At 43.8% G+C, this 144,179-nt stretch overlaps 1 protein-coding gene across 2 annotated transcripts; it reads right to left on the reverse strand.

Moving 5' to 3' along the window:
• Window positions 1-13,750: 13,750 nt before the first annotated feature.
• On the reverse strand, window positions 13,751-67,292 carry LOC144792874 (uncharacterized). Of its 2 annotated transcripts, XM_078668073.1 has the most exons (6): window positions 66,936-67,292; window positions 65,262-65,337; window positions 49,498-49,571; window positions 18,881-19,318; window positions 15,348-15,563; window positions 13,751-14,063 (listed from the first exon to the last, which is right to left on the reverse strand). In XM_078668073.1, the coding sequence occupies exons 4-6, from the start codon at window positions 19,316-19,318 to the stop codon at window positions 13,842-13,844; spliced, it is 876 nt and encodes a 291-aa protein (XP_078524199.1). In that variant the 5' UTR covers window positions 49,498-49,571; window positions 65,262-65,337; window positions 66,936-67,292; the 3' UTR covers window positions 13,751-13,841. The 2 variants fall into 2 exon arrangements, with proteins under 2 accessions (XP_078524199.1, XP_078524200.1); XM_078668074.1 differs by lacking the exon at window positions 66,936-67,292 and having other exon boundaries at window positions 65,262-65,573.
• Between the last annotated feature and the right edge of the window lie 76,887 nt (window positions 67,293-144,179).

Here is a 144,179-nt window from a genome sequence, read left to right on the forward strand (position 1 = left end):
GCCCCAGTCCATATCTATAAGGCCATGTAAAGCTATGCAGGGTGGTTTTATGTGTCCTTGTACATATGGCCCCGCAGTGCGCGCCACCGGACTGTCACTCGAAAACGTGACATTCCGACGGCACAGGGGCCTTGTAAATGAGCAGTGGCAGCTCCTCTGCTATGGCAGAGGACCGTCGCCTCACTTCTTTTAAGCAGTGCAAAGTAAAGAAAACATAAAATGATAATACATTTGAGTTACTATCATTTTATGTTTCAGTACTGCTCTGCGGTCAGGCGGGGCTGCTGTGCTCACGGAGTAGGGCAGGGGAGGAGTGTTTTGCACACTCCTAAGTGCACATGACTGTTTGGCCGGCGCCCTCTCGGTCCGCCCAAAACAGTCATGCACACTTTCCCTGTTCTCCATGCAGGCTGCATTACAGGCTGCGTGGAGAAGATGCCCAGGCCCCCATTCCCTGGCTGAGCGTCGGACCAGGTTGCTCAGACCCAGGCACGCAACACCCATTGGAATCAAAGGGCTTCAGCCCCCCCCGTCGTGTGTGGCAGCCCGGGCTCAGACAGCTCCCGGGCACACACACAGCCGCACCCGGGCGCTTCACAGGTCTTTAATAGACCATGTGCATGTTAAAGAGGCTTTGTTGATGTTTCACCCCTTCTAAGAGCCCCTGCAGCACCACTCTACCTACTGCTTAAAGTTTCAGCACCCCCCAAAGTTTTTTCTTAGCCCCCCCGAAATGTGGGTCTAGTTGCGCCTCTGCTCAGACCAATCACAACGCTTCATTACAGCGTTGTGATTGGTCAGGGGAGCCTGGGTGCTTGCCAATCACAACACTTCATTGCAGAGTTGTGATTGGTCAGGAGGGCCTGGCTGTGCTTCCTGTTCCCCGAGTCGGATGATAACGAGTCGGACGATAAGAGCAGGAGCAGAGACATGGGACCCAGTGGCAAGGTAAGTATTTTTTGTTCTTTGTTTTTTTATAACCTGCGCCCACCCCAACACCTGCTAGCCATGCAGGACGCCACAGTAAATGAGACTCTATCAGTCTCAGCAAAACAGACATATTTTACCTAAGCAAAGTATTTTCCATGGGGTGCATGCATTCCATTCATTTTATTTTTCTAATTCTATTTCCAATCTTGTTTTAGCTCTCAAAAGTTTTCCTTACTCGCCCGGGGTTCCTTTGACCTTGTTATTTCCCAGCAGACGCAGTGACGCACTCTCTTAGCGTTGCCTCTGGCCTCTTTTAAGGTTTCTTACAGTTAGGTTATGCCCTCGTTCTGATGTAGTTTCGCCAGTTTTATTCTGTCATCGAGCGTGATCCTGATATGGGCTGACAGGAGTCTTCTTGATGAGAGCAATAGAAGTTGATTTATCAATAATCCTCCTCCGATTCTACAACATTCCTCGGCATTCCGACCTGTTCAGCACGCCAAACGCTGGTGCCAGTAGATAAAAGGTTGTGCCTTTATATACAGGCCCACACACCCACCTGCATAACATTGGTAGTGCTTCAACTTAAGTCAAAGGGGGGAAATTCAGTGGCCCGATTTTTTTTTTCAAAATATCAAAATGTTGTTAAGTATGGATGGCGTCATCGTCCAAACTCCAAATCAATGTCTGCTCACAAGATCTTGCAGCTCTACCAGACCCCACCCCCCTTCCTCAGCTAGTCCAGACGTTAACTTTTATTTTTAACCCACGTGCTACATAGGAGCGGAGGGAAATGGATGGGAAGTAACAGTCCAACACCGCAAATAAACAGTAACCGTGCCTTTAAAATGAATTTAGAAATTCTGCATCATCCTCAGAGGAGCAATAACTTAAAAGCCGAGAACCCCGAAGACCAACATCGATGGGTGTAAAGGGGCCTAAAAGAAACAAACTGGCTAAACGAACTTTTTTTAGTAGTACAATCAGATTTAATTATGGCTCAACGAGCCCCCAATATGAATTCTCACCCTCTGCACCAATTATAAATATTCCCTTAATCGATGTTTGTTATGTGGGTGCTAGCACAGAAAAGAACATTTGATGTGTTTTACGCCTCAACTGTCCCGGTCAGCAGTACACAGTGCACGTGCCTGCGCACTCCTACAAGCCCTGCAGGCCACTTCCGCTCCACAGTAAGAAGCAGGTTCATGTAAGTAAGCGAGTAGGTCGAGAACGGCTGGGGCGACTCGTGCGCAAGCAGGTGGCACACGCAGATACCCCCTGGCTCTTGGCTCCGAGGATGCTGCTTATTAGATGACGTACATAGGGGATATTTTAGGAGTCTGACGGTGGCACGAATGTACCCTTACAGTGCGTTTCTACCTTATCAACATCATATCCACATGGTTTCGACATCCCTGCTGGGTATTATTTGTCTTACGTCTGCACTGCACTCTTGTGTTTTTTTTTTGCTGCTTGACAGTGTGCTTTTCTTTAGTGGAAAGCAGGCAACAGTAAACAGTGGCGGCTGGTGACATTTGAAAGTGGTAGGGCGACGAACACCTATTGTACCCTTCCATAGCCTGACAGTGTCTGTTCATGCTTGAGGCACTGATGACTCTCAGTGTGACCCTGCACAGAACAGACACCCGTCGAATGCACACTGAACGCTCTACCCACCTGCTTTCCCTACATAAATGAGAAAGGAAACACATAAATGGAGAGATTCACCCCAGATGGCGGAAAAAAGATACATCCTGGGAGAAACGTGTGAGCAGGGAGTCTGCGCTGACACGGTCGTAGATAGTAAATTAAAAACACTGGGAGCGTTAACAAGACACAGCCCTTTAAAAACGAACTTTCTGCATCTCTGCTGCCCAGAAGACTTTTACTGCGCTTATTATAAACACATTTTTGGTGAAAGTTGAGCTTTTTTTTTTATTTGGCACACACTCATTTACATTGAAAATGCGGCAGCTGCCAGGAAGATTCTGTTACAAAGGCTGAGTCGTGCCTCGCTGTCTAAAGATGTGCCTAATGTAGCTTTCTGCGAGTTGTCTTGTATGGTGCACAATAGCTGCTATTAATTTGTTGATATAGGTTACGGCTATACCATGCACAGCTGCCTTGTGTTTTCAAATGAGCACAATATGCCCATACACATTTTTTCCTGCACATGGAGCGCTTTTCCAATGCGTGCTGATGTGCACGAAGTGTGCATAAGCAAGGCACGGACACTTGAGCGGTTGTACAGAGAACAAATTTTATGCATCACAAGCAATTTACTGGAGAATGATTTGACGGAATGAGTTGGGATAAATACATCTGATATTGTAGCATCATCTCCCAGAAGGTTTAGTAGAAACCAGACTTCAAGTAGATTCGTATATCGAAGTATTTAATTACGAGTGAGAAATAATACATGCAGCTGGAGGCGAGGTCGAGATAAGAATGCCCTCTATCTCCAGTAACCGCTATCTCATGCACAAGCTGCGTTTGTATGAAAACATTCCACATTACAAGACAAGGTTCCATTTAAAGGTATATGCTAGCACAACACATCCCCCTTCTTAAACAAAAATCAAAATAAATAAAAACAACAAAATACAAATATTTGTAAACATACATATCATACTTAATAACGAATAAATTCCTCAAATCTTTTAGGAATAACAATTTCCCTTCCGTGTCTGGTATGTTTTTCAGATACACAGTTTTTACTTACATTGACATTCTCTTGTGGGTTAGAACCTTCTACAAGTGGCTGATCAGACAACTCAACATGTTGTGAGTCACGCATACCAAGAATGTCAGGAGTACTGTCACCAATCGGAAAGTCTGGACCATCACAAACCAATTCACTGTGTGAGTCTGGACTTTCACCAATCAACTCACTGTGTGAGCCCACAGAAATAAAAGTTCCTGATCCATCCCCTGTTTGCGTCTGAACAGGATCATCTAACACCAGACCTGACACCTCACCATCCTCCTTTTCACCTCAGCATCCTCCTTTTCAAACTGAGAACAAACATCTAACCACCAATAATTTCTTTTTAAACTACTACTGTCTAATCCTTCCATACAGATCTTCCCTGCCAAAGCAATTCGACTCATATGATGGACCGTGCCATCATCCAATTCAACAGTATTTCTCATGACTTTAGTAACTGTTCTGGGCTCAGAAAACTTAGAGTGCAATTTCCCTGTTTTCCTGGCTGACTTGACCCGGACCAATTGTCCAACTTTGATATTCACCTCTTTAGTGCCATGCTTTTCATCATAATACTTTTTATTCTTACACTGTGATTTCAAAATAAATTGTCTGATTTTATCAGAGTCCCAATCCACCTACCTACTTCTACCAATCCATCCTGGATTGATTTTGCAATGAGGAAATCTCTCCCGCATCACACAACAAGCATTTACAATGCAATGGTTTCGCCTTTGGAAACGTTTGAGTTATTGGCATTGTATATGCCTAAATTTTGTTTATCTGTTTTTGTTTTTAAAACAGATAAGTAAATGGCATTGTCATTTACATTGCCCTTATTTTTTTTGCAGTTACTCTGCACTCCCTATGCACTGTGCACTCCCTATGCAGCACTCTGTATGCACTCTGCACTTCCTATGCACTCATCATGCACTTTCTATGCACTCTGCACTCCCTATGCAGCACTTTGTACTCTATGCACTCTGCACTCTCTGTGCACTGTCTATGCACTCTGCACTGCCTATGCACTTTCTATGTTTTCTGTATTTCGCACTCTCTCTGCACTCCCTATGCACTCTGCACTTTGTATGCATTCTGCATTATCTATGCACTCTATGCACTTTTTTGCAGTCACTATGCACTCTGAACTCCCTATGCACCCTCTATGCAGTCTGCATTCCCTATGCACTCTGCACTTTCTATGCACTCTGCTTTTCCTATGCACTCTGCACTCCCTATGCACTCTGCACTCCTTATGCACTCTGTACTCCCTATGCAGCACTCTGTACTCTCTATGTACTCTGCAGTTTCCACTTCTTATGCACTCCCTATGCACTGTGCACTCCCTATGCAGCACTCTGTATGCACTCTGCACTTCCTATGCATTCTGCACTCATCATGCACTCTCTATGCACTGTGCACTTCCTATGCACTCCCTATGTCCCTATGCAGCACTTTGTACTCTCTATGCACTCTGCACTGTCTATGCACTGTTTATGCACTCCTTATGCACTCTATGTACTTTTTTTTTCTGTACTCCGCACTCCCTATGCACTCTGCACGTATTATGCACTCCCTATGCACTGTGCACTCTCTCTGCATTCCCTATGCACTCTGTACTCCCTATGCACTTTGCACTCTCTCTGCACTCCCTATGCACTCTGCACTTTGTATGCATTCTGCATCACTTATGCACTTGCTATGCACTTTATTTGGAGTCACTCTGCACTCTATGCACTCCCTATGCACTCTGCACTCCCTATGCACTCTCTATGCAGTGTGTATTCCCTATGCACTTCCTATGCACTCTGCATTTCCTATGCACTCTGTACTCCCTCTGCAGCACTCTGTACTCTGCACTTTCCACTCCCTATGCAGCACTCTGTATGCACTCTGCACTTCCTATGCACTCTGCACTCCCTATGCACTGTACACTCTCTGCATTCCCTATGGACTCTGTACTCCCTATGCACTTTGCACTCTCCCTTCCCTCCCTATGTACTTTGCACTTTGTATGCATTCTGCATTACCTATGCACTCTGCACTCTCTATGCACTTTATTTTGAGTCACTCTGCACTCCCTATGCAGTCTGCATTCTCTATGCACTCTGCACTCCCTATGCACTCTGCACTCCCTATGCACTCTGTACTCCCTATGCAGCACTCTGTACTCTGAACTTTTCACGTCCTATGCACTCCCTATGCAGTGCACTCCCTATACAGTACTCTGTATGCACTCTGCACTTCCTATGCACTCTGCACTCCCTATGCAGCACTTTGTACTCTCTATGCACTCTCTATGCACTGTGCAGGGTATATGCACTCTGCACTTTGTATGCATTCTGCATTACCTATGCACTCTCTATGCACTTTATTTTTTGCAGTCACTCTGCATTCCCTAGGCACTCTGCACTCCCTATGCACTCTGCATTTATTATGCACTCTCTCTGCATTCTCTATGCACTCTGTACTCCATATGCACTGTCTATGCACTCTGCATTACCTATGCACTCTCTAGGCACTGTCTATACATCCTGCACTCCCTATGCACTCTACACTCCCTATGCACTTTGCATTTTTAATGCACTCTGCACTCCTTATGCACTCTGTATACATTTCCTATGCACTTTGCACGCTGTATGCATTATGCACTTCCTATGCACTCCTTCTGGACTTTGCATTCCCTATGTACTCTGCACTGCCTATGCACTCCCTATGCACTCTGCACTCGTCATGCTCTATGCACTCCTTACTCAGTACTCCATTTGTTAAAGTTTGAGCTTTTGATAAATGGTGTTTTGTATTTTCTTTCAATTATGTGTAAAACGTTGATGTGTTTTACTTTACACATAAATCTGCAGTGCATTTATAATGCAATTATTTGCAGATGCACTTTGTATTACAATACAAGTTACTTCATAAAGCATGTTAGCATTTTGTTTAGAGATGTAATATATATGATAGCACAGTAATATATATTTATGTACTTTGTTTATAATAATGAAAGGACATGAAAAAAAGTTTAACATTTTTTATTAAAGTATATATATTGACTTTTTATTACTTTTTATTAACGCAAAGTTTTGTGCAGTATTTTATTAGGAAAGTATTTGGATGATGTATCCATTCTGGAAAATGACATTAACTGTTTTTGGTAGTGTTAGACGGGGACCTGGAGGGTCGGCCGAGCACAAGGGGAGAGACCTCCGGTGAGGGCCGTCCCCAGCGATCGTACAGACAAGTAACTTCCCCCCCACAGATGGACACCACACAAAGATCAGATTAACACCTTTTATAGGCAGTTCTTGAAGTAAGGTAGCACGATACAATGAGATCAGGACACAATGATCCTCTCAATTCTAGTCTCTATTAGGGAAGGGGGTAGCGGGACAGTCTTGGTACCCGTAGGTACGGCGGTGGAACGGTGATAGCTCACAATCCTCGAGCTCGGTGTTCGGACGGGTCAGACCGCGGCAGCGCCAGCAGGTCCCGAAGAGGTCGTAGGTGGCAACGGGCCGCGGCAGCGCCAGCAGGTCCCAACGAGGATGAAGGTTACAACGGGCCGCGCCAGCAGGTCCCACGAGGATGAAGGTTACAACGGGCCGCGGCAGTGCCAGCAGGTCCCACGAGGATGAAGGTTGCAGAAGGCCGCGGCAGCGCCAGCAGGCAGGACAATAGTTCACAAGGCAGGGCTGCGGCAGCGCCAGCAGTCCGCCAAGGATGAGTTCGTCGCGGTGTCTCTCGACTCCAGGATACAACTGCCTTCCTGTTCTGGGGCTGCCTCAGTTATAGGTCTGGCACTCTTTGATGTCCGAACCCTCGCTCTTGGAGGTCGGGAGGTCCGGGATGAGGGAGTCCAGACACCCAGCAGGGGGGTGGAGCCAGCGCCCGGGGAGGCTGGGGTGATCGGCACCTGGCGGGAGAGAGCCATCGACACTTCTTACTCCCATTGACCGACCAAGTGGTCCGTTCACCTCCTGGGTGGATGGTGGTGCCGGGATGTCGGGGCCTGGCCAGGCCCGGGGTTGGGGTCGGGCTGAGGCCACGCGGCCTCGTGGCGCAGTGTCTAAGATGGCGGCTGGCCCGGGCAAGGGTGCTGACGGTGGCCCAGGCCAGGGACACAGGGATTCCCAGGAGCAGACGTCCCATGGGGGACGGGTTGGGGGTTGCTTCTGCGTGTAGTACCTGGAAGGCCGGTACCAGGGCCCTGTCATGCGGGGAGGGAGCGAGCCCTTCATGGGGCCTGTCCAACATGCGTCCCCCCCAGCTGAAGGCGGGGAGAGTCACCCATCCTCTTGGGGACTTTCCTCGTCGAGGCGGAAAAAGCGGGACAGGCCATCCGCGTTGGCGTGGTCTTGACCAGGGCGATGCTCTACAGTGAAGTCCATCCCCTGCAGGGAGATGGACCATCACAATAGTTTGGGGTTCTCCCCCCGCATTTGCATGAGCCATTGCAGGGGCCGATGATCTGTTTGTACCCGGAAGTGGGTTCCGAAGAGGTAAGGCCGGAGCTTCTTGAGGGCCCATACTACTGCGAAGGCCTCTCGCTCAATGGTGCTCCAGCGCTGTTCTCGGGGCAGTAGGCGTCTGCTGATGAAGGCCACTGGTTGGTCGACTCCTTCGGGGTTCAGTTGGGAGAGGACGGCCCCAATACCATGGTCTGAGGCATCGGTCTGAACGAGGAACTCGCGGCTGTAGTCGGGGGCCTGGAGCACAGGAGCGGTGCACATGGCGGCCTTCAGCTTCTCGAAGGCCGCTTGACAGTCGGGAGTCCAGTTGACTCTTTTTGGGTGGTTCTTAGACGTGAGTTCCGTGAGGGGCCCCACAATGCTGCCATAGTCCTTCACGAACCGCCGGTAGTATCCGGTGAGCCCCAGGAAGGCTCGGACCTCGGTTTGTGTTTCGGGGGGTTGCCAGGACTGAATGGCAGCTACCTTGAGTTGGAGGGGGGCCACCAGGCCGCTCCCCACTTGGTGTCCGAGGTAGGTCACGGACCCCTGGCCGATTTGGCACTTGCTGGCCTTTATGGTGAGGCCGGCCTGTTGGAGGGCCTGCAGGACCTCTCGGAGGTGATGGAGGTGGTCTGTCCAGTGGCGGCTGTATACCGCGATGTCGTCCAGGTAGGCGGCGCTGAATTCTTCGAGGCCCGCCAATACCTGGTTCACCAGTCTTTGAAAAGTGGCTGGAGCGTTCTTCATGCCGAATGGCATCACTCTGAAATGGGAGTGCCCATCCGGGGTGGAGAAAGCGGAACGTTCTTGGGCCCGGGGGGTGAGGCCGATCTGCCAGTAGCCCGCTGTCAGGTCGAAGATGCTTAGGTAGCGGGCTGCCCCCATGCAGTCGACTAGTTCATCTGCTCGGGGGATAGGGTGAGCGTCGGTTCGGGTGACCGCGTTCAGACCCCGATAGTCGATGCAGAATCGGAGCTCAGGTGTGGTGCCCGGGGCCGCGGCCTTGGGGACCAGGACGACCGGGCTGGCCCAGGGACTGTCCGAAGGTTCGATGACCCCGAGGGCGAGCATCTTGGAGACTTCTTCTTGGATGCATGTACGCACCCGATCCGGTACTCGGTACGCCCGGTGTCGGACAGGAGGACTGTCCCCAGTGTCCACGTCGTGCAGGCACCAGGAGGTGACTCCGGGTGCGAGGGAGAACAGGTTTGCGAACGGCAGCAGGAGGGCCCGACAATCTTGACGCTGCTCTGGGGTCAGGGCCTCGGAGAGTCGGACCCCGTCCACCGAACCATCTCTTTCACGGGTCCTCAGTAGGTCAGGGAGGGGCTCGGAGTCTTCTTCTGCGCCACTGTCGGTAGCCATCAGCAGGCTGAGTTCTGAGCGCACGAAGTGGGGTTTGAGCCTGTTGGCGTGGAGAACCCGGAGGGGGTTCCGGGGGGACTCCAGGTCGATGAGATAGGTGATGGGACTCTTGCGCTCGATCACCTTGAAGGGCCCTGTCCATTTGTCCTGCAAGGCACACGGTTCGATGGGGGACATCACCCATACCTGCTGACCCGGTTCAAACTCGATGGAGGAGGCATGTTGATCGTACCACTTCTTCATATCCTCTTGACTGGCCTCAAGATTGGCTTTGGCGATCTCCCGGAATTTCCGGGTCTGATTGCGGAGGGTCAGGAGGTACTTGTAGACGTCTGGAGGGGTTTTTAGGGGGGCCATTTCCCATTCCTCCTTCACTAGGCTGAGAGGCCCGCGAACGGGGTGTCCGTACAGGAGTTCGAAGGGGCTGAAGCCGAGGGACTTCTGGGGGACTTCTCGGTAGGCGAAGAGGAGGCACGGTAGTAGCACGTCCCACTGGCGGCGTAGGAGTTCTTCTAGCCCCATGATCATCCCCTTGAGAGTGCGGTTGAACCGCTCGACCAGTCCGTTTCCCTGGGGGTGATAGGGGGTTGTGAATCGGTAAGTGACCCCGCACTGCTGCCAGAGGGATTTCATATACTTTGAAATAAAGTTCGTACCCCTGTCGCTGACGACTTCCCGGGGGAAGCCCACTCGAGAAAAGATCCCCATTAAGGCTCGACCCACTACTGGGGCTGTTATAGTACGAAGGGGGACCGCTTCAGGATAGCGGGTGGCGTGGTCCACCAGGACCAGGATGAAGCGATGCCCTTGTGCTGTTCGGGGGTCCAGGGGCCCCACAATGTCTATTCCCACCCTTTCGAACGGGGTGGTCACCACGGGGAATGGTTGTAGGGGTGCCTTGAGTTTGCGGCCGCTCTTCCCGCTGGCCTGGCAGGTCGGGCAGGACCGGCAGTGGTTGGAGACGTCATTTCTCATTTTGGGCCAAAAAAAGTGAGTCACCAGGCGGTGGTAGGTTTTGTCTTGCCCCAGGTGTCCAGCCAGGGGGACATCATGGGCCAAGTTCAACAGGAAGTCTCTGAAGTGGAGGGGCACCACCAGCACTCGACCGGCCCCCAGCTCTGCGATTCTCTGCTCGCTGTACAAGAGATCATTGTCCCAATAAACCCAGTGGGCCCCGGTGGTGTCTCCTTGGCCCTGGGCGAGCGCTTGCTGTCGCAGTCCCTCGAGGGAGGGACAGGTCTTTTGCTCCTGCCGGAATTGTTCTTGGGTGGGCCCCCCTTCTTGACGCCACTGAGCTAGGTCGGGAAGTTCGGGGGGCTGTGCGGACCCCTCTGGGGTTGGTTCCGGGTGGTCGGTATGGATGTAGTCTTCTTCGGGAGCGGTCGGGGGAGGAGGTGCTGACCATTCGGGTTCTTCCGGTCTAGGGATGGTGCGGGTGGCCATGGACCGGGTGGTCACGCACGCCCAGTCCGGGAGACCCAACATCCCCAGATGCTCTCTTCTTTCAACAGCTGCCCACGGGGAGCTCTCGAGATCGTTCCCCAGGAGGCAGTCCACGGGGGCATCGTCGCGGACAGTTACTTTTAGCATGCCGGACACTCCTCCCCATTCGAAGGGGACGCAGGCCATCCGACACAGGCTCTCCGAATTGTCTGCCGATCGGACGGGGCAAAGAACGTTTGGCAGGATTTGTTCTGGGGTCACCAGGTGACAGCGGACGGCCGTCACACTGGCCCCGGTGTCACGCAGGGCTTCGGCCTTGCGCCCATTTATGCTCACCCATTGGCTGTACTTCCGAGTGTTGGCTGGCAGGGGAGTCTGCGGGACCATGTCTCTTCCCCCTAGGCAGGCCAGGGTCATGGCGGCAGGTTCCCACTCGAACTGCTCCGACTCGTATGCTTCAGTGTCTTCGGAGACTTGTTCTTCTCCTAGGACGGCGGCCGCCACCTCGCGGGGCCCGGGCGCCGGGTTCTTCGGGCAGGTCGGGTCACTGGCGTAGTGGCCGATTCGCTGGCATCGGTGACACGTAACGTTGGCTCGGAACCCCGGGCGCATCGGGGGGTTTCCCCGGCCGGCTGGGGGCGGGGTGGTGTTGGCGGGAGTGACCGGGACAGCGTCTCTGCCTCGGCCCGGTCCTCCTCCTCCTCCTCGGGGACGATGATGACCTTGGTTGGATCTGTTCTGCTCATTCGGCCCACTCCGGGCCACTCGGGTGCTCTCCCACCGGTCCGCCTCGGTGGCGAGCTGCCGTGGTTCAGTCAATTTACTGTCGAGGAGGTGCTGCCTGAGTTCGACGAAACAGTTGTTGGAGAGGTGCTCCCACACAATGAGATTGAAGAGTTGTTCGTAGGTGGTTACGTTGTTACCCTTGATCCACCCCTCGAAGGCTCGGCTGAAGTAGTTGACGTACTCCAACCAAGTTGTACCTGGGATCCGGGTGCAGTTGCGGAACCTCTGGCGGTACATTTCGGGCGTAAGCCCATATCGGCTGAGGAGGGCGGCCTTCATGTGGTCATAGGACGTCATTTGATGGTCCGGAAGCTGCAGCAGGGCATCACGGCCCTCATTGACGAATCTTCCCCATAGCCCAGCTCCCCAGTCACTTCGAGCGATCCGGTGGGCCGTCATGGCGATGTCGTAGGCCTTGAACCACTGCTGTATGTCGTCGTTCCGGTGGTATTCTCGGACCACATCCTTGGGGATGTGGACCTTTTGTTCGGTAGTACCCGGGGAGCGCGGTGGCTCGGGCACCCCTAGGTTTGTGTTCAGTTTGCGTATTTCTATCTCTGCTAGTTTGCACTCGTGTTCGTATGCCAGTCTTTTTTCTTCGAGATCCCTCTGTCTCTGTTTTTCCTCTCGCTCTTCTCTGAGCCGTAAGTGTTCTAAGTTTATTTTCTGTTCCGCCAGCTTCAATTCTCCGTCTAATTTGAGCCGTGCCAAGTCTAGCTCGTGTAGTCTATTTTTTTCCCGCTCCTGGATCTCTTCTCGGGAGGGACCTGTTCTCCGTTCTTCCGTCAGGGTGGTGTTGACTTCCGGGGATTCGAGGTCCCGGGGTGTGGCGGTATTCGTCTCTGTCCAGGCCTCTAGGGCGTTTTTGAAGTCTTCTTTTGTGCTTAGCCCGGTGGTAGCAATGCCTAAGTCCATGCAAAATTGTTTTAGCTCTCGGTGGCTGTATTCCTCCAGCTTTTCCATCTGGAACTTCTCTGCCGATCCGCTCTCTTTGGTCGTCATTGTGGTTTAGTCGTAGGGTGAGTTACTATCTGTACGGTACGCGTTGGTTCGGATCGCGCCGCTGGCCACCAATGTTAGACGGGGACCTGGAGGGTCGGCCGAGCACAAGGGGAGAGACCTCCGGTGAGGGCCGTCCCCAGCGATCGTACAGACAAGTAACTTCCCCCCCACAGATGGACACCACACGAAGATCAGATTAACACCTTTTATAGGCAGTTCTTGAAGTAAGGTAGCACGATACAATGAGATCAGGACACGATGATCCTCTCAATTCTAGTCTCTATTAGGGAAGGGGGTAGCGGGACAGTCTTGGTACCCGTAGGTACGGCGGTGGAACGGTGATAGCTCACAATCCTCGAGCTCGGTGTTCGGACGGGTCAGACCGCGGCAGCGCCAGCAGGTCCCGAAGAGGTCGTAGGTGGCAACGGGCCGCGGCAGCGCCAGCAGGTCCCAACGAGGATGAAGGTTACAACGGGCCGCGGCAGCGCCAGCAGGTCCCACGAGGATGAAGGTTACAACGGGCTGCGGCAGTGCCAGCAGGTCCCACGAGGATGAAGGTTGCAGAAGGCCGGGGCAGCGCCAGCAGGCAGGACAATAGTTCACAAGGCAGGGCTGCGGCAGCGCCAGCAGTCCGTCAAGGATGAGTTTGTCGCGGTGTCTCTCGACTCCAGGATACAACTGCCTTCCTGTTCTGGGGCTGCCTCAGTTATAGGTCTGGCACTCTTTGATGTCCGGACCCTCGCTCTTGGAGGTCGAGAGGTCCGGGATGAGGGAGTCCAGACACCCAGCAGGGGGGTGGAGCCAGCGCCCGGGGAGGCTGGGGTGATCGGCACCTGGCGGGAGAGAGCCATCGACACTTCTTACTCCCATTGACCGACCAAGTGGTCCGTTCACCTCCTGGGTGGATGGTGGTGCCGGGATGTCGGGGCCTGGCCAGGCCCGGGGTTGGGGTCGGGCTGAGGCCACGCGGCCTCGTGGCGCAGTGTCTAAGATGGCGGCTGGCCCGGGCAAGGGTGCTGACGGTGGCCCAGGCCAGGGACACAGGGATTCCCAGGAGCAGACGTCACATGGGGGACGGGTTGGGGGTTGCTTCTGCGTGTAGTACCTGGAAGGCCGGTACCAGGGCCCTGTCATGCGGGGAGGGAGCGAGCCCTTCATGGGGCCTGTCCAACAGGTAGGTGTTCTATTAATGCTTCTTCCAAGTCATCAATGTCGGCTGGTATATTGAAGTAGTCCATTATAACTGTATTGTTTATGTCAGCGTTTTGACAGTTTTCAGCATTTTCTATTTGTATAGCAATAGTACAATGTTCTTGATTTGTTTTTTCTATTGCATATATTGTTAACGTAATTTCTTCTTGTGGTGGTTGTATTTTCTGTGGAGAAAAAAGAAATGAGTTAGTTGCAGTTTTTTTGTTTTTTATTGTTTTTGTTGCCCTAAAGATAAACATTTTTTTTTATATTTTGGTGCAAATGAAGTTAATACATGGTAAAGGTAATTGAAGATAGCATTTATGAGAGTATATAGTAGTGCATAGGGAGTGCAGAGTGCATAGGGAGTGCAGAGAGAGTGCATAAGAAGTGCAGAGTGCATAGGGAGTGCATAGTTCATAGGGAGTGCAGAGTGCATAGGGAGTGCAGAGTGCATAGGGAGTGCAGAGTGCATAGGGAGTGCAGAGTGCATAGGGAGTGCAGAGTGCATAAAGAGTGCAGAGTGCCTAAAGAGTGCAGAGTGCCTAAAGAGTGCAGAGTGCCTAAAGAGTGCAGAGTGCCTAAAGAGTGCAGAGTGCCTAAAGAGTGCAGAGTGCCTGCAGAGTGTCTAAAGAGTGCAGAGTGCATAAGAATTGCAGAGTGCATAGGGAGTGCATAGGGAGTGCAGAGTGCATAGGGAGTGCAGAGTGCATAAAGAGTGCAGAGTGCATAAAGAGTGCAGAGTGCATAAAGAGTGCAGAGTGCATAAAGAGTGCAGAGTGCATAAAGAGTGCAGAGTGCATAGGGAGTGCAGAGTGCATAAAGAGTGCAGAGTGCATAAAGAGTGCAGAGTGCATAAAGAGTGCAGAGTGCATAAAGAGTGCAGAGTGCATAAAGAGTGCAGAGTGCATAGGGAGTGCAGAGTGCATAGGGAGTGCAGAGTGCATAGGGAGTGCATAGGGAGTGCAGAGTGCATAGGGAGTGCAGAGTGCATAGGGAGTGCAGAGTGCATAGAGTGCTGCATAGGGAGTGCAGAGTGCATAGGGAGTGCAGAGTGCATAGGGAGTGCAGAGTGCGTGCAGAGTGCATAGAGAGTGCATAAGAAGTTCATAAGAAGTGCAGAGTGCATAGGAAGTGCAGAGTGCATAAAGAGTGCAGAGTGCATAAAGAGTGCAGAGTGCATAGGGAGTGCAGAGTGCATAGGGAGTGCAGAGTGCATAAAGAGTGCAGAGTGCATAGGGAGTGCAGAGTGCATAGGGAGTGCAGAGTGCATAGGGAGTGCAGAGTGCATAGGGAGTGCAGAGTGCATAGGGAGTAGAAATTGCTCATAGAGCTATAGTTGTATATAGTAATGAGTAAGTAGCAAAATTAGTAGTAGTGTGTTATTAGAGTTTCAGAAAGTTAGAAAAACTTTATTATAGATGTAGTAGCAAATGAAGGTATAATATTGTATAAATAGTTTTACTTACTTGAAATTGCGTATTCCGTGTTGTATTTAACATTTTATTGTTCTGAAATTCGTGCACTGATAAGTGAGTTATTTTGATGTAGGAGCCGATTTGTATTTGGAAATCTGCGGCATCTCTCCAAAGTGTTATTTTGATTGAGTCAGTTGTATCGTTTACTGTAATTGATTTAAGTTTTGTTTCCTGCCCAGCAACAAAAATATTTTTTGTTTCTTCTTCCTGTAAGACAAATCGAAATATTTAGTGTGGTGTGACAGAGTGTGGGAGCGACAGAGTGTGGGAGCGACAGAGTGTGGGAGCGACAGTGTGGGAGAGCGACAGAGTGGGGGAGGGACAGAGTGGGAGTGTGGGAGCGACAGAGTGGGAGTGTACGAGCAACCGAGTGTGGGAGCGACAGTGTGTGGGAGTGACAGAGTGGGAGTGTGGGAGCAACAGAGTGTGGGAGCAACAGAATGACAGAGGGTGGGAGTGTAGTAGCGACACTGTCGCTCCCACACTCTGTCGCTTTCACACTCCCAGTCTGTTTTTCCCACACTCCCACAGTCTGTCGCTCCCACACTCTCACAGTTTGTTGCTCCCACACTGTGGGAGTGACAGAGTGTGGGAGTGTAGTAGCGACACTGTTGCTCCCACAGTCTGTCGCTCCCACAGTCCCAGAGTGGGAGTGTGGGAGCGACAGAGTGTGGGAGTGACAGAGTGACAGAGTGTGGGAGTGTAGTAGCGACACTGTCGCTCCCACACTGTCGCTCCCAGTGTGGGAGTGACATAGTGTGGGAGCGTCAGAGTGTGGGAGCGACAGTGTCGCTACTATATTTTCACACTTTGTTGCTCCTGCACTCTGTCGCTCCCACAGTGTTGGAGCGACACAGAGTGTGGGAGCGACAGAGTGTGGGAGCAACAGACTGGGAGTGTGGGAGCAACAGAGTGTGGGAGCAATAGTGGCGCTACTACACTCCCACACTCTGTCACTCTATTGCTCCCACACTCTGTCGCTCCCAGACTGTGGGAGCAACAGACTGTGTGAGTGTGGAAGTGACAGAGTGTGGGAGCGACAAAGTGACAGTGTGGGAGTGTAGTAGCAACACTGTTGCTCCCACACTCTGTTGCTCCCACACTCGATCGCTCCCACACTGTTGGAGCGACAGTGTTGCTACTACACTCTGTCACTTTGTCGCTCCCATATTCTGTCGCTCCCACACTCTGTCATTTCCACACTCGCAGTCTGTTGCTCCCACACTCTGGGAGCGACAGAGTGTGGGAGCAATAGAGTGACAGAGTGTGGGAGTGTAGTAGCGACACTGTGTGTGAGTGATAGAGTGCGGGAGCGGCAGAGTGTGGGAGCGAGTGTCGCTACTACACTCCCACACTTTGTTGCTCCCAGAGTGTGGGAGCAACAGACTGTGGGAGCAACAGACTGGGAGTGTGGGAGCGACAGTGTGGGAGCAAGTGTTGCTACTACACTCCCACACTCTGTCACTCCCACACTCTGTCGCTTTCACACTCCCAGTCTGTTGTTTCCACACTCCCACAGTCTGTTGCTCCCACAGTTTGTTGCTCCCACACTCTGTCGCTCCCACAGTGTGGGAGCAACAAACTGTGAGAGTTGTTGCTACTACACTCCCACACTCTGTCACTTTGTCGCTCCCATACTCTGTCGCTCCCACACTCTGTCATTTCCACACTCGCAGTCTGTTGCTCCCACACTCTGGGAGCGACAGAGTGTGAGAGCAATAGAGTGACAGAGTGTGGGAGTGTAGTAGCGACACTGTCGCTCCCACAGTGTGTGAGTGATAGAGTGCGGGAGCGGCAGAGTGTGGGAGCGAGTGTCGCTACTACACTCCCACACTCTGTTGCTCCCAGAGTGTGGGAGCGACAGACTGTGGGAGTGTGGGAGCAACAGACTGTGGGAGTGTGGGAGCAACAGACTGGGAGTGTGGGAACAACAGTGTGGGAGCAAGTGTCGCTACTACACTCCCACACTCTGTCACTCCCACACTCTGTCGCTTTCACACTCCCAGTCTGTTGTTTCCACACTCCCACAGTCTGTCGCTCCCCCAGTCTGTTGCTCCCACACTCTGGGAGCGACAGAGTGTGGGAGCAATAGAGTGACAGAGTGTGGAAGTGTAGTAGCAACACTATCGCTTCTACAGTGTGTGAGTGAAAGAGCGAAAGTGTCGCTACTACACTCCCACACTCTGTTGCTCCCAGAGTGTGGGAGCGACAGACTGTGGGAGTGTGGGAGCAACAGACTGTGGGAGTGTGGGAGCAACAGACTGGGAGTGTGGGAGCGACAGTGTGGGAGCAAGTGTCGCTACTACACTCCCACACTCCGTCGCTCCCACACTCTCAGTTTGTTGCTTCCACACTGTGGGAGCGACGGAGTGTCGGAGCGACAGAGTGTGGGAGCGACAGGGTCGCTACTACACTCCCACCCTCTGTTATTCTGTTGCTCCCACACTCTGGGAGCGACAGAGTGCAGGAGCGGCAGAGTGTGGGAGCGAAAGTGCCGCTACTACACTTCCACACTCTGTTGCTCCCAGAGTGTGGGAGCGACAGACTGTGGGAGTGTCGGAGCAAATGACTGGGAGTGTGGGAGCGACAGTGTGGGACTTTTTTGCTACTACACTCCCACACTCTGTCGCTTTCACACTCCCAGTCTGTTGTTTCCACACTCCCACAGTCTGTCGCTCCCACACTCTTACAGTTTGTTGCTCCCACACTGTGGGAGCGACGGAGTGTGGGAGCAACAGAGTGTGGGAGCGACAGGGTCGCTACTACTCTCCCACCCTCTGTCATTCTGTTGCTCCCACACTCTGGGAGGGACAGAGTGTGGGAGCAATAGAGTGACAGAGTGTGGGAGTGTAGTATCGACAATGTCGCTCCTACAGTGTGGGAGTGATAGAGTGCGGGAGTGGCAGAGTGTGGGAGCGACAGTGTCGCTACTATACTCCCACACTCTGTTGATCCTGCACTTTGTTGCTTCCACAGTGTGGGAGTGTGGGAGCGACAGACTGGGAGTGTGGGAGCAACAGACTGGGAGTGTGGGAGCGACAGAGTGTGGGAGCAATAGTGTCGCTCCCACACTCTGTTGCTTTCACACTCCCAGTCTGTTGTTCCCACACTCCCACAGTCTGTCGCTTCCACACTCTCACAGTTTGTTGCTCCCACACTGTGGCAGTGACAAAGTGTGGGAGTGTAGTAGCGACACTGTTGCTCCCACAGTCTGTCGCTCCCACAGTCTGTCGCTCTTACAATCGCAGTTTGTTGCGCCCACACTCCCACAGTCTGTCTCTCCCACACTCCCAGTTTGTCCCTCCCACATTTTGTCTCTCCCACACTCTGGGAGCGACAGAGTGTGGGAGTGACAGTGTGTGAGTGACAGAGTGTGGGAGTGACAGAGTGTTTGAGGAAGTGTGTTTGTGAAAGATTGTTGTTTTTTTGTGTGAAAGTGTGTGTGCGCGAATGAGTTTGTGCGAAGAGTGTGTGTTAAAGATATTTTTGGAAAGGGTGTGTGTAAAGATTGTGTAAGAGCTTACTTCAGTAATTGTTCCTGATATGCTCATTAATGTGCGTAATTTTGCTCCTTTGACAGTTTTTATTGGTGAAATAGGTGGAGCAGGTGGTTGTAGAATATTTTCCGCTTCCTGCAATATTTCCGGAGGTATAGTGAAGGGTTTTAATCTTGCTATCTTAGTTTGCTTTGTGATGATGACGACATTGTTTTTAGTTAGGAAATTCCGAATTATTATTGCATTTCCTTCTTTTGTTTGTTGATAAAACTCCTCATTGTAGCATGTTGCTTTTATGGAAGCACTGTGATCAGCTAGAGCAAGGTGATATAATACTCTGTCCTCTTGTTTTGCGTTTTTATAGTTTGTTTTTGTTGAACATTTCACAACGTTCGCTCTGATGGATTTTTGGTAAGGTTTGCTTTCGGCTTCTTTCATTTGTTTAAGTTCTTCTATGGAAATCATCTGAAATGAGAGTAAATGTTAGTACACATTCTGGACATGTTTTCCCCTTTGTAATTAGCTGGAATAAAAGCACATGTTAAAGGAGATTGTTTGCATTTAAACTGCTACCCATAATGCTTTGTGATCACTATAATATGATTCTAATGTACCATAGTGCATTACATCTACATTACTATAGATATGGTCTAATGTTGAATTGTAGTCTGTTGTGTATTGTTGTACTTTTTGCTGACATTGAAATTGTTCTAGCATATATTCTAATAGCAAAGTTGTGTTTAGTGTTCTTTGTGTTAAATCTATGTTGAAGTCTCCCATGATTACATATTTATAATTTGGATAAAAGTTGAGTATGGTAGTTAAATCGTGTAATAATGTTTGTAGACATACATGTGGTGGTTTGTATAGTGTAACAAATAAGTAGTCACAGTTATTAAGATGCTGAGTGAAATATAAAAAGTCGATTTCATGTAGTGTTTCATATATTGGTAATAAGCAAATGTTTTTTCTGTAATAAATGGCAATTCCATGTTTTGTTTGCTGATTGTGAAATTTATCAAATATTACTAGATGATATTGTTCTAGTAAGAAACTATTCATATCTGCTTTTCTAGTGGTATTTATCTCAGTGAGGCATATTATGTCGCTATTCATGATATTTTTGTCAGATTTTATAGCAGTGTAATTTCTTTGCAGGGATCTTATGTTATGCACAATTATGTTACAGTCTTCGTTATAGCACTCTAACTGTGGTACTGATATGTGCAATTGCATGTCTGTGCGTAAGCGTGTCATTTCTTCATGTACTTTTGGATGAACAGCTATTTTGTCTTGCTGGAAGTTTTTTACATATATGTTGGCTAATGATTTAGCTCTGCTTAAAGCTACGTAATGCAAATGATGTACTTTGCTATTGTTAAAGTGTATGTAAAGTGGTTCTATAGTTTCTCCCTGTGTCCTATGTATAGTACGTGCAGATGATTGGCGCAATGGGAATTGTTTGCGTATTATTGTTATATATTTCTGTGTAAATTGAAAATGTCGTGTTATAGCATGAATTGGTGTCCAATGAGGCAAAATGTTACTGTGATATATGTGTCTGTTTGCTTGTCTTGTTAGTTTTCCAACTGTTTCTTTATCAAATCTTATCCAAATTACACTTGGGCTGTTATTTATTGTTTCTACAAATTCCACTATTCCTGTTGCACCATTTGTTAATCCATCATTGACATGTATATTGCAAGTTAAGTCATATCTTAATTGTAATGCAATATGCAATATTGATGGCAGGCCCATTGTTTTAGTACTGTCTGCTGGTAACTTGTTTAGTATTTTTTTTTTTACTACTTCACTTAGGTCTGATGCAACTGTATCTATTGCTGTAGCTGTGTATACTGTGTATTGCGTTATATGTTCTAATAAAACTGCACTATTTATGTTATTCACTTCATTGTTAGTTCCCATAATATATGGTATAGTTTTGCGAATGTTTTCAGGTGGTTCTATTTCTCGTGTTTGTATCTCTCTTATATCTTCATTAGTTTGTTTCCCTTCTCTTAATCGGTTTAGTAGTTCTGCAAATGCTGAATCATTTTGTTGTCTTATGATTTTAGTTAACTCAAATAACTTAAAATGTGTTTGCCATAAATTGGTACTTACTGGCCTGTATGAATGTTTCGGATTGTCAAATATGTATGTGTCAAAAACTGGCTTTAATTGGTAAAAGTCTCCTATTGCTAAAATAGATATTCCACCAAAAGGGAGATTAGGCATTTTTATTTCTTGTAGTCTATTATGTATGAAATTAAATACATTAGCTCCCACCATTGATATTTCATCTATTATTAGCAATTTTAGATGCATTAGCTCACTTTGTAGTCTACTTCTATTTTCATGAGTTAGCTGTTTATAAGTTAGTGTTTGTGAAATTGGTATTTTAAAGGTACTATGTAGTGTTTTGCCCTGAATGTTATATGCTGCTTTGCCTGTTGGAGCTGTAAGCAATACATATATGTTATCTGGGTTTTCTCCTGCTTTTGTATTGTAATAACGTACAAATGTTTGGTGAAGTGCTGTAATAAGGAAGCTTTTGCCTACTCCTGCCCCACCAGTACAAAATGTGTAGCAGGGTGTTTCTTCTGTTTTAACCCAATGCAAATGATGATATATAAAGTTAAGTTGTTCTGCTGTAAGATTTTGCATTATACTGTCATATTGCTCTTTTGGCATTATGTTATTTGTTAGTGTTTCTTCTATACTTGTACTTCTAATGCCTAAATCAAATGATAGGTCATATAATGGCCTTTCATTATCTTGCATTTCATGGGATATGGAATCTTCTGCTTCACTATCTATTGGTGGTATTAATGTATCTAATACACTGTTTTCATTGCTAGCAGTTGTTAGTTGTCTACAATGCTTATTATATTTATTATGATTAAAGTCTACTGTGTCTTTAAGTTGTAGATAGCGTTCATAATATGTTTTGTTGTTATTAATTATTTGATTTTCATTTCGCCATGGGTAAAAAAGCATTAGCAATTCTCTATAGTAATTTTCTGAGTCATTTTTTACATTAAATCTGCAATAGCGAATTACTTTTTCTTTTTTTCTTTTTATGTAGTCTGTTTCGTCTAGTAAATTTATCTCAAGTTCTTCGTCATCTGAGCTATGGAAGTTATTTTCAGTAAGGAAATTGTCATGCCCTGTTTCTTGTTTTTTTGGACATTTTTTCTTTTCATTATACATAGATGCATAGTCAGCCAATGTACATGTTTCTAATTTATTAGGGCGTTTGTTGTACCTCACTATAATATTATCATATTGTATTTTACAAGATGTATCTGGTAACAAATTGATGGTTTCAAGGTCTTTTAATAAGTATGTACGCTTTCCATTAGGACTTGTATTAATAAATACAAAAGATCTAGAACTTTTCCGTAAAGGAATTTGAAGTATAAGATAGGCTGCTTCTTGTGCACTTATTTCGCTACAGTTTAAAAATTTGTTACCAATATGATTAAGTTGTTCTTTAATACTTGGATTGTGATGTACTTCTTTAGCTGCTTGGGCAATTAGTTTGCTCATTCCTCGCTGTGATTTACTTATATATGATACAATATACACAGCACATGCATATGCATCTAAAATGTATTGTATATCTATGTTTGCTTGCCATGCTTGCAAAATAGTTGGATTGTAGTTATTTATAAAGCATTCAGCTGGTGTCCTTTTTAGGAAAATAGTATTTTTTTGGATTATAGATCGTATACATAAAGTATATTGATTTAGATCTATGTCCATTGTATCTAAAAACTGTTCAAAAGTATAAGTTTGGAATTCTTGGCTGTTTATAGTTAGATGTATTAGTTCAATTTGCTGTAAGAGCTCTGTATCTGTTTTGTCTAGTTCAATTGGTTCTAGGATAAAAGTTTCAGGCATTGGATATCTGGGATAATGATATTTGCATGTTCTTTTATGTTTGATACAGCAGTTTTTGGTATGGCCGTGTCTTTGTAGGGGTAGTAAAGACTGTATAGCTGGTTCTTGAGATTTTGCACATGTAACATACTTATTAATGAAAGTAGTGACTTCATCTATATCTGAACTTTCATATAGAGGGGCATTTTCGATCCATAGGATAGCATGTATATGTGGTGATCCACGTTGCTGGAATTCCACTCTATAAAAGTAATCAATAATTTTGCCAATTGGATTACTTTCATGCAATAAAATACAATTAAATAATTTCCTAACTTGGAAGTCGAAATGTCTTGCACATGTAATGGGATTTTGCTGGATTAATTTGCATTTAGTTTCCCATGACATATTTTCAAATTCTTCTTTTGTGCATTCTGGTTGTTTTTCAATACGCAATAATATGTTAATTAAGTGATACCATTTTGTTTCTGCTGCTGATAAGGTTAAAAAAAACGTCGGTAATCCTAATTGTCTAATCATAGCAAAGAGGTCTTTTTTGCATTGCTCCCAATATGGTGGTGAACTACGTATTGTTTTAAGGATTTTGTAACCTTCATTAAACTGTAAAATGGTATTTAATTTTTCTTTTATGTCTTTTGCAGTTATAATGTTTCCATTCGTTAAGTATTTTCTAAGCGAGATAAATATTTTGCTCTGTATTTGTTTAATGTGTAATGCTTTTACTTTAAAGAAAATATTGCTAATAGACTTGGCTACTCTTAGATCATTACTTCTTACTTCTGCTTGACAGATTGTGCTGTAATGTATTGGTACATGCCTTTCTTTATTAGTTGGCCTTCGTTTCCCGCAAAATATAGTTGGGAATGCTAAATATTCTGAATCTTTGTCTTCATATAAGCCTCTTGGGGTGTTATATTCTGCAGGTGCTAAACTTAAAATATTATTTGTTTCAGTAGTAATGGTTTCATTATTTAACATAGTATCTAAATTTCCTGCTGGAAGGTTGTCTGAAGAATCAGATGTATTATTTGTATCTGAAGTCTCATCACAAGACTGTATATCTTGTGTTGTATAATCCCAATCTTTATTAATAGTTATTCCATATTCTTGAAACAAACTGCTAGTAGTTGCTAAATGTAAAGCTGCACGTTTTACTTTGTTAGGTCTAACATTTTCAAAATGGGTATAAGATTTATAACTTAATTTCCGTTTCAATTTTATAGGAATTGTCATGTTATCATTCATTTGTCTTGGTAAAACAGTTACAGTTGTCATAACATCAGCAGGTACATTTACTACAGCACCTGATAGGGATTTTTGGAATCCACGTGGTAATGTTTTAATTTGTAAAAAAGGTATTCTTGGTGACACTAATCTTTCCTCTAAGTTATGCAAGTTTAATACTGGTGGGATATGTGGGAATGTCATCCCATTATAAACTGAACATGGAGGTATTTTGTCCTTACAAATATACGTGTAACATGTTTGGCATATCTCATCAGTTGTATACTTGCTAATGTTACATTCTATGAATTTTGCCCGCTTACTAATATTGTTTGTTTTTAGTAGACTTTGCTTATGCCATAGTTGATTGCAAATAGTGCAAGTGTACTCAGGACCATATCTTATTTCAGCATGGAATATACTAATTATATCATTTGTTGTTTGATCTGTATTATTCATGCTATTAAGTGCATTTTCTGTGCGTTGTGTGTGTTTTCTTTTCCTATTCCTGAGATTTTGTGTACTATTTGTTGTTTGAGTCTCAGAATCATTATTGGCTGTTATTGTCTTTATTATGTCAGTATTGGTAATAGCTATGTGTGAATGCAAATTAGTGTGTGTTGGTAAATCCAGTGTATTGGCTTGACTATTGCTGCTTTGTATGTTTATTATAGTACTTTCTACTTGTAAGTTACTTAAAGGAATCTCTGTTAATGCATTTAGAGATATAAGTGTCTTATGGACATATATGCTTTTCATAGACTTACACTTTCCATTTTTATGGTTTCTTTGTGTCTTCTGTAATGATATTTTGCTAATTTTTTTTATGTTCACTGTAGTGAACTCTAAAGTAACACTTGCTGAATTTGTAATCTTTTCTCTATCAGCTAACTTTAGGATGTATTCCATAATAAGATTAATAGAGTCCATTGGTATAGCAATACATGTTCCATTAGGATGTGGTATTGCATTTTCATTTTGGCTATGTGAATCAAATATAAAGTATGGATGTATAGTTTTAAATACAGCAATTGTATATTTACCTATACAGATTAATACACCATTTTGCGAATTTATTGTAGGAGCTAATGTCGTTATCAATTTACTATGTAAAGTTTGTGCTGATTTTGTTACTTCGTCTTTAAAGCAAGTCTTTAGCTTAATAGAATATACTATGTCATTGCTATCTATATAATTAGGTAAATTTTGAGGTTGCATACAATGTTGTTTATTAATAGAGTGCATGTCTGTGTACAAAGCATCTCCGAGATTCATAATACATTGGAAATCTCCAGTATCCCAAATATATGCTGGTTTACAGTAGTTCTGTAGAATAGCAAATATACTATTTTGTAAAGACTGTGTATATTGTATACTATTTGCATTATGTGTAATTGTTTCCTGTGTATGTGTGTTATTTAAATAAGCTAATTCTTGTTGTGCTTCTGTTAAAATATTTTGATGTATGTTGGTATTATGTGTGTTAGTTTGCTTGTTGTGCAATGTGCTATTGTCTATACTTTCAGAAAGTATTATGGAATTACTTTCAGTAATACTTGAATATGTGTTGGTATGTAACTTCTTTGTTGATATTGTGTGTTGTTGTACATTTATGTGTGTGCTACTAATATGTTCTCTTTCTGTGTTGCCTTTAAGTGTTTTCTTAAGTATACTTGCATATGTGTTAGTAATAGTAGTGTATTGTGGTATATTAGTATATTGTGTTGCAGTTATGTTTTGGCTGTTTGTTTTATGTATATCTCTAGGAGTTGTTGCTGGAGTTAAAAGTGTACTTGAATATGTAGAAGTACTAGGAGTATTATGTAAAGATAGTAATGGCTGTTCTGTATAACTAAATTGCTTACATTTAGATCGGTAAATGATTTGTTTTGCAGTTTCTATCCGCGTTTGAAATGCCTGTGTGAAAAAATGCGGACTTACTTTAGTAGAATACACATAAAGTTTTTTCGGTGCTACAGCATTCTGATTTTGTTCATTAATTACCATTGCTTTTTGAAGTGACTCTTTTTTTATCGTACTAAGCTGTATTGGAGTTAATTCATAGAGTACGGAATTTATATTTGGTTTCCTAAGATAGTGTGCCAGATTTGTGATGTACTCGAAAAGTTTTTCAAATGTGAACTGTATAGTAATACATGTTCCATCTGGGTGAGGCATTCCAGTGCTATCACGACTATGTGAGTCAAAAACAAAGAATGAATTATTTGTTTTAAAAATGGATATTACATACATTTCCATGCAAATTAAAACACCTGAGTTTAAATCAAGTGCATGTTTTAATATTGTTTGCAAATTTGGCAAAGAAGGGTCAAATTGGTGTAATATGTCTCCATAAGAAGGTTCTTTAAGCTTAAGTGAATAGATAGTCTTATTGTGTTCTATAAAGTTTGGTAACTCATCAGGATGCACAAGTTTTTGTTTATGAATTGAATGCATATCTGTATATAAAGCATCACCTAATTCCATAATGTAATGCAAGTCTTCTTTCGTCCATGTATTGGCATGTTTGGAATAGTTATGTAAAATTGCCAATGTACTATTTGGTAAGCACTGATACCCTCTTGAATTAGCTGAAAATTTGTTATGGCCTTGATGATAATCTGCGTGTAGTATGTGCAGCATCTTTCACTAATTGTAATAGCAATTCCTTATTGGATTACTTTTGTTATTGATTTAATTTTTGTTTTACCTATGTGTGTGTATGTATGTGTGTGTGTGTATATATATATATATTCACTGAAAAAACCATAGGTTATAGACCATATATAGTTAGGAATTAGCATTAGCATTAGCTGAGCTATCCAATTATAGACCTATCTCGCTCCTCGCCTGGATAGGGAAGATCGCCAAGAAGCTAGTAAATAAAAAGTTGTCGCACTTTTTAGAAACAAATCAGCTTCTTAAAAACTCACAGACAGGCTTTAGACCAGGTCAGGGAACTGACACCGCCCTCCTTGCAGCAGTAGAGAAGGCCAGGGAAATCATTGACATAGGAGGATCAGTGGCAGTGGTCCTCCTAGACCTGAGTGCAGCCTTTGACACGGTTAGCCACCAGGTCCTAACCCAACGTCTAAATAACATCGGAGTGAAAGACAGTGCGCTGAAATGGCTCACGTCTTTTCTCTCCAGACGCTCCTTTCAAGTCTGGGAAGGTGAAAGTCGCTCCCACTCCATCCCCCTCCGGTGCGGTGTACCACAGGGCTCATCACTGAGCCCAACGCTGTTTAACGTGTACATGGCCCCACTGGAGGAGCTGGTTTTACCATTTGGAGTCACTATCGTCAGCTATGCCGACGACACTCAGCTGGTGGTAACACTCTCCCACCCTAAGCTAGAGCCTTCCAACCTCCATGACTGCCTCTCCAATATCCATCAATGGATGAGTGATTCTGCTCTGAAATTGAATGGATCAAAAACAGAGATCCTGCTCCTAGGACGCAAAGCAATGACCCTCCCCCCAACATCTGGCCCGCGTGTATGGGTGAACCCCCTACCCCTAAGACGGAGGTTAAGAGTCTGGGAGTATGGTTGGAGACAGACCTCACTTTCAGAACACAGGCAAGAAAAACTGCCGGCATCTGCTACGGCCTACTAAGGTCATGCAGAAAGGTGCTCCCCCTACTACCATTCCAGTCCCGACTCTTGCTGATTCAAGGCCTAATTTTATCAAGGCTAGACTACAGCAACGCTATTTACCTCGGAGCACCGGAATCCACTCTCCAAACACTGCAAAAATCCCAGAATGCAGCAGCCCGATTACTTACGAACACCCCAGCCACAACCTCAGCTAAACCCGCACTAAGGAAACTTCATTGGCTCCCAATTAGGGAGAGAGTAATCTTTAAAGCCCTCTGCCTTGCCCATAAAGTCCTGCACAACGCTGGTCCCCCAATCCTCAGCAACTGGATTATACCCTACAGACCAACGAGAGCCCTTCGGTCTGAACATGGAAACCTTATTACAATTCCGAAGGTGAAGAAGGCCCGCTCAGGCGGTCGCCGCTTCTCAGTCAACACAGCAAAAAAATGGAACGCGCTTCCCCCGAATCTCAGAGCAGAACCAAACCTCCTACGATTCAGGAAGTCCCTCAAAACCTTGCTCTTCCCCTGAATCGTCAACTTCTTTTCCCTTTAAGAGGTACAGGTTCAGCGCTGGGATACCCACGGGTGACTACGCGCTCTATAAAAAACCTATAAAAACCTATAAAAAAAACAAAACCTGATTTTACTCACACAAAACCATTGAAATTCGCATATATAGTTATTTTTACTAACTATATATCGCGCACCCGCAATCCACTGCTGATCATGTCACATATTACATCATTCATGACATGGTCAGTGACATCACTGATGACATCACTGATGACATCTCAAATGACATCACTGATGATATCACTGATGACATCTCAAATGACATCACTGATGACATCACTGATGACATTACTGAGCACATCACTGATGACATTATTCATGTGATAATACGATGAACCTCTTCAGACTCTAATATAACCTTAGATAAACTCAGTGTAAACAGACACTCACAGACTGTCATTCATCCATGGAGTTACTCACACACCTACTCAGTCATGCAAAGAATCAATCACACCTCCATTTTCTCAACTATACAGTTATGCACACCTTACTTATTCAAACATATACTAACACATATTTACTCTCTTATACAATCACTGATACAAGTTCACAATGATCCATCCAGCCACTCACACATTCACTAGCTCTTATGCACAGTTATTTATATATGTCAACTCTCACGTGTACTGTGTTTTACATATGTACTTACTTTGACATGTAGCACTGAGATATCCATTCACTCACCAATACACTCATGCACACAGTCAACCGCCCATACAGCTGTTTCCACATGCACTTTTGAACACATACATCTAGTGAATCAACTGCTCACACATCTATGCACAGAGTCATACACCTCCCAGCCACCCACACACACACTCAGTCTCCCATACAAATACTTGGGCAACCAATCAATAACCCATATAGTTACTCATATAGCTACTGATCAACACATGCAGCAGTTTACAGAACAACAGACATAATGATGCACAAATTAAGACAGTTTAGTCACTAACCCATGCACTCAGTGAGACACATTTAATCACTCATTCATACAGTCAGTCATGCACCTACTAAATCCTTCATTCAAACACTTATACATCCACTCATTCTTCAATATGTAAGACATATTTTAACTTTACAGAAATACACAGTCACTGGATGTTGTCATCAGTGATGTCATCAGTGATGTCATTTGAGATGTCATCAGTGATGTCATCAGTGATGTCACTGACCATGTCATGAATGATGTAATATGTGACATGATCAGCAGTGGATTGCGGGTGCTCGATATATAGTATGTAAAAATAACTATATATGCGAATTTCAATGGTTTTTTGTGAGTAAAATAAGGTTTTGTAAATGCTAATTCCTAACTATATATGGTCTATAACCTATGGTTTTTTCAGTGAATATATATATATATATATATATATATATATTTATAGTGGTGGAAGAAAGTAAGGGGCACGAAGACCGTTTTAATTTGCATCATTTCTCAAACTCACCGCACCAAGGCATCACCTTGTGGCATTATGGGACTGGTAGTCCACTGCTATTCGCAAGCGGAAGGCACGAGGTGTGGGAGGGCCATCCACCACTTGGTAAGGAGGAGCCTAACAAGAAGATAAAAACATGGGAAAATGTTGTTTGGACTGATAAGCATTTGAAAAAGGCAAGCCGCCGAAACCGGTCATGCAAGCCTGACATTAAAATTGAAAACAAAGCCCCGCTGTGTCCTGTTAGATTGAATCCAGAACGGAGGAGATGTATGATTTGATATATTTATATATATATATATATATATATATATATATATATATATATATATATTACCTACTGGCGGTCGCCAGTAGGTAGTTATAGTTAGGACCTACTTTCCATAGGAAATCCACAACATTCTATTTGGAATAACTTTGGCACTGGTGGACGAATCTTCGACGAATTTGACGAATCTTCGTGAAATTCTAGAAGCAGAAAGAAGTACAGTTGAGAGTACTGATGAAGTTTTGGGTCAGTCATTGGACCGACGATCCCTTTTCTCAAACGAGTACAGTGCTTTAATACCATCTCTGCATACATGGGTATAGCGAGGGGGGAAGCGCATTTGGTATTTCCAATCACCAATTAATCCCATGTACAGTGAGGCAGACCGCCGCTACGCAGCCTCGGACATTTTTAAGACGAGAATTGGATCTCGTCCTGCAGTTGAAGCAGGGACTCAAATTCAGCCCCAACATGGTCTTAGAGCTAAATATCAACTACTAGAACGGCTATACGAACGTGAAACCAGTAAGTGGGAGGCTACATCACTCCAACATTGATGTAGATAGGGTGCCTTGGGGACTCAGAATTTACACAATACCAGCCAATGAGAGCCCAAAATCCAAAACTTCTGGATGAGTGGGCTGAATATACCGCAACCTCCTCTAAGGGTATGCTGGTTATCTTAGTCGAATTCGCTTGGATTGACAGACAAGAGACTTTGGATAACATCAGCGAACTTGAAACGAAGATTGCTGAAGAGGGGGATAAGGATGAGCATGATGCACTGAGAGCTGTAATGAAGAAAAGATTGGAGATTTCTGAGGGTAAAATTAAACAACGCAAACAACAAAAATTTGAGAGGGACGCACAAGATTACGAGCAAGGCAGAATTTTAATGTTTGCTCGCAAGTACGACGCCCCCAGGAGAGATCTGAGGCAAAACAGATCACAACAACAGCGGCAGACAGCAGTCCCAGAAACTTCAGAATCGGAAGTCTCAGGGGCAGAACATTCGGACAGTGAAACAAGAGGAGCGGCAGGAGTAAGCACACCAACACCTCCCCATTTTCACGAGAAATTCGACCTAATCAGGCAATCTTGGTTAAGAGGGGCGAAGGGAAGACCGCCCGAACCAGCCACAGGCGCACCAGGAGAGGTGGGGGGCACGCGCCCAAAAAGAGGTGCAGGCACCTCAGCAAACTGAAGAAGAAAACAACCCAACAAAAGTGATGCCGAGTGTGCATGAGATCAGTACCGAAAATTTAACTATTATCAATCTGACTCCTAAAATATTGACACCCTCAGAAATATCCGTCTTACAACTGGGGCTAACTTTCTGCCCCACAAGCAACTTTGAATTTGTACAGACATGCATTGATGTCTTTAAACTGGTGCGCAAAATAAAACTATACAAGTTCTTTAAATTGAAAGACATCAACTCACATGATATCCCCGACCATCAGGACCTAACCCTATAAATGTAAAAGAGTTGGAGCTTCTTGCCATCCTGTAAGATCTTAATGTGGAAGGCGTAACAGCTAGCCAAGAGGAATCGGACATGACTAACTCTGGAATAACCTCTAGTAATTTCCAGAAAAGAGAGGCAAGTCCATTCAAACTAAACTCGAAATTTGTGCCTCCAACTACCATGGACACTCTTGATGATTTTCACGAAAAGGTCATGCTTGATCTCCGCATATTGAGAGAGAATCCAGCAGAGGATAATAGACCTGTGTGGAACCTGACATATGATCAAAAGAAAGCAATAAGGATTTGGAAGTCGATAAGAGCATCATAATAAAACCCTCTGACAAGGGTGGTAATTTGGTCCTACAAACTCGTAAAAGCTATTGTTATGAAGCACTTCTTCAACTCAGCAATCGAGATAATTATGCACCCATCACCATGAAGGAGTACCTGGAAAGCATTACACAATATGAATCACTGACGCATAAATGGCATATGAAAGGTATGCTGTCAGTGGAGGAATTCAAATTTCTGCAAGTTCCCAATCCTAGGATACCTACTTTTTATCACCTGCCAAAGGTGCATAAAGACCCTGACAATCCGCCAGGACGCACGATAATTTCATCAATTGGAGGTCTTTTGGAGAATATGTCAAAGTTCATAGACTTCTACCTCTTTCCTTTTGTGGAGGAAATGTCCTCCTATACTAGAGACACGAAGGATTTCCTACGATATGTTGAAGGAAGCCCATGGGAATCAGATTACCTGATGGTGACCTTGGATATAGCCAGTCTATATACAAGTATTTCACACGAACAAGGCCTAGATGCAATTAGCCAGGTGTTGCAACAAAGACCATCAGAATACAGAGAACACAGTGAGATGCTAATTGACTTTCTTCGTTTCTGCTTGTTCAATTACATCTTTATTTTTCAGGACCAGATCTACCGACAGAAGCAGGGGACGGCCATGGGAGCCTGCTTCGCCCCCAGCTACGCGAACTTGTTCGTCGGCTGGTGGGAGAAGTGGGCGGCATGGTCGGACTCCTGCGACCATTGGGTCAACAAGACCATAATTTGGAGCCGCTACATTGATGACCTCTTTCTTGTCTGGTGAGGTAGTAGAGAGTCAGTTGAGGAATACATCAAACATCTCAACAATAACGACTTAAATCTGAAATTCTCTGGTGAAATCAGCAATACCGAGGTGAACTACCTAGATGTCAGAGTGTTCATAACAGATGGCAAGTTACAGACAGCACTCTTTAGGAAGCCCACAGCGGGCAACTCAGTGCTCCATGCACGTAGCAGTCACCCCACAAGCCTTAAGGACAGTATTCCCCATGGGGAGCTTTTGCGTAACAGATTCAGGGAGCGTGGCTATAAAGAAAGAGTCCTGAGCGAAGCATGGAATAAAGCCCAGGGCAAGAGTAGAACAGACTTGATCAAGGAGACTCCTAAAGAAGAAAAGAATGCAGGTACCAATAATCTTAGGCTTATTACGAATTTCTTCAATGCGGCAAAGAGCCTCAAGAAAATATATATTCCAATTGGAATACATTAAACTCTGACCCAATTATTGGTTGTGATATTCCTGTACCAGAGGCATACAGGGTTTAAGTGGTTTCTACCCTTGCAATAAATGCAAGGCATGTGCGGATAGCAAGAAAATCTCGTGCTATCCCGTACCAGGTAGGAGTGATCCGGTCGCCATTAAGAAATTCATGAACTGCCTGACACCTTTCGTTGTCTACTGTCTCATCTGCCCGTGTGGCCTTAGATACATAGGGAGCACAATACACCCAGCTAAAATCCGCATTCTGGAACATCAAAGGGCAATACAAAATAATGACAGTAACTACCCTGTAGCGCGTCATTTTCTAATTCACCATAATAGTAACCGCAAACTTTTGAGTTACTTTTGCCTGGACCATGTAGCTCGAGACTCGAGAGGTGGAGATAGGGAGAAACGCCTGAGGAGACTAGAGTCCCGTTACATCATTGATCTGGCAACAAAAACACCTCTGGGACTCAATATGGGGGAGGAACTGAGAGTACACCTGTAAATACTGTATATAATATTTGTTATTAATTAATTTTTCTGCTTCACAGTGGGATCTCAGGCTACAAGCGATGAGTTGAAGTTCTAGATCAAATGTGCTTTATCTGTTTAGTTGCAGTAATTTATTTCCAATTGACTTAGTATAGCTTGATTTGGAGATGAGAACAATTATGCTGATAATTTAATTTCTGAATCTTATATTCTTGCATTATTTAACTAAGTCTCATCAGCCCATTTGAGGGCTCTATTATTGATGGTTTACATTGGAGAGACCAGGTTGAATACGCAGTTGTGCTATGAATTAATCAAGTACTGATCAACTAATTAATTTCTGATAACTGTTGGTCTCCCTTTTTAGAACCAAGTGCATTTATGCAATGTATGTTTTATATCATGATTGCATTACTCAAACAGGCCTAAAGCACACTTTGAATGTAAATACAATATTTGTTTTCATCGCGCCGACAATTGTGTTGCCTGACACGGTAATGGTGTTGTAACGGGACAGATCCCACGAGATGTCATGATGCAGTTAATGTTTGTGTTTATATTGTGCAGCGTCATGGAGGCCACGTGATACTGATGAAGGCGTACCGCCGAAACGCGTCTGTTCTTTCATTTCTTGTGTGCAAAATAAATCCGACCTGGATTTCAAACCCTCGTGAGTGCTAATCATTTATTTTAATTTTTTTTGGAGCTCAGCATATTATATATATATATATATATATATTCACAGAAAAAACCATAGGTTATAGACCATATATAGTTAGGAATTAGCATTTACAAAACCTTGAAAATTCACTGAAAAAACCATAGGTTATAGACCATATATAGTTAGGAATTAGCATTTAAAAAACCTTATTTTACTCACACAAAACCATTGAAATTCCATATATAGTTAGTTGCACTAACTATATATCGCGCACCCGTAATCCACTGCTGATGATGTCACATATTACATCATTCATGACATGGTCAGTGACATCACTGATGACATCACTGATGACATCTCAAATGACATCACTGATGACAACATCCAGTGATTATGTGTTTCTGTAAAGTTTAAATATGTTTTACATATTGAAGAATGAGTGGATGTATAAGTGTCTCAATGAAGGTTTTAGTAGGTGCGTGATTGACTGTATGAGTGAGTGATTAAATGCGTCTTACTAAATGCACGGTAGGTGACTAAACTGTCTGAAAGTGTGCATCAGCATGTCTGTTGTTGTGCAAGCTGCTGCATGTGTTGATCAGTAGCTATATAAGTAGCTATATGGGTTATTGATTGGTTGCACAAGTATTTGTATGGGAGACTGAGTGTGTGTATGACTGGCTGGGAGGTGTGTGACTCTGTGCAGATCAATGTGTACTTGTATCAGTGATTCTATAAGAGAGTAAGTATGTGTTAGTATATGTTTTAAAATGTAAGGTACTCTATGTTTAACTGTGTAGATTAGAAAATGGAACTGTGATTGATTCTTTACAGGACTGACTAGGTGTGTGAGTAACTCCATGGATGAGTGGCAGAGTGTGAGTGTCTGTATAGGTGTATGAGTGCATATGATAGTGTTGTAAAGATGAGTGATTGTATGTATGAATGATTGTATGGGTGAATGAGTGAATGTGTGTAGACGTAGGAATCAGTGAGTGGGTATGTAGTAACTAGTATTGGTGTGTCAATGGTTTCAAAAATTATACTCTGTATTTAACACTGGGTGTAACAGAGGTTATATTAAAGTGTGAGGAGATGCATTGTATTGTCACATTAATGATATCATCATTGATGTGACCATTGATGTCAAATGAGATATCATCAGTGATGTCATTTGAGATGTCATCAGTGATGTCATCAGTGATGTCACTGACCATGTCATGAATGATGTAATATGTGACATCATCAGCAGTGGATTACGGGTGCGCGATATATAGTTAGTGCAACTAACTATATATGGAATTTCAATGGTTTTGTGTGAGTAAAATAAGGTTTTTTAAATGCTAATTCCTAACTATATATGGTCTATAACCTATGGTTTTTTCAGTGAATTTTCAAGGTTTTGTAAATGCTAATTCCTAACTATATATGGTCTATAACCTATGGTTTTTTCTGTGAATTTCATTGGTTTTTTAACAGCTAATATCTGTAGCTGTAAAATGTATTCTTCTTTAAATCCAAAAATATATTTTATATGTTTATGAATAATTATTTTTTTTAAATATTTTTTTTTCTTCGTTCCCGCTTCGCGAATCGGGAAGCTTCCCGTTAGCTGACCTTGATGCCGCGAAATAGACCGCGAGCCGGTAAACGTTTCTTTACCGCAACTGCCGCGTTAGAAAACAACATCGTGACGCCTCCCGTCCGCATGACGTTTCGCGTTGTCGCGTGATACGTCATATGACGTGCTACGTTAGCGAACTCGTACGCTTACCGAGTCGCAAAGCACAGGTTTCTGGAAGCAAACCGGGAGGCCCTGCAAAGCGCGTAACGTAAACACAGCAGGTCATGTGACTTGGTAATAACACTTTTCATTGGTTCATTTCACTTTCGGTTTCCTAATGATGTAAGACTAGGTCATATGATCTAAAATGAACACTTTTCATTGGTTGAGAACTATTTTTTTTCCCAAATGGTGAAAATCCCTCCTTCTTTCCTCACTCTGACTTTCATCATTGTGAGAGAAAGACCCTTTGTTACCAGTGAGCAATGGCTTCTTTACTAGCTTCAGCTGGTGCTTCCCCACCACCTCCACCACATCCAAGGAAGAGTGGACCACCTGCTAAAGTTATAATTCAGCAAGAAGAGGAAGAAGAGGAACAGGACGACCTAGATAATCTCCCTATTATGGCCAGAAGATCTGTTGTACCGGAAGTAACGGGACCAGAGGGCAGGGAGATGGTGCCAAATATACAAACGAGATTTCGTGAAGTAAAACAAGTCTGCGTACATTGCAGTGGAATCATTTGCTACGCAGAAAGTAGCATCACTCTGATCAACAGAGCTATTAACAATCATGCTCATGTTTGTCCGAAACTCCCCAAACAATAAATTCTTTTTTTTGTTTTCTTCCTCCTGTTGAGCCCTTTACAATGAATCGTTTTCGTTGCCCCCTCCGAAAAAAAAACAAAAAAAATATAAAACTGTTCAGAAAAATTCAAAAAAAGTAAAAAAAATGTTCAGAAAAATAATAAAAAAAATATAAAACAACAAAAACAATTTAAAAAAAAGTTCTTTTCAGAACTACCTCCCCGATATAAAAAAATTGGTACAATATTTGCAACTGTGCCAACCTCTATTTCTCTTAGTTCGCTTCCCAGTTCGCTCCCCGGTACGCGAACCGGAAGCGAACCCAAAAATTTTTTTTATAAAAAAGAACAGTAAGTATAAGGGAAGGAAACAGACAGTTATGTTAAAAGAAAGACAGCTATAGGGGAGTAAACTAGAGATACTATTACCCGTAATCCACTGCTGATGATGTCACATATTACATCATTCATGACATGCTCAGTGACATCATCAGCAGAGGATTGCGGGTAACAGTATCCCTAGTTTATTCCCTATAGCTGTGTTTCTTTTAACATAACTGTCTGTTTCCTTCCCTTATACTTACTGTTCTTTTAAAAAAAAATTTTTTAGATCTGTCAGAAACAGTGAAAGTAATGAAATATAAAAGACTACGTAGAATATGAGCACTGTATGCAACAACTTTGACACTGACAGAAGCCTCACCTTCTCCATGCCTCCTACACAGTTCTACATGTACATCATAAATGCAAACAGAACAGAATTAATTATACATGTTAAATGGTTTATTTTTGCTGTTCTCAGAATGTATCAAATTTCACTAAAACAGTGACTTGAAGGTATTCATCATATAACAGCGGGGAAAAAAAAACACAATCAAAATGATTGTGTTTAAAAAACCCATACATTACAAATCAGAATTCAGAACTCCTTAAAGTTAACTTACTTTCCATGACGGCCAAGGATGTCCTATGAACAGCTTACACTCTGTTGTGCTGTTATTACTTTCAACCCGCCACTTTCTGAAAGAAAACCTCCATCGTTTTCAAAAACATGTTACATACAATAAATGACTTCTCGCTCTCTACCACACGATTCCACAAGGCCAAATCGTGTCAGAGCCATGTATAACTCTTGGATTTCTTGTAAGCCAATCCCGTCTTTTCGCATTTCCGCAACTTTCAGAATTAAAATGTTGAAGATCATTTACACAATCCTGGACTAGTAATATCTTCCCCTTCTTGCTCAATCATGTTCTACATTTCCTATCACACTGATACTGCTTACTATGAAGCAGACTTACACTACCTTTATGACTAGTACAATTATTTAATTCTCTACATCACTTTTAATCACAAAGCAATGTAAAACAGTAGACAGCATTGCAGACTTACATTCCCTCTACTCCATGTTTTGATTCGCTGCTTCAATTAGCTTATAAAAAGAAATAGTTTTTCTGAACTCATTCAAAGTGCACGTATTTCTCAATAACGTCCAGTGTTATGGTAAAAAGTTATGTCTCTGTACTACACTTATCCTCAAGGCCAAATAGTGTAGGAGCCATAAGAACTTCTTGAAATTCCTCAGAGCACATCCCGAGATTCTTTCCCTAAAATTTTGGTTTTAAAAACACCAGGTAAGAGTTTTTAAGGTCATATGGCAATTTTTTTTTGAAAATTAAAACAGAATCATTGCAGAATGACCAGCCATTTCTACACTTTAAATAAGCTGTATAATGTCCTGATGTTATTGAAGGACCATCATGATATATAATTGCTACAGTTACAAAAGTCCTTCCTGATATTGACAACTGTGAAGCCACAAAATTTTTAATTAAAGTTGTCAATTTTGTTCCATCAGGCCTACATCGTTGGAACATTAAAATGACATACTGGCCATATGTTCGTATAAATAAAGTGGACATCATTTCAGATTTACATTGGCTACACTCCATGTTGTGATCAGCTGCTTTTACTAGCTTATTAAAAGAGACTGATTTACTGTCTGGCAAAGTTAAATATATAAATCTTTCTGAGTCTACACTAGTAGCAGCTGATACCCTACAGTTCTCGCAGTCATGCTGCCATTGATAAGAAAGCCCAAACAGGTGATCTACATCTACACCTTCATCATGCAATACATCAAGCATATACATTAAAAACTCCTGACAATCTTGCTGACTATTTTGAGAGAATTGTGTTTGGCCTGAACATCTGTCTAACAGATTTCGAATTTCAGACACACTTTCTATGTTTGTTCTATCAGTGCTACATTTCTCTAACACAGAATTTAACAAACTGCAAAATCTTTGATCCGAATTGACCACAATCTGTTCTTTTAAAGTTTCTAGAGAAAAGACAACATTAACCACTACATTAGCATAGCAGTTGACACCAGAACTGTTTTCAAATTGAAAACCAACAACATCTTCAACAGAATCCTTTTTGTTTCTGCTTATAATTTCAGGTTCATCAACTTTTCGTCTTTTTGCTACAACCTCCCCAGTATTGGTCACATTTCTTCGTTTCCGGCCTACCACACGTTTCTCAAACAAAGGATACTGAGGCAAATGTGGCGCATACTCTCTTCTCAACCTATTGTATTCCTTAACACAATCTAGATCCGCACAAATGTTTGTGACATCACACTCAATCAAGTACAATCCCGATAAAGTCCTAACTCGTGACAATGCCACATATGCCATACCCTCCTTGAACACAGAACTGCCAATATTCACCAATGCACAGTCTACACTTAAACCTTGCGATTTATGGATTGTCACCGCATATGCCAAGCAAACAGGAAACTGCTTACGACGAACATATAAGTCTTTTACAAGCAAAAATCTAGCAGAACAACGAGCAATTAGCTGTACTTCCTCAATGCCATCAAATTTAATTTTTAAAAATTCAATTCCATCTCTATTTCTGTATTTCACAAAATCAACAACATTACCCATTGATCCATTTACCAGACCTCTTTCAACATGTAAATTCCTTCTTAAAATTATACGGCAGTTCAAGCACACATTCAGAGTCTTTTCAAAACCCGCAGTTTTAGATATACTCTTCTCTAATGAATCCAATTTTGTTTTCAGATTCTCAGACAAAATAATTGTTGATCCCATATGCTCTACTCTGTCAATAGCTTCCAATTTCACAATCTCTTGCTTTTCTAAATGCAACATTTTGTTGTTGAATTTGGCACATTCTGCAAGAGTTGGCATCAAACATATTCCAGATTTTTTCTCAGTAACTTTCTGAAAAATATTCTCAGGCACAACATCTTCGTCTGGATATAAATTTGTCAGTAATCGTGCATGTAAAGCTTCTTTCCCATGCTCGGTCACTTTTCCAATTCTAACATCTTGTAGAATAGTCTTGTAAACTTCATCCTTTGCCTGACGCATATTTTCATGCAGTTCAGCATAATTGAAGTTTAACCATATATTGACGTTGCCAATACTCCCTAAGCACTTCCTGGTATCTTCATGCGTGAGCATTTTGAACACAGGTTGCCCTTTCACTGGTGTCAGCTGCAGAAGATCTCCAAAAACAATGATGTGTTTGCCACCAAATAACACATCATACTCTGTTTTGAGAACTTCTTGCATTCTCAAATGCACAAAGGCAAGCATAACATTGGAAACCATGCTTACTTCGTCAATGATAAGAAGTTTCATTTTCCTCAAGACTCTTGAAACTTCAAAACAAGCATCTCCAGATAGCTTGTGATATTCTAATTTGTTGTCATGCTCCACTGGCAGCATCAGTAAACGATGTAAAGTAATCCCTTTAATGTTATGTGCTGCCAGTCCAGTTGGAGCGGTGACAACACAAGACAGCGATGACTCTGTCCTTTCCTGCAAATAACATGAAATTGCTTTAATAAGGAAACTTTTTCCAGTTCCCGCTTCTCCACTCACGTACAGTCGGACAGGCTTCAACGACGTACATGAGCACTCTTTCTTATCATGACTTAATCCATGATCAATTTGCATGGTAAGTTCGTCATATATTTTCCTCTGCTCAACGTTGAGTTGTCTTTCCAACTCTTCTAAGTTAACCGCATCCTCCTGAGCATGTGCCATGGCTCTTTCCACTTCATTCATAGCAGTGGCAGCTTCATTTTCGATAAGAGGTCCTCCTAGTGGATCCTGACTCAATGAAGCAGAACTCTGACTGTCCTGAGAACTGTCTCTGGCAATCTCGGCTGCAATCGTTGCTTCCTGCTCAATTTCCACATTCAACATTTCTACATATTTGGGAAAAGCAGGACATTCTATGGTCTCCTTGGCAGCATTGAAAGAGTCTTCGTAACAGAGGAAATCTCCAAGCAGTTCCTCTTCTGCACGCCAAGGCTTAAAAAGTTGCAAAAGTGCTAAATAGAAAAACTCCTTTTTTTCAGGAGATTCGCCACTCAATTTTCGATGGTTTATCAAGTGGCATTTTCTTTGCTTGACCAGACATCCCTCACTTCCTATTACAGCATACACTCCTTTCTCAGTATCTTCTTTGATGTTCCTCTTGAATATGTAATTTTGCAGAACCTCATACAGACAAACATTCTCGAGGTGACTGCTTCGATTTGGATAATATGTATCCAACATGTTGCTCTTCAAAATGTCGGTACTGTTTGGCTCCTTTTCCGCCAAATACTCAATTTCCCGCACAGGTTTCAGAACTCGATTACGCGTTGCAGCAAGACCAACACTCGCCCAAACGATACTCCTGGACTTGGCATAGAGACTTGCTGAAGACAACCGGTCAGAACATTCGTAAGCTCCGATTTCTCGATGCGACAACATCTTCAGACTGAAACTGTACAACTTCTTGCTGAGGCTCTTTTCATGGGAAATGTCCTCCCACATATCCTTCAATTCTGTCTTCTCTTTTTTGGTGATGTAAGATGTCACATACCTAGCCACAGCCATACAGTTATCAGCCACAAACTGTATATCCATGTTAGCATTCCACATGGACAAAATCACCGGGTTGTAGTCGTTGATGTACTTAGACTCTTCGTTCCTCTTCAAATTGTATGTGTTTTTAGGTGATTTCTTCATCACATTATGTCGCAGCGAAGACATCAAACTGTTCACTCTTCCTTTAGAAATCACCGATCGTGGAAAGCCGAAACGACATTTGGTGTAGAACTTGTCTTTGTTCCGGAATTTACGACGACAGTACTTTCCACATCGATGGCTTTGGAAACGTAGAACTTTTTCTCTTAGGCTTTTTTTCTCCTTTGCGTTTGGAACAGCACACGTAGAATACTGTTCTATGAAACTCATCACTGAGTCGTCTGCATCCGTTCCAAATTTAGGTGCATCCTTGATCCACAGCAACATATGTATATGAGGAGCACCTCTTGCTTGGTACTCCTTCCTCCAGAAGAAATCCAACACCTCTCCAAGAGGTGGATTCTTCTTATTCATGATGAAAGACATCATACCTTCAAATCTATGATTGAAGTACCTACATACATTGACTGGATCCAAAGAGCACAGTTCTCCGGGTGTCTTGAATTCGATGTTTTCTACGTTAGCATTTGCCTCTCATAGAAATTCAAGTAAGTCTTCCCAGCCATACTCAGCACAGCTCAAAGTGAGGAACCATGTGGGAGTTCCTAAGTTCCTCAGCATACATTTTAAATCACCATGACGACGGTACCAGTACTCATTAGTACCACGCTGACACGCCATGAGATTAATCAGGTGAGAATCCAAAATACTGTCTTGGACATTGACTTTATCCATAAAGTCACTTGCCGAGATGTTTTGCATGTGTATACCACTTTTCAAGATGTGGTTCACTGCATATGACAGTCCAGACAGATCGCTTTCAAACAGGAGATGAAACAAATAAGGAATGCATTGTCGAAACCTAGGATCTCCTGCATACAATCGCAAAGTCCGGTATTCAGAAGCAGGAATTTGATGAGGTCGCTCATCATATCTTCCTCCCTGACCTGTTGGAAAAAGCTGTGGGAAACACCGAGCTTCCAAACTTTCCTCCCAAACACTAATGGGACTCCCTTTCGCTTGTTTCATTTGAAACAACTCAATAGCATTCCCCATGACTTCCTTGGAATGCAAAGGATGAACACTATAATGTTCATATATTTCTTCACTAGTACAGGGTTCTACTTTCTCAATTTGACCAGCACACAAATCGCTATCCTCTTCCTCACTTACTTCCTCTTCTGCAACATATACATTTTTATAGTATTTATTATATTTTTTCAAATACAATGTTGCCCTTTTGACTTTCCTAACATCTACTAAATCTTGCCATATTTTCTTATTCTTTGTCGGAACCCCATTAACTAAGATAACCAGAGGTTCCTCTTCCACTTTTTCTACTCCAATTGTGTTAATGTTTTTCTTCAAATCTAGAGGCAAATAAACAACTCTTCCCTTTAATCCTCTCTGTAAATCTGATGGAGGCAATTTCCCTGTCTTTGGCTCCATTCTTACAATAGCCTGAAAGGGATGGATACTTTGAATCAAAATAGATTCATAAGTATTTAAATCCTTCAATTCAGAAGGAATTTCAACCAATTCCAGATTATTATGAACTGCTCTAGCAGGCATCTGGTTTTGATTTAATTTGTTACAACAATAAGTACACACACGTTGATCCAATCCCAAATCAAAACAATTTTCTACCATCAAGTATGTTGTAAAATCCTTCCATTCACTATTATTTTCCCTTTCACTTTTTCCATATAAATCCACTAACTTAGTCTGATTCTTATAATAAGTGCGTCGACAACACACACAAGTGAAATTTGGCCTCTCACTTGATTTCACCTCAAACGTCGCAATTTCCCTCTGGAAATTATCTGTACTGGAAACCTGTACACTATCTTCCACATTACTCTCTTCTTCTTGGTCAATTTCAACATTCTCCTCTTTACTTCCAAAGTAACAAAACTCAATTTCTTCACATATATTTTTCACATCTATTTCAGAACCATGCAAAAGAGCAGCGCATAATTGTTTTAGCATAATTGCTGGACTCTTAGCATAATACAACATTCTAACTAATTTCCTCACTTTATTATGATGCACTGCTAGCATCCTGAAATGATGAAAAACACTCTGACATACTCTCCTGGAAAGACAAGCCAGTGAATGACCATGCAAACCTATCACTTCTCTCACTCTGCAAGGATCTAATTCTTGCAACAACTTCATTTTCTGCTTCAAACTTTTCTTACTAAATGACCGTATAAAATCACAAAGCAAATTGATGGAATCCTGTCGTACACTGCAAATACTACTACACTTCCAGGTGTACACAGGACCCTTAGGACGTCTCCCTAAAACCTCATTACCTAACACCTCTTCTATCTCTGTTCTCACAAGTTTTTCTTTTTCAACTGGACAACCATCTTTCACTTCATAAGCTCGACCACTGGTGTCAACTGCATGCACCAAATCATTATCCTGGAAATAACTCTCCTCATTAAAAAATGCCTCAGAGCTTGAACTATGCATCCATTCTCCAGAAAAAACTTCACAAAAATTACTACGATTAACTATTCTCTTCCATCTACTATTTCTTTTGAAATCATAAATTACCTTGTTTAGCTTCCTAATTCTATTGATTGTCAAAATAAATAACTTACGTTTAATTTCAAAGGCCTGATCAATAACTTTCTCAACTATTTTTTTTCTCTTATAAAAAACCACTTTCTGCTGACCTTTCTTAATATTTTTTAACAAATTCCCAATTATCCTGTTGCGGAACATTCGTTTACGAATATCCCTAAACTGTTGTTTCCTTCTACTTTCATGCATAGAGTTATCTCTTACTCTAGCAGTAACATTTCTCATTGGCCTTTCCTTACCATTTGAATTCGGTCTCCTTTTCTGGAGTGAAACATTTTCTGTAGTAATATTTTTTTTACTACACATATTTCTTATGACTGTTTTTCGACTCTTACCCGGTGCTTTCTTGGTGACTTGACAAATCTTTTTGTTAGAGGACTGCTGCAATATTCCATGCTCCTGCTGTCTTTGACGTTTTCCAGCCTTTCTTACTCTTTCTTTGCTAGGCATCCTAAAATCTTGAAATAATGTGCAGTTGAATCTGTGGTAAAATATAATAAAAAATGTTATTAACCACTATTACCCAACAGTAAATTAATAACAGTCATCAAAAACTTAACACACTACTTAAGTATATAATATACTGAAGCCTATCTTCAATTTTTCACTGAACAGGACTCATCTCTTCTTAACCTTGGATAAACCTCACCTACTCTGTGTCCCCTGCACATAATTAAATGTAAAGGGGCAGATTTATATTAACTAGCACATCCCCAGGGATGCACCAGTTAACGTGCACCGCTGCTCTGCCACCCACGGTGTGCCGCATTTACAATCAGATAGGACAAAGCTACATCAAAACCCTGCGCCTGCTTGAAGCAGGCATAGATCTTGACGCAGGTAGGCTGAAAGCTAAAGCAACAACTAAGTGTCGTGTGCAGAAGTTACAAAAAAGGAAAAATGGCGTTTAAACCAGTAATGAGACCATGCTAACGTAATACAGAGTAAAAATATCCAGGATCTACATCAGTTTGGGGTTCACGAACCTGGCAGGTACAAGGCACTGAGGCTTTCCACCGTGCATGTCTCATCCCAAAACATATGTTGTTTGTGAATGAAACAATTTCCCAGACCAAATGCTTTGGATTGGCTACTTCTAAAAAATTAAACACCCCTACTATCCCGGAGTTAGAGGAATACAATGGTTGGAGTAATTTTACTCGTTGTCTATTAAAGATTTACAGGCCCTACTCCGTAATTCTTCCTTTAACATTTCCAGTATAAATCCAAAAGGTTGACTGCTTTGGCAACGTGCCTTATCCACGGTTTAATAACGCTGCCTTTTGCTTTATATAAGTTTTCAAATTGTATGAAATATATACCAATAGGTCGTTATTAACCTTTAGGTAGTGGTTTTCTTCATCAAGTCTGGTCGCTTCCATACACATACAGATTTTCAAAGATGATCAAGAACTTTATCTGAATGGAGAGGAATGCACTGAGACGCCAGATCATTCACTAATGTGTAGGCACAGACAGTTACACGGTTCATGCAACAAACACCGACCAAATATGGCTTGCGTGTTGCAAGGCACGCCAGTTCCTGCTATCATCCCCACGTTCAAGTTCTTGGAAAATGGTAGTTATTTGATGCTCAATAATGAAGATTGTTCTGGGTTAATTAAAAGTATTCATTTTATCGTAACAGTAAATGAACGGGTTATTTGCTGCAGAAATGTTCTATTTCCTCCCACACATGAACATAGGGAGTTTTCAATCTGGCCACAAATACCAACCTTGGGAGCACATTTCAACAGCATGGCAAGAATAAGAGCTCTTTTGTCTCAGAGAGAGGTGGCCTTGAGTTCGGCCCGTGAAACTTTCGTGCTTCACATAGCGAACACCCGTACAGAGGTGCAGACCCTTTTAAATACAGATTCGACTTTGCATTTCAGCAAGATTACCCATTCATTTCCATGCAGCAGGAGGCCCATAGGAATGAAGGTGCAATTTGCGATTAGCAATTACCTCATCGCAAATTACGAATTTTTCCGACGGTGCAGGGGTATCTCAAGAACACCCTGCTGCACCCCTGAAAAAAAAATTTGGGGTCATATGGCGCACATAAATTTTGAAAACATTCCTTTACCTCCAAAACGATTTTCAACTCATAATTTGAAAACACTGCACATGGGGAAATGACTTAAAATGTCCTTAAGACACATAAAAGCATTTTTTGATTGCCTTTGCAGCATGTTTCAGTCACCTTTAACATGCCTATGTAACGGAAACATTCAAAATCTAAATTTGCCATGCACAGGTGGGAGCATATTTACAAGCAATTTGCTCCACAGACAAACTTCTTACATTGAAATGGGAAAGACTCTCAATTACCTTATAAAGAAGCAGACACCATTATGTCCTTCTCATCAATATTAAAACCATTGCTTTTTCTCAAAAACGATTTACAAGTCATAATTTGAAAACACTCCACAGCTCCTATGCACATAAAAGCCCTGTCAGTACTAATACTTCACATTTTCTCCAATTACAATTTCTCAAACAAACAAAATCTATTTGTGAAACACTTGAGACAAAGCAACATTTGAAAAACACAACTTTCTTCATAATTTTCTCCTTAAAGCACACTATTTTCTATCTAAATTAAAGAAATTTTTTCTCACCTTAGCAAGTACTTTGAGTTTCAAAACAGTCTCAGAAACACACCAATTTGTCTTCAGCAGAGCAAAAGGTATGCACTCCAGAGTCTGCAGCTATCAAAAGCACAGAAATGCTGTAATTCCTCACACAGATCTCTCATGTCACCCAATCAAAACTCTTCCCTCACTTTTTTTCAAAGCAAAACCCTTCCCCCCTCTGCCCCCTCTCTGCTTTTTCTGCATAGCAACCACCTCTTGCAAGACCTCTCACACAACAATGTTGCAATTGAACTCTGAACTCTCAGTGCACCTGCATATCCAAAGCATTCTTTCATTTAATGATTTTTTCTTCGCCACTCAAAATACATCTTTCAACGAACTCATCCATGCACACTAACTTTCTGTTTTCAGCAATCAAAATCCACCAATCACTCTTACTGCTTCATTAACACAGAAACTCCTCAGTTTTTTTCATTTTACACTCTCATTTTTTCAACTGCCATTTCATTGCCACACTTCATCTGACTGCAGGAGAACCTTCTCTCGCCATGTTTTCTGTCTGGATTGTTGGACATAGCTACATCTATTGGGCTCAAAGGTACGCTGAAAACAGGAATTTACCTAACCTCAATTTACAAGATGTGGAAATTAAGTGGTTTGGCCACAGAGGATTAAAATGTCACCAATTGATACCATTGGTGAAAACCTTTATGCATTTGCCAAAACCTGACCTGTTAATTGTGCACTGTGGAGGTAATGATTTGGGCACTTTGACTGGGGTAGGTCTGGAAATGCTTTTAAAGGACACCTTTGAGCAATTGATGGCACTTTTTCCTCAGACTGCCTTGGTATATTCAAATATATGCCAAAGACAGAAATGGAGGTGGTCGAACCAATTTTGTCCACAAATTGAGAAATCGAGGAAGCATGTAAACAAATCTGTTTCAGCTTACATGAGAGACCATGGAATGGGCTCCCTGTACAACAATAACTTGCGTTACTACATGCAAGATATCTACAGAGGAGATGGAGTTCACTTCTCAGATGAGGGCAACAGAGTTTTCACTCTGAATTTAAGAATGTGCATTGGTACCTACTTATAAGTACCTAAATGTACCATAAACCCAAAAGCTCTTCTCAGAGCTACCCTACATCTGATCACTCACAATTATTATTGTACTCTAACTTTTTTCACTAATTTTCAAGAAAGTACGCTCCCCAGAACGCTTCCCGGTTCGCGAACCGAGCGCACTCCACGCAAAAAAACTAAAAAAACGGTATATATTTTTTTGCCCTGCGAGAACCTTTCAAAGCCTCCACATCAAACCTAGGGGGTCAGGGACGATCTACTATGCCCCCTTATGGTCATTTGCCCCTTCGCTTTGGCCTCCTCTTGTCTCTCGATCCTACCGAGAGACAAGATGGCGGCCGCTACGGACTGTTTGGAATGTTTACAGACGCCGAAAAACCAATCAGCTTCGCAAACCTCCGTAACGCGAAAAGTACGCGAAGCGGAGCGCTGTTACAGATATATATCTTTTTTTGAACGTTAATTTCTCAAAATCCACTGGAGCACATATATTGAGACCTAGCAAAGGCACATCGGGCTACCAGTCCCTACAATTTTGCCAAGTTTCGTGCAAATCCATTCAGCCGTTCGATTATTATTATTATTTTTTTTTTTGCCCCGCGGGGCCCTTTTAAAACCTCCACATCAAACCTAGGGGGTCAGCGAGGATCTACTATTCCCCCTTATGGTCATTTGCCCCTTCGCTTTCGCCTCCTCTTGTCTCTCGATCCTACCGAGAGACAAGATGGCGGCCGCTACGGACTGTTTGGAATGTTGACAGACGCCGGAGAACCAATCAGCTTCGCTTCACAAAGCTCCGTTGCGCGAAAAGTCCGCGAACCAGACCGCTGCCTGGTCCGCGCTTACAGATATATATCTTTTTTTAAACGTTAATTTCTCAAAATCCACTGGAGCACATATATTGAGACCTACAAAAGGCACATCGGGCTACCAGTCCCTACAATTTTGCCAAGTTTCGTGCAAATCCATTCAGCCGTTCGGGCTAAAAGTGAGGCCAACCGCCCTATGGAAATTAACATGGGAAAAACGCGTTTTGGGACCCCCCTTTTTTCTCGGCCCCCCCTTGACGAACCCCCCCCAAATTTTCAAAGGCTGCTCAGAAACAAAATGTGCCATTTTCCTGAAAATTTCAGCCAATTCCGTCCACAAACGGCAAAGTTATTAGACATAGAATTTTCAAAAAACCCATAGAGAAAAAATCCTAACTATATATACCTACTGGCGACCGCCAGTAGGTAATATATATATATATATATATATATATATATATATATATATATATATATATATTATTTGAAGGTAGTAATTATTTACTTTTATGTGAAGGTAGTACCTATTTGTCTTTATGTGACGGTAAAGCAAATATTAAGGTACTTTATTTGCAAAAATGCTTTATAAATATCTATATATATATATCTATATATATCTATATATATCTATATCTATATCTATATCTATATATATATATATATATATATATATATATATAGATAGATATATTGAGGAGTTCTATTTGTTCTGATATATATATATATACCCTTCGGATATTGTGATTATGTTTTACTATTTAGGCTGTTAATAAAATAAAGGTACTTTGTCCTAGCGAGTGTTGGATAAAGAATTAGCAATGCTTAATAATGAAACAATTGTCAATGTTGGTATATATATATATATATATATATATATATATATATATATATATATAAAGTGTTGATATTGTTCTTTTTCTAACTATTTCTGTACTTACAGGTGGATATATACAAAAAATAGATACTTCTACCTTGGTGATGTTTTCACTGATGATGTTCTGACAAACAATGTTTCCAGTCTGATTTCCAATATATGAGTGGCAACCTAGTAAAGATTGAAAAGAAGCCTTATAAATGAGTTCACATAATGTTTTAAAAAAATTCATTTATGCTCTTACAAAAGTGTCTGTATGTTCTTAAATAACTTCCTATCTAAAAGTATTTAGCAAAGTATTTTAATTAATGCATTTGTAGTAATGAAACCTGTTTTTGAGTAAGTTTTAAAGAATAATGTAGCATATATTGTAGGTTAAGTGTGTATGATACATTGTGTGTAGAGAGTGTGTGTGTGTAAAGAGTGCATGTGTAGAGTGCAAGAAGGTGAGAGAGGGCAAGATAGAAAGTGAAGATAAATGAGAGAGGGCAAGAGGGAGAGACACGGAGATTGAGAGCAAGAGAATAAGTGATAGAGATGGAATTTAAGAGAGATGGTGGAGGAAGGGAGAAGGAAAGAATGAGAGAGAGGACAGGAGGGAGAGTGAGGGCAGGATGGAGGGGGTGGGTGTGTAGGAGTAGGAGAGAAGTCAAAAAGGAAGGGGGAGGGATGTAGATTGAGGAAAGAAGGGAAGGCCAAAGAGAGTATGGTCAGGAAGGAGGGGGAGGGCAGGAGACAGCGGCAGAAGAGAGAGGAAGAGCAAGAAAGGACGAGAGAGGGTAGATGATGAGTGCAGAAGAAAGAGGGGGCAAGAAAGAGAGGTAGGGCATAAGGAAGAGAGCAGAACAGAGTGGGAGAGAGGGCGGCAGGTAAGAGAGGGAGGGCGGAAAAGAGAAGGAGGGCTAGAGGAGGAGAGAGAGATGGAGGACAAGAAGGTGAAAGAGAGATGGAAAGGGAGGGCAGTAGAAACTAAAAAGGCAGAAGAGAGAGATAACAGAAGAGAGAAGGTCAGAGGTAATAGAGTGAGAGAAGGCAGAAGAGATAGGGAGGGCAGGAAAGAATAGAGCAGGAATGAGGGCAGAAGCGAGAGAGTGTTGAAAGAAAAAATAAGGAGTGCGGGATAGAAAGTGAGTAGAAAATGTGGATGTAGATGGAGAGTGAAAGGCAGGAGTGTGAGAGATGTAGAGGGAGGGCGAAAGGAAGTGACATTGAAACAAAGAAGAGAGAAAAAAGATCTTGAGGACAATAACATGAAAGAGAGGTGGAAAGGGAGAGAGTGGGAGAGAGGGGAAAGGGAGTGAGTAGGAAGGATGTAGGGCAAGAAAGAGAGGGTAGAAGGGAGAGAGGGGGCAGATATTAGTGTAGTAATGTAGACAGAAAGAGTAAAAAAATGCGTGAAAAATTTTACAGTGCCTCAGGAAAGCAACACCATTGGAGTTTGCAGATTAGTTCTCATCACATAAGGAACACCATTGGAGTTTGCAGATTTGTTGTCACCTGCACTCACTTTCTCATCATAAGCACTGGTCAACTTATAGCCTCTACACATGCCCTTTCAAACATGCACTATTTGCACTTGATCTCTCTGTACTTGCCCTGTCCGGAAAACACCCTCTCTGCACACGCCCTCTTTACTCATGCCTTCTCTTCCCTTTCCCTCTCTACACATGGACCTGTGCAGAGAGATCATATGGAGAGAGGCATGTGCAGAGAGGCCGTGTGTAGAGAGGCTGTGTGCAGTGATAGCGCATGTTGAGAGGGCATATGCAAAGAGGAGAGGACAGGATACAGAGGTAGTGTAGGAATGAGAAAGTGCAAGAAGTAGTGGGAGGGCAGAAAAAAATGGAAGAAGAAGAGAGGGCAAAAAGAAAAGGGAAGGCATGAAAGAGGACAGGAGTAAGAAAGAAGAAAGATCAAAAGGAAGCGAGTGCAGGATAGAGAGGGAGGGCAGGAAGGAATAGAGGCAGAAGAGAGTGTAAGGGCATGAAGGAGTGTGAGGGCATGAGGGAAGGTAGGAGGGTGTGAGAAAGGCAGAAAGGAGAGGGCGGCTGTTAAGAGGGAGTGCAGGAAGGAGGACTAGAGGAGGAGAAAGAGATGGAAGACAAGAAGGTGAAAGCAGAAGAGAGGTGGAAAGGGAGGGCAGTAGAGACTAAGAAGGCAGAAGAGAGGGATAACCGAAGAGAGAGCAAGAAGGAGGGCAGATGTAATAGAGTGAGAAAAGGCAAAAGGGATAGAGAGGCCAGGAAAGAATAGAGCAGGAAGGAAGACAGGAGCGAGAGAGTGTGGAAAGAAAACATAAGGAGTGCAGGTTAAAGAGTGAGGAAAAAAATGGGGATGGAGAGTGTAAGGCAGGGGTGTGAGAGATGTAGAGAGAGGACAAAAGGAAGAGGCATTGAAACAAAGGAGATAAAAAAGAGAGATTGAGGATAATAATGGAAAAGAGAGGTGGAAAGGGAGACAGAGTGGGAGAGGGGGAGGGAGTGAGAAGGAGGGATGTAGGGCAAGAGAGAGGATAGAAGGGAGAGAGACAATGGTATTAGTATCGTAATGTAGACAGAAAAAAGGAAATAACTGTTGTGTAAAAGTTGACAGTGCCTCACATAAGCAACACCATTGCAGTTTGCAGATTTTTCACATGCACTCACTTTCTTATTAACACTTGTCAACGTATAGCCTCTATACATGCCCTCTTAAACATGCAGTATTTGCACTTGATCTCTTTGTACTTGCTTTCTCTGCAAAACACTTTCTCTGCAAAACACCATCTCTGCACACACCCTCTTTACTCATGCATTCTCTTCACTTGCCCTTTACACATGGACCTGTGCAGAAGCAATCAGGTAAGCAGCATTTAATTTTTATTAGAAATGTGCTTTCACTTTGTAAGTTTACCTGTCGGGCGGACTGTTATGTTATTTTTGCGGGGGGGGTGACATTTCTTTGAATCGGTATTTTAAATTGCTTTTTTGACGAAAGTGCTCTTGATGTTACGTTCTGGGTGGGGCGCGCTTCTCCGGTAAGCTGTTCCACGACGCGATCAGGTAAGCAGCATTTTAGTTGTAAATGTCTTTTCACTTTGAAAGTTTACGTATTTTCCCTTTTTAGCTCTTACTGTATTTTTTCTGTTTCCTTTGTAGGTTCGGCGGTGTCATGTGAGCTGTTATCAGGTAAGGAGCATTTTCGATTACAAATGTGCTTTCACAGTTTTAGCTCTTAATGTATTTTTTCTGTTTCCTCCGTAGGAAATCCTTTGTTGACAATAAGGACTTCGGGAACGTCCCCCGGCTCTCATTGGCTAGCTCCATAAATGGAGGCTTGCCATTGAGTGCCGGATCTGTCCATCAAGGCCGGACCAGATTCGGGGGCATTCCTGAGATTTTTTCCCTGGGCGGAGTTACGTTTTTTCCCGTTCCCTCCCCTTTCACTGAAAGTGATTTCAGATGCGCTGTCCATTCCCGCCCCCTCCGTGTACCTTTCCGCCCCCCCCTCGCTGTCCTGTGCACGTTTCCCGCCGTCCGTGTCCTCTCCCGCCCCCTCCCGCCGTCCGTGTCCTCTCTCGCCCCCTCCCGCAGATGTAATAGAGTGAGAAAAGGCAAAAGGGATAGAGAGGCCAGGAAAGAATAAAGCAGGAAGGAAGACAGGAGCGAGAGAGTGTGGAAAGAAAACATAAGGAGTGCAGGATAAAGAGTGAGGAAAAAAATGGGGATGGAGAGTGTAAGGCAGGGATGTGAGAGATGTAGAGAGAGGACAAAAGGAAGAGGGATTGAAACAAAGGAGAGAAAAAAGAGAGATTGAGGATAATAATGGAAAAAAGAGGTGGAAAGGGAGACAGAGTGGGAGAGGGGGGAAAGGGAGTGAGTGAGAAGGAAGGATGTAGGACAAGAAAGAGAGAGGGTAGAAGGGAGAGAGGGGGCAGGTATTAGTGTAGTAATGTAGACAGAAAGAGGAAAAAAATGTGTGAAAAACTTGACAGTGCCTCAGGAAAGCAACACCATTGGAGTTTGCAGATTTGTTCTCATCACATAAGGAACACCATTGGAGTTTGCAGATTTGTTGTTACCTGCACTCACTTTCTCATCATAAGCACTAGTCAACTTATAGCCTCTACACATGCCCTTTCAAACATGCACTATTTGCACTTGATCTCTCTGTACTTGCCCTGTCCGGAAAACACCCTCTCTGCACACGCCCTCTTTACTCATGCCTTCTCTTCCCTTTCCCTCTCTACACATGGACCTGTGCAGAGAGATCATATGGAGAGAGGCATGTGCAGAGAGGCCGTGTGTAGAGAGGCTGTGTGCAGTGATAGCGCATGTTGAGAGGGCATATGAAAAGAGGAGAGGACAGGATACAGAGGTAGTGTAGGAATGAGAAAGTGCAAGAAGTAGTGGGAGGGCAGAAAAAAATGGAAGAAGAAGAGAGGGCAAAAAGAAAAGGGAAGGCATGAAAGAGGACAGGAGTAAGAAAGAAGAAAGATCAAAAGGAAGCGAGTGCAGGATAGAGAGGGAGGGCAGGAAGGAATAGAGGCAGAAGAGAGTGTAAGGGCATGAAGGAGTGTGAGGGCATGAGGGAAGGTAGGAGGGTGTGAGAAAGGCAGAAAGGAGAGGGCGGCTGTTAAGAGGGAGTGCAGGAAGGAGGACTAGAGGAGGAGAAAGAGATGGAAGACAAGAAGGTGAAAGCAGAAGAGAGGTGGAAAGGGAGGGCAGTAGAGACTAAGAAGGCAGAAGAGAGGGATAACCGAAGAGAGAGCAAGAAGGAGGGCAGATGTAATAGAGTGAGAAAAGGCAAAAGGGATAGAGAGGCCAGGAAAGAATAGAGCAGGAAGGAAGACAGGAGCGAGAGAGTGTGGAAAGAAAACATAAGGAGTGCAGGTTAAAGAGTGAGGAAAAAAATGGGGATGGAGAGTGTAAGGCAGGGGTGTGAGAGATGTAGAGAGAGGACAAAAGGAAGAGGCATTGAAACAAAGGAGATAAAAAAGAGAGATTGAGGATAATAATGGAAAAGAGAGGTGGAAAGGGAGACAGAGTGGGAGAGGGGGGAGGGAGTGAGAAGGAGGGATGTAGGGCAAGAGAGAGGATAGAAGGGAGAGAGACAATGGTATTAGTATCGTAATGTAGACAGAAAAAAGGAAATAACTGTTGTGTAAAAGTTGACAGTGCCTCACATAAGCAACACCATTGCAGTTTGCAGATTTTTCACATGCACTCACTTTCTTATTAACACTTGTCAACGTATAGCCTCTATACATGCCCTCTTAAACATGCAGTATTTGCACTTGATCTCTTTGTACTTGCTTTCTCTGCAAAACACTTTCTCTGCAAAACACCATCTCTGCACACACCCTCTTTACTCATGCATTCTCTTCACTTGCCCTTTACACATGGACCTGTGCAGAAGCAATCAGGTAAGCAGCATTTAATTTTTATTAGAAATGTGCTTTCTCTTTGTAAGTTTACCTGTCGGGCGGACTGTTATGTTATTTTTGCGGGGAGGTGACATTTCTTTGAATCGGTATTTCAAATTGCTTTTTTGACGAAAGTGCTCTTGATGTTACGTTCTGGGTGGGGCGCGCTTCTCCGGTAAGCTGTTCCACGACGCGATCAGGTAAGCAGCATTTTAGTTGTAAATGTCTTTTCACTTTGTAAGTTTACGTATTTTCCCTTTTTAGCTCTTACTGTATTTTTTCTGTTTCCTTTGTAGGTTCGGCGGTGTCATGTGAGCTGTTATCAGGTAAGGAGCATTTTCGATTACAAATGTGCTTTCACAGTTTTAGCTCTTAATGTATTTTTTCTGTTTCCTCCGTAGGAAATCCTTTGTTGACAATAAGGACTTCGGGAACGTCCCCCGGCTCTCATTGGCTAGCTCCATAAATGGAGGCTTGCCATTGAGTGCCGGATCTGTCCATCAAGGCCGGACCAGATTCGGGGGCATTCCTGAGATTTTTTCCCTGGGCGGAGTTACGTTTTTTCCCGTTCCCTCCCCTTTCACTGAAAGTGATTTCAGATGCGCTGTCCATTCCCGCCCCCTCCGTGTACCTTTCCGCCCCCCCCCTCGCTGTCCTGTGCACGTTTCCCGCCGTCCGTGTCCTCTCCCGCCCCCTCCCGCCGTCCGTGTCCTCTCCCGCCCCCTCCCGCAGATGTAATAGAGTGAGAAAAGGCAAAAGGGATAGAGAGGCCAGGAAAGAATAGAGCAGGAAGGAAGACAGGAGCGAGAGAGTGTGGAAAGAAAACATAAGGAGTGCAGGATAAAGAGTGAGGAAAAAAATGGGGATGGAGAGTGTAAGGCAGGGGTGTGAGAGATGTAGAGAGAGGACAAAAGGAAGAGGGATTGAAACAAAGGAGAGAAAAAAGAGAGATTGAGGATAATAATGGAAAAAAGAAGTGGAAAGGGAGACAGAGTGGGAGAGGGGGGAAAGGGAGTGAGTGAGAAGGAAGGATGTAGGACAAGAAAGAGAGAGGGTAGAAGGGAGAGAGGGGGCAGGTATTAGTGTAGTAATGTAGACAGAAAGAGGAAAAAAATGTGTGAAAAAGTTGACAGTGCCTCAGGAAAGCAACACCATTGGAGTTTGCAGATTTGTTCTCATCACATAAGGAACACCATTGGAGTTTGCAGATTTGTTGTTACCTGCACTCACTTTCTCATCATAAGCACTAGTCAACTTATAGCCTCTACACATGCCCTTTCAAACATGCACTATTTGCACTTGATCTCTCTGTACTTGGCCTGTCCGGAAAACACCCTCTCTGCACACGCCCTCTTTACTCATGCCTTCTCTTCACTTGCCCTCTCTACACATGGACCTGTGCAGAGAGATCATATGGAGAGAGGCATGTGCAGAGAGGCCGTGTGTAGAGAGGCTGTGTGCAGTGATAGCGCATGTTGAGAGGGCATATGCAAAGAGGAGAGGACAGGATACAGAGGTAGTGTAGGAATGAGAAAGTGCAAGAAGTAGTGGGAGGGCAGAAAAAAATGGAAGAAGAAGAGAGGGCAGAAAGAAAAGGGAAGGCATGAAAGAGGACAGGAGTAAGAAAGAAGAAAGATCAAAAGGAAGCGAGTGCAGGATAGAGATGAAGGGCAGTAAGGAATAGAGGCAGAAGAGAGTGTAAGGGCATAAAGGAGTGTGAGGGCATGAGGGAAGGTAGGAGGGTGTGAGAAAGGCAGAAAGGAGAGGCCGGCTGTTAAGAGGGAGTGCGGGAAGGAGGACTAGAGGAGGAGAAAGAGATGGAAGACAAGAAGGTGAAAGCAGAAGAGAGGTGGAAAGGGAGGGCAGTAGAGACTAAGAAGGCAGAAGAGAGGGATAACCGAAGAGAGAGCAAGAAGGAGGGCAGATGTAATAGAGTGAGAAAAGGCAAAAGGGATAGAGAGGCCAGGAAAGAATAGAGCAGGAAGGAAGACAGGAGCGAGAGAGTGTGGAAAGAAAACATAAGGAGTGCAGGTTAAAGAGTGAGGAAAAAAATGGGGATGGAGAGTGTAAGGCAGGGGTGTGAGAGATGTAGAGAGAGGACAAAAGGAAGAGGGATTGAAACAAAGGAGAGAAAAAAGAGAGATTGAGGATAATAATGGAAAAGAGAGGTGGAAAGGGAGACAGAGTGGGAGAGGGGGAGGGAGTGAGATGGAGGGATGTAGGGCAAGAAAGAGGATAGAAGGGAGAGAGACAAAGGTATTAGTATCGTAATGTAGACAGAAAAAAGGAAATAAAAGTTGTGTACAAGTTGACAGTGCCTCACGTAAGCAACACCATTGCAGTTTGCAGATTTTTCACCTGCACTCACTTTCTTATTATTAACACTTGGCAACGTATAGCCTCTATACATGCAGTATTTGCACTTAATCTCTTTGAACTTGCTTTCTCTGCAAAACACTTTCTCTGCACACACCCTCTTTACTCATGCATTCTCTTCACTTGCCCTTTACACATGGACCTGTGCAGAAGCAATCAGGTAAGGAGCATTTTGTTTACAAATGTGCTTTCACTTTGTAAGTTTACCTGTCGGGCATGAGGGAAGATAGGAAAGTGTGAGAATGGCAGAAAGGAAAAGTGTGAGAATGGCAGAAAGGAAAAGTGTGAGAATGGCAGAAAGGAGAGGGCGGCATGTAAGAGAGGGAGTGCGGGAAGGAGGGCTAGACGAGGAGAGAGAGTGATGGAGGACAAGAAAGTGAAAGAGATGGAAAGGGCGGGCAGTAGAGACTAAAAAGGCAGAAGAGAGAGATAACAGAAGAGAGAAGGTCAGAGGTAATAGAGTGAGAGAAGGCAGAAGAGATAGGGAGGGCAGGAAAGAATAGAGCAGGAAGGAGGGCAGAAGCGAGAGAGTGCTGAAAGAAAAGATAAGGAGTGCAGGATAGAGAGTGAGGAGAACATGGGGATGTAGATGGAGAGTGAAAGGCAGGAGTGTGAGAGATGTAGAGGGAGGGCGAAAGGAAGAGCGATTGAAACAAAGGAGAGAGACATAAGAGATTGAAGACAATAAAGTGAAAGAGAGCAGAAGAGAGGTGGAAAGGGAGAGAGTGGGAGAGAGCGGAAAGGGAGTGAGTGAGAAGGAAGGATGTAGGGCAAGAAAGAGAGAGGGTAGAAGGGAGAGAGGGGGCAGATATTAGTGTAGTAATGTAGACAGAAAGAGGAAAAAAATGCGTGAAAAAGTTGACAGTGCCTCAGGAAAGCAACACCATTGGAGTTTGCAGATTTGTTCTCATCACATAAGGAACGCCATTGGAGTGTGCAGATTTGTTGTCACCTGCACTCACTTTCTCATCATAAGCACTGGTCAACTTATAGCCTCTACACATGCCCTTTCAAACATGCACTATTTGCACTTGATCTCTCTGTACTTGCCCTGTTCGGAAAACACCCTCTCTGCACACGCCCTCTTTACTCATGCCTTCTCTTCCCTTTCCCTCTCTACACATGGACCTGTGCAGAGAGATCATATGGAGAGAGGCATGTGCAGAGAGGCCGTGTGTAGAGAGGCTGTGTGCAGTGATAGCGCATGTTGAGAGGGCATATGCAAAGAGGAGAGGACAGGATACAGAGGTAGTGTAGGAATGAGAAAGTGCAAGAAGTAGTGGGAGGGCAGAAAAAAATGGAAGAAGAAGAGAGGGCAAAAAGAAAAGGGAAGGCATGAAAGAGGACAGGAGTAAGAAAGAAGAAAGATCAAAAGGAAGCGAGTGCAGGATAGAGAGGGAGGGCAGGAAGGAATAGAGGCAGAAGAGAGTGTAAGGGCATGAAGGAGTGTGAGGGCATGAGGGAAGGTAGGAGGGTGTGAGAAAGGCAGAAAGGAGAGGGCGGCTGTTAAGAGGGAGTGCGGGAAGGAGGACTAGAGGAGGAGAAAGATGGAAGACAAGAAGGTGAAAGCATAAGAGAGGTGGAAAGGGCGGGCAGTAGAGACTAAGAAGGCAGAAGAGAGGGATAACGGAAGAGAGAGCAAGAAGGAGGGCAGATGTAATAGAGTGAGAAAAGGCAAAAGGGATAGAGAGGCCAGGAAAGAATAGAGCAGGAAGGAAGGCAGGAGCGAGAGAGTGTGGAAAGAAAACATAAGGAGAGCAGGATAAAGAGTGAGGAAAAAAATGGGGATGGAGAGTGTAAGGCAGGGGTGTGAGAGATGTAGAGAGAGGACAAAAGGAAGAGGCATTGAAACAAAGGAGATAAAAAAGAGAGATTGAGGATAATAATGGAAAAGAGAGGTGGAAAGGGAGACAGAGTGGGAGAGGGGGGAGGGAGTGAGAAGGAGGGATGTAGGGCAAGAAAGAGAGGATAGAAGGGAGAGAGACAATGGTATTAGTATCGTAATGTAGACAGAAAAAAGGAAATAACTGTTGTGTAAAAGTTGACAGTGCCTCACATAAGCAACACCATTGCAGTTTGCAGATTTTTCACCTGCACTCCCTTTCTTATTAACACTTGTCAACGTATAGCCTCTATACATGCCCTCTTAAACATGCAGTATTTGCACTTGATCTCTTTGTACTTGCTTTCTCTGCAAAACACTTTCTCTGCAAAACACCATCTCTGCACACACCCTCTTTACTCATGCATTCTCTTCACTTGCCCTTTACATATGGACCTGTGCAGAAGCAATCAGGTAAGCAGCATTTAATTTTTATTAGAAATGTGCTTTCACTTTGTAAGTTTACCTGTCGGGCGAACTGTTATGTTATTTTTGTGGGGGGGGGGGTACATTTCTTTGAATCGGTATTTTAAATTGCTTTTTTGACGAAAGTGCTCTTGATGTTACGTTCTGGGTGGGTCGCGCTTCGCCGGTAAGCTGTTCCACGACGCGATCAAGTAAGGAGCATTTTTGTTGTAAATGTGTTTTCACTTTGTAAGTTTACGTATTTTCCAGTTTTAGCTCTTAATGTATTTTTTCTGTTTCCTCCGTAGGAAATCCTTTGTTGACAATAAGGACTTCGGGAACGTCCCCCGGCTCTCATTGGCTAGCTCCATAAAGGGAGGCTTGCCATTGAGTGCCGGATCTGTCCATCAAGGCCGGACCAGATTCGGGGGCATTCCTGAGATTTTTTCCCTGGGCGGAGTTACGTTTTTTCCCGTTCCCTCCCCTTTCACTGAAAGTGATTTCAGATGCGCTGTCCATTCCCGCCCCCTCCGTGTGCCTTTCCGCCCCCCCTCGCTGTCCTGTGCACGTTTCCCGCCGTCCGTGTCCTCTCCCGCCCCCTCCCGCCGTCCGTGTCCTCTCCCACCCCCTCCCGCAGATGTAATAGAGTGAGAAAAGGCAAAAGGGATAGAGAGGCCAGGAAAGAATAGAGCAGGAAGGAAGACAGGAGCGAGAGAGTGTGGAAAGAAAACATAAGGAGTGCAGGATAAAGAGTGAGGAAAAAAATGGGGATGGAGAGTGTAAGGCAGGGGTGTGAGAGATGTAGAGAGAGGACAAAAGGAAGAGGGATTGAAACAAAGGAGAGAAAAAAGAGAGATTGAGGATAATAATGGAAAAAAGAGGTGGAAAGGGAGACAGAGTGGGAGAGGGGGGAAAGGGAGTGAGTGAGAAGGAAGGATGTAGCACAAGAAAGAGAGAGGGTAGAAGGGAGAGAGGGGGCAGGTATTAGTGTAGTAATGTAGACAGAAAGAGGAAAAAAATGTGTGAAAAAGTTGACAGTGCCTCAGGAAAGCAACACCATTGGAGTTTGCAGATTTGTTCCCATCACATAAGGAACACCATTGGAGTTTGCAGATTTGTTGTTACCTGCACTCACTTTCTCATCATAAGCACTAGTCAACTTATAGCCTCTACACATGCCCTTTCAAACATGCACTATTTGCACTTGATCTCTCTGTACTTGGCCTGTCCGGAAAACACCCTCTCTGCACACGCCCTCTTTACTCATGCCTTCTCTTCACTTGCCCTCTCTACACATGGACCTGTGCAGAGAGATCATATGGAGAGAGGCATGTGCAGAGAGGCCGTGTGTAGAGAGGCTGTGTGCAGTGATAGCGCATGTTGAGAGGGCATATGCAAAGAGGAGAGGACAGGATACAGAGGTAGTGTAGGAATGAGAAAGTGCAAGAAGTAGTGGGAGGGCAGAAAAAAATGGAAGAAGAAGAGAGGGCAGAAAGATAAGGGAAGGCATGAAAGAGGACAGGAGTAAGAAAGAAGAAAGATCAAAAGGAAGCGAGTGCAGGATAGAGAGGGAGGGCAGGAAGGAATAGAGGCAGAAGAGAGTGTAAGGGCATAAAGGAGTGTGAGGGCATGAGGGAAGGTAGGAGGGTGTGAGAAAGGCAGAAAGGAGAGGGCGGCTGTTAAGAGGGAGTGCGGGAAGGAGGACTAGAGGAGGAGAAAGAGATGGAAGACAAGAAGGTGAAAGCAGAAGAGAGGTGGAAAGGGAGGGCAGTAGAGACTAAGAAGGCAGAAGAGAGGGATAACCGAAGAGAGAGCAAGAAGGAGGGCAGATGTAATAGAGTGAGAAAAGGCAAAAGGGATAGAGAGGCCAGGAAAGAATAGAGCAGGAAGGAAGACAGGAGCGAGAGAGTGTGGAAAGAAAACATAAGGAGTGCAGGTTAAAGAGTGAGGAAAAAAATGGGGATGGAGAGTGTAAGGCAGGGGTGTGAGAGATGTAGAGAGAGGACAAAAGGAAGAGGGATTGAAACAAAGGAGAGAAAAAAGAGAGATTGAGGATAATAATGGAAAAGAGAGGTGGAAAGGGAGACAGAGTGGGAGAGGGGGAGGGAGTGAGAAGGAGGGATGTAGGGCAAGAAAGAGGATAGAAGGGAGAGAGACAAAGGTATTAGTATCGTAATGTAGACAGAAAAAAGGAAATAAAAGTTGTGTACAAGTTGACAGTGCCTCACGTAAGCAACACCATTGCAGTTTGCAGATTTTTCACCTGCACTCACTTTCTTATTATTAACACTTGGCAACGTATAGCCTCTATACATGCAGTATTTGCACTTAATCTCTTTGAACTTGCTTTCTCTGCAAAACACTTTCTCTGCACACACCCTCTTTACTCATGCATTCTCTTCACTTGCCCTTTACACATGGACCTGTGCAGAAGCAATCAGGTAAGGAGCATTTTGTTTACAAATGTGCTTTCACTTTGTAAGTTTACCTGTCGGGCATGAGGGAAGATAGGAAAGTGTGAGAATGGCAGAAAGGAAAAGTGTGAGAATGGCAGAAAGGAGAGGGCGGCATGTAAGAGAGGGAGTGCGGGAAGGAGGGCTAGACGAGGAGAGAGAGTGATGGAGGACAAGAAAGTGAAAGAGATGGAAAGGGCGGGCAGTAGAGACTAAAAAGGCAGAAGAGAGAGATAACAGAAGAGAGAAGGTCAGAGGTAATAGAGTGAGAGAAGGCAGAAGAGATAGGGAGGGCAGGAAAGAATAGAGCAGGAAGGAGGGCAGAAGCGAGAGAGTGCTGAAAGAAAAGATAAGGAGTGCAGGATAGAGAGTGAGGAGAACATGGAGATGTAGATGGAGAGTGAAAGGCAGGAGTGTGAGAGATGTAGAGGGAGGGCGAAAGGAAGAGCGATTGAAACAAAGGAGAGAGACATAAGAGATTGAAGACAATAAAGTGAAAGAGAGCAGAAGAGAGGTGGAAAGGGAGAGAGTGGGAGAGAGCGGAAAGGGAGTGAGTGAGAAGGAAGGATGTAGGGCAAGAAAGAGAGAGGGTAGAAGGGAGAGAGGGGGCAGATATTAGTGTAGTAATGTAGACAGAAAGAGGAAAAAAATGCGTGAAAAAGTTGACAGTGGCTCAGGAAAGCAACACCATTGGAGTTTGCAGATTTGTTCTCATCACATAAGGAACGCCATTGGAGTGTGCAGATTTGTTGTCACCTGCACTCACTTTCTCATCATAAGCACTGGTCAACTTATAGCCTCTACACATGCCCTTTCAAACATGCACTATTTGCACTTGATCTCTCTGTACTTGCCCTGTTCGGAAAACACCCTCTCTGCACACGCCCTCTTTACTCATGCCTTCTCTTCACTTGCCCTTCTCTACACATGGACCTGTGTAGAGAGGCCGTGTGTAGAGAGGCTGTGTGCAGTGATAGCCATTGGAGTGTGCAGATTTGTTGTCACCTGCACTCACTTTCTCATCATAAGCACTGGTCAACTTATAGCCTCTACACATGCCCTTTCAAACATGCACTATTTGCACTTGATCTCTCTGTACTTGCCCTGTTCGGAAAACACCCTCTCTGCACACGCCCTCTTTACTCATGCCTTCTCTTCACTTGCCCTTCTCTACACATGGACCTGTGTAGAGAGGCCGTGTGTAGAGAGGCTGTGTGCAGTGATAGCGCATGTTGAGAGGGCATATGCAAAGAGGAGAGGACAGGATACAGAGGTAGAGAGTGGGAAAGGGAGGGAGTGAGAAGGAAGGATGTAGGGCAAGAAAGAGAGGATAGAAGGGAGAGAGACAAAGGTATTAGTATCGTAATGTAGACAGAAAAAAGGAAATAAAAGTTGACAGTGCCTCACCTAAGCAACACCATTGCAGTTTGCAGATTTTTGACCTGCACTCACTTTCTTATTATTAACACTTGTCAACGTATAGCCTCTATACATGCCCTATTAAACATGCAGTATTTGCACTTGATCTCTTTGTACTTTCTTTCTCTGCAAAACACTTTCTCTGCACACACCCTCTTTACTCATGCATTCTCTTCACTTGCCCTTTACACATGGACCTGTGCAGAAGCAATCAGGTAAGGAGCATTTTGTTTACAAATGTGCTTTCACTTTGTAAGTTTACCTGTCGGGCATGAGGGAAAATAGGAAAGTGTGAGAATGGCAGAAAGGAGAGTGCAGCAGGTAAGAGAGGGAGGGCGGAAAGGAGAAGGAGGGCTAGAGGAGGAGGAGAGAGATGGAGGACAAGAAGGTGAAAGAGATGGAAAGGGAGGGCAGTAGAGACTAAAAAGGCAGAAGAGAGATAACAGAAGAGAGAAGGGCAGAGGTAATAGAGTGAGAGAAGGCAGAAGAGATAGGGAGGGCAGGAAAGAATAGAGCAGGAAGGAGGGCAGAAGCGAGAGAGTGTGAAAAGAAAAGATAAGGAGTGCGGGATAGAAAGTGAGTAGAAAATGTGGATGTAGATGGAGTGAAAGGCAGGAGTGTGAGAGATGTAGAGGGAGGGCGAAAGGAAGAGACATTGAAACCAAGGAGAGAGAAATAAGAGATTGAGGAAGAGGTCAAAATGAAGAGAGTGCAGGATAGCTGGATTGTGAGAGATGTAGAGGAAGGGCAAAAGGAAGAGAGATTGAAACAGTAAGGAGAGATAACAAGAGAGAGATGGAGGATAAGAAGGTAAAAGATCATAAGAGAGGTGGAAAGGGAGGGCGGAAGAAGAGATATAGATGGCAGAAGAGAGAGCAAGAGGGAGGGCAGAGGAAATAGTGCGAGAGAAGGCCTAAGGGATAAGAAGAACAAAAAAGAAGGAGCAGTAAAGCGGGCAGGAGCAAGAGAGAGTGAAAAAATAGGTAAGCAGTGCAGGATAGAGAGTGATGAGAATATGGGGGGTAGATAGAGAGTGAAGGCAAGAAAGAGAAGAAAGTAGAAAGGCTAAAGGAGAGAGGAGAGCCTGAGAGAGAGTGAAGATAGGAGAGACAGAGGGATGAGGTAGAAAGAGTGTAGGATGGAAGTGAGTAGAAAATATGGAGGTAGGTGTAGAGTGAAGCCAGGAGTGAGAGAAATATAAAGGGAGGTCAAAAGGAAGAGAGATTGAAAGGGAGGGGATATGAAGAAAGGAGTGCAGGAAGGAGGCCAAGAGCGTGAAAAGAAAAGATAAAGAGTGAAGGATAGAAAGTGAGGAGAAAAAGGGGAGGTAGATGTAGAGTGAAGCCAGGAGTGTGAGAGATATAGAAGGAGGTCAAAAGGAAGAGAGATTGAAAGGTAGGGCAAAAAGAAGACAGATTGAAACAGAAAGGAGAGAACAAGAGAGATGGAGGAAAAAAACAGAAGAGAGCTGGAAAGGGAGGGCAGGAGGGAGTAAGAAGGCAGAAGAGAGGGATGGCAGAAGAGAGAAAGAAGGAGGGCAGAAGGAATAGAGTGAAAGAAAGCAGAAGGGATAGGGACGACAGGAAAAAAGGAGAGCAGGCAGGAGCAAAGTGTGAAAAGGAAAGATAGAGTGCAGGATAGAGAGTGAAGATAAAATGTGGAGGTAGATGGCGAGTGAAGGCAAGAGTGTGAGAAATGTAGAACAAAGTGTTTGTTACATGTTTTCCTTACCTTTAGGCTGGTTATCTCTCCTTCTAAATGCGACCTTACTAGTGCAGACCTCACTCACAAACAATACTTGAAGTTAGCATCACGAGTGAAAGTTTTTGTGCAATTATGCAGTAAAGAATGCCTAGGACAGACAGCAAGTAATACAAAGAAGAATGCGTAAAGTAAACAAACATTTGTTATTATAAACGTACCGTGTTCACTGAACAAAGTTTTAAGATGTGTAGGTGATGGTGCAGCTGTCTCAAATGGTTTAACGTTTTTTTGCTCCTGTGTAAATAAATGATAGTGTTAGTAAAAGATAACAAGCGCAAGCAAAACAACATCATATTAAGCCAATGGCCTGTAAAGAAAAGCTGATCAAAGAGAAGTGAAAGGAGAAGTCGAGATAAATGGATAGAACTCTGTGCACATAAGTAGCGCATAGAGTTTACTTGTGAGGAGCGTCCAAGTTTGTATTATATCACATGCAACTAATAGTTACTATGAGTTCGTGAAAGTGTGCGGGAGCCACATTCCTGTGCTACTCTTAGATTTTACTAGATGTCACTGTGCTAATTCCCTGCTTCACGTTAGTTAGTATCTGTGTGTGTGTATAGATATCGAAAAGTGCACATGCATGTAAATGGTGAAGGTAAAACACGTAAAGTTCAAAACAAATGTCTTACATTTTGCGCGCAATGTATCTAAATTTGTAGTGACGTGCGTGTAATGTTGAAGCCTCTCTAAAGCTTACATGCAATAAATTGGTACTATATAACTACAAGTAAGTAGCGCTAGTAAAAACAAATTAATTTTGAGTCAAGTCTGAGCTCAGAAACAACATAAACACAACGGCCTGTAAATCAAACATGAGCAAACAAAGTAAAACAAATGCGACATAAATGCATATAACTTTGTTCACGTTAGTAGCGCTGCTAAAAATCAAATACAATATATTAACGCAATGGTCTATAAAAGCAACATGTGCAAAGAGACGGTAAAACAAAAGCGGAACGGCCTGTAAATCAAACATGAGCAAACAAAGTAAAACAAATACGACATAAATGCATATAACTTTGTTCACGTTAGTAGCGCTGCTAAAAATCAAATACAATATATTAACGCAATGGTCTATAAAAGCAACATGTGCAAAGAGACGGTAAAACAAAAGCGGACATAAATGCATAGAACTTTGTGCTCGTAAGTAACGTTGCAAAAAATAAATAATTCTTAGTGAAGTCTACGCTAAGAAACAACACATTATCAAATAATTCTTAGTGAAGTATACGCTAAGAAACAACATCTTAACACAATGATCTGTAAATGAAACATAAGCAAAGCGAAGGAAAAGCAAAAGTGGACATAAATGCCTAGAACTTTGTGCACGTAAGTAGCCCTGCTAAAAGTAATTAATTCTCAGTGAAGTCTGCGCTACGAAAAAATATATTAACACAATGGTCTGGAAAAGCAACATGTGCAAAGAGACGGTAAAACAAAAGCGGACATAAATGCCTAGAACTTTGTGCACGTAAGTAGCCCTGCTAAAAATAATTAATTCTCAGTGAAGTCTGCGCTACGAAAAAATATATTAACACAATGGTCTGTAAAAGCAAAATGTGCAAAGAGACGGTAAAACAAAAGCGGACATAAATGCATAGAACTTTGTGCTCGTAAGTAACGTTTCTAAAAATTAATTAATTTTTAGTGAAGTGTACGCTAAGAAACAACATATTATGAAATAATTCGTAGTGAAGTGTACGCAAAGAACCAACATATTAACACAATGGTATTGAAAGGGCAAAGAGAAGGGTAAAACAAAAGCCGAAAATAATACAAACACGCTATTGCAAGAGGCGTTGTTTTTAAAGGAAGACTAAGTTACTTACTGTTTTCCCAGAAAAGCTTTAGTCCGCTGGCTCGAAGTATACCTGCTGGGCTCGCTCCAAGAAATGATTCCGACGGTTGCCTTACTCCTTTAAATACTGTAAAAAGAAAAACTAACAGTTACTTAATTAAATAACAAAAGCGGTCAACTCTTTGTACTAAAGAACAGCATGTAGGTGTGATGTTGCGGAGGATGTTGCTGTCTCGCCGTATGTAAATTGCAGATAGGAGGCTGCCTGTAAGAATGAAAGGACTGTGGATGTTGTAGCTTGTTAGAATAGTTAGCAGCGATGTGCGACATCAGCCTATCTTGAATAACAAAGCATGGTGTCCGACAATTTGGAGCCATGTCCCTTATGGTCTGCAAAAAAAGGGAAAAAAAAAGAACGTGCTGCTGAGTGGAATTGTCGAAATTTACAACAAAAACATGAGTTTACAGAATGTAACATTTTTGCTACACAGAAAGTACACAACATGCGCAATTTGTATTAAGTAAACCTAAAAGTACACTAAAGTATGAAATCTACCAACATTGTTTACCCGACTTTACACAGCATCCATAGTTACCATGAGACACGATCCTGAAAAGAGGTGCATCTTCATCCCTACAGTTTTTAAACGAAAAAAAATACAAAATGCCTTACCTGAGGACACTTGCACCACGGGCAAAGCGCCAAAAAGAAACAGTAGCTCACATGAAACGGGCAAACCTAGAAATAGATAAACATAGAAAGTGAAAACAAAACGTACAAAGCGGGTCAACGGAGCTCACAAGTAACAGGCAAACACAGGAAAGAGACATTAAGAGCGAAAAGGAGCAACTACTTAACTTTTACAATGCCTAAAGCAAACGTTTCCTAAACACCTAAAAACGTCAAGATGACTTCGATGCAATTCCTGGCACTACGGCCAAAGCGTCCTACCCAAAAACAAAATGGCTTACCTGTGCCGGGCCTTGCACCTCTGCCAAAGCGCCTAACATGGGCAAACATAAAAATGAAACAGACAAAATATTTAAGGCGAAAAGGAAGAAATAGTTTACGTGCAAACGGCCTAAACCAAGCATTTTGGAAACACCCCAAAAAGACAAAATGGCTTACCTGCCGGTCCTTGCACCACGAGCAAAACTAAAAGCCGCATAACATCTCACACGACAGGTAAACTTACAAAGGCAAAACACAGTTATAAACCAAAATGCTGCTTACCTGATCGCGTCGTGGAACAGCTTACCGGAGAAGCGCGCCCCACCCAGAACGTAACATCAAGAGCACTTTCGTCAAAAAAGCAATTTAAAATACCGATTCAAAGAAATGTCACCCCCCCCGCAAAAATAACATAACAGTCCGCCCGACAGGTAAACTTACAAACTAAAAGCACATTTGTAAACGAAATGAAATGCTGCTTACCTGATCGCGTCGTGGAACAGCTTACCAGAGAAGCGCGCCACACCCAGACGTAACATCAAGAGCACTTTCGTCAAAAAAGCAATTTAAAAAAACGATTCAAAGAAATGTCCCCCCCCCCCACAAAAACAACATAACAGTCCGCCCGACAGGTAAACTTACAAACTAAAAGCACATTTGTAAACAAAATGAAATGCTGCTTACCTGATCGCGTCGTGGAACAGCTTACCGGAGAAGCGCGCCACACCCAGACGTAACATCAAGAGCACTTTCGTCAAAAAAGCAATTTAAAATACCGATTCAAAGAAATGTACGCCCCCCCCCCCACAAAAATAACATAACAGTTCGCCCGACAGGTAAACTTACAAAGTGAAAGCACATTTGTAATCAAAATGCTCCTTACCTGATTGCAACAGCTCACATGACACCGCCGAACATACAAAGGAAACAGAAAAAATACAGTAAGAGCTAAAACGGGAAAATACGTAAACTTACAAAGTGAAAAGACATTTACAACTAAAATGCTGCTTACCTGATCGCGTCGTGGAACAGCTTACCGGAGAACGCGCCCCACCCAGAACGTAACATGAAGAGCACTTTCGTCAAAAAAGCAATTTAAAAAACCGATTCAAAGAAATGTCCCCCCCCCCCCACAAAAACAACCTAACAGGCCGCCCGACACGTAAACTTACAAACTGAAAGAACATTTCTAATAAAAATTAAATGCTGCTTACCTGATCGCGTCGTGAAACAGCTTACCGGAGAAGCGCGCCCCACCCAGACGTAACATCAAGAGCACTTTCGTCAAAAAAGCAATTTAAAATACCGATTCAAAGAAATGTCCCCCCCCCTACAAAAATAACATAACAGTTCGCCCGACAGGTAAACTTACAAAGTGAAAGCACATTTGTAATCGAAAATGCTCCTTACCTGATAACAGCTCACATGACACCGCCAAACCTACAAAGGAAACAGAAAAAATACAGTAAGAGCTAAAAAGGGAAAATACGCAAACTTACAAAGTGAAAAGACATTTACAACTAAAATGCTGCTTACCTGATCGCGTCGTGGAACAGCTTACCGGAGAAGCGCGCCCCACCCAGAACGTAACATCAAGAGCACTTTCGTCAAAAAAGCAAATTAAAATACCGATTCAAAGAAATGTCACCCCCCCGCAAAAATAACATAACAGTCCGCCCGACAGGTAAACTTACAAACTAAAAGCACATTTGTAAACAAAATGAAATGCTGCTTACCTGATCGCGTCGTGGAACAGCTTACCAGAGAAGCGCGCCACACCCAGACGTAACATCAAGAGCACTTTCGTCAAAAAAGCAATTTAAAAAACCGATTCAAAGAAATGTCCCCCCCCCCACAAAAACAACATAACAGTCCGCCCGACAGGTAAACTTACAAACTAAAAGCACATTTGTAAACAAAATGAAATGCTGCTTACCTGATCGCGTCGTGGAACAGCTTACCGGAGAAGCGCGCCTCACCCAGACGTAACATCAAGAGCACTTTCGTCAAAAAAGCAATTTAAAATACCGATACAAAGAAATGTCCCCCCCCCCCCACAAAAATAACATAACAGTTCGCCCGACAGGTAAACTTACAAAGTGAAAGCACATTTGTAATCGAAAATGCTCCTTACCTGATAACAGCTCACATGACACCGCCGAACCTACAAAGGAAACAGAAAAAATACAGTAAGAGCTAAAACGGGAAAATACGTAAACTTACAAAGTGAAAAGACATTTACAACTAAAATGCTGCTTACCTGATCGCGTCGTGGAACAGCTTACCGGAGAAGCGCGCCCCACCCAGAACGTAACATCAAGAGCACTTTCGTCAAAAAAGCAATTTAAAATACCGATTCAAAGAAATGTCACCCCCCCGCAAAAATAACATAACAGTCCGCCCGACAGGTAAACTTACAAACTAAAAGCACATTTGTAAACAAAATGAAATGCTGCTTACCTGATCGCGTCGTGGAACAGCTTACCAGAGAAGCGCGCCACACCCAGACGTAACATCAAGAGCACTTTCGTCAAAAAAGCAATTTAAAAAACCGATTCAAAGAAATGTCCCCCCCCCCACAAAAACAACATAACAGTCCGCCCGACAGGTAAACTTACAAACTAAAAGCACATTTGTAAACAAAATGAAATGCTGCTTACCTGATCGCGTCGTGGAACAGCTTACCGGAGAAGCGCGCCCCACCCAGACGTAACATCAAGAGCACTTTCGTCAAAAAAGCAATTTAAAATACCGATTCAAAGAAATGTCCCCCCCCCCCCACAAAAATAACATAACAGTTCGCCCGACAGGTAAACTTACAAACTGAAAGCACATTTGTAATCGAAAATGCTCCTTACCTGATAACAGCTCACATGACATTGCCGAACCTACAAAGGAAACAGAAAAAATACAGTAAGAGCTAAAACGGGAAAATACGTAAACTTACAAAGTGAAAAGACATTTACAACTAAAATGCTGCTTACCTGATCGCATCGTGAAACAGCTTACCGGAGAACGCCCCCCACCCAGAACGTAACATGAAGAGCACTTTCGTCAAAAAAGCAATTTAAAATACCGATTCAAAGAAATGTCACCCCCCCCCCGCAAAAATAACATAACAGTCCGCCCGACAGGTAAACTTACAAACTAAAAGAACATTTCTAATAAAAATGAAATGCTGCTTACCTGATCGCGTCGTGGAACAGCTTACCAGAGAAGCGCGCCCCACCCAGACGTAACATCAAGAGCACTTTCGTCAAAAAAGCAATTTAAAAAAACGATTCAAAGAAATGTCCCCCCCCCCCCACAAAAACAACATAACAGTCCGCCCCACAGGTAAACTTACAAACTAAAAGCACATTTGTAAACAAAATGAAATGCTGCTTACCTGATCGCGTCGTGGAACAGCTTACCGGAGAAGCGCGCCCCACCCAGACGTAACATCAAGAGCACTTTCGTCAAAAAAGCAATTTAAAAAACCGATTCAAAGAAATGTCCCCCCCCCCCACAAAAACAACATAACAGTCCGCCCGACAGGTAAACTTACAAACTAAAAGCACATTTGTAAACAAAATGAAATGCTGCTTACCTGATCGCGTCGTGGAACAGCTTACCGGAGAAGCGCGCCACACCCAGACGTAACATCAAGAGCACTTTCGTCAAAAAAGCAATTTAAAATACCGATTCAAAGAAATGTACCCCCCCCCCAAAAATAACACAACAGTTCGCCCGACAGGTAAACTTACAAAGTGAAAGCACATTTGTAATCGAAAATGCTCCTTACCTGATCGCGTCGTGGAACAGCTTACCGGAGAAGCGCGCCCCACCCAGACGTAACATCAAGAGCACTTTCGTCAAAAAAGCAATTTAAAATACCGATTCAAAGAAATGTACCCCCCCCCCCACAAAAATAACATAACAGTTCGCCCGACAGGTAAACTTACAAAGTGAAAGCACATTTGTAATCGAAAATGCTCCTTACCTGATAACAGCTCACATGACACCGCCGAACCTACAAAGGAAACAAAAAAATACAGTAAGAGCTAAAACGGGAAAATACGTAAACTTACAAAGTGAAAAGACATTTACAACTAAAATGCTGCTTACCTGATCGCGTAGTGAAACAGCTTACCGGAGAACGCGCCCCACCCAGAACGTAACATAAAGAGCACTTTCGTCAAAAAAGCTATTTAAAATACCGATTCAAAGAAATGTCACCCCCCGCAAAAATAACATAACAGTCCGCCCAACAGGTAAACTTACAAACTAAAAAAAAATAACATAACAGTCCGCCCGACAGGTAAACTTACAAACTAAAAGCACATTTGTAAACAAAATGAAATGCTGCTTACCTGATCGCGTCGTGGAACAGCTTACCGGAGAAGCGCGCCCCACCCAGACGTAACATCAAGAGCACTTTCGTCAAAAAAGCAATTTAAAATACCGATTCAGAGAAATGTCACCCCCCCACAAAAATAACATAACAGTCCGCCCGACACGTAAACTTACAAACTGAAAGCACATTTCTAATAAAAATTAAATGCTGCTTACCTGATCGCGTCGTGGAACAGCTTAGGCGGGAGGGGGGCGGGAGAGGACACGGACGGCGGGAGAGGACACGAACGGCGGGAGGGGGCGGGAGAGGACACGGACGGCGGGAGGGGGCGGGGGAGGACACGGATGGCGGGAAACGTGCACAGGACAGCGAGGGGGGGCGGAAAGGCACACGGAGGGGGCGGGAATGGACAGCGCATCTGAAATCACTTTCAGTGAAAGGGGAGGGAACGGGAAAAAACGTAACTCCGCCCAGGGAAAAAATCTCAGGAACGCCCCCGAATCTGGTCCGGCCTTGATGGACAGATCCGGCACTCAATGGCTAGCCTCCATTTATGGAGCTAGCCAATGAGAGCCGGGGGACGTTCCAGAAGTCCTTATTGTCAACAAAGGATTTCACCTGCGCTGAAAAGCTGCGCAGAGCGCAGCCTTCGGCAGGCGAAACCCAAAAAGGGCTTTCACCAACAGTGTTGTGTTCCGTAATTCTATATGACCACACTAATTTATATATTCATCATCCCAGTTCTTGTTACTCTTTTTTGCTAGTTGTAATACACCTTTGAGCATTCCATTCACTCTCTCCACCACAGAATTGCCCCTGGGATGATACAATGCAGTACATTTTTGCTCAATGCCTGTACTGGTAACAAAGCTTTTAATCAAATCTGATCTAAACTGGACACCATTATCTGTCAGAATGGATGCTGGAAAACCCTCTCTTAAAAACACATTTCTAAGAATCTAATTACACATTGTGTATCCACCTTAGTTACAACCTCCACCTCAAGCCATCTCGAAAATAAATCAACAAGTACTAAAATGTACTTAACCACATCATCTTGCCAAGTTATGGGTCACATGATATCCAAAGCAACACTTTGCCACGGTAAACCAGGACACTCTAATGACGACAAAGGTGGATTAAGAGTTTTCTGTGTTTTATCCGAAATTTCACACTGAATGCAATTGCGAACATGTCTCTCAATACTTAAATCAACTCCAGGCAACCAATATAACATTTTAACACTCTTCTTGGTTCTAGAGATTCCTGGATGACCTTCATGGCCCAAATCAAGTATCTTCCCTCTCATGCCTAAAGGAGGTATGATTCTTCCAGATCTGCACAAAAATTCTCCATCCAAAGCCAATTCATCTCGGACCTCCCAAAATGGTCTAAACTTGGGATCAAGTTTGTCATTCTTACACCATCCCTGAATGACTCTGTTAGAAACATCATGCAACACCTCGTCTTTTTTGTATTCCTGCTCCCACATAGTCTTTAAAAGACTAGGAGTGGCTTCAAATACTGCAGCAACACACCAATCACTCCAGGGATCAGATGCAGCTTCTTTGAGAGGCAAGGAATGCCTACTGAGAAAATCAGCAATGACATTCTTTGCTCCCGGCACATACTGAACATTGTAAACGAAATCTTGGATTCTCATTGACATCCTGGCTATTCTAGCAGATGCTCTTAAAAGATCTTCTGTAGTCAGTAATTTGGTTAAAGGTTTATGGTCTGACCTTAAGAGAAATTTCTTCCCCCAAATACATTTTCTAAAATACTCCATTGCCCACACACATGCTAGTGTTTCCCTTTCTATGACAGAGTATTTTTCTTCTGTCGGGGACAGCGAACGAGACGCAAAAGCAACCACTACTTCCTTGTCTTCCTTATTTATTTGTGATAATACCCCTCCCAAGCCTGTACCACTTGCATCTGTAGTAACAATGGAATCAGCTACAGGATCAAAACCCTGTAATGCAGGAGCTCGTGCAATAGACTCCTTGATGGTCTCAAAAGACTTTTGACAATTATCACTCCAATAAAAAGGAACTTTGTTTTTCATTAAGATGCGCATGTCATATGTCTTGCTTGAGAAATTATTCACGAATTTTGCATACAATTCTGCCAAGCCCAGAAAGGATCTCCACTCATCCTTCGATTTGGGAGAAGGAACTTTCAAAATTGCTTCCACCAAGGAGCTTTTTGGTTTGATTCCTGACCCATCAATTTCATGGCCTAGGTAAGTAACATGTTTTTCTGAGAATTTACATTTGCTGCCTTCAGCAATCAAACCATTATTCCTAAGGATGGACAAAACTTCCCTTAATAAAGTATCATGATGAATTTTGTCTTTGCCCATAATCAGAATGTCGTCTTGGAAGACAACTACCTCAGGAATGTGGTTGAATAGGTTCGACATCAGCCTCTGAAAGACTGCAGCGGCCGATGCCAACCCAAACGGCATGCGAATAAATCTATAACATCCAAATGGAGTACAGAATGAAGTTAATTGTCTGCTCTGCTTATCCAATACCACCTGGTGATACGCAGAGGAGAGGTCCAAAGTGGAAAACCACTTGGCATTCCGTGTAAGGGAAAGCATTTCATCGATTCTAGGGAGAGGAAATTGGTCCACAACAATGTTATCGTTAAGATACCTTAGGTCCACACACAAACGGGCTTGACCATTGGATTTACGGGCTACGACCAAAGGCGAAACCCATTTGGCAGCTTCAATAGGCTCTATAACTTTGTTTGCCAACATCTTATCCAACTCTTGTTTGACCTCCTCTCTGATGATAAATGGAATGTTCCTAGCTTTGTGAATCTTGGGAATAGCACCCTCCCTTAAACGGATCTTATGAGTGAAACCTTTCAATTTCCCCAGGCGATTCTCAAACACCTCAGGAAACTCTTGTAATACCCACGTCTTGGTATCCACACTTTCACAAGAAACTAAAACCTGTTCCTTACTGTTTGGATTGAGGATGATGTCCAGTAACTTTTGGTCTTTCCACCCTAGAACCGGTGGACCAACTCTTGCCACATACAATTTTCCGGTAACTTGCCTTTCTTTAAACTTAAAAATGAGAGTTCTAAACCCTAACATTTCAATCTCCCCGCCTGTGTATCCCTCTGCCGCAACATCGTTGGGTTCCAGCCATTCTCCTATTTTTTCCACAAATTGGTCCTCCCACATTTTTTGCGGCACTATAGTGAACGGTTAACCTGAATCAGCAGCTAATTGAACTGTGATACCACCTAATGAGATGTGGCATAAAGGTTTTGATGATATGTCACAGATGATATTCAAGACTACCTTTTTCATTTGAATTAAGTTCACCTGAACATCATCATCATCCGACTCTGACACAGAGGTGTCATCTTCGTGTTGAACATACGTTACTTTTTTTTGCGAAATTTTCTTGTTCTTTCTGTTGCACACTCTCGAAAAATGACCCACCAATCCACATTCCAAACACTTGGCAGATCTAGCAGGGCATTTTTCAAATGTAGCCGCATGTGAATAGCTGCCACATCTATAACAAATTATGTTACTAAGGGCCAGATGTAGGAGCCCAAACACCGGTCGGTAACGGCCGATTTCGGCCGTTACCGACCGGTATTTAGGATTTGGCATGTAGGGGGCATGTCATTTACAGAATCGGTAAATTTACCGATTCAGTAAATATACAGAATCGGTAAAATACAAATTCGGTAAATTTACCGATTCTGTAAATGAGATGTAGGTGGCACTTCAAAGAGTGCCACAGGCCCTTAAGAGTCGGTACTTTACCACCCAATCCTATTGGGTGGTAAAATACCGAATACAGATGTGCATGCACATCTGTGCATGCACACCTGTGCAACGTGACACACAGACATGCCCTTAGGGCATGTCTGTGTGCCACATGTTACACGTGCCTGTATTTGGGGTGCTAGAGGGTGTCAAAGTGACACCCCCTGCACCCTTGCAGGATTCGGTATTTACCGAATCGCTAAATACCGATTCGGTATTGCCCATTGATTCCTACGGGCTTCAAGGGCCATAGGAATCAATGGGCAAATACCGATTTTTACAGATTCGGTATTTCAAAAAATAAATTCACCTACATCTCCCTGCTTCTAATTTACCGATTCATAAATACCGAATCGGTAACATTCGGTATTTATGAGTCGGTAAATTAGAATTACCTACATCTAGCCCTAAATTTCTTTTGCTCATTCCCTTCCAATTTCCTTCTATCACGTAAATCAGTTTTCCCTTTCTCATACTTGTTAGTCTGATAACTTTTATATGTTGCCTTCTTTTCAACGACTTTCCCAACTGTTTGTTCTGGAAACTTGTTATCATGTGATAACGTAGCTTTCGCGCAACGATCAGACAATTCTGCTTTTTTAACTGAGACAATTATATCCTTAAGACATTTATCTCCCTCAACCCATAACTTATCCTGCAACGTTTTGTTTTTTGTGTACATAACTACTGGGTCACGGATTAGCTCATCGTGTAGTTGAGCAAATTCACATTTCCTAGCTAACTTTTTTAAAGCTGACACAAATTCCTCCACGGATTCATTTTTCCTTTGTTTCCTGTGGAAAAAAGCATGCCTAGTAACAGCAATACATACTGAGGGAGAAAAATGGTCATCCAAATCTAATAAAGCACTTTTAAAAACATCTAAGTCTCCTTCAGTTCTGTCATGAGTATGCATTTCTTCAAAAATGCACAAACCCTCTGGACCAAGTGAATATAACAACATCCCCTTCTTCCTTTCAGGAGAAAATGTACCAATGACATCCTCTAAGTTTGCGATGTAATTTAGAAAATATGCTTTCCAATCCAACCAAGCAACGACAGGTTCTCCAGGGACTGATAAAAATTCCTTCGGTGAATTGATTTGTAAATTTGATGAACTTTTGTCCCCTGTTGGATTTGCTTGTGAACCGCTAGCTTCCAAAGGCATAATTGAATGCTATAAGAAGAACCAATAGCTAAAACGAACAATTGTTAGATATCGGAAACAACCACTTCTTGAATGATGTCTTCGTGAAAACAAAAGTCATCTAACACTGCCCTTGTTAGACGTTTGAAATAACAACTTCGTGAACAGTGTCTTCATGAAACAACAGCTGCATGTATACTTTAAGAAGCACAAGCTGCGTTTGTATGAAAACATTCCACATTACAAGACAAGGTTCCATTTAAAGGTATATGCTATCACAACAGATATCCTATGTGTTTTGTTTAATCCATGAGGCCTATCCTATTAGCGTGGCAAAAAGCACATAAGCTTACGAACACTCACCCTCGTCTCCACTATGATGCTCCATTATGGGATAATGCTGCTATTCTAATTTCAATATAAGAGATCTGAAGGCCACAAATTCTTGAATGAAAGAAAATCTGGCGGGAGGCGTCAAGCGTAGGTTGTGTGAATGAATGAAACATGCCTGTCAAGAGTCTGCAAGCAAGTCCACTCTTTGGTTTCACTCCTCCTTGGCCGCCTCTTCCCGTGCATTTCTAAACTGTTTACCATTTAATCATGTCCCTTAAAGTAGTTTAAAAACGACGTCCTTTTACTTTCTGGCTCTGAAAGTATCAGTATCGTCTTTATGCAATAGATTATCATGTGTTACATGTACAGAGCACACACGTGGGGAAAAACCGTCACTCCCACGTCACCACAGCCACGCTTTTATGCCCACGTCAGCATACTGTTGCATGTGCTGTGGCTAACCAACAGAGGTGACACAATAACTCCAGTCGCGGCCGGCATTACGGGCGGGTGAAGGGGGTGGAAATGGGGTTGTCGCGCCGCGGAGGGGATGGGGGGAGGCAGGATAAATAATAGAAGTAAAACTTACCTTCCCGCTTCCTTAAGTCCCGAGACTCCAGACTCCCGACTCCCGCCGTCCTGGTTTACAATTCCCAGAATGCTCGTCATCAGGAACGCTGCAGGCAGCCTCCCTCCCCTCCACCGCACCGCAGCCTTGTGATTGGTCAGGCCGCTGCCCCACCCGCGTCATTTTCTCTCTGTATGCTGCAGCTCACCTGCAGCTTACCTGCCCTCAAGTAACACCACCCACTCTCAACCAGGAACTTCTGCTTTAACTACCATTTGTTTCTGCCTTCTCGCACGACGAGAAAGCAGGGGGGCGTTGCCCAAACGCCCCCATAGAGGAGCCGCCACTGACAGTAAATCGATCCCAGACTTTTGGTTTTCAGAGTTTGGCCACTCCTCATTGATGCACAACAATAGTCCCTCTGATTCTAACTTGTAAATTCCTCGTTTATCAGGCTTTGTGTGACAGGTCAGGTGTGCGATTATCGTATGGTTATCAGATCTTTAAAATATAAAAGAGTCGGCTTTGGCACTGCCACAGAGGTGTTTTTCTCTCACCTTTTGACCATCAATTTCAGAAATTTCGCAATTTGCACAGTCTGTGATCTATCTGCCAACAATTGTAGTTTAATAAAAGCAGGGCGACATTGTCTGAGGTCAAACTGTCTTAAAATTGGAAGGATCCACTTTTTCCTAATTACGCTGTAATACTTGCAGAACAATACAACATGAATAGTCGACTGAGCGGAGATATGGCTGCAGGGGCATACACAAAGGTGATGTGACCAGTCATTTGTATTAGGAAAGGTAACCCATATGTGCACAAGATCATGGCGTAGGTATAAAAGCAACGTCCTATCTTAAGATCCATCTATATCTTTCAAATAAGCTTGTAGCCCAGACATACTCAGCAATAACTGGTGGGATCTTACTGTAGGTTTACCGATGTTACCTGTGAGCCTACTATCCGCCCAAATATTCTATGCAGATAGATCTCAACTCTTTCCTGGAAACTGTTGACAGAGTCTCTGGCTTATTAAAAAACTCAGGGTGCCCAATATTTGTTAGAAAAACTTTTACGTATGTAATCCATGAAATACGGGCAACACCATGAAGAGAACAACAGTCATTTATCACATCCCTATTTAGGCCTGAGGAGGTACAGGTCCAGACTTTGTGCCATAGCAAAATAGGTTCCATTTTCACAAGGTCGGTCAAATAAGGCAAACCCAGCGCACTGTGACAAATATACGTAGCTGTACATTTGGGTGCCGCTAACAAGTATCTCAGAAACCGGTTTTCCTCCAATTGTAGTGGCACAATACTTTCATAAGCCCAGAGACCAGCCCCATATATAGCAATGGGTATACATTTTGCTTTATAAATTGCAATCAGTTCTTGGACCGGACGCCCTCCCAGTTTTTTAGCAACATTTAATAAATCACCTATGGCTTTACAAAACAGGAGCCGTCTAGTCTCGATAGCTTTAGACCAATATGCCCTACGCTCAAAAACGATCCCTAGATAAGAGAAATAGTCCATACAATCAAGTTTACAATTATCAATAAAAACATCTCTGCTCTTAACTCTAGGTTTACAACATCGCATGGCATATATATTTTTTATATTAACAGAGAGATTCAAATTTGTTATATATTAGACAAAGCTCGATACGAGTTTTTGCAGGCCGAGGGTGGTGCGGGACAAAAGCACCACATTGTCAGCATACAATAAAGCCCCAATGAACCTAGTCCCTACACGTGGCAAATCCACACATTCCTTAACTAAGGTTTCCCCGAGACTATTAATATACAATGTAAATAGAAGGGGGGCTAGCACGCACCCCTGGCGTACCCCCTTCCTGACCGGGAAGGCCGTGCTAAGCTCGCCGTTTATCCCACATCGCATTTGTGCCTGCGCTCCCCTGTAAGATTCTTTCAGGAAGGCAAGTATTGTAGGTTCTATCCCCAAGCCTTCTAGTATCCCCCATAGTTTGTCATGATCAACACAATCGAACGCCGAACTTAGGTCTACAAAACACAGGAATAAATTCCCACGTTTGGCCTGTAGGTATTTACCCACCAGAAGACTTAAATTTAGGCTCTGTTCTACAGTGCCCAGCCCTTTACGGAAACCGTACTGGCATTCGGAGATGATATCCTTTTCTTCGACCCGGAGTTGAAGCCTCTCTAATACAACTCGCCCTGCTATCTTGGTTATTGAGTCCATAAGAGAAATAGGCCTATAGCAGGCAGGGTTATTTCGATCTCCTTTTTTAAAGATGGGCACTACAGTTGATACTGTCCAGGTGGGAGTAAAACCTAAGTTACAGCATGCCCTTAAAACCATTGCTATCACCGCACCCCAAAGTTCTGGGCACGACTTGTACAAGTCAATGGGGACTGAAAATTCAAGACAGGCCTACAGGCTTTGCCAGGGCACTTTTAATTAATGTGTCTTAGGCTGCCATATACGGTAACCCCATGCATGGTTTTTCAGTTCCCTGAAAGCAGGGATCTGATTTTTCGAGGTTTCTGACTAGGCTATTCACTTGAATTCTATTAGTCTTTAGACTGTTCAAATATTCCCTCACTTAGCAAATAGCCAATGCACACATTCATTCATTGATTAATTTATTGATTAATACTCTCATTACAGGTGTGGTGAGATAAAACTGAGGGGGCATATTTTCAAGCCCCTATGGCCACAGGAACGTCACTTTTAGTGATGTTTCTGTGGCGATATGGGATTTGCCTTGTTTACAAGGCAGCATTAACCACTTACCCTTAATGTGGCTTAACGCTGCCTTGTAAATAAGGCACCCTTTCACTCTATACGTATCGTTGAAGGGCCTGGCAGTGGGTGTTGTGGTGGGCGTTACACCGCAACACCCATTGATTTTGACACTGCCCCATATTTACAAGGGTGACGTAAATATGTGGCAGAGCCAAATTGAAGGCCAGTGAAAACCTGGTCTTACCCTGGCACAATGAGGAGAAATGTTTAATTTCTCCTCGTTATTGCTGTTTCCATGTGTGCTGAGTTGTGCAGCCCACATAGAAACAGCAAAACACCATTGATTGTTTATGTGCAGGAAGGTGTCCCTTCCTGCACATAAACAGTCATTAAAAAAAATGCAATTTTGCAAGTTCTATGTGTGCTGAATTAGGAAGCACACATACAAGTTTCAAAACACCATTTCAGATTGCTTATGTGCAGGTAGGGACACCTTTCTGCACATAAATAATCATTCCGCTCAACGCAGGCACCCTTGCACTATGGTGCAAGGGTGCCTAGGTTGGCACCGGGCAGCCAAATTAGCGCCACCACAGGGGGAAACGCAAGGCTGCACCGTATTCTTGTAAATACGGTGCAGCCCTGCATTTCAGAAGGACGGTGTTAAGCCAAGGAGGCTTACGCTGCACTCCGCCACTTCCTTGTAAATATGCCCCTAAATCCTCATGGTCAGTCCTGCTCTTCACCATTGTTCCACGTGGCAGTTCCTGTCAGTGCTAGCAGAATGTATGCAGCGCTGTAAGCTATACCAGTGGAGCAAAAATGCGCAATCAATAAAGAGTAGAGCTGTTGATAATTAGAAGGAAGACGTCTGAAATCACCAGGACTTTCCAGGTGCATGTAAAATTGGCACAGCATAGATTATAATAAGTGTCAGCAAGTGTTGGATTTCATGGACTTGTGTGTTAGTACTATGGAAGAGTAGCATTTTACATATTTATAATAATTATTAAATTAAAAACAAGGGCATGCCAAATGCAGATGTTACTTTGGACATTCAGGAGAACTCCCTTGCTCTGAGCTCTTGGACCTTACTTTTGACAGCACAAACTAGGTAATCGTAGACATAGAAAAAAGTCTAAAGTGGTTGGTTCGTGTTAAGTTTGGTAATCGCAGGTGCTCTGGAACTAAGGGTGCGCCAGGTGCTACTACGGCTCCAAATGTGGAACCTGATCACAAACAAAGGATACAATGGGGCCTTTCTATCATTTTTAATTGCATGCATCATTAACTGTTTGTTTCAATGCAGTGTGTCAACAGCAATTAAGTAGATCACAGAGAACAACTTTAAAAAAAATGCTGCACTGATTTTGTTGTCATGAATATTTAGGGGCATTATGTTGCTTTAAAGATATAATATTTGTCAACAAAGCTCTGTCACTCGTGATCTGATGTGGTGACAGGCAAAATTCCAAATACGGAGAGAAAACAAACCAATACACATTTATACTACCCTTGAGTGCACACCGGGCCAAAATCACTCTGATTTATTAGTGGTGTCTTTAAAATATCTAATTGTTTTTGAGTAAATATTGACAGACATTCATATGTTCAAAAATACTAAATTACAATGCATCCTTGAACCATATTTTCGCAAAACAAATTCTCAAACTACCATCTAATCCACCTCGTTCTCTACCACAAACACATGATCCCCACTTCAAGATTTTGGTAATTTGTAGGCTCAGATGAAAATTTTCATTCCGCGTCTGGGATTTTCAGAATTTGGTGAGACTGCATTATTCTTTTAACACGTCACTGTGCTTTTAGTAACGTTTGATCCATTTGAGCTAGATCCATAACATTTTTTGTTAACATCTGCAATTATGGCTCAGATGATGGAATATGTGACAAACACAGCAACTCTATAACTATGTGAAAAAAGCAGTGGCTGCAGAATCACGTAATTCCAGTGGCCCTGATTATTATGTGGTGTGGTGGGGCAACCTCATCTTATAATAATATTACAGTTCTGTGTCAGATTTAGTCAAGCTTGTTTGTAAAATCTTAGCTTAGTCCTGGGTTGTTGTGGCAAAGAGCAGTCAGGCTATATCAAAGGAACACGTTTAAACCTTTGAAAGGTACCATAAACACTAAATAAATAATGTTAGCCTTGACACCCTTGTGTGGTAGTACCCCAAACATTTTTGCCTTCATACCTCCTGTTTTTCTGAATTCATAATTGTTTGCTGTAGGACTCTGTGCACTTTCCCACTGCTAACCAGTGCTAAAGTTGTTGTGCTCTTTTACTTAGACATTGTAGAATTGACCTACACCCGATTGGCACATTTAATTTACATATAAGTCTCTAGCAGCTGAAACAAGGGCCTGACAATTAAATGCCATGTGGGCTGTCAGCACTCATGGTGCCACCCGCTAAAGTAGCACTTTAAAACATCTCAGGCCTGCCAATGCAGCCTGTAGTGCAGTTTTAAACTGCCATTTCCACCTAGCAAAATAAACCTTAAACCAAAAGTAAACCTTCCTTTTTATTACCTATATATGTCACCCCTAAGGTAGGCCGTAACATCACCTAGGGCAGGGTGCATGGTATTTAAAAAGTAGGGCATCAGTATTTAAGTTTTACTGTCCTGGTAGTGAAAATCTCCTAAATTCATTTTTCAGTCTGGGAAGGCCTATGTCTCCCAATGACTAACACTCAGTTATCTTACTACATGTAATAAGTGCTAAGTGTGTATTGAAGGCAGATAGAGATGTGGTGTTTAGATTCAAATTAATTGTAATTTAAAATCCTCTTTAATGGTAAAGTAAGATTTTAAGTCACAATACTGAAAATGTCAGAAAGTTGGCATTTTCTTGTCCCAACCATTTGTGCCTTCTGCCAGAGTCCTGGGTAACATGACTGTGAATGGCTCTGCTGCTGTGGTTTGTGAATTCCTCCCAGACAGTGAGAAAAAGGGGACTAGGGCTGGACAGGATGGTCAATCCTGCCAGCATGGCTGGGGGCGGAATTGTAATGAACACCCACTCACACTTCATAGTGCTTTGCCTCCTACCCATACTCACAATGGAGTATGACACAAGGCCTGCCCTGTCTTTTGTCCCATCTGACAGGGAAAGGGAAGACATTTCCAGAACCAGATGCTGGGTTAGAACATGGAGCCCCCTCAACACAAAGACTGGCATCAGGTATAAATAATGCCCCCCAACCACTCTTCACATTACTACCGGACCTGTGGAAGAATCATAAGAAGGACTGCACTGCTGCCCTACTGTTGGAAGGACTGCCCTGAGGAAGGAAGATTTGGCCTGCTTTGTGAACCCAAGACCACCAGAGTAATTCCAAGGGCTAGCTGCCTGGCCCCAGCATGAGCTATATGGACACAAAAAGCCCCAAAGACCCTGCAACTTACTTGCCTGCTGTTGCTCGCGCGTTCGAAGTGAGTCCTAGCCTGAGCTGGTGCTACTGCTAAAATCCAAAACTAGGGACTTGGATTTTTTTCAGCAAAAACTGCTCTGACAACCCATAGGAGACCTGGCCCATAAGTCTGATAAAGGTGCATCACCGGTGAGATTGACTTCACCACACCTTCCTCTATGCTCATCTCTGAAGCAGCAAATCCTCTTCAGCTGGCCCTCCTGATGGCCCGCTTCAGCTGTAGTTTGCCGCCTTGTCGTGCTGGGTGAATCTGAGCTCCAGAAAAACATCTAAGTCTGAAGGAAGGAATGTTCACCAGACTCAATGACGATCAGTACTCTATCAACGATGACGACCTCCTTGGCCTAAAAATCCAGCTCCTCCCAATCAAAGCTTTTACCGCCATATTCAACAGCTTCACTAAAACCTCATTGGGAGACTCCCTGTTGACGACAACTCAACCTCAGATGCAACTTGGTGCCTTGCCCCACTGAGACTTTGCCTTTTCAAGCACTTTTTCAGAAATTTCTACTAAGTTCGGAGGTAAGCCGAGACCGTGCTCAATCCACCCCTTGTATGTTACCCGTCCTCCATCACAGTCATTCTTAACTTTTGAATTTAGGCACTATTTTCACTAAAAACGTAAAATTCATAACTCTGGTTCTACTGATTGGATTTTCTTTTTTTTATTGGTTTGGGATTTTTCTTGTGTTCTGTTTTCACTTTTTTGCTGTTTGTGTGCAGCTGAAAAACTTTGTACATTGCCTTTAAATTAAATTAAGACTGACTGCTTTTGTGTAAAGCTATTAGATGGTTAAGCCCAGGTTCATTTTGTGATTTTTTGTGGTCCACAAAAAAGGACTGTGTTCATTATTTGAGTGGAGCTTCACCCTTTTCAATTAGTAATCCAATTTGTTTCAAGAAGAAAGCAAAATAAAATAAAAATCCAACACATATTTATAAGGATAGATTATATTTTTATCTTATTGACATCCAAATGACAAAATTCTACTGGTAGGATGTAGTGAGATATTTTTAGAAGAACCAATAAATCACTGCTTTATCACTCAATGCAATAAATCATTGTAATCAACCTCGATAGTGGTTTAGGATGAGCCACAAGAAGCAAATTGAAAACAGCACTCTTGGGAGTGCCAATCTAGGTAGGGAGCCAGTCACAGGAACCAAAGAGTCTAGGGGGACAGTAACCTGCCACTTTTAGCAGTCTTCAATCCTGTTATGAATTGCTAGCTCAAAACCCATTTAAGTCAATAGAGTGGTCCTGATGCAATGTATACTGAATGCTGAAGATACTGGGGATGGTGACTGGTGCAGTGGGCCTTCCTGTTGCTACCCCTTTCTCCTCGAGCTTGGGGATCGTCTTTGGCCTCAGGGGTAATTTTCATGTACATCACAAGTTTAATGGATACTGGTCAACTGATCTCTGGTTACAGCAAAACGAGCATTTTTCTTTAGTCTGTGGTAATTTTTTTTGCAGCGTGAACAAACTGCATCAGATGGACTTCTCAGGTCCAGCGACCAATGGGGCACTTCGTAAGGGCCAGAACTTGGTTTCCCAGGCTGCAGCTCGACATCCAGTGGTGAAAAGGCTCATGGCATTGGGCTCTCAAAGCAGCAGCCTTCTCATGCCAGCCCATGACCCTGTGGCTGTTACAGGGTGTCAGCCACTGACTCCTGCAGACACTCCTTCTTTCCTGTAGTCGTGGGCAACTATTCCAAGACTAGGGTACCACAGGCACAGTCCTTTCTTTTCCGTTCCTCAGGTGTAGCAGGTTCATTCCAGTCTTTGGTGCAGCCTAAGGGTGGGTGGAGTTCACAGAGGTACACTATGCAGAATTCAGCGGGGTTGCACAAAAACTCTATGGAATTCCATGGCGTTCTGCTCCACCCTACTTCCTTACTCCAGCTCCCTGACTCTCTGTGCTGCCCACTTGTTACCTGCTTAAAAGCCTCTCAGATGCCTCCTGGAACGGGAGGTGAGGGCGAGTAAGAGTGAAGGCAGTGAGGTGGTTTCAGTTACAGCAGGCCTCTGCCTAGGAGTCTGAGGGTGAATCCCCCACATGTTACTTCCGCAGTAAAACATCAATGACAAACGGCAACTTCGGCCAAAACATATGCAAACTAAAGTCATACTGTAGGAAAGTAGGATCTGCTTCTTTTAGTTAAAAAAAGAGTTTATTGAAAGAACATAAAGTAAAAATATACAATAATACAATCATTAAAATATAATCATATAAGAAAATAATTAACCATTAGATATCACCTTAATTAGGTGAGAATATCAAATATACATGACTGGAACGGAATGCCTGAGTAAGCAGAGAAATAAAATCACATTGCTCATAAAATACTGCAACTTAGTTTAAAAATACACAAAAATGACATAAACAGATGAGAATTAATGTTATAGTGGGTTGAGGAATGTCAAGGAGGTTGGGCAACTTATTGTTGTATGGGAGTCATAGAGAAAGAATTTCTAGCACTCGCCTCAATATGTCTTGTTACAGGTGACCACAGAATTAAGCGCTATGTAGCTAAGTGAATAGGATGGACAAGGGCCGAATCTAATCTATGGTTATAACACACTGTGTACCACCAGGCCTGAAAGGATAACTTGGTTAGGTCTTTCCAGTTTTTGGTTATTTGCTGAAAGGCAACTGCTATCAACAAATCTACAATCTTGATATTCAGAGTATGATTATCCCAAACCGCTGATATACTTCCTAAAATTAGGTGAACAATGGAAAAGGGTATTTTAGCACCAAAAATCAAGTTCATTTGAGACAAAACATTTTTTCAGAGAGTGTGTACATGTGGGCTTGTAAAGAGTAAATGTTTCAAATCAGCAGACGCAGATGTACAAGTCCAGCAGGTATCAGGGACATCGGGATATCTCTTCTGTAAAATGCCTGGATATAATAAAAGTCTATTATAAATAAAAAATATTGGGCATATTCTCAAGGAGCTATCGCTGAGTTATGGGCACTTTATCGCAGCAAAAGTCGCAATAAAATTACAACCCCATTCACAAGATGGTGCCAACAGCTGATATCACCAGTTTTCCGGTGATAGCAGCCACAAAAAACATTGACACGGATGACCCCGGCAACTATCGCTAATGAGATGCAGAGTAGGCGTTCCAGACCAAAAAGCCATGACAACACCACTCCACAACATTCTTAACGACCAGCCACATCTGCGATAAGACCACAAAACTTGCAATAAGGCGCGTTAGCAGCAGAAAATTAACACCTGCTCTGACCTGGTGTAAAGTCGGACGACAACCGGCAGCAGCCAAGGGAGCACAGCCCAAAGACAAACATGAAGAACAACAGATGCCCCCGAGCAACTGAACATGCAGCACGGAGTCCCAATAGGGGAAGAACACCCACTGCCACCACACCCTGGACCACAAACCCCCCAGGACACCCCCCAACCCTGGACCACCACAGAGGCAGCATGGAAAAAGATACACATAGGCAACCCACCAGCCTCACAGACACAACACCAGAGGATGCCATTGCCCGCTACAGGCTCAAAAGGACAACCACCCTCCGCATCCTGAACATCATTGCCCAACAGGCCGAAGGCACCAACACAGCGGACAACCAAACATCCCACCCCACACACAGCTGCTGGCTGTGATGCACCTGTTGGCCTCTGGTACCCCCCAACCAACACCCGTCACAGTCAGAGAAGTCTCACAGCCAGCCACATCCAAGTCCCTCACACCTGTCCGGGATGCCATCATCAGTCTAGTACTCCAGTATCTATAAGTCCACCACAATGCACAGGATCCGCTGGAGACCAAGCAAGGACCATACGCCATAGGTGGATGCACGCACATGTTGGGGGCAATCAACAGCACACATGCCCTACTTTTGCCCCCGGGTGACAGAGCACACAATTACCGCAACAGAAAGCACACATCTCACATCAATGTGCAGGCAACATCCGAACACTGTGGAATCTACACCAACATCGTCAACAAATACCCTGCCAGTATGCATGATTCCTTCATCCTCCGACAGTCCATCATCCACCAGCGCTACCAGGATGGCACCAAGGGAAATGCACAGCCCTTTTTCAAGTTCAAAATTAATACCCCACACACCTCAACTCCACAATCATTCAACTCACAACTCAGGTAATGCGCACGTCACAAAATCACATACAACATGCAAAACGACATGCCCACCCATCTGACATGACAGCACAACTTACTGTGGTAACCTGGGCCAGCCATGTACATTAGTAATCAACGGCATGGCACCTCAGCCACACAATAGCGGAATGTGGGGAGAGGTGGGAACCAGGCACAATGTCAAGAGTGACGGTGATGTGCAGGACAGAACGCAGTATGCAGAACACACCCATATCCATGGCTACATACACCGCTGGTATATGGAGTGTAGTGGACAGTGGACGCAACCATGTCACCCCAGCCAGTGGAGGAGTATGCGGAAATGTTGTCTGTTACATTCCCCCGGTAAGCATGAGCGGAGTGGGATAGACCAGCGTATGCCAGGCCAGCATAGGGGCGTGAATAAAAAGCACATAGCTCTGGGCATGGTCCTCTTCCGGAATGCCCAACATCTCTGCCAGGGTGACGCCTCTCACCCTGCCATGAGGCCGAAGCCGCCCTCATGAGCGGAGTTGCCTGTAATCCTGTGCGCTGGCCGTACCCTGGCCCGCTGGACCCCGAACCCGTCAAGCCCGACCCTGGGCAGCCAGGCCACACTGATCACCTGCAGACACCGGTGTGTGTCAAGGAGGGCCCACCACGTGCCACCGCAAACTCCAAGCCCGAGTTCCGCAACCCTGGCATCCTCCTCAGACCATCACAGCCTCCACGATACAGGCCCGCTTTACTCCTTTCTTGTTGACGTACTCTACTGCTGCACCCGGCCTACACAATGGTCAAGTAGGTCACACATTTGGAACTGAGTCTTGATTACGCCATGGCAGAGAACATCAATTAAGGCAGATTTGATCTCACTATACTCCCATTGATGAGGTGCCACCAAGTCTGTGGATAGCAGTCCATCCACAGGTGTCCGTGGGCCCACGAGGACTACCACCCTCGGACCACGCTGCGTTCGAGTGGTTTGCTCATGTGGGTCTGAGTCTTGATTTGTCAATGGCAGAGTACATATCATTGCATGTGAGGAGAGGTGTAAGAGGATGACACGTTTCAGTCCGGACGGTAAAAGGATCATCGTTACGGAGGTGATTGAGCACTATCAACAACTGCCCTGGTGACACTAACTTGTGCATCACAAGCCGACGACACGTGCCTGTGGGCCCCTGATGACCGCTGCCTTTGGCTTCCACTGCGGTCGAGTATGTCACACATTTAGGACTGAGTCTTAATTATACAATGTCTGAGTACACACATTAATGCAGAGGTTAAATCCCTATACTCCCTATGATGGGGTGCCACCAAGTCTGTGAATGGCATTCCAAACACACGTGTCTGTGGGCCCTTGATGACTATGCCGTCAGCCTACACTGCAGTCCAGCAGGCCTCACGCCAATCCAGTCCATACCAGGCAGAGCACGTCATCATCGCTGACTGAACACCAGCTTGGCTCAGGTACTTTTACCGACATCAACCACAAGTCACCCCCATATGCCATGACAACATCGTGTGTTAGAGTTACAGGAGGAGCTCGCTGAACCATGATGATCGGTGCCTCAGGCCTCCACTGCGGTCGATTAGATTACACACTATTCAAATTCAGTCTTGATTTATGTATGGCTGACTAGATGTCATTGTACAGGCCTAAACACAGACTGCATACCCTCTCAACCCCGGTGCCACTAATTCTGTTCACCGACATTCATGGACACTCACTGGTCGTACATTGGTAATGTCCGAACCTATGGACTAGGGGGTAGTTTCATCCTCATGTAGCTGATACCAACTTTTTTCTGACAACGAGGCTGTCTCTTGCCACCCCTTTATTTGCTGCTTCTGGATAAAATCGAACCTTCCGCATCATGCCCTGGAGGACACCTTCCACTGTCCCCCGCAACCCTGCGCCTCATTAACCATCGACATCGATGAGGACCCGCCCAGTCCGCGTGGCCCTACCTCAGTGCACCTCAAGTCACCGTCCCGTGGCAGGGTGCCTGTGCCGGCCGCTATGCATCCGGGGGTCACTAACTCTGTGCAGCTCAAGTCAGGGACCCTGTTTGATTCAATATTTGATGGCCTCTGAGAAGATGGCCTTGGGGTCGTTAACGCCATGTGTCTGTGGCCCTGCATTGTCTGCTGCCTCCGGCCTCATCTGCTGTCCACCAGGGCTCACACATCCAATCGAGTCCTGACCGGCCCGGACATTGCATCACCACAGGAGGCACACACCACCATCGCCAGGGCCACCTTCAACTGCCATCTGCCAGAGTGGAAATAGTGGTCCACTCCTGACAGACTAATGGAGTTGCTCACACCTGTCGTGGATGCCATCATCTGCATGTTACCCTGCTCAGCACTCCAGGTGCCATTAACTCAGTGCACCGCAAGCCGTGGACCGTCACTGATTGACTTTTGTGCTGTGGTGTGGTTGCGCTGCAATGTCACCTCAGGGAGTGTGGGAGACCTGGGACGTTGATGTGGAAGATGATGCATGTCTAACACACCCCACTGCGTCTTCATCAGGAATATCTCGAAGGGACACAAGCCTAGTCATTTTCCTCACATGAGCACTGTCAGCACTAGTGCCCCAACCTCAGTGCACTGCAACTCATGGACACTTCTGTTTGTATGTTGGGTGACCTCTGTACTTGTTCCGGCTCCCTCCATGTTGCTCAGCAGTTGACTCTGTTATTCAGTTATCTATGCTACCATTGCACTGGTGTCCACTATTCAGGTTGTTGCCAGCATCAAGCACTCTGTGCGGGCTGGCTTGCACTCACCCCACACACATCCAGCACAGGTGTCACTGTACATGTGGCCCAGCCAATAAAGGGGCCGGGCTCACGTCCCCTTAGCCAGTTCAACATAATATTTGCATGTGTCCCTGTGGTTTTGTTGTATGCGTGAGGGCCCTGGGCTCTGCGACATTACATTGTGCTGTGTACAGCTGACGCAGACATGCCACCACAGGCAGAGGGTTAGAGCTTGGACATGTAGCTTTGTGAACTGGGCCATGGTATGCAGAGCCAACGTGGGCATGGGCCTGATATTTACGTGCCACTGAGCGTGGTTCTGTACTGGGAATGTGCATCTGGATGTGTCTCTATGGCAGTGTGGGTCTTCTTTGTGCGGTGTAGGTGATCCTTGAAGATATTAGAAACCCACGTATGTGATCTGGTTCACCTTCAATGGGTTCAGAAACCACCCGCACCTGTTCGGCCACCTCCTTTTGGCATTCTGACACCTGGCATTGGGATGCCATGTGTGGCTCAGTGAAGTGTTGTGAGCCAGCCGTGCTTGCGGGTACTTCCTGCTGTGTGGTCTGTTGCAGGGTCTGTGTTTTCCTCTGAGTAGCTTGGCTGCCCTGTTCCTGGTGGTGGTTTGCGTGGAATGTCCATGGGCTGTTGTAGGGCATCGGTGTTGAAGGTGTAGTGGTCCTCTGCAGCATCACTGATGTGTGGTCTTCTCTGCTCTGCTCGGGGTGTTGTGTGTCCCTCTGGAATATGAGGGGAAGATGCATGTTGACATTGTGTTGACATGTATGTTGTTGCATTGTTCTTGTTTACATGCAGACTGTATGACAATGTATATTGTGACTGTTTGGCAGGTGCAGGATTTGGATGCGGGACCATGTACATTTGGACTACCTGACATATGTGAGGTTGTACGCGTACATTTCCATTTCGCAGTTTCCATCTCTGTCAGATGTAGTAGGCCTGTTTCTGCGCATGTGCGGACCCAGTTGTGTCCTCTATTATGCAGAGTTGTGTTTGCGCATTGTACCATATTGTCATCAATGTGGGTGGGCTGTTCATGCTATGTGTGTGTGCTGGAGAATGCTATGGGGAACATGGACAGGATCCCGGGTCATTGTTGGTGTGCAGTGTGCTAGACTTCGTTGTGCATGTGTGCCATTGTGCTCATCTCACCCGTCCTCCAGTCCCTGGTCATTGCTCACCCTCTGGATGTTGTGTCAGGTCTTCCCGAGCTGTGTCCGTACTCCCGACTACTTGCACCGTCTCCACACTGATGACTGTGACCTCCGTTTCCTCCTGTGGCGCAGGACTCCTGTCTTCTGTCGCAGTTGCTGCCTTCCTGTTGGTCGCGGCTTTGTGCCTGGTTTAGATTTTCACTTCATGCTAGCTCCTCATGGCCTCCTCCATTGGCCTCCTTGACACTCCGACTGCATTCCCAGTAGTCTAGTTGTGGGCCAGTTGATGGTAGTGTTCGGTCACCTCCGTGGCGCTATCGGGTTTTCCTGCGGACTGCACCCTGTCTTCCTCTCCCTCTTCTCCCTGGCCTTCCCCAACCCCGTTGTTCCTTGCTGGTGGTCTGTGGGGGTTGTGGGGTTCGCGTCAGTCTCTGCGCTTGGTCAGGCTGCATCATGTTGCTACGCGCTTTGGATTGTTTCTGGTGTGTTGCAGTTGTAGCTTTTATAGTGCATTTTCCCGCTAGACACGTGGGATTTGCAGGTTTTTGCTTCTTTTTGTACCAGGCTTGGCATCATCGCAGGATTTTTTGCGTAAGCGTTTCGCATGTTTGTGGCATGGCGTTGATTTGTACACAGACTTTTGACGCGTTATCTGTAGACTATAGCATGGTACCGTCGTGTTGAGAATGCTTGGTTAACACAGTGTAATTTTCCCGCAACAGACTGAGATGTTGGGAGTTGCGTTAAGTAACTTTTGCGATGGTTATCACATGTTCTTGAGAATATGCCCCAACGTCTCCTTTGTATTTGTTGCTCTTGATGATTTCCTAATTTTAGACCATATTTTGTTCCAAAAGGAAGTTGGCCATTCCACCTCAAGATCCTCTTTCCAAGATAACACTACTTTGGTTTTCTCTCTATCGCTGTGTAGATCATGAAGGTAAGTATAAATAGTTCTAGGACATGAGTGTAAAAAATTATGTAACCTATTGACCAAGTGAGCCGTGTGCTGACAGAGAGAAAAAAACCTTAGTATACGCAGTCAGTAAGGCTTGCTTTAGAATTGTGTATTTCGGTTGATAAGAAGGTGGAAAATCAAAAAGACGGCTAGCCTGTGAAAAATATATAATTTAATTCTGAATAAAAAGCTGGTGTATCCAAATTAAACCTTTCTATCTCCATGACTTCCAGTAAAAATGTTTACCATGAATCAATAGGAAATTATTGTGCCAAAGTGTGGAATTGAGGAAAGACTTTAAATCGGTTGGAGGTGTCTTCTGGTTATATTCCAGAAACTTACAGGAATGCTTGAGAACAGAAGTGGAGACAGATTGTGGTTTGCGGCAGAAGGAAAGGTATTCTTTAAAAGAGAAAGGAGAGAGATATGCTCTTTCAAGTTCCACCCACAAAGGACAGTCCAATTGAAGATAAGAAAGCCATCTTGAGGATTCACGAAGTAAGAAAGGATTTATAGTATTTGTGGATACCAGGAAAATTAGCCCCGCCCTCTAACTTTAGTTTTATGAGTCTTAGTAATGACATCCGAGTTTTTTTTAGTATTCCATAAAAAAGATGACAGTATGGAATTGATTTTCTTAATTTGTTTTGAGGGGATAGGTACTGGGATATTAGAAACTGTAAACAATACTATAGGAGAGAGCATCATATTAATGCTATCAAGACGTCCCCACCATGACAAATATAAGGGATGCCATTTGGAAGTTAATGAGGAAATTCTCTGTATACAACTCTCTAAACATAGAGAACGTGTTATTGGAATTGAAGGAGCAAAAAGTAGTCCCAGGTATTATATACATTTAGAATTCCAAGTAAAATTTGAGATAGAAAATTTCTTTACATGTATATTTAGTCAGAGGTAGTATTTCACACTTATCTCTATTTAGTTTATACCCAGAAACTGAAGCAAGTAGTTCCACCTCATGTAAGAAGGCAGGGATAGAGGATTGTGGTTTGGATATAAATAATAATAATATATCATCAGCGTAGGCTGCCAATATAATTTGTTTATCATTAACATTAAAGCCCTGGATATCCTTGTTCTGACGGATTTTGGATAAGAAGGGTTGCAAAGCTAAGTTACAGAGGATTGAAGACAATGGGCTGCCTTGACGCACACCCCTTCCCAAATCTAAATAAGAATTTGTATTACCATTTACAAAGACTGTAGCTCGAGGATTAGAGTATAAGAGCAAAATGAGAGATATGATATTTGGACCAAAGCCAAACCATTTAAGCACATGAAAAAGATATGACCAGTTGACACTGTCAAAAGCCTTCTCCACATCTAGGGCTACAGCAGCTAGTGAATGAGGCATATGAGAAGATTTAGATAAAATGTCAAAAAATAGACAAGTGATATCTGAAATGAAGTGTCCTTTTATAAAACAAGATTGCTCTGCAACTAACAATTGACGGAGATAAGATTCAAGACGCATTGCTAGGGTTTTAGAAAACATTTTGTAATCAATGTTGACTACAGAAATAGGTCTAACATGTTTGCAGTGTTTAAAATATTTACCATCTTTCGGAATTGAACATATTAGTGTTTATAAAAAAGAGCCAGAGGATTAACCCAACTGCAAAAAAGAATTTTAAAGGGTATGCAACTTGGGAAGGAGCAGTGGTGCAAAGTGTGTAAAAAATTCCAGTGTGAACCCATCTGGTCCTGGAGCCTTATGCTTCTTGAGTGTCTTTAGTGCACTTAGGAGTTCTTGTTGTGAGATATCAGATTCTAAAAGAGTATAATCTATTTGGGAATCAGAGGTACGCTGAATGCCTGAAAGCAACTGAAAAAGATCAAAATTTGAGGGTGCGGATTCTGGCTTGTATAATTGTTTGTAAAAGAGGAAGAACTCATCCAAAATTTTAGACCTTACTGTGTTTTGCTGGTCAAGAAGTGATTCGATGTCAAACCTATTATTTTTAACCTTTACATAATTTGCCAAGAGCTTACCAGTCTTGTTTTGGCCACCGTAACATTTTGCACGCGACTTTAACAAGTAGAGTGAGACATTGTCAGTCGAATCTTTATTAAATTGGAGTTGGCCTCAAAACGCTGAGATAAACAGTCCTTGGATTTCGAAGCATAATAGGAATGCTCTAGTTTCTTTATTTTTTTCAAGAGATTCTTAGTGGTTTCATGAGAAATTCTACACTTTTTAGACACAAAACCCATGATAAAATCTCTGGCCGCTGCTTTAAATGCATCCCAAATAACAGAAAAGTGTAAAGGAACAATCTGGTTGAAAGAGAAATATTCATTAGAAAAAGAGAGAAAAGAGTAATTAAAGGTCTGACCTAGAAGAAGAGAGTTATTAAAACTCCACCTCCAGGGTGTATTATATTTTGATAAAATGTCCGATTTGATAGAAATAGGAGTATGGTCAGATATTAAAATTGTCCCAATCTCTGCGGCTCTCAAGGATTTAACTATGTTATGAGACACAAAATAATGGTGTATTCGAGATTGGGTTTGGTGAGAAGGAGAAAAAAACGTATATTCTCTTGTAACAGTGTTGCAAAATCTCCAGGCGTCAATAAGCTTATATTGTTGTATGACATCTAGCAACATTGTATGGGACTTTTGTGATTTAAATTAGACTAATGAATCTATGAATCTATGAAAGGGTCAGCAATTTGGTTGCAATCTCTAGCGCGGACAAAGTTATCGTCAATACAAGACGAAATGTGTTGGGAAAGAGAAGACCAAAAAGAAGGGTCACCATAGTGGGAGCATATACATTAAGCAAAGAAATCAGAGCATTTCCAATTGTCAATCTTGTATATAATCATCTTCCATCTTCATCAGATAATTGAGAAATTACTTTAACAGAAATTGACTTATGGCAAAGTGTCACTACACCATTACGGTTACCATCACCTGGGGAAAGGAAAACCTTCCCCACCCAGTTTCTTTTTAATTTTGAAGACGCAGTTGCTGTTAAGTGAGATTGTATAAGAGCTATGTCAGCTTCTAATTTAGATAAATGAGTTAAAACACATTGTCATTTGATGGGCAAATTCAAAGCTCTAACATTCCATGACACAATTTTCAGAGACATGGAGACAAATATATGAATACATGAGATAGATAATGATCTGGGCAGATAAACCAATATCATAGAACGACTGTAGCATTGGCCAAGTCATGTGTAAATGTGATACGATTATACGTAAATCTTAAAAAAAAATCAAGTATGAACGTGAAACATTACATTGGATAAAAAAGAAAAAAAGGGAAGAGATAGAAGACAGAGGAAAAGAAAAAGAAAGAACGAAAGAGAGATAAGGGGGAAAGAGAAGAAGAAGGCACAGCAAAAGAGAAAGAGTAGTAAAATCAAAAGTATCAATAAAAGAAACCAGAATGAAAAAGGGAACAGAGATGAGACGAACAATACAACAAGAACAGAGGTAGAGAACATACCTAGGAATCCAAACAGGAGTGGGGAGGGGGGGGAACCACAAGTAGTAAATGAGACGCCCAAAGATGACTAAGGGGAGATCGAAGGAAGTTCACGGCTCACAGAACAAGGGGAAGGACAAACAGGAACGGGCATGAATGGACCTGTAAGGGAAGGAAGAAAAAAGCTAATCAACATAAACTATCAAGTTACAAGTAACAACAGCTTTATAGAAACAACATTGCAATTACCAACAACATCAACTTAGGAACAAGAATATAATTGTTTGATTTAAAAGGATTAAAGTTTAGCAGATTCTGTGGCATTACACAGCCCGAGACGTAAACGCTTTAAAGAAATCCATAGTTTCCATCTTGCACAAATTAATAAAACTTTTAAGTCTGATCGGGTCTTCCTAAGTCGTTGTTTTGTTTTTGTAAGTGACTTTGACTTGACAAGGGTGGAAAAGACCATAACAAGCTCTGAGGGACCTAAGATCTGACCTCAAATTGAGAAATTATTTTTGTCTGTCAGCTGTGCTTTTAGTGTAATCCTGAGACAAATGTAAATGATTGTCAGACCAGATAACTTGCTTGATTGACTTAGCTGCTGAAATGACTTTAAGTAAGTCAGTGTATTCCAAGAAGTATAAAATATTCCCTCTAGGGCATTGTAAGTTAGTATAGGAAGCTTGACGTCCTAGGAAATGAGCACGCTGGATATTAAGAGAGGTCTAATCTGGCATATTTAGAATGTTTAGAATGAGTAATTTCCTTTCGTGCTTTCCGGTAATCCATAAAGGCATAAAGTATTACGTCTATTTCCATCTATTTTCAAGGGGGTTGACTTGTTTCTGAAGGGAGGAGACTTGAGATTGGCGAGTGTTGAGATTGTGTACAAAGAGAATACGGAGTTCCTCTATGGTGGGGGTAGGGAAGGAGGAAGCCGGTAGAGACAAGTGAGTCACTAAGGACCACTGTTGTGTATGCACAGGAGAGGGAGTTCTCCTTGTAGGAACTAGGGCTCTCACACACCCAGTAAGGTAGTTGTCATGCTTCATCACTTGAGCCTGCCCCTCATCAGGTCGGTGCTGCAATACCTGACGGGCACCGAAAATCGGGGCTCTTTATCGGGGATCTTTTGTTCCTGCCGATTCGTGCAGTTGGGGTGAGGGGCCTAGTGTGTGTAGATGTGGTGAGACGTGTGTTTTAAAATAGGTCAGTTAGTCCTAGCCAACGTTTTATTCAGAAGGTAAACTGCCTAAAGTATAGAGTGAGAGGGGCAAAGGACTAGTCGTAATGTGTCTAATGGTATATTCCCTGCTCTCAGGTGATCGACATGTTTCATGCCTCTAATGTCATTGAGATCAGGGCACTTCCTCAGGATCAACGAAATGCTATCTACACTAAAAAGGTAAGAGGATTCTACATACCCAGTTCTCTGGTTGTTGACCTGTAAGTTGGATAAAAATAGGTGGGGATAACATGTTTAAATTACATTGTTATACAAACATAGAGTGTAGCTACAATCCAACCCTTGTTGTCCGGCAGGGCGAACGTGCTTGTGAATAAAACCATAACAAGGACACTGTGTCACGCAGACTATTACGGTGAACTGGGAAATAGTTACCAGTATAGTGTACTCAATGTGTTATGTGCTCGAGATCCTTAAAACTTGTAACAATGAAGTAAATGGCAAGCGTGAAGACTGGTAAAAACAATAGCAGTCAGGACAAAGTGGAACTCAGCTATACTGTCACAAAGTCATTGCTTGCAACAGTAGCCAGCGGTAATAAGGGTCCCCATTGTACCACGGGCCACCACCGCCCTTCTGGCAGTTCCCCCAATACCAACAGAGTCCACCCCAATTCTTCAACAATAGTAACCCACCTTTTTTAGACAGAGGTTGGGGCAGAGGAAGAGGGCGCAACAGAAGAGGAGTACAAACACAAGTCCATTGGCAAGACCAACCGAACAGTGGCATGGACACTCGGAGGAAATCACGAGACAGGAGTACCTAGTGGTGAACCTCTCCCACCGTATCCTCACTCAATTGGAGAAAGCAATACTGCAGATGAGCCTAAGCTTTTTTCCCACGCACAAAATAGACAAATTTAGAGATCATTGCGAGATACACAACTGGTTCTGCACTATATGACTTAAAGCCTTCTTCAAGGACACAACCCCTAGAGAACAGGATGACTCAGGACTGAGGAATCCCTCATCTTTTACACCACACAACAGTATGGTCCCTGTAGAAGTTCTAGCCTTCGAAAAAGCTGTTCTTAAGGAATTAGACCTACCGCACAGACAGGCATCTTTTCATAATCTCTCCAACATGAAGGAGACTACAGTAAGGGCCCTAGCAGAGGATGCGACCATCACAATAAAACAAGCTGACAAAGGTGGGACCACTGTGGTACAATTCACCATTGACTACGATGCAGAATATAACTGTCAACTCTCCAATGAGAGATACTACACCCCGTATCATGACAGATCCCACCCCATGCCCGACTACCAGGATCTCTACATTGGTCTACGAGGCAGAGTCAAATGGCTGGATCAGCCGTAAGGAAGCCGAATTTTTGATCGCGAAGGAACCGAGGATACCCGATTTTTACACCTTGCCTAAAATACACAAAGGTGTTTCCCCGGTTCCTGGCCGCCCAATCGTCCACGGAATTGGCTCCATCCTTGAGCCACTCTCCATTTTCTGTGATCACTTCCTACAACCGATAGTAAGAGAGACACCCTCCTTTGCGAGAGATACCACAGACATTTTGAAGATCATTGATGAAACATCCAACACAGGAGACATTGACCTCCTCGTCACTCTTGACGTAGAGGCTCTCTATACGTATATTCCCCAGAGAGCCACCTTAGCAGTCGTAGAAACCACTTTGAACTCCCGCGAGTAGTAAGCACCCACCCCCATTCCGTTCATAATAGAATGCGCGACCCTGGCTCTGACAGAAAACTTCTTTGAATTCAAACAACAGCTATTTCATCAGAGCCAGGGGACATCTATGGGGAGCAATTTTGCCCTGAGCTTAGCATGTATCTACATGGCAGCATTTGAAAAAGATTCCAGAAGACCACCAACCCATATCATAATAACCTGAAATTATGGAAACGTTTTATTGACGACATCCTGATAATCTGGCATGGGACACGGACTACTTGTGACGAATTTGTGAGGTGGATCAATGATCAGAATGACTACCTTAAATTCTCCCACACCATTTCTGACACCTGTGTACCATTCTTCGACATTAATATCATACTCACCTCAGGTACTCTCAACAATACGCTGTACAAAAAAAACACTGATTGCAACTGTTTACTTCTATACAAAAGCCACCACCCCAAAGCACTGAAAGATAACCTGCCTTTTGGCCAATTTGTGTGAATCAGACGTAACTGCAAATTGGTCTCTGACTACACAACGGAAGCCAACACTTTGGCATCTGACCTCCAGGCCAGAGGCTACCCAGAGAAACAAGTAAGGGACTCCTTGAAAAGAGCTAGGAATATCCCTAGCGAGACATTACTTGACGTACAGCATAAACCCATCACTGACAATCTTACCTGTGTCACTTCATTCACCCCTGATTCCGCAAGGATTAGGAAAATCATCCAAAAACACTGGCACATCTTGAACACAGGTGATTTACAATTAACTAAACCTAGGTTTGCATACACAAGAACTCGGAACCTAAAAGATACCTTGGTGCACACTAGACCTAAGAAACACAACACCGACACACAGAGGACTCTGTGGGGTCTCCCGGCAGTGACTGGACACTACCCTTGTGGTTCCTGCATAGTGTGTCCACTAACCACCATATCTAAGGAGATATCTTTACTACCAAACTTTAAATGGACTTTTGAAGAGGCACACCAATTGCAATACCAAGCAGGGTATCTATTTGATCATGTGCCCTTGTGGCCTGAAGTACATAGGGATGACCATGCGACCCATTAAGACCAGAATAACCGAACATAAAAGCAATATTCGGTTCCAAAGGGTCACCACAAAACTCTACACACACTACAAGGACGCACCACACTCTCCAGATAATCTACGCTTGATAGTGTTAAAAGGGTACCCCCACATCACCAAGAACGCTTTGTTCAAAGCCGAACAAAGATGGGTTCACAGACTTTCTACACATACTGCTGGCCTGAACGATGAAATACCCTGGGGCTCACTGACTTGAAACATTACACCCTGTTCACACTCAATCAATGATTTTAGAGTCATAATGAGTATCCCTTTCTGGACATGGCGGGTCATCAGTACAGTAATTTCAGTGATGTTGTTTATGAGCACTACAACCGCATTATCCTACCTACTTGAGAGGAAGGTGTTCACCTGCGACATGCATGGCGACATGTGACCTAGCTGCAAGCCTCTAGATTACCCACAGTACAATAGAGTTATTATTTCCCTAGCTCATTCTTAAACACATTTCCACTGACAAGTAACTACTCGCTGTCACTAGGGCTGGTTACACTCTAAGATGTCTGCCGAGTCACCTACTGATTGCCTACACAGGGCATGACTACAACATCCCCCAGAGATATGGCTTATGGACTGCATGACATAATTCCCTTGACCTCTCTCTACACATTCTCAGTGCGAAGTGATAGCCCCTCATAGTGACCAGAGTTGGGTACACGCCACGATGTCCACAGCAGTGTTATGGGATTGACGACGCGCTACATACAAAACTTGCGCACTATACACAACCCATATGCCTCAGTGGTTAGTCATCAGTAACTTTGACCAATACTTTTAGGCACCCCTCAGTTAGCAGCTCAATACACCCCGTTCACGCTGTTTAACTAACGAGAATTCTACACAGTGCTGTATTGTAGCTACACTCTAAGATGGCCGCCAGTCTCGCTATCTTAGTGCCAGCGATTCTGACACAGCACCGACGTACAACTAATTACCCACGTGACCTTCCTTGCGTCACCGTCAAACTTACTACATCTAGACCTGCCGCTGGCTACCTTTCACCATCCCGGTGTTGGCGGCAGAGTAGGTCAGACGCTAGGAGCGTATACACGCTGGTGAGTGTCCCTGGGCTCCAGACTTGAAGGTGTCCTGACCGCTTTGGGGGGGGAGTGTGTCCTGTATTGGATTGGATCCATGCTTTGATCTGCCCGCTGGGGCGCCACACATCTGTGGACCGCTTGGGGCACTATGGTCGCTCACCCGGGTCGCTCACCCGGGTTCCGTGAGGCTCTCATGGCGCATTGGTCCCCGATGTACCTTTGAGACTCATGTGGCTTGGGGGGGTCTCCGCACCTCACTTTGCACATTTGGTGGGCTCCTCCTCTTGGGTTGGGTCAGTGGCGGTCACCCGGTACTCCTGACCGACCACCCCTTCAGTGTTTTAGTTACCGGCAATTCCACTGACTGTGACCTTCCCATTTAAGTTCCTTGCAATGTTACGAATTACCTATAACTTCCATTTCTTCCTGACAGGACTCAATCAGTGTCCTTTATCACTGCTGGCTACTGTTGCAAGCAATGACTTGGTGACAGTATAGGTGAATTCCACTTTGTCCTGACTACTATTGTTTTTACCAGTCTTCACGCTTGCCATTTACTTCATTGTTACGAGTTTTAAGGATCTCGAGCACATAACACATTGAGTACACTATACTGGTAACTATTTCCCAGTTCACCGTAATAGTCTGCGTGACACAGTGTCCTTGTTATGGTTTTATTCACAAGCATGTTCGCCCTGCCGGACAACAAGGGTTGGATTGTAGCTACACTCTATGTTTGTATAACAATGTAATTTAAACATGTTATCCCCACCTATTTTTATCCAACTTACAGGTCAACAACCAGAGAACTGGGTATGTAGAATCCTCTTACCTTTTTAGTGTAGATAGCATTTCGTTGATCCTGAGGAAGTGCCCAGATCTCAATGACATTAGAGGCACGAAACATGTTGATCACCTGAGAGCAGGGCATATACCACTAGACACATTACCACTAGTCCTTTGCCCCTCTCACTCTTTTACTTTAGGCAGTTTACCTTCTGAATAAAATGTTGGCTAGGGCTAACTGACCTATTTTAATACACATGTCTCCCCACATCTACACACACTAGGCCCCTCACCCCCACTGTACCCACCGGCAGGAACAAAAGATCCCGATAAAGAGCCCCGGTTTTGGGTGCCCGTCAGGTATTGCAGCGGTGACCTGACGAGGGGCAGGCTCAAATGATGAATAATTACACCTAGCTTGCTGGGTGTGTTAGAGCCCTAGTTCCTACAAGGAGAACTCCCTCTCCTGTGCATACACAGCAGTGGTCCTCAGTGACTCACTTGCCTCTACCGGCTTCCTCCTTCCCTACCCCCCACCATAGAGGAACTCTGTATTCTCTTTGTAAACAGCCTTGCTGGGGCATGTACGCTGGACCTTGTTAAACTAGGCCCTCAGTCCCTCTTTTGTTTGATAGAGTATTGAGTTTGCCATCTACGAGTCCAAGTGAGGATATATTATGTTCCACCAAAGTTAGTCTTCATCCATTTTTGACCCATTTTCTGTGAGGAATTGCAGTTTGGCATTAATTTCCTCCATAAGGTGACGCAAAGAGCAAATTTCTTCAAGCAACATGTCTAAGAGACAGGCGAAGATGGTTTCAGAGGAGATGGTGGGTCTTTTTGCCGATGTTTTGTGGAGGCTTTCCCTGCAGTGTTAGAAGCAATTGTTGAAGAAGTGGAGCCCTTAGATAAAGAAACTAAAGAATCTTCCATTCTGGAGAATTTTGAAAAGACTGTAGAGTTTTTAACAAGGGACTGCATGGAGCGAACCAGCAGGGGGTTTACCTTTTTCAACTGTCCCATAAAAGAGTAGTTGTAGAGTTTTGAGGCAGCTCAAAAAGAAATAGTACTGAGTCAGTACAGAGGTCTCGGAGTATATTGAAACACAAATGAAGACTCCAGCGGAAACAGAAGTTAGATGGTTGAGTGGAGCATCCTATCTGAGGCAATGTTCATAACATGCAATGTTCATAACGTGCAAGTGTAGATAACATTCAAACAATCCTGTCACATATCAGCCGTATTGTGAAGTGGAAGCATGACCAAAATGACAGACATTGGTGGCACAGTTTCAAGGCAGCAGGAGGCGTTTCCTCATATTAAAATACCAGAAAATAAATAAAAGAGTTAATCCAAAAAGGATGAGGAGTAAAGAACTGTCATTGTAAGGCTATTCGCGGAAAGCTCCCCTCAGGAAAACATCTTACCCAAAATGGCTGCCGCGACTGTTGTGGAGCAGAGACAGGGGCTGCATGCAGTGAAAACGGTGTCCCGGTTCGCAAAAACAGCTGCAAAAGCGGTCTTCCTGATCAGGCAAGCATCTTGGTTCATAGGCGCCCTTCCATGCAGGAAAGAAAACGATGGGGCCTTGCGACCCGCAGCTTCGACCCATGGAGCTTCACTCAGGCGCCGCCATCTTCCTCAGCGATCAAGTCATGCCCCCCAGTAGGATCTACTTCTTATGGTTACCCCCACGTTTTGCTTTATGTGATGCTGTTTTTGACTAGTCTGACTGGGATCCTGTTAATCAGGACCCAGTCTATCTGCTTCTCTCTAAACTGTTGTGTTCAGTACCTAGGTACATCCCAGATTGGATAATGGGGTACCCTTGTCAGTCTCTGGTATATGGTACCCATGTATCCAGAGCATAGGTACCCCAGAGTTCTCCCATGGGCTGAACCATGCATTATGCCACCCATGAGAGACCATTCAAAATGGAACTACAGGCCTGCCATTGCAGCCTGTGTAAGTTGGTCCATGCACCACTTACTAAATATATAGGTTTACTATATCTAAGGGTCACTGCACTTGAAACCTTTAAGTCACCCCTCTAGCAGGGCTTTACAATCCTGAGGGCAGGGTGCTTGGTTTTAAGTGAGAGGGTCACCTCTGCAGCCTACATTGTCCATTCTCCCGGGTTGTCAGTGAAGCATTGCTTGACCACACGATGACCATCCCGAAAATGGCTGCAACGAATCCTCTCATGTTTGGTATCAAACTTTTTGGAATCATACCTCCACACCGTAAACTGTGTGAGTGTTATGATACCAAGCACTGCGAGAGTCCTCCGTTAGGCTCTCAGTGTTACCGGTACAAGCCTTCTAGACCCGGACAGCACAAATGGTTGCTGCTGACCAGAGACATATTTCAGCCCTCCTGCTGCTGAGCCAAGCTTGAGCAAGGGAAGGCAGAACAATAGGCATCCTGTCACAGGGAGGTGTGACCACATACCATGTAGGTTTTAGTGTATTAGGGATGGGTGGGTGCGCTTGCCAGCGCCTGAAAGTCTGCATGAGGGGCACATTTGGTGTCCCTGTGCATATTCCAGTTCAAACCAGCGTTGGGAGCTGTTGGCTCCCGCTCTGGCAAAAAACTGGACACAGGACATGGAAGTTACCTCCCCCCTGTCCAGACCCTGCCCTGGGAGGGTCCCCTGAATCTTCCCAAACCTTTCCTTAGCGTACTTCAGGGCTTACCTGGGATTTGGTCCCCAGGTTCATTTTGCACAAGATTCAGAACAGAAACCATTGCACTTCTACCGTCTGGGCATTCTGGACTTCGCTGGACTTTGTATGGGACTGACTTTGTCTCCCTTTCAGTCTGCTGCATCGTCTGTGCCTGTGCACCATACAGGATCTGTGCAGAACCTGTGGAGCATCCAAGGCAACTCAAAACTGCTGACCGGTCTGCTGATCCCGAGCTCCTGCAGGCTCTGAAGGGTTCAAGAACACAGGTAGTGATTATCGACTCCTTTTAAGGCCTGAGCTGTCCTCTCACCGAGTTTGAGGTCAGAATTTCTTGTTGGTGGTGCATTAACCGAACCCCTGTGCACCACGTACTTTGGCGAATGCATATGCTTGTTGGCAAATTTCCAACAAGTGCATTGGGCTCCAAGTAGCCCCACCCTCCGGCAACTTTTTCCACCAAGATCTTCAGCCACACCACCTTGTGGGCACTGTGGCCTGCTCCTGTTGGTGAGCTGCTCGAGGTCCTCTTCCGACTCTTGCGCGTCTGACCTGTGGGTCCATTTGAGGGTCACCTTTGTTTTCTTTGGGCTCCCCTGAGTGCTCAGGGCCTGCCCTGAATCCCCTGCTTATAGTGAGTGTCCTGGACCCTGCTGGTCCCAACCGTGCACCTTCTTGATTTCCTGCATGGGTTGCATTTGCCAAGGCTTGTTCGTGTTCCCGGTGGACACCGACCCCTCATCACTCGACATCCTTCATGGGACAGCTTGTATCTGGTTCCTGGTTGTCCTCAGCATCGAGTGGTCCTTGCAGCTTGAAGGAAGTGACCCTCTTGGGGCCACCCAGGTCTCCTCAGACCATTTCTCAGCCTTTACATACCAAATGAAGAGTCGGAAGAACAGTGGAGAATATACCAATAATTGCTTTATTCAGATGCACTCAGAGTGGAGCCCCATCTACACAGTCTCGAAGAGTGGTACAGAGGGAACTGAAATCAACAAGCATTGAGATACATGTTGTACGTTTCATAGTTCGACAAAGACACGCCTACAGTGGGATTTTCCAGGCAGTTGCAACTGGGCAATGAAATACAGAAAACATAGGTTTTGGTTCTGTTATCTAACACAACCTAGCACGAATATAACTCGTTACAACGTGAGTCATTACATCACGTGGCATTACAACACGGTCGCTACAACAACATCGTTGTTACCACGCAATGCCATTACTACACAAGTCAATTACATCGACTTGCAGTAGATGGCGCGCTGACATTAGAAATATATAATTTACTATTCCAACTCCAACCTATGCAGCAGTAGGGAAGGTGTTGGAATAGTAAACTATACTATTCCAATGTTAGCGCGCCATCTACTGCAAGTCGATGTAATGACTTGCATGGTAATGGCATTGAGTGCTAACAACGCAGCCGTTGTAACATCTACTTTGTAATGGCATCGCGGTGTAATCACCGCAATGTTAAGATTGTTTCCCCTTAGCACAGTCCAAGGTCGTTTCACCCTCCACCCACCACCTGACAAGTGGGAGAAGGCCTCTTTCTAGAAAAGCAGGTGCTAATATGAACAGCCTATTCATTACTAAGGCAAGACTTCAACACATCAGAAACAAAACTTAACAGAGGCTTTTCTCGGAAACAATAAAGGATTAGGTTCAATCATCATTCAAAATGGCATCCAAACAGAAAAATTGTGCCGCAAATACTAACTTATATAGAGCACTGCGTAAGCAATCTCAGATCTATTCTAACAAGCTGCAGAGTCAAGGTCACTGTCATCGCACCTGAACCACCCGACATGAGAGGGCATTTGTCTTCCAAGTCTCCTGGTCACCTCTGAGTGACATAGACTCTGTCCCCTCTGCTTTCTGGTACTCATCATCAAGAATCCACATTTGGATTCCTCCGGACTCTTCCAGAAGTTGAAGTTGAGGAAATTTGTAGAGCGCACGTATACCAAAAAGGTTTCATGGCGCTAGTACCGTGCAGTTCACATGAATAACAACTTAGACCTCAAACGCTCTGATGGATAACCAGGTCTTCAAACCTTTGCGGAATTCCAAATATGAAGGGGAGAATCGAAGGTTGTCAGGGAGGGCATTCCAGAACCTGGGCGCCAAGAAGGAGAAACACGACCCCCCATGTTTCTTCCTGACAAAGCGAGGAGCAACCAAGAGGTTCTTAGACGAAGATCGTAGGTTTCTAGAAGGAGTATAAGTTAGGAGCCTGGATGCCATATAATGGGGAGCTAAGCCCACCAGAGATTTAAAAATAAGACATCCTAATTTAAATTGGCATCTGTGAGTAACCGGCAACCAATGCAATTGCCTCAGGAGCTGAAGGGCATGGTGGAATATAGACCGACTATAAATCAGCCTAGCTGCCTGATTTTTAATGAGCTGAAGTCAGCGCAATTCATAGGCAGGGATGCCAATATACAGAGAATTGGCATAATCCACCTTAGAGATGACAAGAGCAAGGAGGATAGACTTCAAAGCGTCAATAGTAAAAAAACGGGAAACTTTCCGAATAGTACGAAGAGATAAAAAGCAAGAAGAAACAATCATACTGATCTGGGTGTGCATCGACAGGTCTTCACTAATTTTAATGCCCAAGCTTTTCACTGATTTATACGCAGAGGGGGCAGGTCCAAGAGGGGGAGGCCAAAAGTTGGAGCACCAAGGATTGGGCGAGCCTCCGATCAAGACTAGCTCCGTTTTGTCTGGATTTAGCTTTAGATGGTTTGTGCACATCCAATCTTGAATGAAAATCATAGTGTTCTGAAAATGAGAAACAGAATCAAGGGAAGCAGAAAGGGTAAAAATAAGTTGGAGGTCATCAGCGTAATTAAACACTGCGACCTCCTGATGACGTAAAGCATAAATTAAAGGAAAAATATAAAGATTAAAAAGAAGAGGAGAAAGGGCGGAACCCTGACGAACACCGCAGGTTACCGCTCGGGGAGGAGAGCAAAAGGAGGACAGCTGGACCGCCTGATGGCGGTTCTCCAAGAAACAGGAGACCCAACTTAGGGCAACATCCGAGATGCCAGCGCATCTGACACGGTCGACCAAAAGAAAGTGATCGACCGTGTCAAACGCAGCTGATAGGTCCAACAGTATCAGAGCCTGGGAAGAACCATGGTCAGCGCTCAATCTTAAATCATCCAAGACCGAGAGAATAACTGATTCTGTCGAGTGAGTAGGCCGAAAACCAGCCTGATAGGGGTCGAGATGGTTAGAGGCTTCGATAAAGGAACTCAGGCAATGAGTTATATGTCTCTCTAACACCTTGCCCAAGAAAGGAAGCAAGGAGATTGGACGAAAGTTAGAAGGGACAGTAGGGTCGGTCCCTACCTTTTTCAGAACCGGTACGATCTTGGCGGACTTAAAAAGACTAGGGACAACACCTGATGACAGGGATTTATTAAGAAGGGCAAGAGGTGGATCGGAGCAAATTGAGAAGATCTTCCAAAGGATATGTGAGGGACAGCTGTCAGTAGGATAGCCCGATTTCGTAGAGTTCACTAAACTGAGGAAGGTCTCGGTAGACATAGGAGGAAAGTGCGTAATCGAGTATGTGCTAGAAGGTGGAAAAGGGCGATCAAAAGAAGAAAAAGGGGGGGCAATGTGTTGTTTTATTGTAGAAATTTTAGTGAAAAAGAAGTCATGGAGGGAGTCACATAAATCCTGGGACGGAAGCGGTTTAGCAGTCACTCTTTCAAGTTTGGACAGACTGTTAAGAATGGAAAAAAGTTCCTTAGGCTTGTTAGGGGAGGATGCAATCAAAGCGGAAAAGTATTGAATTTTTGCAGAAAGGATGTCTTTTTTATATTCCCTGAGAATAGTAGAGTAGGACAACTTATCAGATGGATCATAGCCCCAACGCCACTTACGCTCAGCCTGTCTAAGCTGGAGTTTTTTTGCTTGGAGCGAGGAAGAAAACCACTTTTGTGAATCGTGTGAACGCGAAATTCGAATTGATCTCAAGGGGACCAACTCGTCACAAGATGAAGTTAGCCAGGTGTTAATAGCCAAAGCCTGATCATGGGGAGATAGATCTAAATAGTCTCCATCTAGCAAGCTAGAAGAGACGAGTGAGGCACACAGAGAGTTAATATTGGCTCGTCCCCAGTTCCTCACTTTAATGTTAATGGAAGGAGGGGTACTAAGAATAGGGATTAATGGAAAGGAGAAAGAAATCAAATAGTGATCAGACCACAAACAGGGGAGAACCGAAAGTAGAGAAACATCCAAATTGGCTGACCAGATTTGGTCAAGAATGTGACCAGATTTATGAGTAGGAAGCTCAACCAATTGGGTCAAGTTCAAATGAGTGAGTAAATCAGAGAACTCCTTGGACTGGGAGTTCTCCAGAGGATTGCCGGGCCAATAATTAAAATCACCTAGGATCACAATGCGCGCATTATTTACTATCAAGTTAGCAAGAATATCCCCTACTACGGTAGAAAAAGCGGGCATAGACTGAGGAGGGCGAAAAAATAAGACGCAGACAAGCGGAGGAGAGACAGACAATGTTTTCATGACTAAATAGTCAACTGCCAGAATCGGCGGAGAAGGAATTAAAGAAAATGACCATCTTGAGTGGATGATAGCAGCCACCCCCCCCACCATGTTTACTAGGTGCACGATCTGAGTGTAAAACATAATAGTTGTCGGGAATGGCAGCTAGAATGTCGGGCGAAGAGGAGGGGGTGAGCCAAGTTTCGGACAGAAAGAGACAGTCAGACTGAACCTGATTGAGAAAACTGAACGTCTCTAAATGGTGTTTAACTAAAGATCGAGTGTTAAGCAAACATAATGAGAAAGACACAGGAGAGCCAACCAAGGGGGGGACAGTAGGCAACGTCCCGCTATATGTGAGGGCAGAAACTTCCTCCGCTCCAGGTACTGGACAGGGAGGGTTAGAACAGATATAGAGGCCAAGTGAAGTGAGCTTGGCCTGTAAATGTTTGGAGATAGACCACTCACCTTGACACGCCACGAGCTCGGAAGGAGAATATTTAAAAATCTGAGCAGCATCACATGCCCCTTGCCCCAGTCAGCCGCGGACGGGCGCAGACGGGCTTGCCTTAGGCGCGCCCGCTGCGCACGTCCGCTGCGCGGCCAGGGTGACATGTGGGCTTTGTAGTCCCCAACCGTGACGCCTCTGGTAAGGCTCCGCCCCTGTGGATCAGATGGTGAAGATCAGGTGACTCGTTTCAACACAAGCCCTCCGCCTGGCCTTAAACCGCATTTAGATTTTTAACAAAGAGTTGAAGATCATTTCGTGGAACACAGCAGGCTTTAAAGATCACAAGGAGAAACTAGCCTTTTTGTATTCACACAAGGTGGATATAATTTGCTTACAAGAAACATGGGTGGAAGGGAGGATAGCGTTGGAAAAGGATTTTTTCGTTTTGGAAAAGTGTGCAACCTCCTCTAGAAGAGGTCACGCAAAAGGAGGAATAGCATGTTTGTTAACAAATAGAATAAAATGGAATTATTCTCATTATCTCGATCCAGGGAATTTGTTCCAAGCAATTACCTTAAAAGATGTTTTTGAGGATTGCCCCAATAGATCGTTGGTAATAATAAACATCTATATCCCCCCAAATCGCTGCTATAATGATGGTCTCAAGACGTTATTTTCCTTTTTAAATGCTACGTTGGATGTTGTTTCGCCTCCTTTTGTGTTATTGTTTGGGGATTTGAATTGTAGTATATCCAATTGCGGGCTAGCTCTTTTCAGAAACAAAATTAGGGAAGAAGCTCTAAATATCCCATTGGCCCAGTTCCCTGTCAAAGTCAAAACTAATAAAAGAGGTAAACTAGTATTAGAAGGTCTACATAAAGCTGACTGTTTAATAGTAAATGGGAGGCTTCCTTCTGGTACCCCGGCAGCTTGTACGCATAAATCACATAAGGGAAACTCAATCATTGATTATGTCATGGCTGATTATGCTCTATTCTCTAAGTTGAAAAATATGAAAGTCATTGAGTCTAATCTTAGTGACCATAATGCGTTGTTGCTTATAGTCTCCGTTAGTCTGCCGAAAGTGGACTCTTGGAGTATGGAGAGGGATCTGGTGAATTTTAACTCCACCTCTGGGAAATGTTTCTGGAATTTTCGTTGTTTTGAAAATTTGCTGCCCCTTTTGAATCAAACTGTTAAAAGCTTATCTCTCTGGGAAGGGAGAGAGCTGTTAGGATTTGCTACTTTTCTAAATTTGGTAATTACAATAGCGAAGAAAAAACCTGGGGTGAAAAAATCGCTTGCGGTCCCTCCTTCTTTGCGGGCTTTAAATAAAGAAATTAATAAGGTAATAAGGGGGCAATATTTATTATTTACTCAAGAAGCCAAGCATAAATTGTCCATTTTAAAAAGAAGGAGAGCTAGGCTTAAGGCCCGTCTAAAACGTGATAAGGAAGACTCTCTCTGGATACAACTGAGAGAAGCCTCTTATAATGGTCAAGTAAAAATTTTTTGGTCTTTAATCGGCAAGGGCTGTGGGACTAGAGCCAGTGCCACTCCGATTGCCATCGAGGAACGGATTTGGGTCCAATACATTGAGAAACTGTACAGTAATAATAATGTGCAAGTACAAAGGGTGGAACTCAATGATGGTTCATGCGTATTTGATTGTCCCTCTGAAAAGGAAATTGAATTTGCTATCATGAACATGCGTTCCTCGGGCGCGATGGGGCCAGATAAAGTTCCCATCTCAGTACTGAAACAACAGAGTGTACTCTGGAGCAAGATTCTATTTCCAGTTTTTAAGTTCTGTTTTCTTAGCGGAACAGTCCCCCCCTCCTGGAAAGGAAGTATCATTGTCCCCTTATATAAAAAAGGGGCGAGAGATCTTCCCCAAAATTATCGTCAAATCGCTTTGCTTGACGCCATAGGTAAAGTTTTCGCAAAATGTATTCTTACTTTAATGAATCAATGGGTAACTGAATTTAATATTTTACCTATTGAACAAACAGGTTTTAGACAGAATCATGGAACTCTTGACAACCTGTCAGCTTTACAAGTCATCACAGAAAAATATGTTAAAGTTCGTGGTGGGCAGGTTTATGGGGCTTTCATCGACTTTTCCACCGCTTTTGATAAGGTGGATAGGATATTACTGTGGAGAAAGCTATCTGATTTGGGTATGCCCTCATATCTCATTAAGTTAATTCGTGCACTCTATTCAGATACTTGGTGCAGAGTTCTATTGGGAGGTGAACGCGATCTATCCAAATTAATTTTTACCTCTAATGGATTAAAGCAAGGATGCCTTTTGGCCCCCTTGCTATTCTCCCTTTATACTGTCGATTTACCTGTCGCCCTTTCATCGTGTGCTGGTATTGCCCCTTCCTTGGGGGGGGTTCCAATTGCATGCCTCATGTATGCAGATGACATCCTGATTTTGGACCTTACCCCGAAGGGCTTAAATAATCGCTTGCAGGCACTGTCTGAATACGCCGAAAACCATTACCTATTGATAAATACGGCAAAAAGCAAAGTGATGTGTTTCTCCGGCAGGAAGAAACCTACATTTCTTAATTTTCCTTGGTGTGTGGGGGAGGAAAAATTGGAAATTGTGAAATCATATACCTTCCTTGGTAAAATTGTCACAACTAACCTCAGTGACAAAGCCCATATAGATAACAACTCCCGAAAGGCTATTTCACAGGGAAAGAGTTTAATAGCCTTGTATAAAGCTACAGGTAGAAGGCATTTCTCAATTCTCTTAGATGTATTTAGAGCAAAAGTCCCTGCCTCCCTGTTATATGGCTTAGAGTTAATAGAGCAAAATCAATGGAGTTTCTTATCTTCCACGGAAGGAAAAATCTTGCGTAGTTTACTATCTGTTAGTTCTGCAAGTTCGACTGCTGCTATGAGACAGGAACTTGGCCTTCGTAGCAGCTGGGCTCAAGGTTTGGCTGGCTCCATTCGTTGGGTTGTAGGCTTAGTAAAAAGTGAGTCTAATACCCTGAGATTTCTTATAAAAAATGAATTGCTAGGCAATCTAAATGAACATTCTTTGATTGTAAAAAATTTTAGATTTGCTGTGGCTCAATTGAAATTGGATGAAGAAACTTTATTTTCTTTATCCTCTTATCAATTAAAATCTCTATTGAGGATTTCTTCATGGGAATTGGGGTTTTGTCATGACAGAAATTCCCGTATGTTAAAAAAAGGTTGTACTCCTGTTATTGATTCATGCATCTTGCGGAAAGCACAACCGTATATGTACTGGAATATCCCTCATGGCGTTCGTCGCTTAATGTACTTAATAAGACAAAACCTGCTTCCGTTGAAAATTCTTTATTCTAGATGGTATGGTCACTCTCCACTCTGTGATCTTTGTCAGAAGCATGTTCAGGACTTAAATCATGTAATTTTTGTTTGTCCAGTCCTGATGTCTTATAGGCGCAGATGGTTACGTTCAATTTGCTTACAACTTAATATTCTTTCTGCACAGTCATTCCAGATGGCCTTGATTAATCCTCCTAATGAAATGTTTTGTTTTAAACTGTATGGCTTCTTTAAATGTTTCTTGGATTTTTATTAATATGTCATTTTTTTTTACCTGTGTTTGGTGTTATATGGACATTGTATGCATTTTTTCTTTTCTGTATGTATATTTGGTTTTATGTGGACCTCGAAAGAGTTCCTTTATCATAATAAATAAAAACTTGAAAAACTTGAAACACAAGCCCTCCGCTCGAACGGGAAAACCCGGAATCGGATCGGGCTGTGTCGAAGAGGCACCAGCGATGGGGGGAAGCTAAGCTCAGAGGAGATGAGGTAATAGTCAGGCGGGTTTAGCAGTGCATGCAGAGCGAAGAAAGGAAGTTCGAACTAGGGCCTATAAGTTAAAAGCCCAGAGAGCGGGAGCAGCTGAGCGAATGAAGAATCCCAGGCTTAAGCTCCACGCAGGTGAGAGAACAAGCTCAATTTAAAAACACAACAAAGTTAAAAAGACCCAGACCGCACCGCTAGGCGGAATATCCACGTAGCGCCCACTCGCGCTAAAACGCCAGTTAAATGCGGTGTGTGGATACAGGTCAATCACTCACTCAGCGCCTGAAGTCTGCGCACGTCTTCCAGCAGTGGCACTTTCCTGAAGTCCTCCATTGGGTTTGACGGCGGTTTCCTACGTCACTTCACACCTATGCACCCTGCCTCCCTGGGATAAGTAACTTGGGCACCATGGTATCCACGGGTGGGGTGGCTTTCCAACCTTCTGTCTTGCACAGGGTTTCTTCAGGGTCCACTGGGAAGGGTCCCTAACCTTTAAAATTCCAACCGGGACTTGCACATAGACTTGTGCGGAGCACGCGGTCGTGTTCTCATGCTGCACACGCTATCTATGGGGTCCCTATCAACTTACTGTGGGGGGTTCATTGGGTTCCCTGGAAATCTATGTCCTCTCAACATTGTCCTGACTCCTGTCGTGGTTTATGTACCACTTTCTTAGTATATAGTTCGGTCTCCCTCTGAGCCTAATGTGTATTAGTGATTTTTACTGTGATTTCTTTGCTAAAGTATTGTGTGCTTTGTGTCTATTTCCATGTAGGAGATACTGTAAGGTACTAGAGAGTGTTATATAATAAATACATATTTTTATACATACTTTGTGTGGTTCCTTTCCAATTATTCTACACTATAAGATTGCATTCTGGTAAAACAAGCTGCTTTAGACTCCTTCAAGACTAAGCCTGAAGGCTGCTCTCCACAGCTACCTCTTAAATCACCATAAGGGTTGTCTGCACTGGTGCAAGGTACCCACTTACATTAGTGGACATCATAGACCAGGCCAGCCTCTCACACATACACATTATATCATCCTCAAGGAAGCTGAAAATACTCTGTGACCAGCCAATATAAAGGAGCCTAACAGTCCACACACATAAACAATAGGTCTGCATATTATATTTCTGGCAGTAACACTTGAAAACAATTAGCTACAAAAACACAAGCCTAAAATATTCCTCTACACCAGCTTAATATTGATACATGATGTCTTACTTACGAGATAAAGGAGCGCAGGGGTCGGCAGCTCCTGAAAGATCCTGCTTGAGTGGGAATTGGTAATCTTCTCTGACTCCTTTTCCTGCCCGAGTCTCCAGAGGAGGATGGAGGGAGGAGGATGGAGCGGTGTGCCGAGTACAGGCCCTGCCCGAGATCACAACTGCTGGCATCCAGTGTGCTCCCTCACATTGGCTTGTTGAAGTCCTGGGATGTGTACTCCACTTACGCTTGCACCCAGTGTGCATACTCCTGAGTATGTTTCCTTTCCTGGTTCTCTGTTTCTCTTTCTTTCTTCATCCTCTGTTCTCTCTCCTCAGTCTTACTCTACTTGTTGCAGCAGCTGGCATTAAACGGGGAGGGTAGTGGGAAGACACGCCCGCCTCTGATTGGTCAGTGTAAAGGACAAAAGGCCCAAAGTTGTTTTAACTGTTGGAACTTTCTTGTGGGGGAAGAGGACAATGGGGGGGGGATGGAAAAACATTGGAAAGGAAAGGTTCAAAAGTCATAAAATAACGTGGTGTTTTGAATATTGCGCTTTTTACTTTCTAAGGGCCTGCTCATCTGATCTGTCATGCCAAATAAAGCAAGTTTCTATGGTATTGTGGCTATAATAGTGGGTGGTGGGGTCAAACTCCGCTACGCACCAGAATCACAGTTTTGCTGAACTCCGCGCTCGCCAGCAGGGCACAGAGGTTCAAAATTACACAAGCTGAGTGGACTTAACTGCCCACACTTAGTGCAGCCAATCTTTGCTGGGTCCAAGGTGCAGTAGGGCAGTCCTTTAATTTCCTCTCCAAATCAGTAGTGATTTGAGATATTGGTGCCAAGGGTGCCACTTTTATGCCCACTACAGATCTATGGGGTGGCTACATTGATGAAGCAAAGCTTCGCATATTTTGCGGACTTGCTGTACTCATGAACCTCGTTTATGTGTAACAAGGTAACAAGTGTACGTCTTACTAACATTTATATTAAGTTTGAATAAGGGATAAGAAGCTTGCCTATGTGTATTCCTAACTATTTTAATCCGTGTCTGTAAAATGGCCGCCGCTTGTATTTAGTTACTGCGCATGCGTCAGCCACACTCACGTGTCCTGACGCGTCTGCAGAGTTGGAGGGAAAATTATGCGCATGCGTAATACATAGCTTGGCCCAATGTGGTACTGCTCGTGCCACTGCTTTTGTCACCGTTTCTATGTAGCTAACATTTAGACTGCATAAGTATATTTTTATGATGATAAGTTGAAAGTACAACCCTGTGATGTGATTTCATAATGTTATTTCTATGTATTAATTTGTTCTCGCTTACTTTTCATGTACCGCGGGGAATGGGGGTCCGAACTGATTGGGAGCCATATTGACGGTCTCTTCTGCGCATGCCCATGGAGCATTGAAAGGTGGCCACTTTGGACAGTGGAACTCAGCCAGCTGGCAGCCACAGTCAAGATGCGCCTGGGAAAGCCACCTCTGCGCTACGAGAACGGCGAATGTTGCTCCTCATGTGTTACATTGTTAACTTGCCATTGTATTTCTGCACAGTTTCTCATGGGAACCCCAATCTTGCTAGGCGGTACCCAAATATGTAAAGTAGGCATACAAATCTTGTATTCTGATTGGTGTGTTACCCAAATCCTACCTTAGGACCAATCCAAATTGAGGGATTCTGACACTTTGCAACATTGGGGGGTGGTACACCGTCCCAAAGAGTATATTTACCCTGGGTTCACCTAGGGATTTTGTCCGACTTGTCTGGTTTAGCTGACCTGTCACTGACCCATCATACTCAATAGGTGACTGAAGATACAGAGAGCTGCGGAGCACTCTGTCCGAAATTGACCATAGACTAAGGTTTTACTGAACCTTAAAGTGCTGGCGAAGCACTTTGCTGGGAGTTCGTTGACCCAATCGGGGTCTTGATCGATAGCTGCAGAGAGGGTGGAGCGCAGGCGTTGCTTCCAAACTGCGGGTGCGGTCCTGTCCTGAGAGGTCCTGTCCTGAGCGGTCCTGTCCTGAGGGTTTGCTGTCCTGTCCTGAGGTCCTGTCCTAATTCCTAATCTGAGGGTATCCTGTCCTGTCCGGGGTGTCCATTCTGCACCTGCTGTCCTTTGAGGGGTATCCTTCCTTGAGGGTTTCCTGTACTTAACTGACCCGTGGCCAGGGTTTGGTTTCCACACCAGTCTAGGTAAATACTGCTCTAAGTTCTTTAAACTTGCACCTTTCTATATTTCTGTCTTTTGCTTAAATAAAGACATACCTTTGCACATGTTGATTTTTCCATGCTTTGCCGCAAACTATTGAAAACGTAAAGTCATTTGCATAATTTTCTTGATATGTTCTCATGTCACCCTACCTTTTAGAAATTATATTTTGCATTGCAGTTTGTCATTTTCTGATATGGTTTAGAACCTCCTTACCTAGACTGTTTAAAGGTCCCTTCACTTTAAGTTTAGCGTGTTACTCCTTGTAGGCTCTCCTATAGTTACCCATGCATAGTCTGTCCATGCTTAAACATTTCTGAGATTATATAGTATTTTTCCATTTGCATTTTCATAACAGTATTTCGATGATTACTCTGTCTTTATTTCTCTATAGTTATATCATTTACATCATCCTAGTTATTGAATGTCTTGTTCTTGTATATCTTATGCACAACGAAAACGAACTTTAGATAAACATTTTAAACTTCCAGTTGTCCGTGGTCATTTAAACAATATTGAATGTCATTTGAAATTGCATTTGCTGCCTTTCCTTTTACAGCTAGGCCCCTGATCCATTGAAGTCATAGGTACCCGTGTCGGTGGATGGTAAGTCAGGTACACTGAGTCATAACGATAGGGAACACGCACACAATTGGTAGCAGCCCGTGAAGTCGCCTGGTCAATGAATAGTGTGAATTGAAAGTATATGGGCCCTGAAGCCGGAAACGGCGTAATCATTGGCTGGGTGACCTCGCGCGCTCTATCAGTTTTCTGGTAGATCAGAGGATGGTTAGGGACTAGCTAAAGGTTAGGCAGGATTAGTTAGACTAGTTGAGTCGGAAGCTGCTAGTACATTAATGCTGCTAAAAGAGCGGTTGTTCAGAGAGAGCTGATCATTCTCTTGTGAATACGCTGCTGAAATTCATGAATTGCTGTATTGTTATTATTCTTGTTCTTATATTGTTATATGTATTAATCCATGCATTTGTAAACCGTCTCGTATTGTGTTGTCCGAACTCCCCGGGGAATTGAAAGGGCAAGTGGTGAATAGAATCCATTGTCCTGAGGTCACAGGCTTAAAGGAAAATTAGGTGCAGGTTAGGATAACCGGGAAGCACTAACTAGGGTTTTCTGAATACATGTGTGAATAAATGTCAGTAACGAGGTTCATTGGCAAAATTCCCATAGTGGCGTAACCTAGTAAGGGTCACATCGGAAAAGTAGCAGGTTCCTCGGAGCTTGGGTGAAAGCAAAGGGGTCCGCTGAGAAACCTTAGACTCGGAACATATCCCGGAAAGAAGTGGATGAGTTTAGGGGAATAACAGGTTCACTGATGCTAGAGTGAAGGGTAGGCGGAAGAGATCTGCCCGCAGCGCGTGAAAAGTAAATGGAAGTAGTTTACTTGCAGCGAAACAAAGCTATCCTGTCTAGACACTTGAGCACTGTGGCGAATGTGTATTTGTTGTAAAATAACCAAGCACTGAGCACTTTAAAAGGAAAGAAAGTTTCCGTTACCTTGTGAAGGGAGGGAGTCAGTCGCGAAGCGTCTCTGACGTCACTCCGTGCCGCGCTGGGATTGGTAGAAACAGCGGGCGGGTAGCGGGGCTGGAATTGTAAAGGAGGGGTGAAGCGCCGAGGAGTGAGAACTGTCTCACGAAGGGGCCGCGCACCCATTGGCCGAAATTATTTGAACGCGCGCACCTCATTGGTTGCACGCAATTGCAAGGCGCGTTCTGATTAGAAGTAGCTTTGTAAACAAAGTTAAGCGTAGAAATCGTATGTGGCACTCGTATTGTCCAGAGACTAGACCCGATCCAAGAAACCAAGGGTTTGAGAGGGATCAGTGGAAAGCCAATAGATACGATATTATGTACGGAGGAAAGAGAAAGATGTCCCTTGTAAGTCGGGTAAAGAATTATTTCAAAACGGACAAACCGATTAAATCTAGAGAAGGCGTTATTGTCCCGCCACCGAATACTCCTGCCTCATTCATGATGTTTGACCGAGGGTACAACACCTGTGTGTGGTTGGAGAATTGGGTGAAGTACACAAAAGATGACGGAGTATTGGCTTTTCCGTTAGACGGTACTTTTAATGGTAGAATTTTATTCAATTTGAGAACCCGCATGAATGAATTACATCCCAGACCGAGACTAACGCAGTATGAGGCATTAGAAGAATGGGAGATTGAGGCTTTTGAAAGGGAGAAACCCCGAATGGACAAAGGTCTGACTAAATGGTACCCCAGGCTGAAACAAGAGACCAGGGATAAGAGGATGAAACAGTGGAGGCAGAGCATGATTGTTGAGGGTCTGTTTCCTATGATGCCAGCATGTACCCCGTCGGGGGAAGAAAAAAGGACAGAAAAGTGTAAGCATTGGGGAGCCCTTGGAGAGTCAGATGATGAATTGTTAGATGACATTTTTACGAGAAGTCCGCCCCCTTATAATGAGGGAGCCCGAACTTCCAGTGCAGGAGAGAACCACCAGCGTCCATCTATTAAGGAGGAGGACAGATCCCTATGTAGGGGGGGAGGGGGCCAGGTAGTGCCCTATTTTGAGAAGCCCGAGCCCCCGGAGGTACGCAATATATATCCTAGAATGCCCGAGAGCTCAGAGGAAAAATATTCCCGTGAAAGAACATTTTTCCCCAGACCTCTGTATGAAAACGAAGAAAAGCCAGTAAGTTCAGGAGTACCCTTTTTGCAGCCTCCATATGGGGAAGAGCGTAGGTCATTTGGCACCGGAACTTTGTTCCCGAAACCAAATTATGGTGGGGGACCAAGTGAGACGCATCCTACTGCCCCGAGTTTTACGCCTCAACTGACCCCACAGATTATACCTGACCGAACATTAGGAAGAGTGTTAGATGAAAGAGAGCAAGAGGCCATAGCTAAACAGAGGTCAGAAATAATTCAGAAAATTTCCCAGTTAAATACCAGTCCTGAAGCTTTGACTATTCCGGTAACAATCGGACCAGTGGTTCCGTTGTACGGGAATAATCAAGGAGGTCTGAACCCTCCAGTTATGAACCCGATAATGGCCCCACCGAGGCAAGAGCCCCTATTGATAGACGATCAGTCCAGTGAGTGCGAGTCTGAAGTTGTGTTCTTGGATCTACCAAACAAACAGACCGGAAAGGGAGTGCAGAAGAGGCATAATCCTTTTGATACGAAAGAAATTAAATTAGAGTCAGCAACGGGTACCAGGAGTGTCTCTTTGGTAACGCCGGAAGAAATTGAAAATTGGAGTCGGGAATTAGAAAAACAGGCTCCACAAACGAAACCTTTAGACCTCTACAAACTGAGAGTAGAAATAGAGGAATTAATGGCAGGAAATGTGGGGCTAGATAGACTGAACACCTATTCTGAAGAAGAGTTGCTGTTCATGTGTAAAAGCCTTACCCGGAGTACTAGGGTGCTCCACGAAAAACTGACAGACACCGCAGCTAGTATGGGAATAGATATATCCAGATCAAAGCCCTTGCAGAAACCATACCGAGCTGAGTTCTCAGACAAAGATTTAGAAAATTTGAATGTGTCAGGAAGAAAGTCGCAGATTAAAGAGTTGCTTGCAGTTTTGCAAAAATGGGGAGACGTGGAAAAATGGAAAACGAGGTGGGCACATAAGAAAGAGGAGGCCCGCTCCAGACAAGCTACCCCTGAGTTCCCTCTGAGAGAAGTAGACAAGCCCGAAACTTTATGCCCCATGCGCGAAGTACCCGGTGGGAGGTATGTGCACGTTCCATGGTCCAGACAGGATATTGTGTCCTTTACTAACGATTTCCCGAAACTGCGGGAGAAGCCAGTTGAATGGTACCGGCAAGTGGAAAGGTTTGTAAAGGTGCAGAAATGCCTGTGGAAAGACCTGGATGGGTTTTTCGACATTGTGGTTCCGGTCGATCTATGGACCGAGTGTAAAATAGCCATAGCCTGGCCTAGTGAGGAGTATACAAGAGATAAAGAAACAGGGGAACCTTCGAAGGAAGTCATGAGAAAGTATGAACAAGTAATTCAGCACTTGAAACTAAAGGTGCCAGCTAAAGAAACTGATTGGACCAGGATAGATAGAACAACGCAGGAAAGAGAGGAGACAGTGCACTCCTATTATGAAAGGCTGTTACAGGTGTTTAAAACATACAGTGGTATAGATAACATCGAGATGAAGGACATGACGCACTTCATTTACAGGTTTGTAAACGGTTTAAGACCTGAAATTTGTCAGTGGATAAAGGATAACAAAATCTGTTGGCACTCCAAAAAGGTAGATGAGGTCCTGCGGTACGCAAAGTACTGCGAGGACGAGATGGCAGAAAAGAAAAAGGCTCTCAAGGAAAAAGTGATGTGGGCTCAGGTGAAGCTCGCAGAACAGCAGGAAAAGCAGTTGAGTAACAGGGTCAAAAATGCAAAGAACGAAGGCCCTGGGGAAGGGGGAGGAGGCAAGCCCCGGCCCAAAATGAGCAGGGAGGAGGCTATGAAGAAATTTCCCTGCCATCAGTGCGGCGAAATTGGACACTGGCGCAACGAGTGTCCTTACTTGCCCGAAGATAACCCCAAAACTCCTGATTTAACTCCACAGACGCAGAAAGAGAGACCAAGAAAGACTCAACCACAGGTAAAAACAGTTCAGGTGCCCCGGGCACCAAAGCAAGTATACAGGGGAAAACAGGCAGAGGGAGATGAGATAGAAGTCTGGGAAAGCAATGAGAACAAAAATGCAGCAACTTCGCAGTATCTTCTAAATGATACCTTCCTTTGTGATGACCAGTACTGACGGGGCCTGAGAGGGGAGGACGAGGAGTGCGTACTTGGCGCCTCCTTGCCGGTAGACCAGTCCGGACCATACATTGGAGGAAAGGTTGACGGAAACGATGTCACCTTTCTGTTGGACACTGGCGCTACCCGTTCTACTGTGAGAACAGTGGACGTTCCAAACCTACCCCTCTCGGGAGAAGCCATCCAAGTAGTGGGTGTATCTAATCAATTGATTAGTACTCCTGTTACCAAGCCCATGGAGATCTCAATTGGAAACTTTAAGGAAATGCATAGATTTGTCGTTTGCGACACCAGTCCAGTAAACTTACTGGGACGTGACTTGCTGTGCAAAATGAACTGTACCATCTTTTGCACACCAAAGGGTGTTGAAATTCAGACCCCAGATGAAGACGGCATTTATAAATTAATGTTAGTCCGCCCTGACTCGGAAATTAAACGAATGACCATGCAGGATTTACCCCAAGAACTCCAAGAAGCAGTGAAGCCAGAGGTGTGGGACTTTACTGGGAAGGATGTAGGGTTAATGAAAAATGTGGACCCCATACAGATAGCAATAAAGGACAATGCGGTATACCCCAATACTAAACCCTACAGGATGAATGCAGAAGTGAAAGCTGGTGTTGCTGTGGAAATAAAGAAATTGTTAGAAGGGAACATCATACAGGAGGTGATGAGTAGCCCATGTAACTCTCCGATTATGGGCATTAAAAAGCCTAGTGGCAAATACAGAGTAGTACAGGATTTACGAAAAGTTAACAAGATAGTAGTTCCCTGTTGCCCTATTGTCCCGAACCCAGCAGTGATTCTGTATCAGATTCCCTGGGATGCTGAATGGTTCACTGTGATAGACCTTTGTCATGCATTCTTTTCCATTCCTTTGCATCCAGATAGCAAATTTCTTTTCTCATTTGCCTTCGAAGGTCACGTGTATTGCTGGAACCGGGTCCCTCAAGGGTATACAGAGAGCCCCTCTATCTTTAATCAGATCTTGAAAAAATGTTTGGAAACTTTGGTCTTACCTGGGAACTCTGTCTTAGTGCAATACATAGACGACCTCTTGGTGGCGTCTAAAAGTCATAAGGATTGTGTGATTGACACCATTGCCCTACTGAATCATCTGTGTGAAAAGGGACATAAAGTGTCCCCTGACAAGTTACAGTTTTGTGCAAAATCGGTGAAATATCTGGGGCACCAGATAGAAAAAGGTGTCAGAAAAGTGACATCGGAAAGAGTGAGGATAATTCAAAAGATGCAGTTACCCCGTACTCAAAAAGAGATCAGAATGTTCCTGGGCGTGATAGGATACTGCAGGCAGTGGATTCTGGGATTTGCAGTCCTAGCCAGGCCCTTGATAAAAATGACCAAGAGAGGAACACCCGAAATTGTAGAATGGGATGATGAAAGCTTAACAGCCTTCACCAAACTGCGAAATTGTCTGTGCACAGCCCCTGCACTGGGAATGCCAGACTACTCCAAAGAGTTTGCCCTGTTCTGTGACACTCGCGATAATTGCGCATTGTCAGTCCTAACTCAAGAACATGGCACAACGAGAAGGCCTGTGGCATACTTCTCTGCCACCTTAGATCCAGTGGCTGCTGGATTACCAGGTTGTCTGAAAGCAGTAGCTGCTACCTGTGCCAGTTTAGAACAGAGTGAGTCAATTGTCATGGGACATCCGGTAACTGTGTATGTTCCGCATGGAGTGGTAATTTTGTTGACCAGAACCAAAACTCAGTATCTCACCCCTAGTCGGCTGACTAAATATGAGAGGATTCTTGTGGGTGCTGCAAATGTAAACATTGTTAGGTGCAGTATTCTGAACCCAGCCACCTTACTTCCCGACCCAAAGGATATGGAAGGGGGGGTGGATGATGAACACGATTGCATAGACTTAACAGAATTCAACACCAAGCCACGCCCAGACATAAAAGAAACGCCCTTGCCTGAGCATGACAAAGAATTATTTGTAGATGGTTCATGTCTAAGGCATGAACGAGGAGGCCTGAGTGCTGCGTATGCGGTAGTATCCTTAGAGAAAATTGAGGAAGCAGGTTACCTATATCATATCAAGTCTGCACAAGTAGCCGAATTGATTGCTATGATAAAAGCTTGCCAAATTGGGAAGAACATACGCATAACAGTGTATACTGACAGTCAGTACTGTTATGGGGTTGTGCATGACTTTGGCCAGTTGTGGTTACAGAGGGAGTTCCTGACTTCATCAGGTACCCCCATTCGAAATGGAAAGGTTGTTCAGGACCTTTTAGAGGCAATCCAGTTACCAAAGGAACTGGCAGTGGTAAAATGTGCTGCTCATAAGAAGAGCATGGACAAGGTATCACTGGGAAATGATTATGCTGATCGAGTGGCCCAATGGTGCGCAAGAGATCGGTATATTGTAAATCCGAAACGAGGGGGGCCAGGAACCAGCTGCCAGCTTCAGGTGTTTGAGGAAGTGCCTACATGGGATGAGGTGAAAGAGTGGCAGCAGGCGGCACCTTGGCAAGAAAGAGAGAAGTGGAAGGATGATGGGTGTCGACCAAGGCGTGTGGATGGTGTCATTATAGGTCCAACTGGTATGCCTGTGTTACCTAGACACCTACTTAGCACAATGGCAAGGTTGATACATGAAGGATCACACATTGGTAGGGACGCCATGATTCTAGTGTTCCAACAGACTTGGTACAGTAAAAAGTTCAGGAAAGTAGCAGAGTCCCTCTGCCAGAGGTGCCTGACATGTCAAAAGATGAACCCAGGGAAAAAGACTGTAGTGGAACTGGGAAAAATTGGGAGGTCCGGGGGTCCCTTTGTAAGGATACAGGTTGATTTCATCACCATGCCCCGTTGTGAAGGGAAAAGATATGTCCGTGTCATGGTCTGTTTATTTTCCAAGTGGGTGGAAGCTTTCCCTACTCCCCAAAATGACGCAAAGACAGTAGCTAAGTGTTTACTAAAAGAACTGATACCTAGGTTCGGGGTGCCAGTCACTATTGAATCAGATCAAGGCTCACATTTTCATAATGACGTCATCGATGAACTCTGTAAGGCCTTTGGAATTGCACAAAAGCTACACTGTGCCTACCGTCCAGAGGCTTCTGGAGTGGTGGAACAAATAAATGGAACTATCAAAAACAGACTAGCAAAACTGTGTGATGCAACTAAACTGAACTGGGTGAAGGCCCTGCCCTTGGTCCTGATGGGACTCAGAAGTATTCCTGATCGCAAAACAGGCCTAAGTCCCCATGAAATCATTATGGGAAGAGTGATGAGACAAGCATGGATGCCAGGAAGCAAACTGTTGAGTATTACTGATGATTTGGTGCTTGAATACTGCAAGAGATTGGGTGACCAAGTGCGTTCTATCTCTCGCCAGATCGGAGAAGACGCCATCCTCAATCCAACGACTCCTCTCCACAAACTGGTCCCGGGGGACTGGGTGAAGATAAAGAAGCACACTCGGAAGACCTGCCTGGAGCCAAGGTGGGGAGAAAAACGTCAGGTGATTCTGGTTACTACCACAGCAGTCAAGTGTGCCGGGGTTCCGCGTTGGATACACGCCAGCCACACCCAGAAGGTACCACCAGACGAAGTGCCTGAAGCAGAAGGACGTCCAGCAGAGGACTCTGCAGGAGCCAGACCAGAAGTAGCTGACAGCGTACAGCCCAGTACCAGTCAAGCTGCAGAATCAGCAGATGTTGGCCCGAGAATAGTTGACAACGAACTACCAGGAGCCCAGCCTGCTGAAGGAGTCCAAGGAGCTGAGCCAGAAGTAGCTGAAGACGAGCTGCCAAGCATATGGCCAGAAGAATGGATTCCATTGATTGACCTCACTGAAGACCCTATTCGAACAAATGAAAGACTTTGGGAAGGTAGAGAGTGGACTAGTCAGGAAAAGCAAGGCATAGGCGAAGAGCCTCAGAATCATGAGATTCACATCAAAACTGAGGAAGGAGAAGGTCAGACAGGGACAGAGCACGTGATTGGTACAGAACCAGTGAATAAGACTGAACAAGTGCCCGATACTGAACAAGTGAAGGATCTTGAACAAGAGAGGAATACAGAACAAGTGATTGATACTCCTCCACTGACACCTGATATCGGGAAGGGACAGACTAGACATAGTGTAATAGTTCGAGCAGAAGAAAGTCCAGAGATCGAAGTGCTTGAACAGGATCAGATAGAATTAGAAGAACGTGTTCAGGAAACAGAATCAGAGACACTTGAAGAGCAAATATACAATATACCTGAACAAGGTCAGATTAGTACCCAGGCAGAGGAAACAGATACTAGCCCTGGAATTAGTCAGATAGAAGAAGAAGAAATTGGTTCAGAATTGCCACAAGCTAATGAGAATAAGAGGGCAAGAGAAGGAAACAGTCCAAGTACCAACCAAAAGACTTAAGAAAAGAAAGCATCTTGAGCCTAAATACATAAAGAAATTGAGATTGAGAATAAAAACAGTAGAAGAAAAACGTGCAGAAGAAAGGAGAAGTGCTCGTATAGCAGAACAACCAGAAGACTCTTCCAAAAGAAGGAGTGATCGGATAAAGAGACAAAACAAAAAGTACAAGTCACCTGAATGGACACTTGTGTTAGAAGAGCTTGAAGATCTCGATATCACTGACGTAAGCGACGGAGAGCCCGTCCCTGAGTACTCTGACGAAGAGGAAGAAGAGCCACCGTGAATTTGCACAAAGTAAGATACTCGTGTAAAGTCACAAAGAGGGGTCGAGAAACTTCTTCTGAGCCAAAATGTCTGATTCAAACGTGAGTGGTAGACCTAGTCGCAGCTGTTGCAAAACTTGCTGCAAGGTATGTGTCTGTAGTGTAGTTGTCCTGATATTACTCTGGATAGGACTAACAATTTTCATTCCCTTTGCTGTGAGTAAAGATACTAACATTGTCCCTACTGAAATTGTAAATACTGACAGTGAGGAGCTGACAACACAGAGTGTAGCTAGACATGAAAGAGCACTGAGACAAACAAAACAAGACTTAGAAGCATCAGATGAGGAACTACATTATCATAGAATCAAAAACAGGACACGCTTAAATGTTTTCGCAAACTTGTTAATACACTATGTAGAGACTATGGAAATTGAAGATTGCTATGTCTGCATGAAGCTACCTACTTCTGTAGCTGAAGGCGTGACATACCATCACTTGCCACTGACATACGGAATTTCCTGTAGCATTTTAGCTAGTTTATTTTACAAAAGAGGACCGTTACAGTACTATTACTCTAACAATGACGTGATCTTTTCTGAGCTTCCTATACGTGGGAACTTGAATCCTGTACATACCAAAAGTGACGCAATACGATACATGGGAGATTATTTCCTGACTATAGGTAACATTGACATAGCGGACGCACACAGAGATAACTTGACTTGTTCTTTGCATGAGCAGGAAAAGATGTTCCTAAACATGGCAGAGAAAAGGAGAATTAAAATACAAAAGAAGGCTAATGACGAAAGTCAGAAAAAGCCAAAGTGGGCAGAGAACATGGAAGGCACCTCAACTGGTGGGGCGGGTCCTGCTCTGTTGCTGGATTTTGAAAAGAAAGGCAAGCTATGTCTTCACCGCGAGAAGACTAGCTATTATAATAACATTTTCATTGGTTCCAGTGAATGCGAACATAATTACAAGGTAATTGGAGGTTGGGGTTTCAAAAATGGGTCAGAGCCTGTGTTTCCTGGAATTTATTATATTTGTGGGGACAAGGCTTATTTCAAATTGCCGGATCACTGGTATGGAAGTTGCTACTTTGGCATTGTCTTCCCGAAAATATACCATGTGAATGGGGGTGCTGGAAGCAGTGAAAATACTAATGGCTTAGTGCGTAGTAAAAGAGAAAGCATAGGTGAAATAATGGGTAGTATTTTCAGTGCACTGATACCTGGAGTGGGAGTGGTTCTGAACACTCACAGAATTTGTAAATTGTCTACTATAGTGGATGTATTGTCTACTGAGACAGCTCATGGATTTCTGCTGGTCAACACCGAAATGGTTGCGATCAGATCAATGGTTTTGCAGAATCGACTTGCTCTTGACACCTTATTAGCGAAAGAGGGCGGAGTCTGCCGGATGTTGAAGGCGCAACATTGTTGCACTTATATTCCGGATAAAAGTGTGCAGCTCAAAAGATATGTGAGAAACATTACTAATTTGGCAAAGGAACTCAGACCACTCGAGGTTGATAGTGCCTGGAAGAGACTGGTAGATGGTCTCTCAAATGTAGGTCATTGGTTCGCTAGTATAGGTAAAGGCTTATTGCTCAAAGTACTGATGCCAATTGGAATTATAGGTCTCATCCTATTTTTCATATTTGTCTGTTCAAATGCCGCAAGCACACAAAGAAGTATGAAGTGAATGCGAGAGAAGAAAATACAAGAGGAGTGAAACGGAGTGTGGATGAGCTCGAATTAGAAGAGATGAATAATCAGATCTATAAAAAGGTGAAGAATTCTCACCCTACCAAAAATGAACGAGAAAAGTTGGAACGCTTGCTGGAAGAGATTGAATTGTATAAAGTGTGAAAGAAAGTTGGCATCTGGTTCCATTTATTTTGTGATGATAGTAAATATCATCAAAGAGGGGATTGATGAAGCAAAGCTTCGCATATTTTGCGGACTTGCTGTACTCATGAACCTCGTTTATGTGTAACAAGGTAACAAGTGTACGTCTTACTAACATTTATATTAAGTTTGAATAAGGGATAAGAAGCTTGCCTATGTGTATTCCTAACTATTTTAATCCGTGTCTGTAAAATGGCCGCCGCTTGTATTTAGTTACTGCGCATGCGTCAGCCACACTCACGTGTCCTGACGCGTCTGCAGAGTTGGAGGGAAAATTATGCGCATGCGTAATACATAGCTTGGCCCAATGTGGTACTGCTCGTGCCACTGCTTTTGTCACCGTTTCTATGTAGCTAACATTTAGACTGCATAAGTATATTTTTATGATGATAAGTTGAAAGTACAACCCTGTGATGTGATTTCATAATGTTATTTCTATGTATTAATTTGTTCTCGCTTACTTTTCATGTACCGCGGGGAATGGGGGTCCGAACTGATTGGGAGCCATATTGACGGTCTCTTCTGCGCATGCCCATGGAGCATTGAAAGGTGGCCACTTTGGACAGTGGAACTCAGCCAGCTGGCAGCCACAGTCAAGATGCGCCTGGGAAAGCCACCTCTGCGCTACGAGAACGGCGAATGTTGCTCCTCATGTGTTACATTGTTAACTTGCCATTGTATTTCTGCACAGTTTCTCATGGGAACCCTAATCTTGCTAGGCGGTACCCAAATATGTAAAGTAGGCATACAAATCTTGTATTCTGATTGGTGTGTTACCCAAATCCTACCTTAGGACCAATCCAAATTGAGGGATTCTGACACTTTGCAACATTGGGGGGTGGTACACCGTCCCAAAGAGTATATTTACCCTGGGTTCACCTAGGGATTTTGTCCGACTTGTCTGGTTTAGCTGACCTGTCACTGACCCATCATACTCAATAGGTGACTGAAGATACAGAGAGCTGCGGAGCACTCTGTCCGAAATTGACCATAGACTAAGGTTTTACTGAACCTTAAAGTGCTGGCGAAGCACTTTGCTGGGAGTTCGTTGACCCAATCGGGGTCTTGATCGATAGCTGCAGAGAGGGTGGAGCGCAGGCGTTGCTTCCAAACTGCGGGTGCGGTCCTGTCCTGAGAGGTCCTGTCCTGAGCGGTCCTGTCCTGAGGGTTTGCTGTCCTGTCCTGAGGTCCTGTCCTAATTCCTAATCTGAGGGTATCCTGTCCTGTCCGGGGTGTCCATTCTGCACCTGCTGTCCTTTGAGGGGTATCCTTCCTTGAGGGTTTCCTGTACTTAACTGACCCGTGGCCAGGGTTTGGTTTCCACACCAGTCTAGGTAAATACTGCTCTAAGTTCTTTAAACTTGCACCTTTCTATATTTCTGTCTTTTGCTTAAATAAAGACATACCTTTGCACATGTTGATTTTTCCATGCTTTGCCGCAAACTATTGAAAACGTAAAGTCATTTGCATAATTTTCTTGATATGTTCTCATGTCACCCTACCTTTTAGAAATTATATTTTGCATTGCAGTTTGTCATTTTCTGATATGGTCTAGAACCTCCTTACCTAGACTGTTTAAAGGTCCCTTCACTTTAAGTTTAGCGTGTTACTCCTTGTAGGCTCTCCTATAGTTACCCATGCATAGTCTGTCCATGCTTAAACATTTCTGAGATTATATAGTATTTTTCCATTTGCATTTTCATAACAGTATTTCGATGATTACTCTGTCTTTATTTCTCTATAGTTATATCATTTACATCATCCTAGTTATTGAATGTCTTGTTCTTGTATATCTTATGCACAACGAAAACGAACTTTAGATAAACATTTTAAACTTCCAGTTGTCCGTGGTCATTTAAACAATATTGAATGTCATTTGAAATTGCATTTGCTGCCTTTCCTTTTACAGCTAGGCCCCTGATCCATTGAAGTCATAGGTACCCGTGTCGGTGGATGGTAAGTCGGGTACACTGAGTCATAACGATAGGGAACACGCACACAATTGGTAGCAGCCCGTGAAGTCGCCTGGTCAATGAATAGTGTGAATTGAAAGTATATGGGCCCTGAAGCCGGAAACGGCGTAATCATTGGCTGGGTGACCTCGCGCGCTCTATCAACATCTAACTAGCCAATGGGCTACTAGGTAAGTGTGTCATCTAGCTATCCCAGAGTTCACTATTTTGCCCACTCCCAACAAGGTGAAACCCTTCTCTCGGTGTGTGGAACTCCCTAGCCCAACCAAGAGGTGTGGCTACCTGGGGGCTCCACTCCCCTTGCAATACTTGTTTGACAATGGGTTTCCCCTCTCTGCCCGTGATGCCAGTCTGTCTGCTTAACCAAATAGTATCCCTGTCCTAGAGTGACTACCATTTGCTCCTCAAAGGTGGCTTCCCCGTTGAAGCTTGCCACATGGGCTCACTCCTAGTCTGACGAGCCTCAAAGGACCTACCTCACACCTCTTCCCTTGGCAGGCCCTTTGTTCATCTTCCTTTCTTACCTCACCCCAGGAGGGCAGCAGTCTGTGTCAGGGACAGCTGATGTGTGCAATAGAAACCAGTTGCTCTGAAACTTTGGGTAATAAGTGGCACCTTTCCGATTTTTTTGAATAGTTCCACTAAATGTAACTTGGGAAAGAAGTGAGGCTTAATGTAGCAATTGTTTTGATACCTCAAGGTATCATATTTAGCAGTTCAATTTAGAAGTCAGCACAGATTTGTCAGAGTGTAACTCCATAGACACCAATGGGGCTACCAGCCTTACTACAGTAAAAACGACAATGCAGGGATTTTACCAGAGTTATCAATTTTCAAGCAATAAATAAATCAGTACATTGCAACGTGAAAAACATTAAAGTTGCGGTCAATGGGATAAACACATATATGCAATCAATACTTTAGACGATGAGTTCAACAGAACCCACTTAGAGTTAAGGTCTCGGGAGTCCTTAGGCCAGTTTACAACAGCGAGCACAATTTTACCTGGCTCAGGGGTGCGGGGTGCAAAGATGCACTTTTAGCTTCCAAAAGGGGCTGTCCATCAGACTCACAGTTTTGAAGTGTTTACCTTCGCCAAAAGGTACTTGCGGTGTGAGTTGAGCAAAACCCTTTGGAAGTAAAGCAAGATGCTGACCCTGAACCAGGAGTCTCCAGGCATATCCAATCTACCTGCTCTGGAGACTCAGGTGCCGAGGTGCTTTTGTCTATCCGTGGTGCTGAACTGGATCTGCAGCCAGAGGAGCTGGCAGGCATGTTAAGCGAGGGTGACAACAAATGCAAGATCTTTACAATGAAGCCACTGGAGTGGTTGGCCGTTCAAACAGATGAATCTCTCCTCTTGAAGCATCCAAACAAAGCAGGTTGTAGTCAGACTGACCACCAGCAAGCCTTGTTCCCTGCAAGCACTCCTTTGACAGAAATCTTTTTTCAGGTGACCAGGGCAACGATGTAGAAAGCTGAGCCCTGCTGAATGTCTGGACTACAATTCCCAGAAGCCACCTGCATCTGGACTTTGAGTGGCCATGCCGGATGGCTGGGGGTGCCAAACTTCAAGGTTGTAGACCTAGTGGTTTGTGCCTGCCGATTGCAGGGGACTAACTCCTCTAGCCCAAAGGAGTTCTCGTGAAACCTGGAGTTTGCAGAGGGGTTCACCTTCCCTTTGGAATGGGTCCCTTGCCTTGGTCAAGTGGAAGTCAAGTGTGTGCAGGGTGGCTGCCTCCAGTGCAGAGCTTAGCGCCTATCTATGTGGAGTCCTGGCTTGTCGTGGAAACTGGTCTGTTCTTGGTATCGCATTGAATTTGAGATACTGGTGTCTGGGGTGCCCCTTAAATCCTAGATTTAGGGGGTGTTAGTGTGTGTAAAGACTAGTAGCCAATGGGCATCTAGTCCTAAGTCTAATCCTCCCCAGTAGTGACAAATTCCTGCAGGGTCACTAAAACTAGTCAGCATTGGTTTCTAAGCATAAATCCAAGATGGCTAGAACCATCCTCGTCGTACACCTCAGCTGCCAGCCCCTAGAGGTGTGGTCAGTCTTCTGGAGGTGGACATCTCCTGCATAGCTAACTTTCTGCCTGCCCACAAGAAACAGTGCCTGGTGAAGAGGAGACAGTTCTTTTGTCATGTGGTGACAGTGAAGCCTTTGAGGCTCACCACCAGACCGGTGCAATTCACTAGCAATCCTAGGTGGACAGAGGTGTCACTTTCTACTCTCGTCTCTGACCCCTGGGAAAATCACATACTTCCTAACATGAGGTTCAGACTTCTGTTTTTGTGGCAGGCCTTCGAAACAACCCGCAATGGCACAGAAACACTGTTTAAACTAGGTGGGCATTGTCTAAAGTGTCACCTGAGTACATGCTGGTTAAACCTCAACACCACCAGTGCTTAAGGGGGTTAAAATGTATGGTGTTTAGCACTAAACACAAAAGAAACCGGCCTAGCCATTAGGGAGCTGGACACATAAGTAATGTCCTAATGCCAGCCTATGTTATCCCAGGGACCGGCGGTCACTCGTGGTAGAATTACATTTAGAACACTACCACGGTGGTGGCCTGTGCTTGCACATATACTCCCAGTCATATAATGTTAGGCACCCTGCCTCATCGACTATAGGAGGCCTACCTTAGGCATGACTGACATATATTAAATGCAGTGAAGTGCCACTGTCACACTTGGCATGTTCCAGGTCGAACTCGAGCAGTAAAGCTGCTTGTGCAGATCAGACATGGTAGACCTGCCAGCTTTCATTTTATTTTGGCCACTCACGGTGGTACATTACATGCTGCAGTTCTGCTACCTCTTTTACATCCCTGCCCTTGTTACCACTAGTACCATATACTAGGGCGGTACAGGGGTGTAAAAGCACCTTGAAAATTAGGTGTGGCAATTCACATTTGTTGTTTTACAACATTCCCCCTGTAGGCAATGCACCTTTGGCCAACTTCATACACTGAGTATATAAGATACACACAATCCTTCATCAGCATGCATTTCAGCATACATTCATCTTACGAAACAGCACTAATAACACTAGCATCTTCATTCACCAGTCTCACCACACATTCCTCTGTACTCAATCTCTTACTCACACTCATCTATATCAACTAGAAATCTTGGGAGAAAATCAGTTGTAGCTTTGCTTTACCTGTGATGAAACAAGTTTGAATTCATGCATTCTGGATAAAATCCTAGCTAGTCTAGGTCAAGCCATTCCCATACTATTCAGACCCAAAAAATAAAGTAATGGCTAATATTAACTAAACAATTTGAATTTGTGTCCCCAATCTTAAGTTCGGAAATGCGCCAATGCCCACACACAGGTGATGCCCTCCCTCTTAATTGAACTATATTGTATCTCTGATTTTCTAGACGACTTAGATGCCAAAGCAATTGTTTGTTCACTTTTCCCATTCAAGTGTGTGAGGACACCCTCTATGCCTTTAGCACTTGCATCAACAGTAATCACTCAATTACAGTTTTCAACATGAGATTGATCTGCCGGTGCATTAACTATAAAATTCTTACTGCTCTCAAACATACTTTAGAATTTTTCACATCTGTCTAGGACAATTGACACCTTTACACAGTGATCTTTTCAACTGCTCAGGAACAACTGCAAATCCATTAGCAAATTAGAAACTGAGAATAATATTCACATACATTTAAGAAAAGTTTGATTTGGTCTATATTGTCAGGATAAGGTGCATAGACATAGCTCCCCACCTTTCCATTTGGCCTCAGAAATTGGCACAACCTACTTGGATGAGCCCATAGCTTCAATCACTTAATCTGCTACTATTGGACTAAATGCTTGTGTTTTTGCTGCCAGATACTCAACCATACTTGTCTTTGTGTCATACATGAATGGCATTACTTGTTAAGGTAATGTGGTGTTCAAATCCCTTAACACATCCAATCTTCTCCCTGAATAAATGTTCATGATTTTTTGAAACCCACTGTAAATCCTATTTGTCTAAGTTACCAATTAAATTGAACATTCAATACCAGGTCCTAACACCCAGCAACCATTCCTTTTTCTTTCCATTCTATAATACAGTAACCCTTTTTGGCTACACACACTTTGCTATGGATATCACTTTCTTTCTAATCGCTTTGGCCCCCAAAAAACCTGTATGCCTATTTTTTATCTTCAAATGCTCCAGGTTTTATATCAGTAGGGAAAAGCATAACATTTAGCAACACAGAATAAACTGTAACATTATTTTTTGCTGTCCTAATTTATGCTCAACAAGTTGGATAACTTACTTTAGCTATAATTCTATGTAACTGATAATACCGAATTGAAGTGTTGCATTTCACTTCTTAAACAAAACTCCTGTATCGAATTAATTTGGACATTACTTTCACTAGTCTTGCACACCTTTGCAAAGTGTCCAACTTTGACACACTTGTTACATTTCTTAATTACAGCAGGACAAGTGTATGAGCTGCCTACATAAAATATGGATCCACAACAGTAAAATGTGTCTTGTTTAAAGTTTCAATTGCTCTTCTACTTGGTAGCCATGCCGAAATTGAATGAAATAGCATTTACAGGTGACAAATTCAGGGCATCTACAGAACCCTCCAATTTGTTAAGCTCTTTTGACACAAAAGTAGAACACTCAAATCCTTTCAAAATGTATATTGTTTCCACTAAGGGTGGATGCTTGCAGTTTAAATGTTTTTTCTTGAGGTTTTTGTCAAAGCAATTCACTGTGATTTGGTCCCTGTTAGACCTATTAGCTTTAGGGTGGTCCTCCTTTTACCTACTCCGCTCCTGTTTGCAAAATTTCTTTTTGTTGGCCTTAGGACTATATACCTCTACTAACCAGTGTTGAAGTGTTTGTGCTCCCTCCCTAAAACATGTTAAAATTGGCTTCCACTTAATTGACATATTTCATTTACTTATACGTTCCTAGTAATGTGGTATGCCATTTACCAATGGTTGGTCAATTACATGATTTCAGTGGGCCTGCAGCACTTATTGTGGCAGTGACTTAAGTAGCCCCATAAAACATATCAGAGGCATGCCATTGCAGCCTGTATGCAGTTTTAAACTGCCGATTCGACTTGCCAAAATAAACCTCTTGCCAGGCCTAAAACTCCCTTTTGAGTGCATATAAGTCACTCCTAAGGTAGACTCTAAAGAGCTCATAGGAAATGGGGCAGTGTATTTTAAAATTGGAACATGTACTTTTAAGTTTTATATGTTCCGGAACTGAAAAACTCACACATTCTTTTTTCACTACCCCTCCCATAGGATAACACTGGGTTACCTTATTAGATTTAATGAGTGATATATTTTGTTTGGGAGCAGGTGGAAACGGCATGTTTGGTGTCTAGGGAATTATAATTTAAAATCATCTTTAATGATAACTTTGGATCACAATTCTGAAAATGCCAAGTTGATGTAGAAAGTTGGCACTTTCCTGTCCGCATCGATTGGTGCCTCCAGCCAATATCCCGCATCATGTCACTAGGTTGTAGGAAAGTGCTCCTTTTCGTATGTTCACCCCCAACTTCTTGCTCCCAATGCAGATGGTTATGACTCTTGCAATGCACTGGACTCTGCTGCCCAGAACCAAATTCCTGTGCTCTCTCCTAAAACTGTTATGTTTGACTTGGTAATCCTAAATTGGCAAATACATTACCCCCTTATGAATCCCTAGTATATGGTACCATGAGTACCTGGAGCATAGGTCATAAAGGGGTCCCCAGGGCTGCAGCATGGTTTTTTACCACCCTGTGTGACTAACACAAATTACTGACAACAGGCCTGCCATTGCATGCTGCTAGAACAGTGCAAACCGCCTGAACTCGACTGTGAACTCCCCATGTGCGGCACATTCAAATGCACTGCCTTTAATATATGCCTGACCTCCTCAGCCCAGGAGTCAGGGTGCAGTTTATTAAAGGTGAGGACATATAAGTGCTAGCCCATATGTCTTTATAGTGGGGTTCCCCATTGGAAACTGCTATAAGTGTTAGCAGTTCATAGGATAACATGGGCTGCCAACCGGGCACTCTTGAGATTGGCATCTCCATTATTGTACCACTAAAATATGTCATGTTTGGTATCAAACAACATACCGTTCCATTCCTGACATGAATCTCGTGCCCTGGGTGTAGTGGCATGCACCCAGTGACGACCTTAGAGGTTGTCTACCTTGTTGTCCCTGTTTCACTGTGATCTGGCTGATCAGCTCACACTATCCCGTGCCTGCTGCCGCCAAGACAAGATTCTGACCTCCTGCCAGGCAGTGTGATCACTCCCAAGAGACAGGAACAAAGTCTCTGGCAGGTCAGAGGTCATATGTCCCTCCTCCTGAGCAGGGTAGTGAAGTGGCACATTAAGGCGGTGAGATTCAAAGGCTGACCACCTCTGATCAGGGCTGACTCCCAGTGGAGGAAACAGCTGTCGCCTGCCCCAGGCACAATTGCACCCGAGCAGGTGGGGAATTAGCTATGCAGAGGGGTGTACACACCCAGAAGACTAGCAATACCTCTAGGCTGAGCAGCCTGGCCGGTACACAACAATTTGATTTCTGACATCTTATGGCGTGATTCTGGGTAGAAGAAGGTGAGATTCACCCCGGGAGGTGGTCACCTCAGAGGTAGACTAGCTGCAAGGACTAACTGCCCATTGGGTACTAGCTCCAATGTCCCTACCTTCCATAAATCTAGGATTTCTAGTGACACCAGAACATAAGATCTGAATAACTTCCATCTAGGAAGGACCTGTGCCACCGACAACAGGACTCTGCCCACAGCACCAACGCAAAAGAGGGAAATGTTGTCCCTGTGTCAACAAGCTTGGAACTGAGTGAACAACCCTCGTCATTGGCTAAAACTCAGCACTTCCGAAGAGAGGCACCCCTGTGGAAGCCAGAAGCACCATCAGACTCCCATGAACTAGTGGCACTAGTCCCCTGCTAACTGCAGGTAAAAATCATCGGGCCCTCCATGGGATCATCCAAATTCAGGTGGTCTCTCTAGTGCATTGTGATAATCGTATTCTCACCTGGCCCGAAGTTTCAGGCTGCTATGTCACTCCTCCTTATCCAGCGAAGTTTCAGTACCTTTTCGCTGTGCTTATCGCTCCCAAGGCTTGTTGGTCACCAATCCGGTAACCGACCCCCACACTCGATGCTGCACCTACCGGGAACACCTTGAAACCATCATCTGATGTCAGCATCTGTGCATAAAAATCAGCACCAGCACAGCTCCCATTCAGTACCAAGGACAGCTAGGAAAACTCGGAAACTGGACTCCATGGTCTAAATAAAATTGCTCTGACTGTCGTGGCCTAGGGCCCGCATGAGCGTAACCCTGTGAGGGTTCCACATAACTCAACCTTCAGAGGACAGATTATCACTAGTGGTTTTTGCCATAAACTGCAATTTTATCTTTTCCATGTAATTTACTGCACTGATTTAATATTGCTTCAATAATCTATAACTCCGGTTAAATGCAGCACCTAGACGCCCCTGGGCATTCATGCGCTATATAAATTTCACAATCAAATCAAATATGTAAGCTCTTCCATTCATTTTGATGTCTAAATTAAGACAAATATACACTAAATTTCATAAACTGGTATTGGATTTCTCTTGAGTCGTGTCAATTGTCTATCGTCCATGTTAGTACTCTACCAGGACTGAGCTAAGGATTTATTAGTGTGAATCTGTTGTGAATTTCTCGAGTGCGCCCACGAGTCCTGGGCTCCTCAACGTACAGCGCACAGAGTATCTAATCCCTGTACAGATATGGGGAACACGGAACATCGTGGGACTCCCATTCCCATGAGCCGCAGTAACTTGACGTCGGCGTGATGACAAACGCCTAGAAAATGAAGGAAGGACTACGGAACTGAGTCGGAAATTCCCTTTTCGTTTGCAGCGAAGGACGAATGCCGCCGATCTCGCACTGGTGAGGTAAGGGTGCTCTGCACCGCTCACCGAGTATCTTATCCCTGGATTCTTAATTCTTGGCTTTCCAGGACTTCCTGTCATAGGAGAAGCCGTCCATAAAGGCTCTTGCTGTAGGAACGCTGCCTCCTCAGCCTAGTATTCCTTACCTCCTCCGACTTCCCCGATCTCTCAATCTGCTGCTCACCTTGCCCTGTGTGTCAACAGGGACTGGGTTATTGACATTCGTATTTGAGGATTTATTATTTCTGCTGCAGACCGGGACTTAAAGGTTCTACAGTTCATTGGGCCAAGGAGCCTTACATTTGGAGTGTGATGATATGGGAAAAGGGAGCATGAAGTGAATGTTCCATGCCCTCCATTTATTCTAAGATGTGATGATTACATTGTTGCTGGTATGATTTATTGGTCTTCCTCCTTGCAGTTCCCTTCCTTTCCTTCCCTCACTTGATCATCCCACTGTCCTGTGCCTTCATGGCTCTTCTGGCTTGGGGCTATCAAGAGGTGGACAATTTTCAGGTAACAAGACATAATATCGAATCAAAAATATAGAATAGATATAATATCGAATTAAAAATATAGAATGGACAAAATATCGAATGGACACAATATAGTGGTTAAAAATATCGAATTGAAGGTAAGTAATATCGATTGTCAAAATATCGAAGTATATAATATAGGCATTAAAATATATCGAATTTTTTAAAGTGTTTTGTATGTTAGTATATGTGTGAAAAGTGTATATTATTTTTGTAATGTATTTTTAATTATTTTTAAGTAATGAATTTTATGATCTTTATAATTATTTTTTAATTGGTAATTAATTTTTATTAATTGTTAATTCATTTTTATTAATTGATTAATTGATAATAATGTTAATGTATTTTCCGTAGCGGGTTGTGGGTTTATAGGGGAATAGGGTGGGAAGTAATTTGATTGTAATTAAGGAAATGTTTTTTATTTATTTATTGGTATTGATTTTTAATTTGTTAATACATTTTTAATTGGTAATTAATTTTTATTGATTGGTAATTCATTTTTATTAATTAATTGTTTGATAATTATGGTAATTTTATTAATTTATTTTCCGTAGCAGGTTGTGGGTTTATAGGGGAATAGGGTGGGAAGTAATGTAATTGTAATTAATTGCATGTTAAAAATACTTTTTGTGTATTGATAATTAATTTACTGTTAATTAGTTATTAATTGGTATTAATTTGTATTAATTATTAGGTTTTGTTATTGAAAATTAATTTGTTGTTAATTAATTATGAATAGGTAATTGATTTGTAATAACTAATATGTATTTGTATTTGAGGGGATCTAAACTCCCATTGAGGGGATCTAAACTCCCATTTTGAGCCACTGCCCGGCCTTCTAGAAGGATTCTCAATGGAAGAAGAGGTCAGGTGGTCAGTACCTTCGGTAGAAGCTCCTCCCCCAAAGGCATGGACTCCCGTAGCATTGCAGATCACAGCTCTCACCCTAAAATTTGGAATTAGAGCCTGTAATGGGTGCATTAATTCCGATGTACCTAGCAGAACCACCTATAACAGAGCGGGAAGAGAATCTCGCTTGGACTATGTCTTAGTACAGATAACGAACTGGCCAGCTATTCAGGATTTTAGGGTTACTGAAAGACTAGATAGCGATCACAATGCCCTTGAACTTGATTTCATTCACCCCGGTGTTCAAACCTCTACAACACCTGGGGAGGAGAACAAACCTGAACTTCTACTGGGCAACAACAGGAGAAGAATCAGGTGGGAAAAACTGGCCTCGAGCCAAGAGAAACTCCCGAGGCTTTATGCAGGGCTAATCCCTATTTTGGAGACTGTGGAAGATCTAGCCATTGGGGTGGGCAACAAAGATTCCCATGATAAATTATAGCAGGCCCACGAGGACCTCATAAAGGGTGCTGCCCCCAACCTATTTAGTAATGTACAGAATTCAAGGAGAGGGCAGCAATACAAATCCCCATGGTATAATACAGCCTGCAGAAAGGCAAAGGGAGAACTTCTTAGAAGCATCAAGGAGGGCCTAGGTGGAGAGAAGCTAAGAGAAAGCAGACGGGCATACAAAAAACTAATTGTCCACGCCAAAACTGAATGGGAGGAGAACCAATGGGAGGAGCTTACTAATTCCCTCGCAATAAGAGATCACCGAATGTTCTGGAGAGTAGTAAACGGGGGGTCGGGGAGTCTCCACTCGGCAATTGAACCTAACATCGCAGCAGGGGTGTGGCAGGTACACTTTCAATCCCTTTATAGCTCAGAGTTGGGAGAAACCACGAATGACACCGGTACTGGTTGGCCTGATTATGAGGGGGATCTAATAACAGTGGGGGAGGTTAAGGCTGCAATAGCAGGACTTACATCGGGAAAGGCGCCAGGATTGGATGGCCTACCCGGGGACCTGTTTAAACAGGAGCCCGACGTCTGGGCCCCCTACCTTGCTGTTCTGTTTAATGGAGTTCTGAGCGGCATGGAAATCCCGAGTACTTGGCTGGGGGCGGAGGTGGTTCCCATATTCAAAAAGGGCTCGCCCCTCCTCCCAGCCAACTACAGACCAATCCGTTTGATTGATGTGTCACAGAAGCTGTTCGGTAGGATACTGTTGAACCGGCTTCAGGACTGGGTAGAAGAGATGGGTGTCCTTAGTCCGTACCAGGCGGGCTTTAGGAAGGGAGTTTCTACAGTGGATCAGGTCTTTCGATTGAACATCATCTATTGGAGGGCAGCGATATTCGAAGGCGGCAGCTTATACACAATATTTGTGGATCTGAGGGCCGCCTTCAACCTGGTGCCCAGAGGGAAACTTTGGAGTGTTCTGGCCGAGATGGGCGCCCCCCGGATATCCTGATAATCCTACAGAGATTGCACCATAACAACTATGCTCGAGTGAGGTGCGGGAAACTTGGGGCACTGACGGACAGATTCCCCGTTGACAGGGGGGTTAGACAGGGTTGTGTGTTGGCACCGACCCTGTTCTGCCTCTTTGTCAACGGGGTAATCGCCCACCTAAATGCCACTGAATATACTGACGCCCCAAAGCTGAACGGCGGCAGGGTGCCTGCAATCATGTTTGCAGACGACACCCTGCTGCTGTCCAAAACCCCTATGGGGATACAGAGGATCCTTGACTCATTCGTGGCCTTTTGCACTGACAGGGGTTTAGAAATCAACGCTGCAAAAACCAAGTTTATGGTCCTGAACCCAAGTCAAAAATTGCGTCCGAATCCATTATTGGGAGGGTCACTGCTAGAGAGAGTGTCCACCTTTGAATATCTTGGTGTAACCCTTAATGAAACCATGTTCTGGGGACCATACCAGACTAGGGCCAACCTCAAACTAGTACAGATTACAGGGGGTATCGCTCGGATGATGAAAGGCTCCACATACCGTCCGTTGGGGCCGCTCATCCAGATCTATAAGGCACAGGCTAGGGGTGCCACCATGTATGGGGCGGAATTGTGGGGCCATACATCTTCCCGTAGTCTGTCTATAACAGAGAACAACTTTATTAGACAGATAGTTGCACTTCCGCCCAGCACCCCGCTCCTTCCCCTGAGGATGAATCTGGGTCTGAGACCAATAGCTGACGAACTAGGTCTCAGACCCATAGTCTTCTGGCGAAGGCTATGGAGTAGCGAAGAACTTTCTGCCTATAGGGCGGAATTGAGGGAGCTTTTGACCCATCCCAAAGCGTTACAGATCCCCTGGATAAAATAGATACAAAAATCCTGTGCGAGACTGGGGTTCCCTGATCTCTGGTCCGATCCTGCTAATGCCTCATTAAATATCTCACGGAGATCTTTGGCCAATGTCTACCACGAACAGAAACTAGCCACAGCCTTGGATTCCCAGGGTGAGGGGTCACTAACATCTGTATTTGCGAAAAGCAAGGACTCATATAGGCTGGAGAGGGTTTTGGACGCCATGTCCCCCGTGCTGGCCAGGAAGCTGTTTCTCCAATGGAGATATGGCACATTGCCTCTGCGATCTTTTACCAGCTCCTGGTCAACACCGCCCTCCACCAAGCAGTGCCCGGCATGTACTGGTGCTGAGGAAAGCGATCTACATGTGGTCCTGTTCTGCCCAATTTACAAGGCAGCGAGGAAATATTGGCTCCTTCCACTTATTAGAAACCTTGGTTGTAGGGAGTATCTCCCGATGTACAGTATCTTAAAAACCGATGTTTCAAGCCCAATTGTGTTTGCACTAGCAAAATTTCTTACCAATGTCTGGCACACTCGCACCCGTATTCTGAAGTCGCAGACTCCCACCTAATTTTAAGTCTACAATTTTAAATGCAATTCTATTAGTATGAAATTCCTAGAATGGAACGATTTACATTGTACAAGTATGTATTGATTGTTTACCAGGATGATTTTATATTGGTTGTATATGTTTTTATTGTATATCTTTTATGGCCATACGGCCGAAATAAAGATTGATAAATAAATAAAAAAATCGTATTTCTAATTAATTAATTATTACATAATATTAAATTGGTAATTAATTGTATTTAATGTTTTATTGGTATTGATATTTAATTTATTTTTATTAATATATTAAATCATTACTTTCCCTACTGTTAAACTCATTGGAGTGGAAATAGTAAGTTTTACCCCTGCGCTATGCAACGCTTTCCCTACTGTTGCACTCACTGGAGTGGGAATAGTAATTTTTACCCCTACTCTATCCAACGCTTTCCCTACTGTTGCACTCTCTGGAGTGGGAATAGTAATTTTTACCCTCCCGCTATCCAACACTTTCCCTGCTGTTGCACTCACTGGAGTGGGAAAAGTAATTTTTACCCCTACGCTATCCAACGCTTTCCCTACTGTTGCACTCACTGGAGTGGGAATAGTAATTTTTACCCCTACGCTATCCAATGCTTTCCCTACTGTTGCACTCACTGGAGTGGGAATAGTAATTTTTACCCCTATGCCATCCAACGCTTTCCCTACTATTGCACTCTCTGGAGTGGGAATATTAATTTTTACCCTCCCGCTATCCAACGCTTTCCCTACTGTTGCACTCACTGGAGTGGAAATAGTAATTTTTACCCCTACGCTATCCAACACTTTCCCTACTGTTGCACTCACTGGAGTGGGAATAGTAGTTATTACCCTCCCCCTATCCAATGCTTTCCCTACTGTTGCACTCACTGGAGTGGGAATAGTAATTTTTACCCTCCCACTATCCAACGCTTTCCCTACTGTTGCACTCGGTGGAGTGGGAATAGTAATTTTTACCCCTACGCTATCCAACGCTTTCCCTACCGTTGCACTCTCTGGAGACGGAATAGTAATTCTTACCTCTACGCTATCCAACGCTTTCTCTACTGTTGCACTCTTTGGAGTGGGAATAGTAATTCTTACCCTCCCC

Source organism: Lissotriton helveticus, chromosome 11 (genome assembly GCF_964261635.1).
Source record: "Lissotriton helveticus chromosome 11, aLisHel1.1, whole genome shotgun sequence".
NCBI classification, from domain to species: domain Eukaryota; kingdom Metazoa; phylum Chordata; class Amphibia; order Caudata; family Salamandridae; genus Lissotriton; species Lissotriton helveticus.

Excerpts from the sequence above, each read along its gene's own strand:
- LOC144792874 (XM_078668073.1), bottom strand. The coding sequence starts at position 19,318 with ATGATTTCCATAGAAGAACTTAAACAAATGAAAGAAGCCGAAAGCAAA. Across the intron at positions 15,564-18,880 it reads TATCAGGAACAATTACTGAA|GAAGAAGAAACAAAAAATAT; the intron begins GTAAGCTCTTAC and ends TTTGTCTTACAG. Across the intron at positions 14,064-15,347 it reads CACGGAATACGCAATTTCAA|AAAATACAACCACCACAAGA; the intron begins GTAAGTAAAACT and ends TTTTCTCCACAG.